This window comes from Falco biarmicus, chromosome 12 (genome assembly GCF_023638135.1).
Source record: "Falco biarmicus isolate bFalBia1 chromosome 12, bFalBia1.pri, whole genome shotgun sequence".
In the NCBI taxonomy this organism is placed as follows: domain Eukaryota; kingdom Metazoa; phylum Chordata; class Aves; order Falconiformes; family Falconidae; genus Falco; species Falco biarmicus.
The window spans coordinates 3904907-4049085 of NC_079299.1; the positions used below are offsets into that span (position 1 = coordinate 3904907).

Sequence of the window (144179 nt, forward strand, 5' to 3'; positions counted from 1 at the left end):
AATATCGCTCACATTCTTCCCTTTTAGCGTGAAGAACTTGTTCCCACCAGTAAACAAAATCAGTTGTTGGTAGGGTACAATTGTCAGATAATACCAATAGCATCCACAGCCACCTGCTCTCAAGATCTGAAGTAAAGGCAAAAATGTACCAAATGTACTTCAGCTGAAAGTGAAGCAAAATGCATAACCACCACGTATTCACATGCTGATGGTGAGACTACAGACACTTTTGGTTTCTTGTCTCCAGGACTGAAAGTAGTATCTGGGACAGCGTGGCCAGCAGGACCAGGGCAGTGATTGTCCCCCTGTACTCTGCACTCACAAGGCCACACCTCGAACCCTGTGTTCAGTTTTGGGCCCCTCAGACTTGAGAGGCACTACAAATACAAGGTATATCCCATGCTTCTTCATCTCTGTACACACATTTGAAAAGTAGTAGTGAGAAGTAAACCTTGAACAAATGACAACCATCAAATCAAAATATATCTCAGTATTCTATTGCATCTATACAGAATATTCAGGGAGAATCACGCTATTTTGCAGGTGACCCATAAAATTATATGATTTCTACCCAATATATTTCAATTAATTTTAGCAATGTTGCTTTGCATGAGTTCAGACTATCTGAAACATCTAAATTCAGTACAATCCAGGCAACCAAGCTTGGAGACTTCAGTGGAGGGCAGCAGGCGTCACTGGGAAAACAAGGCTGAAAAGATAAGATTGGATGCTTGAGACCGTTCCACCTCTACATGCAACAGATGCCATCCACTCTACCTCAACATCAATTCCCGTCATCGACTGTAGGCTCATCTGCACAGTGACATCTCTGCCCCAATGCTACCTTAAAATTGTCATTCAGGCTTCATCTCTAGTATTAGCTGTTGCTCCTTTCACTCCGAACTCCAGACCTCTTACAATCCTGATTTATAGCTGAGACTGAACATACAATTTTCTCAAAATTTCATTAACGTGAAAAGTAGCTATTGGTCCAGTTTCCTACATGCCCCCATACACAGATCAAGCTGCACAAGCGAGCATGGCACTGAGCCCCGCTGCAAGCCTGCTTCTGACTCTCAAGGGCCAATGCATTAGTCCCAGTGTGACAGCCCTGCCAGAGGCCAGCACTCACAGCTGTGACAGTGGCCCGCCCACAGGACCACCACCCCACCCCTCCCTCCTTGCTAGTGACCCAATAAATATATTAACTGGGTGCTTTTCCCCCCATCAGCTGACATCCCTCACATAGAAAGAGCTTCATAGCCATTCCCCCTCCCCTGAAAATACTCCCCAAAAAACCAGAAGATGGGTGATGCATATATATATATCTATCTGCTAACAAAATTTCTACCAGGACAACCAGCCTGGTAGACAGTTTTAAAACTCAGACACCATCCCTCCAGAACTTTTTTCAGCAGTTACTTTTATTTAAAATATTAATGAGAACTGAAGTACCATTCAGGCTTCCAGAGAGCTTTTGTTAGGGCAGAATCAAATTAACATGTTAGATAAACATGTTGCAACAGTCACGTGAGCTTGCAGGAAACAACACACATTTCCCCACCCTAAGGTCTTTATTCTTTCTGCAGAAATCAGGTTGGTACAGCAAGAGAAAACATCCCAGCCACAGACATTCACCCAGAAGGCAACCCACTAAGGTCACCCAACATCAAGCTAGACTTCAGGAGACATGGGTCCAGGTAAATGGAGGGGACATTTAAAGAGTCTTTTCCTGTAAGAGTGGGAAGGTTTAGCTGCATTAGATGGGATATAAAACACAACCAAGATGAACAGAGTGTCAGAAAAATCGCAGCTAAACGGCATTAAAATTTCAGCAGCACAGCAAGCAGGTTCAACCAGTTCTAGGTATCACTATTTCTGAAAGGCTCATTTCTTCCAAGCTTATGAGAAACAACCCTCTAGGTTTAAAGAATTTAAAGTCAGTAGTCCACACTGGGTCAGGCCCAAATCATCAGTGCAGTATTTTTAGTCCAGGGATATATTAGCAGCTTATGAGATGGTTAGAAATAATAGGTAAAAGTCTTGTGCTTCTGAAAGCAGCAATGTGACACTGCAGAGAAAGCCTGAGATAAGGACTCCTGTACCCTGCGTTCTATCCCTGGCCCCACTAATAGCCTGTAAATGCTCTTGGGCAAGTCATCTCAGCCCTTTTTGCTTCACTTTCATCTGTAAGGAGCAGGAGACATGGGGCTCCTTTGCAAAGCCACTTGAACAGATTAAAAAGCACGATGAAAACTGACTTAAATTACTTGCTCAAATCCACGAGCTGTAGCTAAAGGCTCTGCAGCGAGCTTTGTGTAACAAACTGCAACAGTGCTCTCAAAATATTTCTTGTTCTCACAAATATTAGGAAGCAAAAGCCAGTGAGAATACTGTGTATTTTCCACTTAATCGCAAGCCAGCAATTCAGTGGTGGTTGGTGTTTTGTTTTGTTTTTTTTTTTTCAATTTGCAGTTTCTGAACAATTTTTAAATGGAGCTTTAGGCCATCATATACAAGTTGAAGTCTGTTCTTATCTTTTTGTGAACACCTCAGAAATAATTCACAGATCACCATTCACTGAAACCCATTATCCTAGACTTGTTTTGATCAACTGTTAAAGCAATACTCACATCCTCAGGGCAAGTAATGATCCTAACTTACATGAATCTGTCCCACGTTCAAAGCATTTCTAATGGTCTCTAAAGCAAGGCTTTTCAGTCTACTTTGCTGCTAGATGTGTACTTTAAAGGGAATAAAACAGCAGTGATTCCTGCAGATCACCCTGGCCTGAATCAGCCTTGCTGACTTCACATTTCACACTGCCCCACACCCATTTCCCAATCCTGCTCATTCTGTGGCCACACCATCTCTAGTCTCTCATCTATTCTCTGCTGAGATTCCAGAAAAGGAAGTACCTAGCTGTTCCATTACCTTGATCAGATCTTCAAGTTGTTTTAGCTGTCCTCTTCACTTTAGAGCAATTCAGCTGAATCAGTCGCTCTTCTGTCTCTGCATATCACCCTCACAAATAGGAAGCCCTGTATCAGTATTTCCTTCACTACAACTTGCACTACTTCTCTCTATGAAACTGCCTCATTAGCTTAGCTACAAAGGTTTAACTATTCTATGTTAGCACATAATTAACAAGTTACTGTTATTACCACTAAGCTCTCTGTGGCATCCCTTCCTCCATGCAGAAAGGCATCTCTTCAAAGCAGCAGCCAACTCTTCATGTACATTCAGAAAACCAAATATAATTAACATTTAAATACATCTTCATTTTGAAATTCAGCGCAGCTTAGAAGATAGTCTCTCATGATGAGCTAGCACTTGACAACTCTGCCCAAACTGCTTATCCTATAAATGTTCCACATAAACTCTTCACCCAGGTCTTAGGCCTTTCTGTTCATGGGTCATCAAAAGGTGATTTGTGGTCAACACAACCAGCCCAGCAAGTATTTTTGTGGACAATTATGCAAAAACATCACATTATAGTCTAGTTCCACTTTCCATTCCCTGTCTTCCCAATTTAAATAAAAAGCTGTCCTGACAAAGCCAAAATTATCCTGCCAGTGTAAATCTCACCTGCATTCAGGAATGGTTTATTAGCACATCACACAGCATGGCTTAAAGAATCTCCACAGTGGTCAATACAATGAAGCCTGAATATTAGTTTGGACTTTCAGTGTCATTTTCATGATAGACTAGTGTTTTTCCTCTCAGAGGCTATACAGCAGCAATGGAGGCACAGGAGAGCCAAGATTTTAAAGACTGTCTTAAAAAACCCTGAAGTTACAATGATCAAGTCCCAGTCATCCGAAATCAGATAGGACAGGTTTAATTTTGTTATGAGAAGAGATACAGAGTTCTAGTCAAAACTTTTAATGATTTTTTTCAGGCTTTCTAATGTCTGGCCTTCTAAAGCACAGCCAAGAATATTAGACATCTGCACTGTAACTATTTCTCTAGTCCATGCCTTGTAAGCTACCAATGAATGCTATCACTTTTTTTCTCTAAAATCAGTAATTTATTTAGTAATTTCATCAAGTTTGTCTTACTCAACATATGAGTTTCTCACTGTATCCCCTCAGAGCATGTTTCACAAACTTCTGCATTACCTTGCAGAGATTGCCCTCAATGCATTTTGGCTAAAGTCAGTGAGCCTACATATTGGACCTGCTTATACATAGACTCACATTTTTCCCTATTTAGAGGGAAATTTGCCAGACTCCCACCATCATATCCCTAACACGAGTTACCACCTTAAAAAGCCAACTACAGGAAGTTTTTCTTAGGCCAAGAGATCATTTGGTTTCAAGCTAGTTCAAGACTTTAAAATCTAAAGCCCACTCTGATTCAAGTTTTCAATGAAGTTTTATTCTAATACCAGAAGCTTTAAATTCTTCCATGCTTTAAGTGAAAATTACTTTGTCATCCATCTTGACCCTTGAATAGGTTTTCAAAGATTTAGACAGAGTACTAAAAGCTCGGAGTACACTGATACTGAGCAGTTTCAGGTAACCTTGCGACACTAAGAATTCATTTGTTAGATCTCAGTGAAGAGAGCACAAGTAGAATGGTCGAACAGAAACGCAGTTAAACTATTAAAAGACCATGTTTTAGGGATTATAGTTTTTTAATTATGTGAATATCCTTAACCATGACACAGTAAGTTCACACAGTTCTTCAGTATGGTCATTCTTCCCATTCAAGAAGGAAAAATATTTTTGTAATACATACATGTAATTGTGCAGCTCTATGGAATGTTTACTACACTAGCCTGGCAATTGTTTATGACAGAAGCTGGCCCCAAATGGAGTGACATTTATTCCTTTTCCATATGAAGGTCTTTTCACAAATGCTTAACTTTATTAGTTCTTCCCCTACTATTAGAGAAGGTGGGAAGAATTACTTTTGTCAGGCATGGAAAACAATCCTCCGCTGTTTCTTCAGTCATTCCTCAAGGCAACAAAATGCCATGTACTGTAAAATTTCTCATATGTTTATTTCTGGTCTGGTAGGAACTTAAAAGCACCATTCACTGTCCCTTACTTTAAAAGCACAAGTAAAAATGTTTCTAAGGCTTTTTTTTTTTTAGAGCTGTCATTTCCTATAGTTACATTGTATCTTCATTTGTCAGCTTTGAACAAGCTCCTGCCTCATGTGTTTTTAATTACAATCATTTATTTAACTCAAGATAACACACTTTTGCTTTTCAGGCACACACACGGGCCCCAGTTCCACAGCCTCCAAGTGCTTAATTTAAGTAGGACTACACACAAACCCACCTTTGCAGCATAGGAGGCTCCTGAGCAACCCTGCAAAGAGCAGGTATCTTCCTTAGTGCTTGGATTTTGACATCCATTTTATTAAGTGATTTCTGAAAAGGAAAAAAGAGCACAACTAACTTCAATCATTTCCTCCCCCCCCCCCCCCCCCCCGATCTCAGGCCACCAGCTGAGCACCAACATGACCAACACAGCCATGCAGAGGGAGCCTGGTACATTGGCTGAACTGCCAGCCCAAGACAAACAGCACCGTATTAGCAAAAGGTAACCAAACGCGAGTGACCAGGGCACACAGACATGCCCTCAGCCAAGAGTTGTTAACAACCAGCCAGGAGATCCGCAGCCAGCCCGTAGAGACCGAAACGCGAGGGCACCCCCAGCCCCGGCCGCACCACGGCCGAGCCCACACCCAAGGCAGGGTTACCAAGGCACGCAGTACACACAACAAGGCATTTTCGGCAGTCGCCACCAGCCTCCCTTCCCCCAGCGGAGGCCTGCGGGCGCTCGGGCCCTTCGCACTCCCTCTGCGGCGGCCCCGGCGGTACGGGCCGCTGACAGGCACCCGGGCTGCCCTCACAGAGCCCGCTCCCGCCGGCCCGGCCCGCCCCCCTCAAGCGGATCCGGTGGGACGGGACGGGGCGGCGCGTCCCTCCCTACCAGGCCCGGCTCCCGCGCCCTCGCCTGACGCTCGCCGCCGGGCCTGGGCCCCGCCATTGCCGCTCACGCCGCTGCCGGCCCCCGCGCAGCCGCCCCACTCCCCACACCCGCCGCCCCGGCTCTTATATAGTGCTCCGCCACCCCACCCCGCGCCGCGCCGCGCGCCCGCCCCTCCCCACCCCGCGCCCCATAGAAGCGGCTCGGGGATTGGCCAAGCCGCCGCCGGTCGTTTGTGTGGGAGGCGGTGATTGGCGGAGCGCGGCCGCCAGCAGTTGCCTCCTTGCGAATGTGTGTCTCTGGCAGTGTCAATGGCTCCTCCTGCCACGGAGCAGCGACGGGCTTGAGACGGGCAGGACCGCGGGGCTCCTTTAAGAGAGGGATTTTCGGGGGGGGCCGGGGAGGGGGGGCCGCGGCGCGAACGTCCCCCACAGCCAGCGCTCGGGAGAGCCAGCGGCCGGCGGCTCCTCTGCCTCTCGAGCGAGCCGGCGAGGAGGCGGCAGCGGCGGCGGGACCCGCGCCTGGAGACCCCCCCCCCCCCCGCCTTCCCTGCTGCCCGCTGCTGCGAGGCGGCCGCCCCGGGGCTCCCTCCTTCCCTCCCCTCCCCGACGAGGCACCGGTTGCCGGAGGATTCCCCCCCTCCCCTCCCGCCACCCACACGAGTCGGCAAATGAACTCGGTCCGAGCCGCCAACAGGAGACCCAGGCGAGTGTCCAGGCCGCGCCCGGTGCAGCAGCAGCAGGAGAGGAACAACGCCGCCGCCGCCGCCGGGGATCGGGGTAAGCCAGGCGCCGCCGCGCCGAGCGGGGGCCTGCGCGGGGCTCAGCGGCGGCCCAGGGCCGCGCCGCGCCCGGCCGGGCACCGGCAGGAAAAGCCCAGGCTGCTTCACCCTTGGCTCCCGCTCAGGCCGCGCTTTGTTTGGCTTGGGCTCTGCCCCGACTCGGGGCCGCCGGGCCCTGCCGCCGAGCGGGGGAGAGGCAGGGGCTCGGCCCCTTCCCCGGCCGCGCTCCCGTGCCCGCTGGGGAGGGGGCAAGCGATCGCCGCCGGCCCCTCGGGACGAAGCGGGTTCGACGCCACCCCGAGCCCCCCGCCCCGTCCCCGGGGGGCTGTGGGGAGACGAGCCGCCTTCGCCCGGGAGAGCCGGTCCCTCCCCGCGGGGAGCGGCGGGCTGGGCCCCCTGGGCCGGCGGAGGGAGAGGTGATGCGGGGGGGAGCGGGGACTGCGGGGAGGCGGCGGCAGCGGGAGGGGGGGTCGGTGCCGGCCAACTTGCGCCGACACCTTCCCCGCCACCGCTGAGCGAAATGGTGCTCGGGGGCGGCGGCCCGGGTCTGGCCGAGCCTCCGCGGCCCGCCGCGCCGCGCACTGTTTGCTGCGCAGTTCGGCGCCCAGGCTTCGGTTACAGCGCCCGGCGGGGGGGCACGGGCCGCGGCCGATCGGCCATTTATTTACCTCAGCCACACCGCCCCCCTTCCCCCCCCCCGCCCGCCCCCGCCGCGGCAGCCGGCGGTCCCGAGCCGGCCGGAACGGAACGGGGGCTCCGGCCCCCCGCGCCTCAGCCCTGCCCGGCGGGTCCGCCCGCGCCGGTGGGGCCGGGGCCTAGCGTAAAAATAGTGATAATTTGGAGCTAATGGGGGGAAGCACCATTGTCTGAGGGGATGAGGAAGCGGCGAGGTGGGATTCCTCCCCTAATGGAGCCCGGAGCGGGGTCGCTAGTGCTGGGGTAGGGGGGGAGGGGGGGGGCTCAGCCCTGGCACTGTCGCCCCGGTGATGGCTCCTGGGGGTGCGAGTGTGCGTGTGCTCCCTGTGTGCAGTGCTGGGGGGGGTGGTGGTTTTTTTTTTTTTTTTTTGAAGGCGAGATGGGGGTGGGATTGGAGGAGACATTTTGCATGTCTTATCTGGTGGATTGGATTTTAATTTTTTATGCATTGGCTGTCACAACTCTGGCATGATAAAGGAGACTGATCTGTGGTGCAGTTTTAGATGTACAAATGTCTTTTTAAAATAAAAAAAGCGCCTTCATTGTCATCTGAATGTCTTTTGTTTGAGTATCTAGGATATCGCGTCGAGAACAAGGTATTTTAACTACAGAGATGCATCGTGATAAATATTTCAGTGCGTTTTACGCAATCAAAACATTTTAAGCAAATGAAGTAAAGAAAATTTAATCTGAGGAAGTATTTTTAATTCTCCATTCCTCCCCCCTTCCCCTCCTCCCCTTCCTTCCCCCGCCCCCCCCTCGCACACATTGGTCAGAGCAAAGAATGTTACCCAGACCAGATTGCTGTGTATATAACCAGAGGATGTGATGTCTTATGCCCAATTATGGGTCTTGTGTAAACCTTCCAAAATCTTCAGTAATTATATAATTAAAATGACTTCTCGGGTATACTGACATTTAAAAAAAACAACACAACCAAACACCTGAAAAACAACAAAAAGAACTTCCTCCTCTCAATGATATGCACTGAGGATTTTCATCATTGATGGTCCATATGCAGAATATAGAATTTTTTCTACCCCACAGTTTACTTTTTCGTTTAACAGATAAAAGTAGGGTTTCTAAAAGGCATCCGGAAAGGTGTGCTTATGGATTAAATGCTGTGATTATCCAGTTTTGCACTAGACTGCCTGACTCGAACTGTTCATATGTTATTAATCTGCTAAAGATACAGGCAGAAACTTTTTCTGTTAAAATATGAGGCTGCAATTTATTTGTATTACTCTGATGTTTTGTGGAATTCTGCAGTCACCTAATTTTAATTTTTTTTACATTGTTACATTGTTCATTGCTGTTTGCCATTCAGTGGTGATAAAATTGTAACAAAATCAAGTTCCACAGTTTTCTGAAATTACTGTTCCATATCGATCACTGCTGGCTTTTTCTTTGCATTTTTGAAGGTCAGTTGCATTAGGTCTGGCTTGCCCAAAAACCTATCCACAGTATTAGGGTCTTCTGTTATTACTGTTATATCTACATTTGGGGTGTCTAGTGCAGCTCCTGTTCCTATCTCAGAACTTACAAAGTCTGATCCACTGTATCTGGAAGTTTTCCATTTATAATGGCAATTTTACCTGTGACTTTGATCATGTTGTACAGGGCTGTTACTGTAAAGGATGATGAATAATGCTGCTAAATTATAAGCCAATACAGTAGGGTTAGATTATACCACACAAGTCAGTGGTGACTTTTTTCACCTTTATTCCCAGGCAATGTAGGTCATCTTAAAAAAGGCTCTACAAAAGAATCAGTATAAGTTATTAGGAAAGGGTTTATATTAACCTCAGATTTAAATTTGTGGGTTTTTTTTTTAAAATTATTAGATAATGTGAGTACAGCTGTGATTAAATTAAAATTATTCTTGATTATTAATTTCTTCTCATATTACAGCACAGCACTTTATAAGTACAAATATCATGGAGCAGAGTTGATAATGTAGCATGTAGTTAATCTTTGGAACTTCTTGTTTCATATCATTAGATTGCTTAGTAAAACATGTACCAGGTCTTGAGCTTTATTTATTATTTAATGCTGCATAAGTAGACAGTGTTTTGCAACTGTGTAACAGCTGTTACATTTTCACCACTGGGTAATAATCGAGTTATGACTCCTGTTGTTAATAAATAGATCACTAGGACAGAAATGGTTTTATGAAAGTCCTTCATCAAAAGTTCCTTGTAAGGGCTTAAAAATCATAAGAGCACTGTGTTTTATACTGTGAAGCAATTCTTATTTTGATGGTTTTTATATATGTAGTGTGAATAGATCTAATAAATGCTTAACCATGCTATCTATATTATACATTGATACACAGTGACTGTATACCTGTATTCTGACTGTTGGGGAAGGGAGATCATAAATGATCACAGATAAAAAAATTTTCTTCCCCAAACTCACTGTATTGTACAGCCAAGATAAGATGTCATCAGGATATACTTCCCAAGATGTTTTGCCTTATGTTCTGCTGTTCATGCCTGCCTCCATCTATATTAGCCACTCTGGCTACACTGTGCTACTGTTTCACCTCCCTCCTGATCTCTCCTCAGTCACCAGTGGGGTTGCCAGTGGTTTATTCTGTGGTTTTGGAATTCTGCACAGAAGATGCAGAAATAGAATGGTCTTTTCATTTTCTTTAGGACAATGGTCTACCCAAAAGGAAATCTGGACTGGGTGATGTCTGTGTTTAAATATTCCTGTGTTTGCTTATAGTGCCTGTTTGGTTTTTCTTTTTCCCTTGAGCGTATAGGTTTAGCTACAGTTTTAGGAAGAAGACAGTTAGACAGTTATTTACAACAACAAAAAAAATCTTGTCCGGAGTGCAGCTAAAACTGCCAATCTCAGAGCTATGACATGATTTTTGTTTTATTGTTTCTGTTCTTTTCAGAATAATAACTACATTGGGGCATATGTGCTCCTTTATAACATAGCACATTACTGGATATGGTACTAATGAGGTTCTGAGCTTTATGTCCAGTATTAGGTGCTTTTAGGATTGGATCCTGTATACTGTTAAGTACCAAATGTGTAGCACCGTGGCAGCTGCGTCTGCCACAATCCTGTGTGTTCCTTTTAGGTGGTAGCAGTGTCCATGTGACAAGGCAGTGAGCTGGCTCTGGAGCTGCCTGCGCCAAATGCTAACTGCTGCTTTTTTTTTGGCCTTTTTTGGGGGGTTTTTGGTTTTGTTTTTTTTTTATTATTCCCCAAGTTGATTTTTGGCACAAGTGCTGGTACAAGGGAAGGGATAACACTGAATGCCTGTGGGTGTGGCGGAGCTGTCGCAGCTCCGATTTAGGTTGGGTTGAGCTGGGTCAATACTTCTGGAGTTGGGGCATATTTAATATATACAGCCTGTAAACCTACCTTTCAAGTTTGCTTCCCCTCCTTCCCCCCAATCTATTTTCCAAAGAAAACAAGACTTCTACACCCATACAGTCTGTCTGTCTCTCACTCCGCGACTTCTGAACTTGTTAGCTCATTTCAACCAGATTTGACAAAGGAGTGTGAAGTTCTTAAGTTTTGTGGAAATGATTGGCTGGGTAGAGGAAGAAGACAATGAGGGAAAGACATTTATAACTTACCCTCTCTACCCGTGCCAAGAAGCAGCAACCAGCTGGCCTGTCGGCACACAAGGTAATTGAATTAGTCATTTGTCTGTATAGGGGACATGAGGGCTTGAGGTACTGGGAAAAAGAGTAGGTTAGGCTGTGTAAGATGCAAACATGTAGCAACTAAGCTCCAGAAGATAGCTTGCTCACAAAGCTTGAATTTTGTAATGCTGAGATAAATATCTCAGGAAAGTTAAGGAGTCTTTATTTGGCCCTGTTAGTAGTGTGTGTGTGTAAGCATATGCGTGACTATATTTTTGATATATTTTTTTTTAATATATGTACCAAAAGGCTTATGGTGATGTGTGCTGGGCTGCGATTAAATGACTCTTATTCCGAAGCAAATGCCCAGACTTGCATCAAAATAACTAAATTGGTTTCAGTTTTTTGTAGGATCATCTCTTATGGCAAGAAGTCAAGAAGTCAGGCATCAGTCGCTCCAGGTGGAAAGAAATCTAATTCAGACTTTTCCATATTCCTTGAAAGAAAGTCCTAGACTGGGAAAAGATATATTTACGTATGGATATGTAATCCATGTTTCTGCAATGAAAAGTTACCAAAGTCTACCTTACAGATAAAAGTTTTGAATCTATAAACTTGGTACTTAAAGTACAACTTCTGTTTTCCAAAGCCAGATTCTGCATCATGAGTACAAAAGAGTGTCTGCATACCCCTGTTGTCCTTCAGGTAGGACAAGTACCTAAGTTTATGCTAAAGCTTTCTATGTGGAAAGATGAAAATCAAGTGGTTTTGTTCTTGCTACACACAGTAATGTTCATTGCCCATGATTTTTGTCATATTTTTGTCATTCATAAGACTATTAACATCTGTTAGTTTCCCAGAAATAGGAAATCTTTTTCAGTTTAGTTTCTGTGTTACAAAAACTCAGCCCAACAGTTTAAGAGGGAACATTTGATACCTTTCTGCTTTGGGGGAAGGTAATGCTCTGTGCCCCTCTCCTGCTCCGGTGCTTCCTGGGAGAATCACAGCTATGGAGTAGACCAAAGCTGTCCAATGTGTCAGGCTTTTACTGCAGGTGTGCTGGGCACTAAGCGCACTAGATATGGAGGATTTAATGTATATGCATACAATTGGAGCACTGTGAATGCTTTGTCAGCCCAGCAGCTGCCTGGGAACGTCAGGCTTGCAGCTTGCTTTACCGCGGCAGTTTCCTCACCAGCGTGGTAAATCTGGTGTGCCTAGCAAGTGCTGAATTTGCAGTGCTTGTGCAGAGTGGCTGCTTGCCTACATGTGTTTATCTGGCACATTAGGCACACTTACTCTGCCCATGCACAGTGGTATCACAGGGGAGGCCAGGTGCTAACCAGAGGGAGGACTAGTGGTTTTGCCCACTCTCTGGTCGGGGTCACTTCTGTAAAGGGAGTGAGTATGCACCAGGTGTATGCTAATATGGGTCACCTGTGGCAGCACTTGAAAAGTTCCTGTTACAGCTTGTGGCTGTAAATTGTGTGGTCTGTTGAGAAGATGAGGTAGTGTGTTTCTCTAAGATTTCTAAACTGGGCTGATTACATCTGTATAGTCTTATGTATTATAAGAGACAATGGAGAAAAAGTAAATCAGAACTGTGCAATGCATGGATGATAAAAGCAAAGGAGAGAGGAAAGCATAACTGAACTAACAGGAGTTGGGAAAATGGAAGGTTTTTTTCAGTTACTTTGCCATTAGCTAATCTTCTCATGTTTTCTGGTTAAGTACTTCTGTTTCTTGTTTATGTGGTGTTTCTCTGTTCAGCACTTGAATAGGAGGGGAAGCATACTTGGTGATTTCTGTTGTTCATGGTACTAAACTGTAGTATCTGAATATAGCTGAGGATTTTAGCCCGAGTCCTTCAGTTCATGATTAAATGAGCAGGGAGTGGGGGGGAGGAACGCACTAAAACATGCAGTGAGTTACAGAATCTGCTTTTGTAATATATTGGTACTTTTAAAAAAGACTTAAATTCTTGTAAAAGAGGAGAGTGGGATCTAGGTGTAGATTCTAAAGTAGAGACAACACTCTAGAGGAATCCTCTATCATTTAAATTGTGCTTCCTATTAGAAAGTTTAGTGAACTTTTTTGAGCTGATTAAAATCTCTGAATCTGGAATACTTCTTAAAAGCTGACTTTCATAGCAGTTATTGTAGTTCTTGATAGCTGAGTTTTGCTGCTTACTGCCTGTTCTTAAAATGTTGTTGCTCATCCATACATAGAAGCTGGGAGGACACCGACAGGCAACAAATAAACAGTTGTAAAATGTACAGTTCTTTCAGCAGGTGTTTAGGGACTATCTCTTATGCTCTCCTCTGAGATACTTCATTTAGTTGCATTTTGACAAGATAACTAAGTAATTTCAGAGCCTGTTTGGCTAGAGGAAAGGGGGTTGTCCCATTATTCCTGCTTCTAGCCCTGTGTTCTGATCCTCTGCTTTGTGTCAGCACTTGCAGCTCCCTGAACCACATCACCCCAGAAATTATGCCTCCAAAACACCCTGAACAGTTATCTGCTGGTTTAGCACTTCAAACTATCTTAACTGCAGAATTTAGTGAGTGAGTAAAGAATAGTGGTCGTCATGTACGCGGTTAGGGGGGGGGGGGGGGGGGGGGGGGGGGGAGGGAAGCGGGACTGCCCCTCGTCCTCACAGCGAACCGTCAGCTCAGTTTATCCGTCATGGGAGACGGGAGCCTTGCATGGTGACTGGCAATGGTCCTGTCCCTTTGAGAGGAGCTGTCAAAATGCTGCTGTGGCTCTGTTCTATGATTCGTGCTGTGATACGTACAATGAAACCTACTGTTCGTTGTAACAGAAACCTGCAGTTTCCACTCCATTGCCAGGTTTGTCAGGTCCCTCCTGATGTCTTAAATGTGAGTTCAGGCACTGCTTTGTTCTGGGAGCTCAAACTGCGGCATAGTTGTTTTCTGCCTAGAAACATCGTTGCTGAGGCTCCTGGGTTTGTTTCTGTTAAGCAGCTATGTTTTATTGATTCTACTGTGTTTATTCTGCAAAACTGTATAGAGATACCATTCCAATACATACCGGACATTACTGGTATTCTGATATCAAAGCAATAGTAGTGTTTATCTTCTTGCGCAACTGGTTTTGTGTTCCAAAAAACTGATTCAGCTGTATAGCTCTACCATTTGAGTGCCAGTCTAATGTTGATAGAGTGTATAAAGTTTTTCTTCGGTTTTTCTCTCCTGCTTGACTTTATTGAGCTTGGTAGGTATTTGGGTTAAGGTGGGTTGGTTGGTTGATGATGACTTTTGCAACTATTAGTGAAAACTGAATTTGAAAATTATCTAAACCTCTTATCAGATAGTGCTCCTGGGCTGGGAAAATACTGGGGGTGAACAGTAAGAGTACATGTGGGTTATTCTAGCTGGAAGCCACTGGAAGGATTGTCCTCCTTACGTTCCAGAGAACTCTTTAGTTCCTAGCTCCCAGAGAAACAAGCATTCCTGGGAATGAGGTTGGGAAGCAAAAGGTTGGGTTTTGTTCTACTATGAATTGCCATTAAAAGACAAAATCAACAACCATACTTGGAATCATTACACTTGCTTTAAATAACCCCTGTTCAGACCGGCAGGAGAGCTGAATTTGCAGTCTCATGGTCATCATGCTATGTGCCTGCTTCTATACCAAAGGACTGGTTAGCATGACTAGGTCATGTTACTATTTCCTTTCGGTAATCCCAATTTGTAGTATTTGGAAACAGCCTGTTTACCTTAAGGGCTCCGATTCGTGGGTTGTCTTCTGTTGCTTGTTTTCAGCTTACACATCTAGAAGCAAAGGTTCAAGGGTTTAGCCTTTTGGTTTCTAAATAGAGGTGAGTTTTAGCTCTCCAGCCAGTCTGAATTTCAAGCTACCTTTGTATTTGGACAGGTTATTGTAGGATGACAGGTTACCATATGTCAGCTGATCTGTGGTATCTGATTCACAGTAATTGTTCATGTGTATGCTCTTAGCCTGTGGCAAATGGAAGGTAATTTGAGTTAGCTTGACCCTCTTTCATTACGCTTTTTCAAGGCACTCCCTTCTCCACATGGATTGTTAGACCTGCTGGAGTGCCTTGGCTAAAACAATAAGGCAGTTTCTGTCCCCGAGCTAGTTTGGGTGTATCTGTACAAGAGTAAGATGAGGACTTCACCACAGTTTCCTGTATTGTTGCTGTTTTGAGACCATACCTTGCTGAAGGAGTGAATACTATGAAGATGCTGCCCTGAAAAATCAGTCAGATGTTATAATTACCAGGTGCGTTATTCTTTAGCAAAACCTGTGAAAGCTTTATTAGTGCATTGTAAGACACCACAAATAAGTAATTTATTTCACAGTATCTTGGTATACTTCTTTCTTGTTTTTAAAGAAGTAGGTTTTACTTCGGGTTCTTTCAGAAGGTGCTTGGTAACTGAAATAATTCTAGCACTGCAATAACGCTTTTGGATGTTCTGATTCAAAGGCCACTGAACTCCTGGCTAGCTGAAAGATTCCCATTGACCACAAATGGCACTTAAATTTGATCTGAAGTGATGTGAAAGGTAAAACGGTTGTTTTCTTAGGGCTTAGTTCTTAATTGAAATTTTATTTTGCAACAGTAAATACATAGCTATCCTGTCTGGTTCATCATTGAAAATCTAAAATGTTACTTCAATGCATACAGGAAAGTACTTTTTGGTAGTCGGGTACTGCCATGCTGGCTTGCTGCCTTACTGAATTTCTAAGACTCCCAAAGAGAAACTCAAAACTGCGTTTTGACCCTACCTTGTTTCCCCTTCTCCCACAGGTGACTGCACTACTGATCCTGTGTGTATATGACAAATAAATAAAAGCTTCTTGCCCGTGTTTCATTCTTATGTGGCCAATGAGAGGGTTTTTTTAGGAGGTATTGGGTGAAACTTACAGTTCCCAGGCTTCTTGTGCTTGGGAAAGTGAGTGGAAAAGTGTGACTTTTTTTTTTTTTTTTTTTAATTCAGTCTTCTGAAGACATAGGCCTTGGTGCAGACTTGCTGTAGTCCTCTGAGAAATAAATAGTTGTGAAAGTTTGTCAACATACATTTAGAGAAGACTTTTTGCTGCCAGAAGCATAGGGAAAAAATGTAAAATTTTAATAATTTTTCTAATAGCTGAGGTGAAAACGGATGCTTTTCAGCAAAATAAGCCTTTCCTGACTATTAGGAAAGCAAGAGACCAGAAAGATGACCCAAATGCTGTTTGGTCATCAACTTAAGTTGTGTATAGTAGCTGTTCAAATTGATGTTTGCTATTTCCTTAAGCTGTTGCTGTCTTGAAGGAGGAAGGGCAGCAACTTTGTTTAGATGGCTGTTACATTAGTCTTTGGTAAGATGTGACATGGCCTTTCTCTGAAGGAAGGTGGTAGGATCTGTGGCCATCTTTTTTGGCAGAAGGCTTCACCTTCTTCAACAGTCATTCGTGATCAGTTATTAAAAATAAACCAGAATTTACTCTGGAACTTCACTTGCTCTGTTTTGACTTGTATTGACTGCAGCTGCCCAAGTCAAGGTCGTGGATAGGGACAGGAGGTAGCTGAGCACCATCCGTTATGACCTTGGAAGTTGCAAGACTGAAGGTGTAGGGTGGCTGCAGCTTATGAAAATGAGTAGTGGGGGTTCTGTCACAGAACCATTTTATTCGTATCCATTTGGAGCTTCTGCAAAGCCCATATAGTAACTGAGCCTCTGAGGGATATGCTTGAGATTGTTGTCGAGAGAACCTCCTTCACCATGAGCTGTGCAGTCATTCGGCTAGCTAAGCACTAGCAGGAGGGCAGGAGATAAATGCTTTGGGCTGCTGTTGCTATCTGGATGATTAGAATAAGAATGGGTGTGATTGTGATAATAGGTAATATCTGAATGACTTCAGGTGGCCTTTGGTAATGAGTTCAGACCTTTCATATCTTGTCAAATTTCTTACCGGCAGCTGCTCATTGATCAGCAGTTTGTGATCAATAACCTGCTGACACACTTGACTGTATCAGTATGGATGCTTGCCTTTGTCAAGTTTTACCTTAATTTAAAAGGTTTAAGTAACTGAAAAAGGCATACCAGAGTAGGTTCAGTGGGTGTCTAATGAAGCTCTGTTCAGAAGTTGCCGTAGTATACGTCAGTGTGCTGTTGGATTTCCCATTTTGTCCAAGTAACGTTTGAACATCTGAGCTTGTTAACATTGCGTTAACAGGGAATCATGTTTACTGCCAGCTCTGTCTCATCTAAACCTATTTTTTAAATGCCAGAGAAGAGTAAGAGGTGAAATTATTCTGATTTTCAGTTATAGACAAAATAGCTTTAATATGTAATTTTAAAGGGAAATAATACATTGGCCAGGCTAAAGATGAAATCTTTATCTTTTAGGGGCTTCTTGCTTTAGTATAGCTATGAGCTATAGTTTCTGTAAATGGGCTGAAAACACAAAGTGTTAATTTATTTGTAAAAATGTGGAGGGAAAATAATGGAAGATGAATTTTAAACAAAATTCTATTTGAAATTTTCAATATTGATACTATGTGATAGTCCAGTTTAAGATCAGTTTTCACTTTCGCACCATGATTTTTTTCAGCCTGTGTTTTCAAGAAACTGAAGATTTGAGAGTGCATTCTGCTGTGCGTTGCTCCTATGCTGATTAATACAGTGGAAGTTAAAAATAGGTAGCGTGTGGAAAAATCATGATTTTTAACTTCTGTATTTGAAAGGCCTGCCAAGCAATACCTGCCATCTACTGATGCTGTAAGAGTGGATTCATTACCATGTTCTTGGGTAAATCCCAACAGACTGACTGTGTAGTTTTTCATTTATTTCAGTCATCTTGATAACCAGAACCACAAAGAGCACTATGAGCTGTCAGCGTTGGGTTTTTTTGTGTGTGTGTAAGATTTAGAAATATTATACAATGATGCAAAATCAAGAACAGTAGCTGAAACACTGAGCATGCTGAAATCTGAGTTGAACACAGTGCCAGGCTGGATATACTTTGGGTGCCACCCCAGTGTTTCTTCCTGAGCAGCAAGGTTGGACGTCCAGCATTCCTCTGCCTGCCGCTGCTAACAGATAGCCTGCTGAAGCAGTACTGTAATGGCCGGAGATGGCAGAAATTTTCAACTGTTTCTGTCACTTGAGTGGTGGAAATAATTACCACTTCCATAATGAGCAAGTTATAAATAGTAAGAAAAGCTGAATAAGTGGTCTGTTTCAGTATCTTCGTGATGTTTTTATTTAGGTGTAGTCACTAAAATTGTTTATATACTGTGTTAAACATTCACCATGATATTTTTTTTTTTAATGTTTGTAGGGTCCTGTTAGCAGGCAGGTTATGTGTTTTAGTAATATAAATGCTGTGTGTCTGTTAAGCAGTTCCTCCAGCTACCATGAGCCTGGGTGTTCTTTTGTAAGATTTCTGGAATAAATATTTTCTCTCTTCCCAACAAATTCTTCTAGTACTGCAGAAGTGGCCAAATATATTACAGAAAATGAATTTTAATTCCTCTAGTTTGTGAAATCAAAATATGGTTTGAGAAAGGGGCAAACAGGGATAGATAAGAATAGCAAGATTTGAGAGCTTGGTGTCCACAAATCCTGCTTGTGTTGGTTTTGTAGACTAGTTAAAAAAATAAAAATCAAATCAACCTGCTCCTTTTGTGTTAATACAGATAAGAAATATATTTCCTCCCAAGGCATGCCTCCTCTCCCTTGCCCCAATCAGATATTTTTCACATATGTGGAACAAAATTCTTAAGTATCCCTTTCTCCAAACCTAACTGGCAAAGTATCCCTACCTAGATAAAATTCCTGTTAGTGAAAGTCTCTGTAAAAGACTTAATGATCTTGGGGATTTAAATGAAATAAGAAATTACTTTTTCTAGTGACTTTTCTTTTAAGAATAGGCTCATATGTATGTGTGCATATGTAATTTTTTTTCTTTAAAGTGAGAGGACTAATTTGGTGGTTCTTTGTTTCCTCTTTCACTAATTCTAATAACAGTAACGCAGTGGGTGGAGTGAGGCTAAGGAGCAGTTTCTAGTCCAGTAGGTTCCTGACTTGCTGATTTCTTTACAGAAATCCTTATTTTTGTATATGAAAGAGTTTACTTAGGGGAAAAAGCTGCTCAAGCATTCAGTGGTGTAAAAAGATACTAATCAGTGGCACTCAGTTTTAATCTTTCCCTTCTGCCTGAAGGTCTTATGTTGGGGGTTGCAGTAAATGTGGGGAAATGTCTTTTATCCCACCATTTCTTAACAGTGATTCTGGTGATGGCCTGGAGTACTTTCAGGTACTGGTGAAGGGTCCCCTTTGTTTTACTGATTTGGATGTTTGTCTTGCAGTACTCTTGTGTCTTGTAAGCTTTCACTCCTGCCTGTAGCTGTCCTCATTGCACACCTGGGATGTAGCAAAGTACCATCATTCTGACTTCAGCAGTGGGAAATGAAAGCGTAAAGAAATGACATAACTTGCCCAGAGTCACCAGGGAGGTCTGTAAGCACAGTTTCACTGTTGGTTTAAGCAGTGTAATTGCAGATGGACACCAGAAGGGATGTTCTTGGTGGGGCTTTCCTGCTTCCTCTGTAGGTTTTGGTGACAGTGCACCTGTATAATCACAGAATGTTGCGTGAGGGAGGTGGTGGGAAAAGGTCTGTGCTCTCCTTCCTGGTAGTGTTCTACTCCTAAATTGGTTTATCATGAAACCACATCTGCGGCAAGGCACAGAATTGAACATGATGCTCTTGGGTTCCGGGGGTTGGTAGTCTAGTTCTGAACCATACAGTCTCTCTTGATACAATACCCGTCTTCCTTCTGGACCTTATTTCAGTGCTCAGCTTCTCCCAGGGTAAAAACAGATACTTGAACTGGGAGTTGTTTCTCTCAGTTGTCATTTGTCCTGTGTTCCCAGCTGATCCCTCTTCAAGACAAAGATCACTGAACAGCTCAAAATAAGGTTGCGGTGGTGCTTTAATCTTTCAGGGCAGCATATTAAGGTAAACGGGAATTGCAGTTGGCCAGCTTAATTATGCTAGGCTGAAAACTGGAGCTGCTCTTGAATTGCCACGTGAGCTGTATGGCCATCTGTCATTGGGGCAACAACTTGTATTCTAAGGGGCAGCTGGCAGGGTTGAGGCTTGCTTCAGCTGGCAGATTTTTTTTAATTTGCCACTGCATGTCAGTCAGAGCTCTTATTTGTGGGTAAGGAAGAGAGTAGGGGTTGCCTTAATTGTTTGTGCAATTAACTTAAAAAATCCCAAGAGGAACAGTGGGCATTTCTGTGAGAATAAATTAAGTTTGTATAACCTGCATTCTGTGTTCCTATAGCCTTTTTCTTGCGGGTTGGAGATCCAATATGTGACAGTTGTGTAGCCATAGGTGTGCCTGTGGGTGTGTTGAACCATAGATAGGGCATAAGAAAATGGTACCTTCTTGCTAAAATGCAGTGTTACATTGTAAAAGCACAAATACTGAAGGAAATATATTTCAGAGACAGCCTACAGAAAGGATCCTGTGGAAGATTCAAACATTTATATTTTGTAGTAGCTCTTTAGAAACTGTATCTTAGAGGCTCCTGAATAAGGATGGGGTAACTCTTACTGGTACTGATCATATGGACACATTGCTGTGAGCAGAGAGAGAGAAAAAACACTTAGAACATCGTTTTATCTGAGGGAGACTATGTGGGTTTATGAAAGGTGACTGCTGAGAAAATAAGTAGTGGGAGAGTACACTGCAGTTGGCAGTCAAACAATATATAGCTTTTAATTTTAAATGCTGTGAATGTTTTTATCAGAAACTGGGGTGCTGATCCCTTTGGTTTTGGCTGATTGGATTTTTTGCTCTTGATTTTTCAAGACCCGGAAGAAGTTGATGGTTTACTGAATTTGGGAATTCTCCGGGAGCCCAGGATAGCATTTTACACTTGGCTCTTGCATAAGTCTAACTGTTACTACTTCTTCATCCCATGCAGCCACCTGATACGCTGGGGGTAGAGGGCAGGAAACAGCATAACTTTAATAATGGATTCTTAGTCCTCAGTCAGTCTGGACTGGTACAGGTGATACTCTGCTCTAACTTAAACCAGCTGCTGGCTGCTCTAAAAGGACCTTTATAAAGGTGATGGTAGGTGGCATCCATGTGCTCCGTCCACTTCTTCCAGTTTTCTAGCATGCCCAGTAGACCAGAGACCATTAAAGGGAATATGTGCAACATGCATTTACTGACTTTGTGCTGGTAGGAGACACTGGTTTGGTCTCAGAATCTGTCTCAGGGCTCGTTGTGCCTTTCCAGTGTTTAGAAATAATTGGTAGGGCCACCAGGCTGTTATGGTTTGAGTCTTATGAACATGCAGTAGGGCATGTCTGAAGCATCCCCTCATTGTTACGTGTGGCTCAGAGAAGAGTCTGGAATTAAAATTTTCTGTAGAGCTGTCCTACTAAATTATGACACTTGCTAGGTGAAAGCAAATTTTTGATGGGAAACTTTTTTTTGCTCTCAGATGTGGTGGAAGTCTTTAATTGCTTCAGATTTCCAGGAAATTATATTTAGCTCTCTGTACATTTCAGTCTGAAAAACATGGTTGATTTGGGCAGTGGGGGAAGACTAGGAATGAAAAGTTACAATTTTAAGTACCAGAAGGGGCAATGGCAAACTATTATTCTCGTTTATACTGGAGAACGAAGTTCAGTGGCACTTTCAAAATTACTTCCAGTGTAATTATTTCTGATGAGGGATTTGCCTGATACTGTCTGTATTTTGAAATGTTCAAGCCCTTGACTTAGTTGCCTTGATTTTGATCTTTATTCTATTAGGAGGCATGGTACAGTTAGAGCCAGCTCTGTGTTGGCAACCATGCTGTCCTGTCTGAGGCTGTCCCATTGCATGGGGCAGAAGCTGTGGAGTCCTGGTATTATTATTTATTTTTTTAATGGTTTTTTAGCTTGTGTTTTAATACACATTGGTCTCTTGTTTCCAGTGTCATTTGTAGTGATAAGTGGGGAGAATGTGGTGGTGGTACAACTTTTCCCCCCCCTCTTCTGTCTCAAGTCTCTTCTTTGGGAATCCAGAGCTTTCCTGTATTTACAGGGAGCAACTAGTTCACAGTAAGATTTGGCTTCATAGAAGATGAAAATTCATTTTGAACTGCTCTTTACTCAAGATGTCTACAGCTCTGTGTTTATCCACTAAAGGCACCAAACCAGGTCTCTTTTGGCACTTCTGTCATTAGCAATTTTGTTGCTGTGTTGGTTGTAGACATTTTCCCTTTGTATGATTTTCTTCCATTCCCAACACTGTCATAGCTGAAAGTTTGCAGATACTAGCCACAATTCATTAGTTTTCATTAAAGGAAAGCTGCTCTTCATAGCCACAGTTTCTGAACACCATCACAAATACTTTAAAAAGGCTTTTTTCTTCTGCCTGAAAATCTAAGCCAAAGTAGCCAAACTGGATTTTGTTTTTGAAATGCATGTGACTTCTTTTATTTTACTTTTTAGGTTTGAGGGCACTAGCTCTCAAGTGTCAAATGTGATTAAAAAAATTTTTAAAAATCTGTTATGTTTTCTCACAGCTGTTCATGTTGCAGGAATTCTGACATTTTCTGGCTAATAGGTGACACCACATGTAGCATGAATTATTCTTGCCATTGGAACATAGAAGAGTCTGCTGCAATGAAAGATGGATTTAGTTTTTTACCTGGCTGCTGCTCGTAAAGTCTTGTTAGCATAATACTGTTTTGTGTATGCTTTAATTATATGTATTCCACAGCTTACTGCCTGGCAGTACATCTAGTCTCTACATATGACTTTTACTCTTCCAGTCTAGGTGGTTATAAATGTTTAATGTTATTTTTTTTAATTCTGATAACTGCATTTGACTAGTGCACTTGATCTAGAAAGTATCTAGTATGTTATTGCTATATGATTTACTTAGTACCAGATGGGAGCCCATGATATATGTGAATTGCTGTTCTGTATGTTTGTTAAAAGTAATAGGTGCATATTGCTTAAAGGAGTTGTCAGCTTCTTGCCTGTATGCAAGGCCTAGAGCTGCCTGTGGACTGTTTCTCATACATGGTGTCTGTGTATGTGCTTTGAGTAGCACAGACTGCTGTATCGTCCTCGTCTCAGTTAAGATATCAGTGTGACATACAGCTGTTACCTAGCACCAGCAGAGCTCTTTATTTGTGGGTGAGAGGGTTGGTGATGGGAAGAAGGTAGGAATAACAGTTCCTTCTGCTGAAACTACAGGAGAAATTACTAGAAAATAAGAATTTAGAAGTTTGTTTTGAGTAATTCCTCTCCTTCCAGCCCCCATTCAGGAGAATTGGAGGGTGTAGAACAAAAAAGCGGTAGGTTTTTTTTTTTCTTCCTTACAGAACTTTATTTTTAATTGCAATAAGTATAGAGGTCAATATATTTTTTTTAAAATTATAACCTAAACTCCGAGTGGTTAATGTTTCGGTTTTGGGTGTGGGTTTTTTTTTTTTCCATTTCCAACTTATGTCTGCTATTAGTCTTGAACTTGAATGCTCCTTCAGTAGGAGAGGACATGTCACAGCACTTGCATTGATGATGGATTCCCTTGACTGTGTTGGGTTGCTTATTTGGCTGGTGTCTCCTGTTTCGTATTCCTGCCCATGCCATTGTATTTGGGTTTGTTGTCTTTATTGTGATAGCTGCCTTATTCGCATGTACTGTATGTGCACACTTGGATAACTAAAAGTAGGTGGATGAGGATATCTGGAAACTCAAAACTTTGACTATACCATGCAAGTGAAGCAGATTATTTTTCTACTGAAAAAGACTTCAGGTTATCTATTCCCAGCTGTGTCTGTGGAGACCAGTTGACAGCTGAGGAGGGAGAGGTTTATAATTTTGCAATTAAGGATGGTAGGAGTAGAGGAGAATCAACTGCAGGTAAGTGTCCTGACTCAGGGCAGGTGTCTTGTCCTGCAGCCTCTTTTAGCCCTTAAAACCGAATGACCAAATGTAGGCATCGCAACCTCACTTGGAGAAGTCTGTTTTGTGGTCAAAAACTGGAAGTAACTCAGTGGTTGGGTGCATCCTAGGTGTGGACAGAGATGCAAATGCAATTTGATGAGGAGGAAAAGGCAGAGAAGATCTTAGCGGTGTTTTATATTGTTACTGATAGGTGGGTGAAGGCTAAATTGTTAAGTTTCAATGAGAAGGAAATGAAGGGAGAGAATTTTAGAAATGGGTAGATGTATTCTGGAGTATGTTTATTTCTTTGCCTAAATGATTATAAAAGTGAATCTTAAAGAGGTAGTGTATACTGGAGAATTGTGCTGCGAAGGCTTCATCCTCTTATTTGTGCTTTATGCCTTAAACTTTTTGAAATGTTTGGGAGCCAGCCACAGCCGCTGTGGCGGTCACTTTGTGTACAGATCCATAGGTCTGGAATCCTCCTTTGCTGCCTTCTGTGGCTTTTTCTGCAAGTGAATTTTGTAGTCCAAAACACTAAACCCTCAGATTTTACAGAAGCTTTGCATTAGATAAGGTTATCTGTATTAAAAAGTTTGTACTGGTACTGGTTATTTAAAGAACAGATGGAAAAATATTTTAGATGCCTAAACCAAAGGGCAAATAGCTTCTCACACCTTCCTGTTAGGGTACATGAGGAAAAGGTAAGCAAAAGATGAAGAAAATGTGGAAGAGGCAAGATGGTAGTAGAATTTTTCGGTTTTCATGTTGCAAAAAAAAGGGAGTCTTCTGCAAAGGGATTTATGGTTCTCGGCAAATTAAACTAGCCATTGCTCCTTAACAGAGGTAGAAAGTTCTTGGAAGGAATACTCATTCCTACCAATATACTAGTCTTTGAAGTTGGGAATAAAAATCCCCAGTAATCTACTAACCCCCAGAAAGCTAACCCAAATGGCATACTTGGATCGGTATCTCTGCTACACCCAGATGATGTATGTGGAGGAAAAAGGGTAAAGTTCGTTGTAGAAAACTTCTGAATTAACTTCAGAATGGTGAGACATGATCTTTGCTGGAAATAAATACTATTAAATAATTACTTTTAAAATCTGTATTCTGTATAAAATAGTCATAAAATTGTCAACAAAATGCTTCAATAAATATACTGTATTTACATAGAAAATGTTTATTCAAGCTATAGAATATGAACAGTTTGTTTTTAAATTAGCCATAGTTTGAGAATAAACATTTCAGGAATTCAATCTGACAGTTGTTTAGAATACATCTTAAGACAATTTTTGTGGCTATGTTGAGCATGAATATAACAAAGATGGCTAATACTCCATGTGCTCAATCCAAGTACGGGGGGAGTGTGGCAAAGCTCAGTGCACTACTTGTAAAATATTCTTGATGCATATTAGAACACTTAAAATATCCCAGTTTTGCTAGTGGAAAAACAAACAGTGAATGGAGACCTAAGGATGCTGTTCTGGATGGAGCATAATTAATGGTTGACAAGTACCGCATATCTTAGTTCAGTGGAGGAAAATATCCATGTACTTAGTAGGCTGGATTTAACTGTGTTCATGACCCATGTGGCATAATATTTTTAAGTGCACAAAATACATTTTACTTGCTAAAAACGTTTTGAACGCTTGTGGTTTAAGAACAGCTCGTGAAGGATGCTTGAGTGTTCAGCGATACTGAATCTGCTTGTGGCTACGCTTGCACTTCAGATACAACAGATTGGATGAGTGTAGTTATGTAACGGGGGCTTTTTATGCTTCCAAATGAACGGTGTCCTATACGTTCTGCACGCACAAGATTTGAAACTACTGTGATAGGTTGCACTCTATACTCTCACTATCCTATGATAGGTATTGGTCTGCTGGGAAAGTGGATGGGGCATATGGAATGGCTGTGTAAAAGGTAGTATCATCAGTTTGTAGGTGCTTTGCATGCCAGGTCTTCTTCTAGGGAGACTTAGGAGCTCTAGAGAGGATCTCATCAAGGTAAAGATGCTGGATGGTCAATAAAAACCACTTGCCTTTAGAAGTGATGGTTAGTACTGGATTGGTGCTGAATTGTTGGCATTGACCAGCGTTTGCTGAAGCATTGGAGTTCTTCAGGATCAAATCATGCAGGAAAGGTGAAAGGACAGGAGCAGAATGAAGCAGGCTCTGGCACTTCTTAGTTTTTAAGGTTCTTTTTTATTATCTAGAATCTGTATGCATGCATGCGTAGCTCTTATTTTGTGACAGAGGTCTTGAACTTTCCTCCACCAAAGACAGAACTTGCTGTAAGTCCTTTGAGAGTCTGAGATATAAAGTGAAATATTTTTTTTCTGGAATTTTGTTTTTATACTTTATAAACATCTTTGAGAGGTGTCTGTTAATGGAAATAAATTTTTATGGTGATGTCTGTTTTGCTTACGTGTTTATTTCTGGTTATAACTGGACACTTCTAGCTACCATAACATTTTCCCAGAATATAACTGGTAGATAGCTCAGTGCATCTGTCTGCTACTAGTGTCCATTGTGCCCATCGACTGGAAATAAAAGATTAATTCCATCATAGTTCAGGCTCTGGCCTGTTTCTCATCTTGTACCAGTATCAGAAATCCACACAGCACTGACATGATACAATTCACTGGCTGTTAAGTATTACACTTCAAAAATAGCAGCCTGATTTGACGTCAGGCTTCATAGTTTTTCAGTCACGGTTTGACTGATGCACCAAAACTTCTTTGTGCTCCTTACTTCTTAGTCACTTAGTCATCAATGGTGGCATATGCTCTGACATCGGGGGGGGGGGGGGAGGTGCAATATTGTCAGCCAGCTACTGTACACTGACAGGGTTCTTCAAGGTGTAATCTGTGTTTCAAAGTAGCCTCCCTTCTAGCCTCACTGGCTGGAAGCCTTAGGTTTCTCAGGGTTTGACTAATGCCTGCTTGTCCAGCCCTTACTTTGCAGCATAGAGAAACCATGGGCTGTGTGGATGTTCTTCACAAGCATAACTGCTGCCCAAAGACCTTCTGGGCGTGATATGTTCCTGAAACACATGCATGCTTGCGTGGCATCAACATGCTTTCATTATCTTTGGGGGGTGAAGGGAAAAGGTGGCCATTCTATCAAAATTTCAGTTGCACAGTAATGAGCAGGACTGTGTAGTTTGCAAGTTCAGTAAAGGAAAATGTGGGGTTAGTGGGGTTAATGAAATTAAGGGCTTGTGGTACTGAATTGATCTCCTAAGCATTAGCATGAGGTAAAGTAATTCAGGTTGAAAATTGGAAACTGTAGTTCACTAGGTGCTCCTTTATAGTCACTAGCAGTTTTCAGTAGTATTTAAATTCAACGGGGTTCATAGAAAATACCCCTGCTGTATAGCAGTGATGTCTGAAAGAATATAAGCAGCTATATGTTTTAAAGCCTCCCCACCTACTTTTGGAAGACATTAATCATTTATGTGGTCATGAATCAGGTAGAGTATGTTGAGATGGCAGCAGCCAGTTCTGGATTGGCTCCAACAGTTTCAAGCATGTCTTTGAAGGCAGAGGTCTTAAACAGACGTGGCCATCTTCCTAGATGATCAACTTGGAGAAGAGATGACTGTAAGCAAGCCAGCAGGGACAGAGATGTGAGTGTTGTTCCTGTAACCCCAAAACATTGTACAGTCAGTATGGAGGTATAAGCCTCTGTGAAAACAAACTCAACATGATTGCTTTTTGTGTCTTAGCTTTCTCTGGTTCTCTGTCTTGCTCGCAACTGTGTCTGTGAGCTCTTCAGAAATAGTGTGGGTTTTCCCCCTCTCCTTTAAGTGTTCTAAGTGACTAACTTGGCTGTGTCTCCAGGTGCTACTGCAAATTAATCAAATTAATAACAGTGGAACAATTGAGTAGTTTACAGGTGTGTCAGATTGGCAAGTTCAGAACAGGTGAAACTGTGACAGGATGACTTGAAGGAAACTGAAACTAAGACAGTGATTACAAGGATTGACAGAAAATAGGGCCAGGAAAATAAATTCAATTTGTGGATGTTATATAACCATCTTAGTGCAGTCTGTAGATTCATTAGTTTGAGAACATACTTTGTAAGGTAGAGTGATTGCGTGTGGCTTCACTTTTAGCAAATTGACTGTAATTTAGAGTGAAGGTGTAGGAGGTTGAATGTATTATTACTCTGGTTTTCTAGCTGGTGTGATCTTGTCTAGCAGGTGAGTCTTTCAGTGTGTTCAGCCAGCATGTGTTCTAGCATACTTCAATATACAGTTGCAAAGATCCTTGAAACCATGAACTGGCACAGTAGCACTTCCTGATTTTTATTTTTCTTTAAACACTGATGTCCTAAAACAGTACTATGGGGGGGAAAAATGAAATGCCTCTTTTTTTTTTTTTTTTTTGTGTTTGTTTGTACCAGGAGGATACTTGCAGATTTGTACAAAGATGGTGTACAGTAGTAGTGTAAGTATTTCATTTCAGATGAAAGACACGGCAGGGGGACATAATATTTTGAATATCCACCCTTAAGTAGGTGGTACTTGTAAGTCAAGTACGTCATCCATCCTGGCACAAACAGAAATGACTGGAAGAGCAAGAGATGGGGATAGGAAGAGAGCTAAGGGAGCTTAGCTTGCTGCAGTTATCTCTGCTGGACGCTCATTTTTTCCGAGCCATGGGTGAGCTCAGTGTGCACAGCACAGGGGTACGTGCCTGGCAGGACTGTGAGCCTCTGCTTGGGTCGCCATGCCCAAGAGGGCTTTACTTCTGAGCAAAGGTGGGAGGTTATCACTGCTTTGTTCCCACCCTAGCACCTGATCTTGAAATTCTCTTAAGGAAGATCTGTTGTATGTCTTGTATGTTTGTCTCACTTTTTTTCTCAACTCCAGTGGTAAGTGGTAAAACTTTCCCTATAGCTCTGTAATCAAAGCTTTTATTTTTCTTATAACCAGGTTTGAGCAGTGTAAATGAGATCACATGGTCAGGCAGCAGTTTCTTTATTTCTGGGTGGCTGTCTTCATGCCCACCTTCCAGGGTAATCACAAATATCTCTTTACCTTTTGGAAAATAATGTGGAAGGGTGAGGAGGGAAGCAGCTTGAGTCCTCCCGTTTAAAACTTCTGCAGATTACCTTTGAGATTGTTTAACTATATCTACAGGAAAAAAAAAAAAAAAACCACAGGAAAAAAAAAACCACAGAAAAGATCAAAGTGATGTTTTGATCAGTTACTAACCAGCATTCAATTTTGTAAACAGGTTGCTAACTACTCCTAAAATAGTTGGGTTTTTTCTTTACAAATACCTCATCAGTTGCTAGCCCTGTAGCTGTTTTGTGATTGAACATAGTGTGTTGTAAAGGCTTGGTGATGATATTTCACTCATCTGGTCAAGTGTGTAGAAGTACCCTGTGACATTTTGCAACCTAACTCCTGGTCAAAATACTTGGTAGTAGTGTTTTTCCCCCTCATACCACTGGACCAGGAAGATGATGAAATGAAACAGGCTAACAGTTGGGAATGAATAAGGATATCTACCAGAAGAAGGGAGTTTCTATAATTGCAGAACACTTTAACAAGATATATTTTAGTACTTTTAATTATAATCAGACCTTTAAATCACTGTGCTGAGGACGTTTTGACTTAACCTAAAATATTCTTCTTACCCCTTCATAATAGGTTTCTTGCTGACAAAATACATTTTGGTACAGATTCTTCAACTGCTTCACATAGCAACACTTGCCAGTGTAGAAGACATCCATGTTTATTTAGCTGTGTAAAGCTGTGTAGTTTTACGGGCGTATCATTGAAAATACTGTGGGTCTGCATTCCTGTCCTGATGTCACAATATCTGGGATTTTTGGATGTGTGGAGTACTCAGCAGGGTGAAAATGGGCTGAGGTTTTATAACAAAGCGTTCTTTGGGTAAAAGCAGGTGGTTTGGAGCTTCAGTGTACTAGTGAGGCCATGTAATTGGAAATCTAGAGGGTAAAATACTTAAAAGTCTTGATATGTTCAGCAGGAGTGGGAGAGCTGTTGCCTGCCTCATGGGAATATTGGAGTCAAGCAAGGAATGAATCATTCTCTGGTGGTACCTTCTCCCTTTGCTGACTGTTTAGGGGGTCTGGGCTCCTAGCTCTGGTGATCCTTCAAAAATGGATGGAATATCTGTTGCTGATCTTTTGCTTATTGTCTTGTTCGAGCTCAAGCCATATTGGCAAAACCATGGCACCCTTGGAAAGAGCTCACGGTCTGGAGACTCCACACACTCTCCAGGCAGCCTGTGCCAGTGCTCAGTCACCCTCACAGTGGGGGTGGGGAGCTTTTTATGTTCAGTTGGAAAATTTTCTTATAATGTCCTTCCAGTGCTTAAATGCTTTCTTACCTTATTTGTGTAGAGCTCTAAGCTAGGTGAACTTTTGCAGTGCTTTGAGCCAAAGTCGTCTTTGGTTTTACTTTAAATAATATTTGAGCAGTTTTTTCTCCAGAAGAGATAATTATCTGTAAGATTATTTGTCATACATAACTTATCTGAAGGTTTGTTAGCCATCTGTCTTGTTTGTAATATGATGTTCTTCTTCATGTTAATACTCTTTATGCCTGCAGCCTTTTAAGGATATAGTCAGATGACCTAAAAACTACAATAAATTAATACTATGAAGTGGCAGCTCTCCTGAACTGAGGTATTGCAACTGACCTGGTCTGTTGATGTATTAAGGAAAATTAGTTTGGCTAAATGAGTGGTGTTTATCTTTTCTGTTGGATCAGCATGTCTGGAGCTGTTCCAGGGCTGTACACCTGTGACTCTTCTCTTAAGATAAATTTTAATATATATATATATCTTAAAATTGTCTACAGAAGAATGCCTTGACAGCAAACAGCTACATTTCTTTTCAGTATGTATTTGTTTAACTTTCCATCAACACTAAGAAGTACTAAAAGGGACAGGATCAAATTGTGCAGGCTTGTTGGGAGTAATGGGGGTAGAGGGAGAGTCAGCACTAGTCGTGGGGGGGAGGGGAATCTCCCTATGGGGTAGCTGCCATCTTTTGACATCTTTTAACACTACATAGTCTTTTTCCATTTTTTTCCCTATTCTTTCTCGGGGGGGGCGGGGAATACCACCAAAACCACCACCAACCCATAACTGGGAAATGTAGATGAAATAATCAGAAAAGGAGTTTTAATGATTTTGTTTTTTTCTGCATGTGTTTTGTCCGCTGACTTTCCAAAGTGTCTTGGTCTCTAAATACCCTGCTTTGTGTATATGCCTGAGAAAAAGTACATGAGGCAGATGAATACTGATAGAACTATCCAGACATGAAAGGAGAAGTTGCATATTAAGATGGTCAGTCTTCTAGATCATCTTTAATTTTTTGGCATGGTGATAAAGAACCCTTCTTCCTCTTAAGCCTGTTTAGGTCCTTGTGGCCTTCTAGCATAAGAGTTATGATAGCTGTTTCAATTTGTATTTTAGTGGCTCACGACACAGGATTACTGTGTGTAGTGAAGGGCTTTGAGAGCCTGGAGGGGGCTTTGTGTTACTTGACTCTTTTTCCAACCGTTCTATTTCCCCACTGCTTTTTGTTGCATGTATTCAAACAGCTTTTGCAGTCGTTGCACGTTATTTTGGAATAGTTTTTAAAATAGAAACTTACCATCCTCAGGCATGACAAATCATAGGGAGCTTGTAGGAAGCGTGGTAGGTCAGGGCTTCAAAATGGATATGGAGTAAATGAGAGAGCGATTCTGTCTGCTCTCAAAATGGGTGAATATCCACAACTGTGGAACTAAACAAAATGGAAGTTTAGGTGCACGAGGAGGAGGACCTGTTTAAGAAAAGGACAAGTTGGGGATTCTGCTGTAGATAGACAGAAAGACAGGACATAAAAGGTAGTGGAGAGAGGAAGAACATCCCTTTTGAAAACTTTCCACACTTATTTCTGGATATCGTAGACAATATGAAGAAGTAGTTGTTCTTCTCTGTTTTCTGCATTAAGCTTACTCTTGGGTAACCAAGCTTACGCTGGGAGAGGGGACTCTAAAAGGCTTTTATATTTTTTAAGATGATGTTTCCATATTGTCTAGTATAACAGAGCTTTAGCCAAATCGGGACCATGAGAAAAAACAGTTGAGAAATGCCAAGAAAAGAAGCTATATTTTATTTATTTTTTTAAATGAAAATGTCAGCAGTTGAAAATAGTTCAAGATACAGGGCATAATCCACCAAGTTTTAGACTTGAGAGCAGTCACTGCAAACAGGTCTCAATTTGGAAACTCTTGAATTAAGCTGCCATTACATTTTATTTCAGAATTTCTCAGAGAGAAAAAAAATGTATCTGCGTTGGTGTAATTAGTTGCCAAAAGACATAATAGACAGCCAAATAGACTGATTTTCTTGCCCTCCACCCCTACACACCTTAGCAGCTGCAGGTGTTTTAGTCTCCGATGTTTTACTGAAAACTGAGTTCCTCTGTCAATATCAGTTGTACTATGTGTTAAAAATGTATTTTTTTCCTGAAGTTTGAATACACTCAAATATATACATAAACCCATGTGAAGAGCTACTCACAATGTGAGATGACAGTGCTAATAGAAAATACTAATAGAAATTTAATAGCTGCTTAGAAAAAGCTTTTAGAAGGTCATTGATGCAGCATTTCATGCATGATACTGCTTTTAATGGTAAAAATAACATGATCAGGCTGCATCTGACAACATGTTTCCATTGCAGCTGAAAACAGGGGAAGTTAAAACTAGGTGAGTGTTGTAGAGTGGCTGTGAAGTGCTGTGGAATTAGCTGCGTAACTAATGTCTATAGAATTAACACAGTGTATTTACATTTTAAAAAAGTGTCTTTACAAATAAACATGGCTGAAAAAAAAGTTCTGTTTAGAAGGAAAGAAAATAAACATCATAGGTAGAAACTTGGATTAATATAGCAAAACTGTGCCATTTGGTTTTCTAATAAAAAAATCAGGATGTAATTATTTCCCCCCCTCCAGATGTCCAAGAGCATTAACTGCTGGGTTGGGGTGCTTAGGCGATCCTTACTCTACAGGGCAAGGAAGAACAGTGTCTCCTCCCTGTGCTGCAATTTCCTTGAACACATAATACAAAACCTTGTTTCCAGCTTTCCTGATGTTTGTTTTGCAACACACGTTGGCTATGGAAAACAGATAGTAGCGTTCTTCAATTTTGTATTTATATACTGTATTAATATTGTAAAACTTGGTAGAATAACAATTTAGGCTTCCCTCCCAGAGTAGAAGGTTTGAATATGGTTGTTCCCTGTACAGGGTTTCCTTTCTCAAAACAGCTTGGGTTTAGGTAGGCTGTTCTTAGTACTACAGTGTTTGGTGTTGATAGCATTTTTTTTATTTTTACTGTAGCTCTGAACAGATTTAGATTTGAATCAGAAGTTGCCTACTACACTGGTGTTACATAGTTCGATGACAGTTTTCTTAACCCATCTTAATGACATATATGCTGGCAAATAAGTAACGAGTAACAAAGCATTTTCTTCCCGCATCTTGATGATGCTCGCTTTTACTATAGTTCCAAACGCTGTTTTCTTAGTCATTTCCCTGAAGTTAAACAGAGCCATGCTTTCCTGCTCTTGTCAGGCACTTTGGAGTTCATAATTCAAGTAATAGAATAATAGGAGCAGTCATTTAGAAAAGTTTGCAAAGTAGTGATCAGATAAGTCTGACTCCGTGCATGCAAACCTTGCCAGAGTTAGCCTTGTACAATTCAGCCTTATTACAAAGTACACTAGATGCAACATACTTTTGATTGATCCAGGGATAATAAATGTTCGCTTTCTTTTTTGTGCGAGCATGTTTCTGCCTTAATTATCATTGAATAGCCTTGCTGAAAGTCAAGTTAAAAATAACTATGTACTGTAATAGAGGGTCTGTCTTTTTGGTGTGTAAAAGAACACTAGTTTGGGGGGATCTAAGGTCATGGGTTTTCCTCCCCAGTCTGTAGTGTGTTTAAGTTTTCAGTATACTGTTGCTAGTCATGTTGTTAACATGGTGGTATTTCATGGAGGTTTTTTGAGGTTGGTTTGGTTTTTTTTCGTTTCAGCTGCAACATCTGAAATACTGCATAAGTGTTGGTTGTAGTGCTTGGGCAGGAGGAGAAAGTAGTTTGTGTGTTGATTAGCAATGTCGTTAGGGAAAGTTAGTGAGTTAGGGGGAAATAGCTGAAACAGGTAGCAGAACTTATATTTGACTTTTTGCAATTCAGTTATCTTTTTCTAGCGACACACTCTTGGATATCCAAAACTGTGAGTATTATTAGCTCAAGGTGTGTTTCCTCCCAGCTGTCAAAGTTACAAGGTCTAGCTTTTTGCCTCTGAACTGTTTGGTGTTCCTCTGCTTCTTCCTAGACTCACGGTTGCTGTAAATTGCCACTGCAGCTGAACATGGCTTGGAAACTTTGCTTGGTACAATGTGTATTTGCCCATCTGTACCAGCAGGGATTTTTCCAGAAAACCATGCTTCATAGTCTGTTCGCTTGTATTGTTTCTGAAGGCTATGACAAAGTGTTACCTGGGATCTATAAAAAAAGTCAAGAATGATAGGAAGATTTTCTTGGTGACCATCTCTTTTCCTAGTTACGTTAAATTGTATAAAATGCTTAAGTTGATGGTTCCTGGTTCTTCATGATTATTTTCCTTTTCTTCCTCTGGCGTAACATAATAGTAGGATACAGAAAGGGAAGAATGACAGCCAAACCCAGTAAGCTTTAAAGTACTGTAAATGTATTCTTTCCTCCCCTTTCTTCTTTCTTGGAGGAAATAATACTGTCTGTACCCCCCTTGCCCCCCAGCACACAGAAAGAACTGTCTGGCCTTCCATCTTAGTTGCCTTTTTTTCCTTAGGTTTTTTGCCCCTGCAAGACAGATCCGTGATTGCCTTTCCTTGTCAGGATGGGCATTTCAGAAACTCTTAATTCTGAAGAACCTTAGGAAATTCCTAGTTTAGTATATCAAAACTGCTCCTCGACATAACTAGCTTCCAGCCGGGCCAATGTATTGATAGATGTCAGTCACTTCTGATACAGAGTCCGTAAAAGGCAGATGGCTTTGCATGGCAAGTATCCCCAATCTGCTACTACTCTTAGTAGCAGGAGATACATGTGTTATTTTTTTTCCTGTTTGTGTTACAGTAGTGCTCTGCAGATGTGGCTTACAGCAGAGAAATCTGTGGGAGTCTTTCATTTCCTGAAAATTTGGTGAAATAATTGTGCCCTGAGATTGTTTTACAGGAGCTATGCTTGAATCGTTGCAGTAACGTTCAGTCATAATGAGGCTCATAGCTATGTGGCTGTACACATGAACTTTCCTGTGCTTCCAAGGGGAGCCATGTTTCTCTGAGCAAGGTTTCTCTTCGCTTCCTGTGAATCACAGAAAATCTCTGCAAGTGGATCAGTAACAGGCCATAGAAAACTTGAAGTGTGAATAGTAGATGCATTAAGTGAAATCTCTACATTCTCGCTGAATTTACTTGTTCCTGTACTGCGGGTTTCCCCCTGTGTTTTGTTTGTTTGTTTTTTTCCAAAGATACCAGAAACTCAAACAGAAAAAAATAATGCAGTCATGTTCATTCTTTGGTTCCAGCAGTGCTAAAGGCAGTTACTCATGCAGGATGAGATTAGGCTGGAAATAATTGCCACCGGAAGTTAATAAACCCAGGAATTTACAAACTTCTAATTCATTCTCTTCAGAGTTTATGGGTATCAAGAATATCCAGACTTATTCTAATTAAAGAACGTAAGCTTTCTGCTTCGTAGCTCAGCTATTCTCTACTTATTAGAAATAATCTATCCTCACAAATATCTCATATTTATTTCACATATGCTGGCTATGTCATTTTTCTTGGAAAAATGTTATCTAGTCTGAGCCAGGCTGTCAGACAGGGTAGAAATAATGATTTGTCTTAATGGCCATTCCATAAAACTCATTTACTTAATTGTCCCAGCTGACCCCAGCCAGAGTCTGCCCTCTTCCCAATACATATGTTCTGGAGGCAGGTTTTCACCCTATCAGTATTTAGCCATTTTGCTAACAGTATAATTCAGGAAAGCAAGTTCTCTGGTTTGTGGGGGTTTTTTTTGTTTGCTTGTTTTTTGAAGTGCTGGTGACTGCTTGGTTCAGTAATTCCTTTCTGGTACCAAAGGGCATGTGTTCTTCTGGTCACTTCGGTGTTGCTCCTGGAGAATCTATTACTTCTTGCTGTCTGAGATGCCACCTCCTGGTAAAGTGGGATTTTTGTAATGAGGAAGAAGAGGATTGTGTTTGGATTTTTCTTTGGGGGTTGGTTTCTATCACGGTAGCTCCAAGGGTGTTGGTCACAGGGTTGTATTCTCACCTCTGTTCAGGCACCTTGAAGTACTACCTGAAGTTAAAGTATGGCAGCTGATAAGAAACTGTCCTTCTGGTCAATTGTGATGCAGAATAAAATGGGAATAGCTGAACCTTTTTCAGTTGTTTTATTGTTGTCACTGGCTGTGCTTATTTAATGAGATGGAAGTTGCTGTATTTCAGCCAAAGAGGGGGATGATGTTGGAGACTGGTAACTTGACTGCTCCAGCAAACTAAGCAATATGACCAGGTAGAAATTTTATTTAAATTGGTCCTAGATGCAAACTCGAGTCAGTATAGACTGAGAATAGACAGGAAAGAAATAATCAGCTTGTAGCAATGAAGTCTTATTTTCTTTAGTATCACTCAGAAGCATAATGAGGAAAGGCTCTTAAACACGATATATTCCTGAACCTTTAAAATCTACTTGGTCAGCTTTTTCACTGGAATATCAAGGAACCATGCAGCAAGGCCACAGATTTGAAAGTATTGCTTTATCAATGAGGAATGCACCCAAAAAGGGATCCTTGTCCCTTCTCAATGAGAGCTTGTCAGAGCAGGAGTCAAGCTGCCTGTTAAGCAGGAAGGGAAGTTCTCATAATAAAATACTTGCAAAGCAACCACCTGGAGATTTGTTTATTAGTTTGTTAAATGTTATAGACGGTGCTGTAATAAAGTTATCATCAGTTTGGGAAAGCAGTGTAATTTTAAAAAATACCAAAGGAAAAATCTATCTCCTTATTCTGGTTTGTTGGTGCTATTGTTTGAAATGCGCTAATGCTGCTTGTTCTAAAAATTAAGATTTATTTTTTTTCTTCACTCTTTAAATTGAGTTATCTAACAAATAGCTCAAGTATGCAGGTACTTGCACAATTATTCTTTATGTCTAATAAAAAATGCATGTTAATGTTTGATTTTTTTTTTTTTTTGGGTGGTTAGAAATTCAGTCTTTAACCTGGTATTAAAGATCTTTTTTGGGGGAGAGGGGTGGGATGGAAAGAAACTTGAATTTTTCATGAAATCCTAATTATAATTTTTTGCTCCTGGTTTCTGAAAAGGAAAGTAGTCTTCATAGTACCTAGAGTGGTTTTTAACTGGTGTTCACAAATAGTTTTTGTGCTACATTGTTGTAGACTGTGAACTCCCTAGTGAACAAGGTTCAGAGGTGTGAGTAGCTGTTTGACAGCTGACAATTTTTAAAGAAATATAGTTGGGGACAAATTTTGGGCTTGCAGCCAGTTTATCTTTCCCAGTTGTCTCTTTTTACTTCCTATCTGCTTTGTGCCAGCTCTAAGAGCTTAAGTTTTTGCCTTGTGTATATGAGCTGTATTTTAGTATGCAGCATGTTGAGGGTGCTAGTTGACCTAACAGACCTTTGAGGGAGGGTTTTCTCTCCCATTTGATTAGTGACCTATGTAAAAAATGCTGTAGTGGGTTTCACAATACACTGAGAAGGAGAAAAGATTAAATTCTTAGATAAAATTTCCCTTGGATCCTAAGAATAACAGAAAAAATAATCTGAGCCTTAAGAAACCCTCTACCTGGATAGAAGTAGTAGTTTTCTTTGTAGAAAACACGTTTAAATGTGTTGCAAAACTTAACATGTGCTTTTGAGCAAATACAGAGTTGAGCACCTGATCTATTCTTACTCTTTTTAGGCCATCATGACTGCACGACCTATTTCCAAAGAGTAATAAGCTGACTCATTTGGGTATCGATGTTTAAAAGCTTAAAATGTAAATTTCAGAAGGTACTGTTTGATTTTTGGGGTGGGAGTGGCTATGTTTTTGTTTTGTTCTATAGAAGTACCCAGTCTTTTAGCTTAAAGCATAAATTACTTTCTTTCCACTCTGAATTTAAGAATCTTATCTAGAATTTTTCCTATATGGATTCCACATAATTTTTGTTTATCAAATGAACTGTTAAAAATCACAATAAGCTGGCATATTGTTATATCATATATCTTTGGTTTATTATCAGTAAGAAATTGTATGTCTATTTAAAATATTCTACTAGTCAGTAATGGTTATTGTGTCTAGTTGTTGCTTCCCAGAAGGCAGAATCTCCTTATTCCATATGGTGTTCAGCAAGTTGGATCTTCCCGCAGTCTTTAAGAAAGCATATATTTTTAATGCTAGGTCTGTCCCCTTCCCAAACTGAAAGCCTGCTACTCTGAGTAGAGATCTGATACAGTCTTTTCCTTGCTGGTTCTCTTCCAGTTCCAAACAGCCTTGACTCCTGTCGGGGATTAATCCTTCTCATTGACCTGTGCCATCAGAACCTAACAAGAAGAGCAACCCTTAGATTTTTATCTTTATGTGAGTCAAGCTGCTTTGGATATTGCTTGGAAAATACTGCAGGGTTTCTTTCCCTAATGATAATTAAAATATATTATAGTATTAAAGTCTCTCTTGTGTTTAAGTAGCTGCAAACTCATCTACTACTCTTATTTTAATACCAATTTTTTAAAACATTAAACATAAAATGGAGTTGCTGTATACATGCCTTCTGTTTCTTTTGTGGTTGGGTTTTGTTGGTTTCTTTTGTTATTTTGGTTTTTTTGAAGTCCGCTTTGGAGAAGTGGAACTTGACAGTGAAAGACCACCAAAATGGTCTTGCCTTTAGGACATGTTGGATACAGGCTCAGTGAACTTTGCATGTGATCTTTCTCTGTTTTGGAGTTTGGGTTTGTTGCCTTTGGGTTTTTGGTTGTGTGTGTGTGGTAGTATTCCTAGCTAGTGGCTTTCTCTTTGGAGAGATGCTCAGATAACTCTCAAAAGGAAAATGGTCTTACTTCAAAAGCAACCTGCCATACCCAATTTAAACTAACCCTTAAATGTTGCCCTGGATCAATGGGAAAGCTTCTACTGGTGTGAGAAACTTTTGCTTTGAGATACAGAGTAGAATGTACCATTTCTATACTCGGTATCTTTCAGGTTTTGGTACTATATCTGCTTTTAAGTGTCAGCAACTTGTTGGGAGTGTTTGCAAGGACATAGGATGAGTGTCAGTCACACTGCTGAGACATAGATTTATTTAACAGCTCGCTCCCAGAGCTTTTCCTGCCTAAAGAAAAATGGTGAAGACGTGGGAAGACCCAAGGACAGTCTGACGCTCCATAGTCACAGTTTAAAGATTCATCTAGTTGATGTCTGTGCCCGCTGCTGAATTTCTTACCTGGTGGCTGAGCTGTCTCTCACTGACTGTGGTCCTGGGAAGAGTGAACTGCTATTTGTTCCTGTGCATAGATTAGATGGTGAGAGCATAAAAGACAGATCAAAGTTAATTTTTTATGGAAAGTGTTTTCCATGGTTTTTTTTGGGTTGACAGTTTGTAGCAGAGATGTTCATGTTTCTGCAATTGTTCTATGTGCAAATAAAGAACACCTTGTATTTCTCTTCTTTAAGTTATTTTGCCTTTGTTGCTATTAGTTTTGTGTGTACTTTCCTCTTGTGTCGTCTTCTCCGTTGTAATTTTAAGCTAATCCAGCAGCGAGGTAGTTGGAGCTGTCATCTCACAGGCTGGCAGTATGCCTTATCCATGTTTCGCCAAATATATGGCAAGATTTGCTCTACCCAAAGCAACTGAACTCTATCAGATCACATTTTTAGATGCATTTATCAGATTTTCTTTTAATTATGAAGATGGACAGCATTGGGACTTTTTTGCCTTAGCAGTTTATTATTTCATTCCAAAATTGCACCAGTTCTACTGAAGACTGTACGATGAACGCTTGCTACTGTTGGAATTTGTTTGATAGGCAAGGTGAATTATGACTTCATTCAAATAGGTTCAGTATGGGTCAGTTTTTCAGTGGTGCTCTTCTAGGACCTACTCCCAGGTTGATATGGATTGCTCTATTCTAAAACTGGTTGGTTGTTTTTCACCATTCCCCCACACCCCCCAGTCTGCAGGAAAAGTTTCAGTGCTCTGTCTGTTTGGGAATACCTGCTGCCCCCAGCATTTTGCCTCTCTTGACTACAAATTCTTTTTTGTTTTGTCGTCTGTGTCCATCCACGTGTCAGTCCCCCCCACCATTTTAGGAAGATATGGAAAAACAGCACAAAAAAAAAAGTGAAATTGCAGTGTTGGAACTAAGTGGTTAAACACTACAGCTTAGTGTATGAGCTTCCTCCCTTGAACCCCCTGCCCCCCTTTCTCTTTTTTTCTGGTAAGAATGTATTTTAGGGGTTTTAAATACTTTTTTTAAAAAAAACCAGAAAAGTATTTATCAGCCTTGCTTTCTTTGCAACAGTTGTTGTTAACGTTCAAGATGACTTCTGGAAATATTATCTGAACACATGTAAGGTAGAAGTGAAACCACATGTGCATCTTTCTTTGAAGATGGTGCAAACATGATGAACCTTCTTTAGAAGTTAATTATATATTTTTTAATAAACTATTTTGATAGCCTTTGTCACTTTTTTGGTAACTTAGTGTGTTCATTAAACAAAGTTAATTGTGTACTCTTGACGTATACACTTAAAAGTATGCAATTCCATAGCATTTGTGGAAATATAAGACAGTCTTGATTGATTTTAGTAGTTGGCAGAGTGGCAGATTAATTTTTTCTTTCCCTCCTGGAAGTATTTGTGCTTACTGGTCTTTTGTGGGTGTTAAAGCTTGCAGTGTTACGGGTCAGGTTTCATGAACTGTTTTGAACTATCAGATAAGATACTACTTAGTGACACTGACAGGTCACAACTTGCACTTAAGTTTTTAATTTTCAATAAGCATAATTTTTTTTCGAAACTGTACTATCTTACTGTACAATATAATTGGTGTAAAATATTCAGGTAAATATTTATTTCAGAGTAGACAGCTTAATTGAATCTCTTACAAACTGCAAATGTATTGATGGTTAAAACTGACAGCATCTGGCAGTCATTTCAGCAGGTGTTTGTATGAGGATATTAACACTACACACACATTCCTCCAAATATGTTTATTGACTTTTATACTTATACTGTCAACAAATGCAATTATAATGCTTCTATTGATGTTACTAGATGCAGTAGCTGATACTGTTACCCTTTAAAATAGTGGGGGTTTTTCAAAATATTTTGGAGGCAGTGAGGTTCTGTATTGTAGAATTGATTTTTCCACTTATAAGCAGGCATATATCTGTTATGCCAGTGTGTTTTTTTTTTTAGGGGAGGATTTTCAAAATTCAGCTCTTGAAGTTCTTCTGCGTTACGAGTGCCTTGCTTGCTCAGGGAAGGGTAATGCATTTCCTGAAGACTGCACTCCTTTGAGGAGTATTGATGTGAAAGCTAGGCCTGTAGCTGGGTTGCTCTGTTCGGAGCTTACAGTGGAGCATCTGGAAGGCTAAAAGCAAGCACCGAGGCTATTCTGTTACAGATTGCTTAAGACTTTCAGGTTTCCTGGTAGTTACTGTCAAGTGAAACACTACACAGGCCACATTTAGAAAAATATTACCAATCGTCGTTCTTTCTGAAATGTTAGAAATCTATGTGGAGGCCGGTCAGCCCCTCAGAAGTGTGACAAAACCTGCTAGTAGAGAAAGAAGTCATTAACTCACCCGGCTCTCGTTATCCTTCTATAGCCAGCAAATTACCTGTGCGCAATTAGCAGGTTTGCAGCAGGGTCAGGCCAGAGGCTCTTGGTTCCCGAAGCACTCCTCTTTCCCAGTGAGTGCCGCCATCCCCTGTGTTCCGTGAGCACCGTCGCTGGGTGTGATGTCCGCCGCCGTCCCGTGTGTTCCGTGAGCACACCACCACCTGGGCACGTGCCTGCAGGCCAGTGCTGCTCAGCAGTGATGGGTTCCTGGGCACCCTTCTGCTTCCCGAGCGCTCTGTGGATTCGTGCTCCCCTCCTGCCCTTTCCTCATCTTCCTCACCATTCGGATGGAAGAAGGGAAGTTTTTAATTCTTTTGATACCTGCTGTGAATCTGAGTGAATGTATGCATGTCTCTTGATGTCATCTGTGCCAGAAAAGTGATCTTTGAGCAGGACTCCTGCCATCCTCCTAAATCCACAGCAAGAAAATGAATACATTGCTGCTGTCTTTCAGCGTTCCAGTCAAACTGACCTTTACTTTCCTTTTCCCCCACAGGCTTCTGCCTTCTCTTTCCAGCAGTAATATGTTTTGTCCTTAGTGGCATCCACTGGTTTACTTCTAAGGACCTGACCTGGGGGTTGTCTCTGCCCTTTTCATCGCCTACCAAGGGATCAAAATTTGGTGCTTTGAGGGGCTTTTTTTCTTCCTCTGTCTTCTTTGCTCATTATGCTGTTGCTGTGTTTTATGTGGCAATTTTGAGCTATAGTACGGACTGTCTGGAACAAGGGGAAAACTCCAGCCGTTCTGACAGTCACGTTGTATCTTCAGTGCAAAATAGGGGAACAGGTTCAAGGCAAGATACTCTAGATCCCTGAGGAGCATGCATCTGGGGGATATTAGCAACAGAAATCACAATTACTGTATCTGATCTTAAGTAGAAATGGGGAGCACAAGGTATGTTTGAGTACGCTTTGGTGTTTTGCTATGAGTGCCTTGCTGCTCGTGGTGGCTGCTGAATTCCTCCTGGCAGAGCCCACTGCAGACCTGCAGCTCCTTTGCGGCTCTGGTGTGCAAGGGAAGGCTGGGAACACTCCTGTAGCAGCTCTCTCCCACCTGCTGATATCTTGTTAAATTGCCAGGGTATTTGCAATCAGAGATGAAAAGAAACAGGTAAAACTAGGCAACTGAATCGTGAGTATGCAGTGGGTCTGCTCTGGGGTCAGAAACCTCTTGCAGGTGCATGATGGCAATGTTGGGCCAGATGCTCCTCCACTGGAAAATGCTCTGCAGGTCGTTTATCAATATCCTTTAGGTTTTTTGCATAATGCATAAATACTTAGCCATAATACATAAATACTTAGCCTTCACAGGTAGAGGAGTATTCAGATGCTTACGAGGTGTGTTGTGTAAGTAGCAGACAGGGAGAGTGAGCTGAAATACGGAGGTCGCTCTGTTTTAAAAAGCGGTGGGTTTTTTTGATAGTCGTTTCACAGTTCACTTCTGTCCTTAGAAACCTGCGCTGTTGCTGCAGAAGGGGGTGGTGGCTCTTCCCAGTCATGTGGTCTCATCCCTTCCTCATGGCTGTGCAGAGCTGGACCAGCTGCTGCGCTGGCGAAAGGCTAACTGTGGAGGTGGTACTCACAGGGTTAGTTTCCAGGTGGATTAATGAGCTGACGACACTCTCTTAGATTGCCCTGAGCTGACTGTTTGAAGCTGAACACATACCACCAGCTAATTTTGTTTTTACCAGCTTCTGTCCTCTATTTAGATGTCCTGGTAGTGTTGTGATCTGTTCATGATATGTGGCAAAGTTGGCAATTTATAGATACCTGCTAAAGTAGAAGAAAAACTGGGACAAGAAAGGAGCAGGAGGACACTGAAATAGCTTTTTCTTCAGAATTTTGTTGGTTTGCTGTCACTGATGTGGCAAATAGGGCTATGATGGCATGTGTAATCCTATATAAATGCAGTGTTTTGTAATTTATGTTAAAAAAAACCAACCAACCACCAAACAAAAAACCAACAACAAAAAACACCACCACCAACAAAAACCCACCAAACACAAAACCCTTAGGAAAATCATCAGATTAAAATCTTGAAGTGTAAGGGAATCTTTAGACCTTTTTAAATTGCTTTTCTTTGTTTTTTAAAGAGAGTGGTTTAATATTTGAAGGGTAGGGTGTTCCATGGTGGGCTGTTTTGGGGTTTTGTGTCGTGGGTTTTTGTGTTTTACATCAGTCTATCTTCATGCTAATATACTCAGGAAAAGTGCTTACTTTACCGTATTTCTTTTCTGGCTATCACTTCTACATCATGTTTTACCCAGTTTAAAAATGAGAAAGCAGTTAAAAAGAAGTCCAAAATTATTTTCTCACAGTTAAGAATCTGCAGAAAGTATACCTCTTAAGTGGAGCTGGGCTGCAGCTTATTTTCTAAAGATGGCTTTTGTTCTGGCCTTTCTTAAATTCTTCTAACTTTATAATGTGATGCTAGTTGTAGGGTGTGCAGTGATAAGTTTCCTTGCTTGTTTCAAGGATGTTCAATAAATGTATGAACACAGAAGACTGAAACTCATGAATTAATAACCCTTAAAATTATGCTCATCAAGCTTTCTGTGTTTTTTTGTTTGGTTTTTTTTTTTTTTTTAAGTGGCAGGGAGAAAATATACTCTTACTTTTCTAAGTATAATTTAGGCAAACAGAATGTATGTGTTTAAAACTACCTCTTTTTTACTGAAGGATTTGTATTCTGGCCTGGGCTATTGCTGAAATGTTTAAGAAAAATCTGCCTTGAGTTTTGTACTAAATGCCATGTTTACCAAAGGATTTCTTGATAACATCTGGTTAATAATTGAAATTTCACTGTTCCTCGTTATGCTGATAGTGTTAGGTGAAACATTTGAGGTAATGAGGTGATAGAATTAGCACAGTGAATTATATGCTTGCAGAGAAACAGAAAGCCTAGGGTTTTGTGGTTTTGTTGGTTGCTTTTAAGCAGTTTTTGGTATAGCTGGTGTTTACATATGGAAAACATAAGTTACTTCATGTGTATGTTCTCATGTAACTTTATGCCATGTGTATTCTGAAGTTCTCTGTGCTCTAGCACTTCATCCCCAGCCTCCTGACTGGATGTACTGTGAAAATTTCTGCAGCATTTTTCTGGCATAAAACAAAACTACAGTTCCAATAAGCAAATTGCCTTTTTTTGTGTGTGTGTTGACAGATGATGATGTACCTGCAGATATGGTTGCAGAAGAATCAGGTCCTGGTGCACAAAATAGTCCATACCAACTTCGCAGAAAAACTCTTCTACCTAAAAGAACAGCTTGCCCTACAAAGAGCAGTATGGAGGTAACTTCTGTTTTCAATTGTAAAGTAAAGATTACTGTTTTAAGAATACAGAGTTAACTGATCGTTTTCATAAATTGCCTAATGACTCAACTAATTCTTATTAATTTCATTAAAGGGTGCCTCCACTTCAGCTACTGAAAACTTCGGTCACAGAGCCAAACGTGCTAGAGTATCTGGAAAATCCCAGGATTTATCAGGTAATAACTTTTTGTACAGAATAGGTGGTAGTGGGATCGGTGGAATCATTTTGAGTTCACACACACACACGCCACCCCCAAGCTTATTTTTCCTGTCTTGTTTTCCAACTAAGGAACAGTAGTGAAAACACAACTGCAAACTTGTTCTGAACTTCAAATTTGGAAGCATGATTTTAATCTGATTTTTTTTTTTAGAGTCTGGTCCTTCAGTCTTCCTGCTTCACTGCAGGCATGTCGGTTTGGGGGTTGTTTTTGGTTTTTTCTGTTTTGTGGCGTTTTTTATTCTCCTCAGAGCACTGCATAGTTGTATCCAAGCTACTGTTAGAAGCAGTAATGCTGTGATAGTGCAGTGCTCTGTCGAGGCTTATTTACCATTTCTCATATCGATGTATTGTTCCACTATATTGTTTAGAGGTAGTGTTGGTATGTCATTATAGCACTTCATTGTGGAGAGAGGGAGAGAGGGTGTGTTTATAAAAAATACACATATACCTGCTTGTATGTATTTCATACACATCTACAGTATATGTATGTTGTATAACACATTCATGCAATACATCTGTGTGTAACTATATTGTATGTTTATGTGTGTGTGTTCTATTTGGCACACATATCCTACTTGTTCTTTTTTCTACGTCATTTTTCAGTGTCTCTCTTTCTACCCCTTTTTGTCTCCTGACACGCTTTTTAGTTCCAGGGGATCTGCTGTCACTTTTCCCTGGAAAATCAACACCAGTGCTTGCCAACTCTCCTTGATGTGGTTTCTGTTGCTTTTCTTGGGTTTTTTTTTTAGTCCATGTCTCCCTTAACATAGTGAATTAAAACTGAGCAGCTGGCTGGCACAAGGCTTTGGTCCATTTTCATTGTTTCTGTTGAAGTCTGCTCTATCTGGCTTCTCACCTTCTCCACAGTGTATATTTCATCTTTCAAGTCCTCTGTCTCTTTTCTTTCTCCCTGTTTTATTCTCATCCTCCTCTGATTAACTCTTTTAATTTCAGCAACTGTTTAAGAATCATTTAACCTCAGATTTATACACTTGAAATAGCCAGAACAAACTGAACATCAGCCTGTGTCATCTACTTCCAGTTTCGTTTCCTGATTTGATATCTGAAGCCTTGTGCAAAGTCGTCTTGTTATAATCTCGGCTTCTCTTGCCAGTTCGTAATTTCTCCTTCAAGGTCATTCACTTTTGACGCGTTCCTCATTACACTTTTACTTGCCTCCTTGCTTTAGTGAAGGTATGTAACTTTAGTCAAGTCCTGTGGTACAGATTGCAGCATGAATGTTGCTAATTTCCAAAGGAATTCTCCACACTTTCACTGCGCGTTCCTTTTGTTACATTCTTGAGTTCATGTGGGGAAAGTATGGGGATTGTGGAGGCTTCTCCAGCATGGAATTAACAGAGGAATTGTAAACAATGATTTTATAATTGTACTTTTAATAATGTATTCAAACCAGTTGCAATCTAACAAGGGAGTGTTCTTCTCTATCCCTTTTGTATTTACCTCTTTCCCGGTATGGATAATGGTTAGTTTTTATTTTCCCCATTGAGTTTTTGAAATATTCCTCCAGATTTGTACAAGCATTGATTGCGGTGAGATTTCTTTAGGGTTTTTTCCCCTGGTTTTTGTTAGCCTAGGTAATGATAGCTGTTGTGACTGAGTTGTAACCATGAGACTTTCTGGATTGTCATCAGTGAAGATTGTATATTGTCTTCTGGAACATATAGTTGTTTGTTTTAGAAATGTAGATGAAATGAAGGCATGGGACTAGAAACATAGGAAGATGTCTTGGTGGAGAACCATTCCTTCTTGTATGGACCTGAGGGAAATCTGCCAGAGATGGAAACTTTAATTGACTGGCATTTCTCCTTACAACTGGAGTGGAGCCATTAGTGTGAAAAACAGAAGACTATTCCTTATTTTAATACCGATTTCAGAATTACTGGTGCCGAGAGAAGGCTGCTATTTCAAATTGTAAGAAAGAAAAGAAAATTGGGCTTAGATACTGTCAAGAAGAACACATTAGACTTTTGAAATATTGACATGGTTCTCTTTCTGTTATTTGTAAATCTGTCCTCCGGTGGACAATGAGTTCTTCAATCCTGAGGTGGAAAGATTAGTGAATATACAAAAATTTTGATGAGAAAGCTACACATAATAGAAAATATGTAAATATTTTTTCACTTAAACTCTTGTAAGTAGAAAACCAAAACATGAAGAAACAAAAAATTTAGATAAGGAAAAAGTTATAGTTATGATGGGGCTGTGCTGCTTGCATCACAATTGACTGGTGCGTTTGATTGACATCTGTGGAAAATATTTACAGCTTTTAGATCTTACTGATATAAATATTTGTATCATATGCTAATTTAATACTTACTGATTTACAGAAAGGTTTAAATTCAGCATATTCTGACTGTTGCTTTTACGTTACCTGAACTGTAAATGTACGCTACTGTTTACTGGGATATTTCAGTCTTCAGTTATACTTGTCTCCTCATGTCATTTTAATCCAGGGTTTTAATTATTTGACATACTCTTCCTTTTTGTTTATTACTGCGTAGGTTTTTTCCTTTCTTGCTTTAAGATCACTATATTTGCATAGCTATTACTGGCTAGTGTTGCTGACTTTTAAGACTCTGGAAGACCAGTTCAGGGACAAGTAATGTCTGTCTTTTCACTGAACTCCAGAATTGCAGTAGATACTGAGACTCTGGGCTACTGCATTGCTTGTTGGTGGTTCCATACATTAGGTACATGCACAGCTTGTAGTTCACAGAACTTAATGCCTATTTAAATTTACTCTTGACTTTTCCTGTTGATTTAAAGGATATTTTTCCAAGAACACAACATAATATGTTTTCTGACATATTTCAACTTCTTAACAAGAAAATATTTTTACTAAAGGCCTCCTTAAGGAACAAAAGCTATGTTTCTCCACTAAAATGGACAGAAATGTATCTGTACAAGATATAATTTACAACTCAAGATTCATGAGATAGCGTTCTTGGTGTCTGTACGAAGAAGGTAATTCGCTTTCAGGCAGATTTCCCTGCCCTTTGTCTTGGTATTACTGTACTAGTTTCTGTCTATTAAATGATCAAAATTGAAACTGAATTAGCTTCATGTATATCCTGTGGAAACAGAATGACATAACGAGATGTGTTTCTAATTTTCAGTTGTCTAATATATTAACACTTTATTAAAATCATAAATAGTTCAACTGACAGCTTATGTTAGGGCAAACATAAAGATTGGTGATGACCTCTTGCACTTTCTTATTTTTGTCTCTTTTTAACACTTACTTGGAAAACTGACAGTTTCTTAAGAGCGTGCATTTGGTGCTTAACCTTCACTTTGTCAATAGGCACAGAACCGTCAGGAGCAGCAGCACACCAGCCTTTCTGATTTGGTGGCCAGACAAACCTTTAAAACTGTTCTGGCTTATTTTTGTAAACTGGGAGGAAGAACATATTGAATGCATTCTTGCTTTGACAGATTACTGAAAGATACCCTAAATATGAAGTGTGATTTTACGAAACAAAAACATGGAGTTCTTTCTTGAACCCAGAGGATGTTTAAGTCTTCACATTAAGAAGCAAATTAGGTTTTTCAAATTTTACTGAAGAATTCCACCTAGTAATCGCTGTGTCAGTGATTTGAGTGGAGAAAAAAAATCTTAAATCAACCCCTTCTTCTTAATTGAGCAGAAGGGCAACATAAATTAAATCTCTCACTTCTGCAGGATTTTGAAAAAAGGTTTGGGTAAGGATAGTCAAACCACCTGTAAAATTATCATATTCATTTTTAAGCAGCACTTAAGTTTCCAAGTAAATATATCCTGAAAAACTGACGGGGATGTAGGGTTTATTGTGGCTTTTTTTTCCCCTTATTTTTTCTTTAATTGGAAGATATTTTTTTTTTGACAATTTCTAAGTTGGTCCCTGCCCCATGCAGTGAGGGAACACATCTGGATTTCAACTTCCATTTTGAGATAAGACCTAGGGAGAAAAATGGGAATATGAACTGTTAAGCAATGGGAGGCACTATACCATGAACTTCCCTCTTCGGTAAAAAATTAATTAAGGTCCTAGTATATACAAACGTGAAGGCAGAAAAAATTCTGCACGTTGTTTAGGAAAGTAACTGATTGTCTTGGGAAGAAGATCAAATTGCGTACCTTGGGGATTTCTGTGTTAAAAGCAGAAGACAGGTTGTGGGGGGCTTGTGAGGATGTACTGCCTTGCATTCTGAACATCACATTTCAGCTTGTAAGCCAGCAGAAGAGTGAACCTCCATATCTAACTGGAAAGCTACCAGAAAAAGATGAATTCAGAAGCAGTGTCCAATTATCCTGTGATGCATTTCAAGGGTAATTAGGACTGTAGAATGAATTGCTGCTGCCTGTTAGACGCAGGAAAGAACCTTTCTATTTCCAGTGGAAAAGGATCTTTTTAAAAACCAGCATTGATCATGTACGTAACTTTTTTTTAGTGATGCCCAGCCATGCTCACCTTATAGACTGCTGGTATATGGTCCCCAGACTTAGGGTTCCCCAAGTGTCTTGAACATAAGACCTTTCCAGACTACTTGGCTTTTTCTTAGTTTTGCTAACTTACTGGCTGCTGAAGTGGGGGGTGGGGGTGAGTTTGGTTTTTTGTTTGTGGGTGGCTGGGTGTTTGGGTTTTTTAATACATTTTTTAATCTGGCCTTAATAATACTGCTGCTGAAGAGAGTATCTTGGCCAGCTTCCGGACATTCTTTCCTGTCTCCTTCCTTGTGCTTATGCTAGCACTTCTGTAGCTTGCTGTGAACTGCAACAAGGCACTGATCCATAAAAAAATCAGTTTGGAGAAGGATGGGTAAGGATGAAGAGGAAAAAAGTTCTGGTTTATTCTGTCCACGATCAGTACTAGCAACCCAAAGGATACTTAGGGAGCAAATAGCTATGGGCATGTGAAGCGGTGACACTCATCCTTTTTGTACAGCATAGATTTTTGTTGATTAAAGTGGCATGTACCTATACCTTGTGACTGTAAGCTGTGTTACTGTTGAGAGTAGCCATCAGTCAGTTGGGTAAATGCCTGCCTAGCATCTTAGTGGAAATCAGTATTTGTGAATAACCAGGGTGACATTCATACAATGGGGAAACAGGGAACAGGTTCAGGGAAAGTCAGTAATATTTCAGAATTTCTGCTAACTGATCTGACCACAGATGTAAGCTTGACATCCTGGGAAAAAAGCTGTAATTGGTTCTCTCATAGTACACTGGTTCTGGTGATATGGTCTGTAGACCACAGTTTAGCATCTTCATAAAAGCCACAGTTCTGGTCCTTGCAATTCATATCTTCTTTCTCTTCTAGCTAGAGCTAATGTAGTTTTTTGTGCAGCTTGGCCCAGGGAGGACTTGGGGCTTACCTCTTTTTCTTTTTCTCGTGTGTGTGTGTGTGTGTCTGTGTGTTTGTATAATCTCATGTGGACACTATTTTTCAGAATATTATTCCCTCAAATTTAGCAGATCATCTTTCTGAGGGTCACTTTAGTAGTCTTCCTGTAGTAGCCAAAATCATGATCCTATTGCTCCCTAGGTTCAGATGTTCTAGGAAAAAATGAATAATGCAAGAGGCATTACATGGATGTAATTGTATTATGAATGTAGCAGGAGTTTTTAATGCCTTGCGTACAAATCCTCTGAACTTTGGAAGCTGTCCTGTACAGTTCTGCCTGAGGAAGGATCCCAAAGACAATAACCAAACAAGTGACCTGTGCAGACAGATCTCTGCTGTGAGGTTACCTGCCACAGAAGGGTCTGGTGAGAACACGAGCGACAGCTGGGGGTTTCCTATACGATCTGTTGTATGTAGTGCACGTGTGCCCAGGAGCGGGGGGTTAACGAAGTGCACTCGGCATCTCCACACAATGGTACGGGAATGCCGCTTTCTCAGACCTCTCTCAAGAAATACATCTGGCAAGGGTAATGCTTCCTCTGGCTTAGATTTTTCATTTTAAAAGAAAGAGCATGAATGGGAGTTAGTGGAAGGGAGGAGACTTTGGAATTGTTGCTGGCTACTGGTTTCCTGCATCCCAGACATCCCTTCTCCCAGTGTGTTCATTGTGGGAGAACAAGGGAGTTTTGCTAGTAGCTCTTCCAGACAGTGATTATTTCTGAGTAAATTCTTTTGTGTTTGAAAACATTTGCAGAGATTCTGACTTTGGGGCTGTATTATTATTATTATTATTATCCTATGGATAATGTGGGTTAATTGAACCACAGTGAAGCTAATAGCAGTGAGGAGCCAGTATATCTGGAACGTGCACAGTAGCCTACTTAATGTCTGCAGTTGTATGCAGACTGATTCCTCCAGTACAAAAGGTGAACTAAAAAGTTTTGAAAGAGGACTTGAAGCCTGTAACTCCTACCTGACTCTAGAGTCAACTATTTAGCTCTTTTTTTGCCTTTAGATTTAGATGAAAGGAATTTTTTTTAAAAAAAAAAAAAAGTTCCTTTGAGATCATTGACATTTTAAATGGGACTCATTCAAATGGCAAGTTGGTGATCTGTTTTGGTCAGGATTTGGGCTGGTTAAATATGTCGATAATCTCACATAGATTACTGTTTAATAGCAGCACCTGCAGAACAGTATCTTCAGGAGAAGTTGCCGGATGAAGTGGTTCTAAAGATCTTCTCCTACCTGCTGGAGCAGGATCTCTGTAGAGCAGCTTGTGTGTGTAAACGCTTCAGTGAGCTGGCTAATGATCCAATTTTGTGGTAAGTGAAAAGCTATTCCTCATTATCTTGAGAAATGCTGGATGTGCAGCAGGAGATGCCAGTACAATAGAAAAATTGAAATGTTGGTTACAATTAGTTAGATTAAAACCAGTTGTGTTTTAGTATGTCTGGTTTACTTAAGCATTATTTGTTACTTAGGAATAGCTGGTTATGTGTTAAACAGTGAAACTTCTGACTCTCTAGTAGTGTAGATACTAGTTAAATAACAGCTCTTTTAAAAAAGATTTTTAAATCTTTTTTTAAATATACCTTCAGTAGCTACTCCTTTCCTTCTTCCTCTTCAAAGTTTTTCAGGCTACTGTGGGGATTGTGTTACTTGATGCAGAAGAAACAACACGTTTTTTAATATTAGATGCAAGTTTTGTCTAGTGTTAATTAGATTTTTGTGTGTATGTTTATTTCATTTGATTTTTTGTTTGTTTTGTTTAATGGTTGGATAGTCAGGCTGTTTTCCCTCATGAATCCACCCTACCTCTGGGTTTTTGAGAGCTTGGATAAATGGGATCTAAATTATCTGTAATTTTTATAAGAGAAAAAAATCACATTTCTTAGGCTGTTTTTTTAAAAAAGAAAAATTTAAGACTAAAAGAAAAAAAATTGAATATAACATCATTAAAATCCCACCCCCTTCTTTTTTTCCTTACTGTCCTAAAGACAGTTCTGGGGATATCTTGTCAGATGAAGTACACCTTCTGAGATTCAGTGGCATCCTGTAAGTCTGGGCTTAATATCAGCACACTCAGACAGTGCAATTTTTTGTATTCTGGCACTAATAAAAAAATCCAGTTGTGTGCTGTTTCGTTCTTTTTAAGCCACTGTAATCTGTCCACTGATTAACTCTTTTTGAAATACAGTGCATCGTTTGTTCTCCATGAATGCATTTTTTCAGCCTTTTTTTTTTTTGCCAAGGTGAGGAAGAAGTGGTAGCACGCTTTGTCTTAAATTTTCTTATGGTACTAGCTTTTGTAAGTGTTAAGGCAGTGCCGTAGCTGATGTGCAATTAGACTCTGATTCCACACACAGTGTAACTAACTGCTTAAATTTCTTCATGAAAATTACATGTTGAGAACTCTTTGCTTGGATCGTGAAACGCATGTCAAAATTTTTTCTTAGAAAAACAGCAGTCAGTCCAACAGAAAAATTGTTGTGGAAATGTTTTTAAGTGGTTGTTACTGATCTTGGTCAAAATCACTGTCACAGACTGGCAAATGCTTTTGGAAAAAACCCAGTTTCTAACATTTGGCGTTACATTCAAATGAAAGAGTAATCAGAAATACATTAATTTTCTTTTCTGCTTGACATTTCTGCTCAGGAAAAGATTGTATATGGAAGTATTTGAGTACACTCGTCCAATGATGCATCCTGAACCTGGTAAATTTTATCAGATTAATCCAGAAGAATATGAACATCCAAATCCCTGGAAAGAAAGCTTTCAGCAACTGGTAACGATAATATTCATTTATATTCCAATTTAAAGGTGATTTTATAAAAGCAAAAACCTCAACTTCTGAAATGTGGCTGACAATAGTAATTATTTTGGTTTTAAACTTTAAATAAGATGATGGGACTGAGGAGGTGGGAAGAGATATTCCTGTTGTGTTATGCAGTAGGGGAGTATCTGAATTTATTTCCTGTTTTGAGGCACACTTTAGAGAGACACATCATGGTAAAGTGGAATGCTTGAGCATCCAGCTCTCCTGTCTTGGGTTTGCCTGGTGTTTTGCATCACTGAAATCCCGTGGAAGAGATTGTCATGATCTGTGGCACACAAATAAACTTCAAATATATTGTTGTCGTCATATCTTACTAAACCAGTGTGCATGCTACTTATCAGATTCATATGCATCTTCCTCTAGTAAACCAAACAATATATTGATAATATCACTTAAGCTTAGCGATTTGCAGCTGACATGACTGGAGCTAAACAAGTTAGCTTTAAGGTGCATGATTGAACCTCTAATCCAAAGTGTCAAAGGTGTTGTAAGGATGGCTGGGCATGATATTTGAAGAACGTAAGTAAGGGAAACAGATACTGAGGTGAGTGTATTGTACAGTGCTGTGTGTAATTGGTTCATGAAATTCTGAAGCTTGTTGAGGACAAATCTTTGACTTGGTGTCTTTGTTCAGTACTCACTCAAAAGTGAAGGCACAGGTTTCTTTTTTCCTTGCTGTATAAATGCAGTTTGTTTTGTGGCAAGCGGCTAGAAAATAAAAAGGTAGAAATTAGAATGCTGTGGAGTGGATAAGGTGTGTGAACATTTTCAGTCACTTCAGAGGCTTCTGGCTGTGGAAGTAGGTTAACCTCTTGGTTTAGTTGATCGCTCTTAGGCTCAGACTAGTCTTGATGTTGCCATTTCAAATTGGTTGCCTAATTTGGGAGGTCAAATATGATCCTTAGTTCCTGGAACAAATGGGTATCAGCAAATGGCTTATTAATTAGGGGTTTAGTAGGTCTCATCTGTGCATTCAGATCCACCTATCTGCAAGCTTATCATAAAATAACTTTCCTTGTTTCAGTACAAAGGAGCGCATGTAAAGCCAGGTTTTGCTGAACACTTCTACAGTAATCCTGCAAGATACAAAGGAAGAGAAAATATGTTGGTATGTTTCTAAAGCTGTTCTTAAGAATATCTATGTATCTTTGCGTGGATATTTCTCTAAACTTGTCCCTTTTCTTCTAGTATTACGATACCATTGAGGATGCTCTTGGTGGAGTTCAGGAAGCTCATTTTGATGGACTTATCTTTGTTCACTCTGGTATATATACTGATGAATGGATATATATAGAATCTCCAATCACCATGATCGGTGCAGGTATTTAAACAGAGATCCGATTTGTCTCCAAATATGATTTGTGTTAATTACACCTTAATTACAAAGATATTATGGTGCATTAAATACCCAGTACAAATGCCAGTCTTTCTGTACAAGTGTCGCCAAAGTAACTGATGCTTCAGACTGAAGTACCATTGTCTGCGTGTTAGTTCTTGGAATAATTTATTTATCTCTTCATTTCATTAGGAGAAAAAAACCTGAATTTGTCAGAAAGTATACACAGTTACATGAGTGCAGTTGAAATTTTGAGGTGGTTCTTAGGAAACTTGTGTATATATAACCTATCTCCAGAGTAGAATCCAGCAGTGAGAGCAAGCCCAAATTAGTATCTGTCCCATTTTTTTCAGCATCATAATTCCGTCTCGAGGAAGGAAATGAGAGCATCCAGCAGAAAGATTCTGAGACTGGAGGTTCTTTCTCGGCTTGTCTCCCAACTAGCCCCTCTAAAGGAGAACCTTAATGGAGAAGGAAATATGACTTTCAGAATAGGAATGTTTTAGGAAGTTGATAGAGTACACCTGGCTGCAAATTGTGGTGCTTGTGAAGCTATTTGCTTTTCTTGACCTACTGTGAATATGCTGATCCCTGGTAGCACATGGCATAGTAAGACTGTCTTACGGTCTGTGGTGACCCAGAAGTGAATTGCCTGCTGCCTGCTTTTTCTGAGATATTGTCTGTGTTGGGTTTTTTTGGGTGGTTGGTGGGGTTTTTTGGGTGGCGAGTTGTTTGTCGTGGGAGTTTTTTATGGTTTTTGGGGGGCTTTGTTTTTTTGTGGGTTTTTTTGTTTGTTTTTTAAAAAGTCCTTTTCAGTTATCTATCTGTTCTGCATAACAACTGTTTTGTTGTTGAGTGAGCCTGTTCTGGCACTTCTTGCCTGGGTTTTGCAGCCTTGGCAGCGAGAATAGCTTTGAGCAATGCAGTCAGAGTGTTTCCAGCGTTAGTCTTAAAACTTGTCCCTGCAGAGCTGCAAGATGCAGCTGCCTTAGTATGTTGGTTTGTCAGTTCATTACTACGTTTCTGAAGCTAACGTCTTGAACATCCCTACTTACAGTGTTTTGGTTTGTGTTGTGGAGCACAAGCTGGATTCTTTTTGGATGAGACTAATTTAAGAGATGTGTTCCTAGAATATTCTTACTGCACTCCAGTGGTTGGTGTATGTTCAGTCAGAGGGACCAGGTTAGGACTAGTCCAAAGTCACAGCATCTTCTACCCTTGCTGCCCCACAACAGATGCAGCATGGATGTCTGATCCTCAGCACTATTTGGCTCTGTAGTACCACTCATGTTGCACCGCAGTGCTTGCTAATGCAGACGTGGCCTTAGACAAATGACAAAATACCCCTGGCTTCTGTTTTGGATAGAGGATGGCAGTAATAGATGCCAGTACAAACAGGGCGAGTCATATTCATGGAGTGTTTAAAATCCAGAAGAAACTGGATCAGCCCTGTCCTAAGATAATTTCTTAATTACCTCATGAAACTTGAAACGACATCTTTGATGTCTGGTTAAACTTCTGCATGTTCTCTGGTTCCTTTTAGATTTTGAAAGGCCCTATGCTTTCCCTTGCACTGGAATTAAGTTATTCAGAAAAACAGTTATCTTAACTACAGTTCTTTAAAAGCAAGGGATCTGCATTGTGTATTTTTGTAACACAATAGCTGTCTTGGGGAACAAAATCTCCAGGAGGAATCCAGAAATGCTAGATGTATTTACATTTTCGTTTCTGGCACTGCTGACTTTTTTGCTTCCTCAGACTTTCTCCACTGAATGGTGAGTGACATTGCAGAGGGAGTCAATTTTCATTTGTCTGGAAAAGAAAACAAATTAAAGTGAACCACTAAGCCTTGGAGAACTACCTCTTCTCTGTTCAGTCTGGCATGCTTTTCGGAATGGTAGGATTAAGGCAGTACCAAATCTCACCGCAGTTCTACTCAAATTTCTTTAATAGTTTCTTCTGCTGACTTCTTCTTCAGGACAGCATTATTAGAAAGGCAGCTTTACATACCTCAAGCTTTTAAGAAGCTTCTGCTTTCTCATATAAGCAACATGTTCTTAGAAAATAGCACCTGGTATTCTAGGTTTGTTGTTCTGTTTAATTTTGGGGTTATTTCTTTCTTTCCTTAAATCTAGGGGAAGGAGTCGGGTTCAGGAGAAAGCCTCTGGATGTGTTACTAGTACTGTGGCTTATCTGAACTGTCAAGTAAGAAGCTAGGGTAGAGGTCCTGTAAGAAAATTGATGCATCTGGTTCAGTGAACAAATAGCTGTGAATTTCTTAAAGGAATTCTACTTTGCATGCTTGGGGAGGGGGGGGCAGATCACTGCATGAATACAAGCCCTCCGTGGAGTGCCCATCTCACTCAAGATGTGAAGTCTCTCATCTTAGTAGCTGGGTTTCAGCATACAGACATATGTCCTGATCTGAGAATCTTCACTGAATATGTGCGTGTTCTGTATTTTAGGAGATACAGCTTTCATTCTTTCACTTTATTTTCCATTTGACATAAACAATGTGCCAGTAAGTGCAAAAGAGATTATCGAAGGATTTTCCAGTCAAGAAAAAAATTAGTAAAGCCAATAAGAATTATTGTGATTTTAAGAGTAGAAAAATCTAAAATGATAAAGATGGTCCTAATTAGGTGTTTTTTAACTTTTAAGTGCAGGAGAACTTCCATATGCCTGTACTCTTCTTTAAGTACCCGTTCTGCATCTTTGAATTGAAAATTGTGCTTTAGACCAGTTTAGAGCTGTGTTCTTTACTGTAGATTTTACAGACTGCAAGATCTGAAAGGGCCTCAGCATTTTTTGACTGGTACAATGGAACAAGGTCGCAACTATTTCCTGAAAAATCTGGTTATTCTTCTGTTAATGCCCTGAAAAGTGAAATTGTTTTATTCCTTTTGAGGACTAAAATAATTCCGAGGCAACATCCAGTTAATTTTTAATTCTTTAGGCACTCCATTATTGTAGGCTTTCTGTTAATTTTTTTCTAAATGGTCTCATCTTGGTCCTTAAACTGAGTGTGAATTCTGATCCCATGGAACACAGCTCCCTTAGACTTCAGCAAACAGACTTCTTGAGAACTATGTTTTGCTTGATTACAAAATTAGGGGCCGTTTTCTTTTCTTCCCCTTTCTTATGCTGGTTTCTCTCTTCTAAAGTGGTCTAAGCCAAAAGCTGAAATACAGGTATTTCTCTGAGTAATTCTTTTGCGAAGACTTAATAGGATGTGTCACAGGGTTTCTCTGATGAATTTCATAAGAAGCCAATGCTTGAGCTAGTCCCCTTCCCTCCTCAGCCTTTTCCTGGGGGTGGATCTAAACGCAGTGGTGTTAGTAATTGGCATGTTCCATAACGGGCATCCTGGGACCTCCCAAACTCAGAGACCTGTAAAGTAACTCATGTGCTGAGAGGAAAGAGATGTCTGTAGAGAACATCATCCAAGTGCACGGCGAATGCCTCCAAGCACGATTCCACGAATCTCTGCTTTGTTTGACAGTTTCAGAGCATCCATTGTGAAGAGCAATTCCCCCCCTGCCCCTTCCCCAAAGGGAACGCAGTTCTGATATTAATTTATGGCTCTTATTTCCTGTTATAAGGGTTCCATTTATTTTCTGGTTTTGGTTCACCTGCAATACAGTGTCATTCTTTCTCAGGGGGTGAGGTATACAGATGTGTGTATGCCAGCGCATTTGCACTGGCAAATCTATATATTTTTATTTCTATATATTATATATAAATGTTACTAGACCACAGAAAACGATTTTGTATGATGACACAAATCCTCATCAAAGCCTCTTTTAGTTGTTATCTAGTACTAAGTGAATAGTGGTACAAAGAAGAGCTAGACTACCTTAAAATATTTGCAGCTCTGCAGCAATGAAAGCAGAGATCTGGCTTTTAGATAGTGAGAACAGGCTGGATAATGATGTAAATGTTGCTTCATTCTGACTGGCACCTCTCTGCAGAAGTGATAAAGAACAGGACATACCACTTGTCTGTACTAGTGTCAACAGACAACAGAAAGATCTGCTCATAAGAAATCCTGTGAGTAGGCTCTTCAATAAAATAGAGTTTAAGGCAGATGTCTGGTCACGTTTGTGTGTCTTGAGTTGGGAATGGTTTGAAATTCCTATCAGATAACTTACCTGCTATAATATGTGAAACTTCCATATTTACATTTTGTCTATTGAGAAGGCTTCTTCTGGCTCGCATATTTAATGCGCAGTTTTGAATCTAACAAAACTGTCTTCCTTGTATATGCATCATTGAATTTGTACCAACGTAGGGCTGGCGTTACCTTGTACCCCCTCTGCTGGCTGTTACCACACCAATGTAAACATTTCCTTCCTCTGCATTAAGGGTGAAGAACAGAGCAGAGCCTTGCTGCTCACGCAGGAAATCAACCTGCAGGTTATGGGAGCTTGCAGACAAACCGCTTTCAAACCTTCTGTACATGCTTTCAGAAGTATAGTTTAGTCTAATTTTAGGTGTTCTTCTAAAGCATAATGAGGATATAAATTCAAAACTCTGAATCTTCCATTTGAGAAGTGTGAGGAGGTCACTCATAGGTCGTGAGCAGATTACTAAGTAGTTGTTTAATTTGGTTCAAATTAGTGATGGAATGTATGTGTTTAGCTTGAATAAAAGGGTTTAGAGTACCAAAATAAATTGTACTTAGTAACAGAATTATAGTGCTTCTGGACTGGTACCCATGTTTAAACTGTTAATTCGGTTTGTAATAAGTAGTAGTCAAAAACTAGCTCTGTACAAGAGAAGATTTTTCTCGTGGTACTAGATACTAAATTGGTGCAAGATTGTCTTAGTTAAAGACTGGTTTCTTCATTGTCTTTGAAACCTTGTGTTTTAAGATTCTTCTGATGTAAAGAATGTATGTGCCAAGAGTAGTATTCATTTTCCTTCGTTGCTTTGAAGAGAATTCTGTAAATCTTTTGAGGATTTTTTTTTTTTCGGTGGCATAAACTAAGACTCAATTAATGTCTTCTTTACAGCACCTGGAAAAGTAGCAGATAAAGTTATAATAGAAAACACTAGAGATTCCACCTTCGTTTTTATGGAGGGTTCTGAAGATGCCTATGTTGGATATATGACAATCAGGGTAAGATTCTCAAACTTTAGCAGAGCTTTTAATCATTTCATTTTAATGCCTAAGCAATTAAATAAACACTACGCTTCTGTATTGTCTGTCTTTTGCAGTTCAACCCTGATGACAAATCTGCTCAGCACCACAATGCACACCACTGCTTAGAGATTACAGTGAACTGCAGTCCAATTATAGATCACTGTATTATTCGAAGTACTTGTACAGGTTAGTAGGCTTTTTATTGTTTGAAAGTAACACTGTTGAAAGGTACTAAACTAACCAGGACACATGGAAGCAGCACACGAATTATGATCACTATTGACATATTTCAATTTTTGATGCAGGTGTTTAATGCAGGTTTGCAAGCCTTGAAGTGGCATTATTACAGTGACGTCTTTCTATCCAAGACTTTGTGATCTTGTCTACTTGGTCTTCTATTGGAATCGGTTTGGAGACTCAGGGCAAAGAGTTTAAAACCTGAAAAGTGACACTTAAAATTGTATACAAACTTACCTGGTTTTGGTATATATATAATTCTAGCTGGCAGGAGAGGGCTTTTGAAGGGGACACACGTGGCACTTGTACGTTAGGTTCATTGCAATATGCCATATTGGGATTGATGGTATTAAAACAGTCATGAGCTGTAAATGCTAAGCGAAGTTCACTTTCCTGTCAAGAGCAGAATGACTTTACAATACTCCAAGTATGAGTTCCTAGCAATACAGACAGAAGAAATGCATAGTGTGGAAAGTTAGACTCATTTCACCATCAGAGATAATAAGGAATCCTGCTGTGGGGAAACATTGGTAGTCTAGATTAAGGAAAGAAAGGGTCAGAGGCAGTGGAGGTGAGAGGCTGGATGGCAGTTCACAGTTGTTGGCAGGAAGACGTGGCAGTCTGCAGTCGCTAGACTCAAGACGTGGCAAGCTTAACGTGTTTGAACACAACCAGGTGAAACGGAGTTGTCAGAAGAGGGACAAGACAATTAAGATACTGTCTTTGCATGGAAATGGCAACGTGAATTTTATATATCTAAGTTCAGCTAGTGAAATGGGATGGATCTACACAGCAGAATGTGCATAAAGGTTGCTCAGCTCAACGTGAAGGCAAGGAGACAAGGAGATCTTAAACTAGATATAAAACCTGCACTTTTCTGGTACAAACTATGGAGGAGGGAATTCTGCAGGGAACCATAATAAGAACAGTGGAAGCATTCCTTGTCTGTGTCTTGTAGAGGAAGAGACGCTTGCTCTTGGGGGTTTCAGGCTATAAAGCTGTACAGTTCTGGTCAAGGCACCTCTGTGCTTCACATCACCACCTCTTTTATTGGAGACCTATCAGCTAATATGTGGAAGTGTTAAAAATGGAAAAAAGAGGAACAAAGGACAGCTAGCTGCTCTCAGTATCTAGATTTCTTTGTTTAATGCTAAATACTGGGAAACTGAAGTATACAAAGAAAATTTGTTCTGGAAGTTCCTATGTACCAATATTGGGGACCCTGATAACAAATCAGAGTTGTTTCTTGGATCACGTTCAGTTTGGTTATAAAAATAGGTTGAAGAGCTGCATGGCTTCATGTTGAAACGTGCTCATAGGTAAGCTAGTAGATCTTGATGTCTTTGAAAATTTTTTGTTAAAACTAAGCTTTGGTAGTTCTTGTGATGACCACTTTTCATTATGGAAGGCTGTTCCTAAGAATTCTGAACTTTTGCCCTCTCCACTATTCTGGATTTCTGAATGTTTGCTGCATTGAATTGTTGCTTCTTTTCCCCACAGTTAAAATTTCTTGTCAGTCTGGGGGGCTGTGTAGGCTGTGCTATCATCATCACTTATTGATTATTAATTTTTATTGACTTCAAGTCCTGCCCAGCCTTGCTATAACCTACTCAGGAAGTACTGAGTGCATGTAAAAAGGCAGGAAGAATGGCAGTCTGCCAGAAAAGGCATTTACTGTTTCCAAGTCAATGACATCTCTGAAATATTGATCCATAAGCATTCAAAATCTTTCCTAGCACATGCTTGATACCCTTTCTGTGGATCTCCTAATTGCATTAAAGCATATTTCTACATTATGTCATGTGTAAAGCTCTTAATGTATGTAATATGTAAAGGTGTGAGCTATGTAAGTGCTAGTGATTTAAGCTGGAGGTCTACTGCTGCCAATCCAAAGCCTCTTTGAATTATTTTAAAATGAAGTTTAAATGGCAAGATCCTGAGCCCAGAGGGTTGTATTGCATCCATTGTAGAGGAAATCTGTATTAGTTTTCACCTTGATAGATAAAAGTAGTAGTGGATGGCAACGTGCCTTTTTGAAGTATTGCTTAAGTGTGTGCAATCGTTACATTCTGGGTAAACAAAATAAAACCTAAACCAGTAGTACATGTGCTTGATACTGGAAAAGGACCAATTTCACACAAACAATAATGAAGTCCAGTGACGTGAATCAGAATATAAAGATTGCTTTCACTTAAATAAGCAAAATGTGATAGAGGTATGCTTTTAAAACATCACAGTGGGTTCCCAAAAAATCCACGTCTCCTTGGTATCACCAAAAGAGGTAGAGGAAAGAGGGTGAAAGCAATTATGAAATACAAGAATGGAGAAGTTATTAGCAATTAATATAAGTAGGAAACTGGGAATTGCAAGAAACCGAGACACACACCCCACCTCACCCAGACACCCCAACAAAATATTCCTGACCCCCAGAAGGAAACTGATAAACAAGACAAGATGTAAGATCTGTCTAGAAGAGACAGTCCTTGTGTCTCTTCTTTGGGAACGAAGGTGGTTTTAGCAGTGATGCTGATCAATCATAGAATGGAAGAATTCGAATGGCAAAGTGTTGTGTAATTTTTGTTCCATATTTAATGAGAATAGGCAGGAATGATAAATGTGCTCGTACCCTAGAGGGATAATGAAATACGTTCCATTCTTGACAGTAACCGTGGATGAGGTTAAACAGCTGTAAAAATAGACGTTCTAAAATCATGCAGGAGTTTAAAAAGAACCGGCCAAGAAATCTTCTGGGCTCCTATTATGTATCATCAGTAACTTGAAACCTGGGTGAGAGGTGTATGTCCCTGGGGCAGGGGGGAGACTAACCAGAATGAAGTACGGCAGGTAGTGCTGCCTGTTGATCCTGGGCAGAATAACGAGAGAGTAAATGTGGGGGGTTGGTCAATCAAGAATTTGAAACATATGTCTGAAGCAAACTAATGCATATTTACAGAAAGTTATAATGGTTGCATCACACTGTTTAACATTTTTGATTACTTTCTTTGACTAAACAAAGGTAGCAGTCCCAGTAGAATTACATAGGTCCTTGAAAAATATTTGACTTCAACATGTGATGCCTTAAAACATTAGAATTTTACAGAATTACCAGAGCACACATTAAATAGATGAAAAATAACTTTCAGGGTAATTTGAAAGAGCCACGAAAAAGCCATTTATAAAGACGACTTCTTGACTTTAAGCCACTTTATCAGTGACTTACAGAGAAGAAATAAAACGCATGCTGATGAGATTTGTAGATGATGAAGACTTAAGGTGTTATAAATAACCAGGAGGATGGGTTGCTATGCCCTTTCTGGCAGGTGGGCTCTCAAACAACATTCGTATTACTGTGGACAAGTGTGAAGGTTATACGCACAACTTGCTTTTGTTCCCAGTTTTAAGTGATCAATCTCTGTCCCGAGAAGCTGGATTCCTGGGAAAAGCTTAGAGGGTGAAAGTGGGTAAACAGCTACATATGAGCCTCTGTGTAGTCGAGTGGCCGAAAGAATCGATGTGATCCTTAGTTACACCTGTGGAAATATTGAGCAGAAGAAAGAGACTCTTACACCTTTGCTTAGTCCTGCTTCAGAATAAAGTCCTCTTTCCTGGCGACCATAGCAACATGTTGAAAACTCAGAAACAGTTCTGTGAAAAGGCCTACAAAATAAAGCAGGAAAAGTCAGTTATAATAAAAAACATACTGACATTTGTTACTTTATCAAGAAGGCTAAAGGAGTAAATTGCTTGCGCTAAATACGTGTGTGCATTGTGTATGGCATACATTGGTATAAAGAGAACCAGTATCTGCGTGTTAAAGCTGGAGGAATTCAGATGAGCAATTAAAGTGTAAATTAACAGGGTAACAACTCTGTAACCAGTTAACAAGTTTTATGGTGCTTTCTCAGTTGCTGGAAATACTCAAATCAAAATTAAATGTGTTTCTAAAAGATATGTGCTGAAGTTCCTGCTACTAGAACTGAAGCAAGAATTAATTCGGGGAATTATTATAGCCTGTATTATTCATAAGGTCAGACTAGACAATCAAAATAACTTCTTTAGGATTTGAAAAAAAAAAAAAAAGCTCTGTAAATGAGTCTATGAATTATTAAACTATAGTCTTTGTGGTACTATGCTAGAAAGGTAATATGAAAACTTACTAATAGAGCGTGTACTGGCTTGGTTATTTAGTGATGTTTAATTGTGGGGAAGGCGTGCGCTACGCTGGCCAGCTACTTATTAGACTGAGATGACTTGCCTTTCTGAAATCACTGTGAACCTGCTGTTGATTTTCAGTGGCTGCAGAAGTTCATGTTTTCACACTTTGTGAAGTTCAGGGGATGGAGCTGCTCTGATGAAGTCCTGAGCAGTCTGAGGTCTAGTTGCCTGAAAAGAGTTTGTTTTCTGAGTAATGGTATGGTAGCTGGAATCATCCGAGGAGCTTTGTCATTTAGCTGGGAAGAGACCTGTTGGTTTAGTACTTGAGATTGTGCTGTTTGTCTCCTGCTCATCTTTAGTTAGACAGTGTGTCTTTGTGTGCCACAAAACTATTATTTCTTTGGGCTCTTTGAAGTACTGGGTTATGAAAGTTTAAAGGGAAGTAAAATAAGGCGGTAATTAGCATAGAATTTTATTATATTTTTGTTGTCCTTTGTTGTGAACAGTCAGTGTACAGTCAGCCTAATGTAGGGAAATAAATGAGTGAGAACTTTCATAAGAATGAATTATTATATAAGCTATTGTCTATTCTGGCAATCATATGCAGCTGTGTATCCTTGGCAGAGTGAGTCTTAAAGCAACTTCTACCTCAGGTTTTTTGCATCTGCAAAATGATGACATTAGTGTTTTTCTGCCTGTGGCTTGCAATGCTTTGGCACTGTGCACGCCGAATCTTTTTAGAATACCAGTTCACGCTAACTTTTCTTGCAAAAGCACTGCCAGACTATTTATAAATACGCTATGCTTTGAAGCTATGGTAACTGTACTGTTTTCTTCCAGTTGGCTCTGCAGTATGTGTTAGTGGCCAGGGAGCTTGTCCTACTATTAAACACTGTAACATCAGCGACTGTGAAAATGTTGGACTTTATATTACAGACCATGCACAGGTATTTTTTTTATATCAGTTTCTTTACTTTGATAAAATTGTTTACTGTTCTTGATTCCCATCTTGATTTATATTTTTATTTCCCAGGGAATATATGAGGACAATGAGATCTCCAATAATGCGTTAGCAGGGATTTGGGTTAAAAACCATGGAAATCCCATTATCAGACGGAATCACATTCACCATGGACGTGATGTTGGCGTTTTCACTTTTGACCATGGCATGGTAACGTATATGTTTTCTTCTGAAGAAAGAAATAGAGATGTTGCATAGCTGAAGTCTTCAAATTTTGCCCATCATTGAAGAAATGTTAAAAAAACCCCACGCTTTTACATGTGAATAGGTATTTTAAACTCTTGCCCTTCAGTGAGCAACTCTAATGACAATTTTAACTGAAAGAGGTTTAAGCAAGCTTTTTGCAGTTGATTGGCAGCCTGCTACATCGAATTATGTTGCAGTGACAAAATACCTCTTGAAATAGGATGTAAATGGTAGGCTTACATTTACAGTATCACTTCGTTCTTTTTCCTTTGAAACGGGAAAAAAATAAGGTGCTGAAAGATTTAAAAGTGAAATAAAATGCTCTGTGGAGACTCAAATCAGTCTTATTTTAATGTTAGATCTTGGAAACAGGGCACGTTCAACTTCTTTGGGAAGAGGACTTTTCTAGCATGGAGTTAGTTGTGGAATTTCAACACAGAATTTCATTTGAGAATTCAGACCTTCTTTCATAAAAGTGTTTGTTTCTCTGGGATGAAGGTGGTAACTTCCACGTACGTGTAAAGCAGTGAGTAATAAATTTGCATAGCCCTTATAATAAACAGAACAGATTTTTGCCACTGAAATAATAGATTTTTATTTGCTGATTTGTTTTAGTAAAATATCCTGCACGTCTTCCAAACAGTGCCAAATCGATGTTTTTCCTGCTTGAATGACCAAGTCCCAATTCCCCACACACACGGCAAAATGAGCAGTTTTCTTCTAGCCTCTCTTCAAATGGCAGACTTTAAGGATGCTTTCCATAAATTGGAAGAGCTCTCAGTCCCCAGGTGTAAGAAATCAGGAAGGGAAGGCAAGGGACTAGCATGGATGAGCTGAGAACTGCCAGTGAGACTGAAGGGCAGGAAGGAGGTGCACAGGCAATGGAAGCAGGGAGAGGTATCCTGGGAGGAGTATAGGGATGCTGCCCGGTTGTGTAGGGATGGGCTCCAGAAGACCAAGGTGCAGATGGAGCTGAACTTGGCAAGGGATGCGAAGAATAATAGGGGTTTCTGCAGGTATGTTAGCCAAAGAACATGTACCCCCCAAAGAGCAAACTGGTAGCAACAGTTGAGGAGAAGGCCGAGGGTACTCAACAACCTTTTTTGCCTCAGTCTTCACTGGCAGCCACTCTTTCCCCACCTTGTGAGTGGATGGACCCCAGGACAGGGACTGGAGGAGCAGAGTCCCTCCCACTGTAAGAGAAGATCAGGTTTGTGACCACCTGAGGAGCCTGAACATATAAGCCTATGGGACCTGATGAGAAGCGTCCCAGAGTCCTGAGAGAATTGACCAATGTGATTGCCAAGCCACTCCACGATATTTGGAAAGCCGTGGCAGTCAGGTGAAGTCCCTGGTGACTGACTGGAAAAAGGAAAACATTGCACCCATTTTGAAAAAGGGTAGAAAGGGAGGACCCTCAGAACTACCAACCCGTCAGCCTCACCTCTGTGTCTGGGAAGATTATGGAATAGATCCTCCTAGAAGCCCTGCTAAGGCACGTGGAGGACAGGGAGGTGATGGGACACAGCCAGCATGGCTTCACCAAGGGCAAGTCCTGCCTGGCCAACCTAGTGGCCTTCTATGATGGAGCGACTGCATCAGTGGAGAAGGGAAGAGCTATGGTTGTTATCTATGTAGACTTCTGTAAGGCCTTTCACACAATCCCTTACAACATCCTTCTCTGTAAATTGAAGAGAGATGGATTTGATGGGTGGACTGTTTGGTGGATGAGGAATTGGTTGGGTGGTTGTATCCAGAGGGCAGTGGTCCATGGTTCAATGTCTGGATGCAGATTGGTGTCCCTCGGGCGTCAGTATTGGGACCAGTACTGTTTAATATCTTCATCAATGACACAATGTCAGCAAGTCTGCAGACAACCCCAAGCTGAGTGGTGAGCTGACACACCTGAGGGAAGGGATGCCATCCAGAGACCTGGACAGGCTTGAGAAGTGAGCCCATGTGAACCTCAACAACGCTAAGTGCAAGGTCCTGCACCTAGGTCAGGGCAACCCCAGCAGCAGTACTGGTTGGAGGATGCAGGGATGGAGAGCAACCCTCAGGAGGACTGGTGGTGCTGGTGAATGAAGAGCTGGCCATGAGCCTGTAGCGTGCACTCACAGCCCAGAAGCCCAACTATATCCTGGGCCACATCAAAAGAAGCGTGGCAAGCAGGTCGAGGGAGGTGATTCTGCTCTGGTGAGACCCCCCCCTGCAGTGCTGCATCCAGCTCTGGGGTCCTCAGCACAGGAAAGACACGGACCTGTTGGAGCAGGTCCAGAGGAGAGGCTGGAACCCTCTCCTCTGAAGAAAGGCTGAGAGAGCTGGGGTTGTTCAGCTTGGAGAAGGTCCAGGGACACCATATGGTGGCCTTTCAGTTTTTAAAAGGCTTATATGAAAGATGGGGACAGACTTTTTAGCAGGGCCGGTTGCAGTAGGGCAAGGGGTATGGTTTTCAGCCAAGAGAGGGTAGATTCAGGCTAGGGAGAAGGAAGAAATCTTTTATGATGAGGCAGCAGGTTGCCCAGAGAGGTGGCAGATGCTTCATCCCTGGAAACATTCAAGGTCAGGTTGGATGGGGCTCTGAGGAACTTGATCTGGTTGAAACTGTCCCTGCTTATGGCAGGGAGGTTGGACTAGATATGACCTTTAAAGGTACCTTCTAACCCAAACTATTCTGTGGTTCTATGAAAATCACACACATAAAAAGTACCAAATGCGATCAGAGTATGGTGAACTCAATGTCCAACTAAATAAGGAACGCTGAAGTTAATACTGCCCACTGTCAGATTAAGTGTTATGTTCAAAATCGATGTGATTTCAGTATTCCCTCTTGCCTTCACAAGCATACTGCAGAATTTCATCATCCCGCTGTAGGCGCTGGATAGTGCAGGCCATGGACTGCCTGTAACTTCGTTGAATAATAGTCAGTTGCTTGGGGGGTTGCACTTTTAAAGATGCTGTAGATAAATAGGACCCTCTTCCCTGGTGCTGTGTCGCTGCTGTAATGAAAACCTCGCTGTAACAGCCCGGATTTCGGAGCGTTGCTGAAGAATGAGGTCAGCCAAACCAGCCCCTGTCCCACGTCCTCCGGGACAGTGGTGCCCAGTGCCCTCCCTGGGTTCGTTCCTAGCCTTGCTACCCACCGCGCTCCTGGCCTGGCGATGGCTAAGTACATGCTCGGCCTGTTCTCTGGCAAGAAGACCATAATTAGACCTGGTATGTTATATCCATGGATGTTGTTTTAAGTAAATGCCTTTTATCACCTAAGTAGTAGTTTTTCTGGTAGATCTTTAGTTCCTGAGAAAGATAAATAATACTTGTACAAAATACTCATCAAATTGCAAGCGTTAGACACTGATGGCTTTGACCAGCTGAGAAAGACGAGTCCCAAGTCACACTTCTGCAGGTCTAGCCTGAGTGTAAACTGGACCTCTGTTTTCTTGTTTAAATTTTTTACGTTATCTGCTGACCTTTGGGTCCACTGTTCCTTCCATACCCCCTCATGGGTATTTCAGCTTGCTGTCACCACCCCCCTCCCCTCCCCCAGTTTGGTGTGGTCAGAGATCTAGCTACAGTAGACAGGGATTTTTAACTTAGACTTTCCAATTCTTGCTCCAAGGAAGCTCTAGTCCACCACTTTAACCTTATACCTAAATAAAATCTTCATTAATTCAGGTACGAAATTGCTTTAGCTTTCTTACTGAATGTCTGTACGAGGATTTTCTGCAGTGTGTTATGTGTGGGGTGACTGTTGCTAGCTAGGTCTCACATGGCTATAGAATAAAATAATAATCTCTTGTAAGATGACATTTCTTTGGGGAAATAAATTTCCATAATTTTGATGAATGATTAATGCAATTATAGCTAATACATAACATAGCAACCTTTCAGAGGGGAAAAAAATGTAGTTTTATCATGGGTAAGAGGAAGAACAGCAGATAGTTTTGAAGATCAATTATTTTGATCCCTGACTGGGTGGGTTTTGGCTCCCTAGATTTTTTTCCCCCTTTGTTAGGGTATCTTCCTATGTAAGTATTTTTCCTGTGGCTTTAGTTCTAACCCAGATCTGGTTGGGTTCTTGATGAGCATTGGCAGCCTGGGAACAGTATTAACGGAAAATCCACCGTGGATAGAAAGTGGTGAGGCTTTTCTCCTTTCCAGCCGGGTTGCTGGGGACGTGGGATGAAGGAGCAGCGCAGTACTAGTTGTAGCTCTTTGATTTGCGGTTGCCTGGTCTCAGTGGAAGGTAAACAGGTCACAGAGTGCTGCTGGTTTTGCTGCTGGCATAAAATCTTGCTAGTGGAAGTCAAACATAGTGGGATTCTCCTCTGTTTAGTCCCTCTTCTCCACTCTTAGTTACGTCCTAAGAAGCATGTTTGTTCTGTGTTGGGCAAGATTATAGCAGCCCAGAATAATGCCCTTCTAGCAGCTTTCTGACAGATTTCTTTATATCGTTTTATATTCTCTAAGAGATGTAGTTGTTTGCCACCCCTCTTTGCAAAATGGCCAAACTAATGTTGTGTCTTTGTTTTGTATTATCTCATTGTTTGGACACTGGCGCTGCTTCGTTTAAGCTGTATTAGCATATTATATAAGCACTCCTAATCTGCTTCAGTGTGTACATACATGCATACATCCCTCCAAGACTTGAACAGGCTCAGAAACATGTAATGGAGTGATTTCTGCTATAGAAAAGCTGGTAAAGTGCTTCAGTAACTGCTGGCAGGGGGAGATGCCCGTATGTAGGCTTGAGGGTTAATTGGAAAGTCTGGCTGGGAGCTGCTGCCTGTTTAAGTACTGAAGTATAAATATTAAATATATAAGTACTGAAATATTTAAAAAAATTTAAAGCCAGACTGAATTCCCTTGATTCGTTTTAAATAAAAGTGTATTTGGTCTATTTTGTTACCAGTGGAATGCCTGTTCCAGTGCTCTGATCAGTGTGATATCACAAGCAAAACAGAATAGAAATAAATTTTTCCTTTTGTTTAAAGGAAACACTAGCACATTAAAGAGAACATGTGATTAATATTTATCTCGGCTGCAAATATTATTGAAATCTTTCTTAGTCATAAACTCCTTTGAAAGATTCCCCCCATCAGTCAGCTGTTGGCAGCATCCTCTGTTCTGTATCATGCTAGTGATAGAGTTGTTGAAATGACATAATTGGCAATATTTACGTACTCTTTAAGAGACGTCGTATCTTTCAGATACAAATCCTACATAGCTAAACAAATTAATGGATTTTCTATGCTCGCTTCTTTTGCTTCCCTTCTGTTATTTTTGGGTGCATATTATATTTTTTTCCATTGCTTGTGACTGTGAAGTGGGGTAAGTACATTCCAGTGTTGAATTCCTACCCTACACATTCTTTTCCCGTGGGTTTCTGTGCTGGAGTGCTGGCTCTGAAAGGTTCAAGAGTGCTTTGTTTTTCAGTTTCATGCTCTCAGACTGTTCTTTGTGTTTTGATACTTGTAGAAACTTAACCTCTTATTTCTAAACTGGCAATATTCTGACGTTTGCTTTAGTGCTGATGCCAAACGTTTAACAAGCAGGCATTAAAAATGCAGCATGGCATTGGCAGCGCTCGGTGCCTTATGCTGACCTCTCTTGCCAGTTGCCTGAGACAAGTTACCAGACATTTGTCATAAATTGTATTTAGTAGTTGTATGCAGACAACAGAGTAGCTCTGATTTACTGTAAGAATAAGCATGATTTTGTAGCTTAAAGCAGAGATCTAGGCATAACCGTTCATTTTTGTTGCTCTCAAAAGAGAAATGTACCATTAGTGCTTGTTTTCTTTATTTTTGATGAAAGAAAAGTATAGTAGCATGTGTTAAAGATGATGGTGCCTAATTGGCAGCTCAGTCTCAAATACTACAGATCAGGTAATTTTGAAGAAGCATGTATATAAACTCCAAAAAACCTATTTGAAGCTTATGCCAGTTTCTATACAAACTACATAAAAACTCAATTGGCCTTTTGCTGCAATAGCAAGTTTTTCCTGTGCCCTAAAAATAAAGTGTTTGTTTTGTGTCTTGAATGTGGTTTTCTTTATGCTGCATTTGGATTTTTATAAAATCCACCAGTTCTCAAATAAAGACCATTCCAGGCTTTGGGAAGCGAATTCTTATAAACAGATTTTTTATGCCGTCAGTCACACTTAGTATTGCTATTTAATTAAGTTGATACGGAGTCAGATACTCTTTTAACAGTTTTTTTTTATTTCTATCTTGGTCTCCTGGGTTGGTTTGTGGTTTGTTTTTTTTATTACCCTGTTGGGACTACAAGTGTCAGTAAATATTTAGGAAGTGTTGAAGCTTGCACGGTGGTTGTCTTCTTCTTCTTCTTCTTCTTCTTCTTTAAACACCTGTGTTGTTCAAACAATAACATGAAACACCCGTGTTTCTGTAATGCTGTGATCTTTGAGACAGAGTAAGAAATAAAGCCCTTTTAGAAATATGTGGGGAAAAAACTCCTCTGAGAAGAACAGCAGTGAACAAAGTCCCATCAGTTCCAAGTTTTAACCCTAATGCATTTCAAGGCAGTATTTGCTTTCTGCATTTTTATGTAGCCTAACAAAAAGAAAAAAAAAAAGCAAATTAAATTACTGTATTAGTCTTAATGTTAAAAGTCTACTGAGCTCATCCAGCTGTGCAGGAGCCCTCCTTTGTCATCACATCAGCTTTTTCTGTACACTTACATAGTGTGTGGAAGCATCAGCATTACCATTGCTGTGGTGTCTGTTGGGGATTACTTTGCTGAGACCTTAGCAGGCTGCAGCGGTGTGTTCTTGCCCACACTTTCTGTCACTGTAGTTATTGTCTTGTGCCCACAGCTAATGCTGTGCCTGGTATTTTAAATAAATTTGGCGTACAGAGCTGCTTTTTAGTATTTAGGATTTTTCAAGCAGAAAGCTACTGCCAAGATATTTTGAGTGTCCTTATACCTGGTACTTTTGTGTCATTAACATTGTATTTTTTTAATGTAATTTATGTAATTTTTCTGCATGCATCCCTTCTTCCTTAATCACAGGGGCCTTTTTTTCTTACTAAGCAATCCTGGCACTGCCAGCTGCTGCATCCTCCAGCTTCTTCTACCGCTAGTTGATGAACTGTAACCCCAAGCCATCACAAAACACAAGTAAAATACCCGTCACATTTGAAAGTCATTCTTAGAAGGAGGTGGAGGCAATGTAACGCTTGCAATCCTTTTATCCAGAGGAGGAGTGCTGACCTTAATAGCCGCCTGGCAGGGTCTCTGTAAGGGATCTGGGCTCGAGCTGCCCGACAGCTGGACGGAGCTTAAGCGCGGCGGGTCGGGAGCCCCTGCATGCTCTTAGACAGAAGCGGTGAGAAAGGAGCAGGCTGCTCCTGATGGTGTTACTGGTTGTAGCTGGAGCTGGCAGTAAGCTTTGGGTCCGCAGACAGCGTTCGTGGGCCTTGGAGATAATAGATCATTTAACCCTGTCCTTAGAAACCAAATTTCCTTGTTAGTTCCTTGTTCACAAAGTAGTTAACTTCCCAAGAGGAAAAGGTCACCTGAACCCACATGTGACTTCCTGGGATCCAGAACTTCATCATGTCAGAAAAACACTCCAGAACGTTAAAGGGAAGACATCTTGGAGAGGATATAGTTCAAAGGCATAGCAATGCCTTTTGGAGGCTGTGGTGGCTGGAGAAGATACCAGGGATTGCTTGGGGACATTTTGAGGCCTAGATAAGTTTAGCCCTTCTCCCTAGGGGGTGAACGTGGGCCAGAGCGGCTGTTGGTTTCAGCAGAGGATGGCATAGGGAATAGGCAGGCTGGGAACAAGGTGGTCGCTCAGGGCTGTAGAAGACCATGTGTTTCTGACAAACAGTGATTCTGTTGGTTTCCGTTTAATAATTATGCACACGGGTGGTGGTCAGGCATGGTCTCAAGTGCAGAAATAGGCTGGGTTTAACTGCATCAGTTCAAAGTAAGCAGTTCAGCTCCAGCTGACGCTGCTTGAGGTGGGCTGGACTTCTTAACGCAGTTTCTGTTTATGAGCGTTGAATGCTATAGGCTCCTACCTAGCAGATAACTTTGACTTTCTGACCCAGCAGTCACTCTTATAAAGAAATCTGAGGTACAGATTTACTTTTTTTCTTTCTTCTCCCTCTTTTGAGGAGCAGCTCCTTCAGAGGCTTACAGCAGATTCTCAGTCTCAGCCAAGTCAGCAGGCCTACTTTTTTGAGTAGGTAGAAGGGCCATCATTTTGAAGGCTCCATTTCCTACTTTTTGAAGAGCTGACATTTGTACTCTGTTGTCCAGCGATATTACGGTATTCTAGGGCGTAGTGGGCAGAGTACAATTAATCTACAGGTACCTGTTCTGCTCCTCTCTGAAGTTGTATATTATGTAGATACACTGGGACACAAGCAGAAGTGAAGGAGCCTTCTCTTTCACTTCATTTCCAAGCAAATTTAAAAGTTGTGCAGTATATGGTATTGTTTGCAAGAACTAGAAGTATTTGTACCGAAATTTCCTTCCTATTAAATAACAGTGCTTGCTGAAGCTCACAGAGGTGTTGCTGAGCACATGATAAAGGCTCTGCTTGGTTGTAACTTCTACGTGGCGTCCAAAAAGGCTGTAATGAAATACCTCTTCCTCATCGTGTTGCCCTAGTTACAACATACGGCGCTCAAAGTTGAAGATAATCTGTGAAGTAATTTAAAAGATAGCAGACCATGTATAGTAATATTTTACTTGAATTTATGTATTGCATTAAAAGGATTAAGCTTTACCGTATACCAAATTGTCACCTTCAGGTTCTCTGGGGGCTTCATTTTAAGTGAAAATGAGGGGAAAAAAAAAAGTGGTTCCTCTTGTCCCAGAGGCTGCCTGTTGGCATGAAGGTGTATTTCTGAGATCTTTAGATTCCCCTGTCTGTTAGTGTGTAGCTTCCTTGAGAACCCTCAAAACATCTTGACTCATTCTGAAGAAATCTGATCCTAAATCCTTGAAAACAATATATTCTGAATATTTACAGAAAGTAAGCTTTTTCAGTTTGACTTCTTTCTTTGTCACCAGAGGGGCCTGCGGAGCCAGGCTGTGTGCACTGATAGTACTACTTTGGAGAATGTTTAATCAATGCAATGCCTTTCCTGGCTGCAATCCTCAAAGTAGGGAGAAGTGCGTGCTGTCTTGGTTTCCTCACTGAACATGTATTTCTGCTTCTTTGTAATCAAAATGTGTTTGATGAAGCCCCTTAGCAATTCACAGCACATTAGTACAACAGTGAAACAGTGTTTTCTACTTAGGTTGGCAATAACTTGAGTAATTTCCATGTGGTAGGTGGTAGAAACTCTGGGATTAAGTGCTCATGGTAGTAGGTCATGTGAGTACGGAACACTGGAATCCAGTTACACTGAGCAGCAGGAGTTGTGCTTATTTTGTAGTTCGCAAGTAAAACAAGCCCTGCGATTAGCAAGACTAAGTAACGAACTAAAGTGGCTGCGGTGTTTGGACAAGGTGCCTATGAGGGTGACAAAGATCAGTGAAAGTCGGGCCCCTTTCCATATGGGTCAGATGGTTTACCTATATACGTGTTGCCGTTTCATTAAACAGGTAATCTTCTGCGTGATGAGGGCTGATACTGCTAAAACTGTAACTGGAATCGTATAGATTGTTTTATACTGTAGGTGGCTTTGTGGAGCACAGAGCCACATAGATCTAGGAGAGAAGAAAGAGCTAAGGTTGGTTCGCGTTATCTTTCAGCCATGTGTTCTTGGTGTGTATTTTTGAGTGCAGTTTTGGTTGCCTGTCAGCAGCAGAGTACCGCTCCAAACGCCACGTGCTCTGGTGTTAGTCTTGCTGGCCCCAGCTGCCTGCTGGAGGTAGCCAGGGTGAGAGCTTTCAAGAGCTTGCATCCAAGCCATCCACGGATCAAAACACATCACCTGGTGCTTGTCTGCCATCTCTAGTAAGAGATGCTTCCTCTCCTTCAGTTGTTCAGTTTCTGTTCTTGTAGTTGGTCAAAATGGGCATATAATACCATTCAGATCGACCTCAAAAGAACAGGTTGAATTTTAGTATCAAGATGTTCTCAAGCCATGTCAGGAAAATGCTGTGGAAGGACTGACACCATTACTTTGGCCCTGGAATGAACTAGAATTGGAGAAAGCATTGGACAGAAAACGGCCATTTTGCCGGATGAATTTTCAGATGGACCAGTTCGTCGTGCTGCTAACATGAGAGTTTGTTGGCACAGTGAGGGGATCATGCCTGGGAGGGCTTTGTGCACTGGGGGGTTTTGTTGTGGAGTTGGTTTTTTTTCTTTCCCCCATAACTATGCTATTTATAAAGCATTTGTTTAGATAGTTTTGTTGTAGGCCTACTACTACTTCAGTGTCTAAACAAAAGTGTATACCCTTTTTAAAAAAAAAAAAAGGAGGTGGAGAGTAGGGGAATGGGGTAAGGGGGGAGTTTGCCAGTTTCCAACCCTGGAAAAATGACTGATCTCCCACATCCATATGTATTTATTCTGACCAGTTATTTCAAGGAAAGATACTTCTTCCTAAATAAATCATATTCTTACCAAATACGTAGGGTTCTGAGCCTGAAAATACATAGGTAGTCTTCTCCGTAGCACTGTCCTTTTTACATTGGACCTGTGGCTTCGTGGCCTTTGGAAGGAGTCTGATGCCTAGATGCTGGTAAGGAAACGTGGTATTCGGTCCTCTGCGAGGTGCTAGATCCAGAGTTTTTCTCAGTATTCCATGGGTAGTAAGAAACAGCAACATGAACAGTGTCTTCGGAACGCTGTTTTATTGAGAGGTGGGACGGGGGGGAGCAGGGAGATAGAGTAGCAGTAGCTATTCTTAATTAGCTATGCAAGTACTTCGGTGTTGTCAAATTTGGTACTGTTTGCTTTTCAATGAGGACTGGATTTAGAGGGGAGGGAGGGTGGGGAATAGCCTTAAAAAAAACTTTTAAAAAAAGTTTAAAAAAAAAAAATTAAAAAGGACTTTTACAGGAAACTATGTTTTTTTTTGTTGAAGGGTTATTTTGAAAGCTGCAACATACATAGAAACAGGATAGCAGGTTTTGAAGTGAAAGCATACGCCAATCCTACAGTAGTTCGGTGTGAAATCCATCACGGCCAGACCGGAGGAATCTATGTTCACGAAAAAGGAAGAGGACAATTCATAGAGAACAAAATCTATGCAAACAATTTTGCAGGTGTTTGGATTACCTCAAACAGCGACCCAACAATAAGGTATCGTTCTCATTGGTATTTTACTGCTTAGAAGAAGAGATTTGATAGGGATGGGAAAAGTGCACTTTTGTTTCATTTCTTTAGAAGGAACTGTAAATACTCCTGCATATGTAAAAACAAAATTGTTGTCTGTATTCAGTTGAACTGAATTTTTAATTTGTGTGTATACTTGGAAGTGTGTATTTCTCAAGTTGACAGAGCATAGATTCTCTACTTTGGATACTGTACAGTCCTAGACATTACATACACATGTAGTGTTGTACAGCATATAATAATAATTTCATAACATGGATACTTCTGTTTCTTAGGGGAAATGCAATTTTTAATGGGAATCAAGGTGGTGTTTATATCTTTGGTGATGGAAGAGGCCTTATTGAAGGAAATGACATTTATGGTGAGCTCACTTGCTTATTGCATCTTGAATTTTGAGAAAAATGAGTATGTAAGTGGTTAACAAAAATGTTATTTAACACAGGTAATGCATTAGCAGGAATACAGATTCGAACAAACAGCTGTCCCATAGTTCGACACAACAAGATTCATGACGGTCAACATGGGGGAATTTATGTAGTAAGTATTACCTACAGACAGGCATGCAAACTTGTTTTCTGTTCAAATAAGCGTTGGGAAAGGGTATTCTACGTAAAATATTTGATTGTACTTGCAGTGACTGAATTTCTTACATTAGAAACTAGGTTAATTGTAATAGGCTGAAGCTGGTGCTGATATTTAAAAGATGAAGGCTCTTACGAATGTCACTAAATTATTTCTGTTAGAGTAAAAAATTTACAGTGGGATAAATGACAGAATTTCACCATTTCTTGGTTAAAAGCTTTTTAAAGGTTTAGTTTTCATAGTAGTTTTTCATTATTAAAAAAAAAAAAAAAAAAGGCAACCTGCTTGACTTTTTTTGGAGTGTAATATGTTTACCAGTAACTTCAGAAAATCATTTTTCTTTTGCCTTCAGGATGCTATACACTGCAATTGCTGCACGGTCCATGTACTGTAAAAGTGAGGAATAAAGCGCAATTTCCAGCATGTGCAAGGGCTCTGCTAGTTGAACTGAAAGAGCTGTCAGGCTCCCTTAAGCAATATCAGATTTTGAGAAATATTTGTGTATCTTTCTGCCAAAAGTTACCTAAGGTTCAGCTAACACTGCAAGTGTGCAGCTGCATCTACTCGTTCTGAAAATCTAACCAGAACAGCTTACCCCGACCAAGAATACTGTTGCTTTACTTTGAAGCACAGACACTAATGATAATTAACCTTCAGAGACATGCCAATTTTTTGTCAGTCTGGTGGACAGGGCTGAGTTTAGGTTTAAAGTGCCGGGTGCCAGAACTTTCAACCGATTGCGTGGCTGGGGAGAGGTACCCCTCTTCCAACAGCTAGCAGGTTTGCAAATACTACTGCAGAGCCTTGAAATGCAGTGGTCTACATGCGAAGTGTTCTTCGTTTCATGGAAAACTTTCAAAATCATGATGCACTGTTATTTAACAAAGAAAATATGTACTCAAATGGAAGAAAAATTACGTCGCCACAGTAAGGAAGCCATAGTGGGGAGATATGGGTACAGCCAGGAAAATAGTATTGGCAGTTAGCAGGTTTTCTCAACTCTTAAATTGTCTTCAATTTAGCATGAAAAAGGACAAGGTGTGATTGAGGAAAACGAAGTTTACAGCAATACTTTGGCTGGAGTCTGGGTGACAACAGGGAGCACTCCAGTCTTGAGGAGAAACAGAATACACAGTGGGAAACAAGTGAGTTTTGCTCCGTGGTTACAAGGGGGCCGTAGAGCAGAAAGCTATTCTTTATACTTCATTACTTTGGAACTAATAACGTAATTCTCAATGTGTTAGGTTGGAGTTTATTTTTATGACAATGGACACGGCGTGTTAGAAGACAATGACATCTATAATCACATGTACTCAGGGGTTCAGATAAGGTAAAACACATTCTGGTTTTGTGTCAAAACAGATGTCGCTTGTTTTATGCTCTTTTGTGTCTTTTTAACTGTTCTTGTCAGTTATTTTTAGAAACACATTTTTTTCAAAACCAGTATGTCTGAATAGCCTCTGCTTCAACTTATAAGAAACTTAGTGCTGATGCAGCCTGGATGTTGCCTAGGACGTGTGTCCCTTGAAGTCTGTAAAGCTGAAATATGTTTGGAAATAATGGTATTTTAGTAACATTTTTAAGCAGTGAGATTTATGGGGCATTTCTCTAGAGGAGTTTTAAACGTTCGGCCTTAGGAGATAGTGAACAGTTTTAAATTATTTCTTTGCTTACATTCCCCTCTAGAACTGGAAGCAACCCCAAAATCAGGCGCAACAAGATCTGGGGTGGTCAGAATGGTGGGATTCTTGTCTACAATTCTGGTAGGTTTGTTTGTCACGTTTATCCAGAATTGTTTATGTTCTGCAATATTATCTCTTCCCATTTATTATCCTTTTCAATTTTATTTTTTTCTACCCTTCCTTCAATTTTAGGTCTCGGATTTATAGAAGACAATGAAATTTTTGATAATGCAATGGCTGGTGTATGGATTAAAACAGACAGTAATCCTACACTAAGAAGAAATAAAATCCATGATGGAAGAGATGGAGGCATCTGTATATTTAATGGAGGAAGAGGTAGTTTTTTCCCTTACTGGCATATACTGAATATTCTGGATCAGAGTTTAATTTCAGATTAAGCAGTGTCCTTTTTAAAGTGCTCTTTAGAAACCTAGCTCTTGTCTTCTGAAGTAATAAAATAATTATAATGAACATACACTGATGCTTTTTAGCCTTAATTACATCAGTAATACTGAAATCTGTGGGAGGCAGAGAGGTAATTAATCTCATCCGAGAAGACTGTTAGATTGCTGCTTAGGACAGTCTTTTTATCCCATCTGCTTTTGTAAGCTTTGCCATTTGACTGAAAGACAGTGTTGAATGCAAGTCGTGTCGCCAAAATCGTGCATCTGGACGGTTCAGGTTCTGCCGGTGTCAAAGATGTAGGGGCGGGGGGTGGGGGGAAGGTCTTTAAGGCGTCTTTTATATGCTTGCAAATTTGGAAGTGGTCCTCCTCTGAAATCCCCTGGCTGTTGTGTGTCCTGGTACCAGCTTCTGATATTTTGTAGCTAATTGCTTGCTGTGAATGAGATTTAATTTTAAGTTAAGCATTTTAAAGTAATCCTGTCCTGCAATAATGAAAACGCAAGTTAAGCTTTGCTTTGGCAGGCTGCTCATTTTAGAGGGCCAGAACAGAAAGATGTTGGGAAAACTGAAGGAAAATTTGGGAAGTGAAAAGACTCGGTGGTTCCTCAAAAATAAAGCGGAGGTTTCTGTAAGGGTGCACACAATCCCAAATTCTGTTCCGTGCAGTGGAAGAAATACACTTAGATGATTGTACGCTGAAAATTAAACTGGTCTCACTAACTTCAGTGCTCTTGGTGGGTATCCCCCACATGAAAGGAGTTAGCGGGGTGATGATGATAACACATGAGATCATAGGAAAATGCTTCACAGAAGGGTTGCAGGTAAGGAGCTGTTAACGAGCTCGGGCGGTGTGTCTGTTGGTCTGTCGTAGGTCTCCTGGAGGAGAACGATATCTTCAGGAATGCTCAAGCCGGTGTTCTTATTAGCACCAACAGCCACCCTGTGCTAAGGAAGAATCGGATATTTGATGGATTTGCTGCAGGTTTGTGTTTTAAATCAGATTTTGAAGCATTAGAGCTTAGAGTAAGCTCTTCACAAAGCTAACTCTGAGTGTCTTTGCCCCACAGTCCTTAGACATTTGAACAGAGATTGGGATGTCCTTCGGCGTATTCTAGAAATCACTTGAGAATTCAGAATTGTAGCCGGAGTATCTTTACAGCGGTCTCTGGGATTAATAGCATGTTGAGTAACAACACATAATCTGTCTTAGCATTTTTCTGTGAAATACTTTTCGATTATTTTATTTTAGAAGCAATCGATAAAGTTGGCTAGGTCATATTTATAGTTAATCTGCTGGATGCTGGTTTGAATATTTTATCACTGCTTAAAAAACTAGGAAACGGAGCAAATAGACTTTAAAGAGATTTGAATTGCATCTCGAGCTCAACTTTCTCACTCCACAAACTTGAAAAATTATTAAAATGAGCATTTCTTACTCCAAAAGAGGTGAAGAATGTTTAATAGTGATTTTAGTACAATTACTGTTTAATGAGCACAGTTCCGTACGTCTTGCATTCCATTCCATTTCAACTAAAATTGCATTCTTGAGTTTTCTCCCATCTTTCTTTCAGAAGAAGCAAGTTTTCTGAGAAGAGCCTCTAAAGGTGTTGTTTCAGTGTGGTGGGGGGGAAGGATAGGTTGCTGTCAAGAGCAGTCCTGGACAAATGACTTGGAAGACACGGGTTACTGATAAAAGCTAAGATTTAAAGAAATGAATTTTAGGTGCCCATCTTGAGAACTTTTTTAAAAAGCTATTTTAAAAAGGGTAAGGTATGTGCACAAGAACTTTCAATTCTACGTGAAGATGACAGCTTTAAGTCATATCCCCCTTGAAAATACATGATCATAGTACCATTTTAGTATCGGATAAACTAGTAGTGTGTTGTTTCTAACAGAAACCATGCATGCCAGCTGTAGCTCTTTGAAAGGATTCAACAGAAACGTTTGAACCTCAGTTTTATAGCTAGAAATTGCACTGCCATTTGCTACAGCATTTTCCTTCCCCCCCCCCCCCCGCCCCCGAGTTTATGACTGTTTAAAAAAAAATGAACAAACTAGATCATGAGAGGGGTACAAATGCACAATCGGGATTTAACTTTCCCCACTTTCTTTTCTCTTCTTTGTTCTCCTGAACCCAATAAAGGTATTGAAATAACAAATCACGCAACTGCAACATTAGAAGGCAATCAGATTTTCAACAACCGCTTTGGAGGTTTATTTCTAGCATCTGGTGTCAATGTCACCATGAAAGGTGAGTCTGAGCCCTGGTTTGTCATGTGTTTGCTTTGTACTTTTTTTGTTGTTGTGTTTTTGTGCTGGGTTTGGGGTTTATCATGCTGCTTTTTCCAGTTTTGGCTCAGATTTGGTACCACCTTAAGCTGATTTGTAAATTCAGAGTTGCAGCTGAATGTTTAGCTTGGCTTACTACCATCTTAGATTTTTAGACAGCCACTTTCAAAGATAACTTAAGGTTTTCCTGCCGTATTAAAACACTGTTATTAGCTCTTCTGTCTCAGAATTGTTTCTGAACTGGTTACTGGTCTGTGGCCCATCTCACATTCCAGTTTCCAGTTAGTGTAATGGAAGGGCTTTTGCCACATGTCTGACGGCAAGTGTCCAGTAAAGAAATACACCTCCCTGGGCTTTCAGGATCTAAGCCCATGAATATTCACAATCCCAAATCACTTCTTTACAGAAGAGAGGAACAGTTTGCATACATAAAATTCCCACGTATAGTGGGGAAGCGTGCATGGGACAGGGTCCTTTGGGGGGAGGTGGGAGCAATGGTGTGAACGCCAGAGCCCCAGGGTGTTACTCTAGAAGAACAGAGTTCAGTTTGCAGAATTTTTACCTGCTTGGTTGTACTTGTTAAGCCCTTTCCTGTGTGTTCTTTACACCGCTCACAACAGCAGGTCTGGCTCCCGCTTCGCGGCTCCTGCTCACCGAGTGCCTCAGTCAGCGCAGTGACGCGGTGGGGAGCAGGCAGGGCTAGTTTGAGGTGCGCTGAGGGCCTTGGCAGAAGATCTGGCAGCTGAGTAAGAGAGGATTCTCGAATTCGGTGTGCCTTGGACACAGCTTTCAGGTGCTGGTCAGACCTAATTCCCACTTCTGCTGTGCTGGAAAGTGCCTTGTTCTTAACCTCCCCTGGGCTGGGGAAAAGCCGCACTTTTCTGTGTAAAAACTAACAGCAGACGAGAGGTTTCCAGACATTTGGGTTTCAGACTGCTCAACAGCGAACTTCAGCCCGATAGGAAGGCTTGTCCCTCTAATCGTTTATTTACAAGCGAGTATTTAAAGGCAGGCTCATCAGGTGTTCCACGCGGTGCGTGCAAGGAGGAGGGCTCGCTCTGGTCTGAGGCGCGCGCTGCGCCGCCCGGCCATCTGCCTTGTAATCTGGCACGGAGGATTTGATGGGCTTAAAGGCCAGAACTAAAACGCAGGCATAGAATGAACTGTCCGGGTGCCTTTAGCTCTTAAAGGGGTGGGGTGGGGTGGGGTGGGGGGCTCTGCTGTAACGTACCAAGGGGGAAAAAAAAAAAAAGTCATTGATCCAGATGTGATTAGTTCTTGGGTTTGGTTTTTTATTACTTCTTGCCTGTTTGTTTTTTGTGGTTTTTTTCACAACAGATAACAAAATAATGAACAATCAAGATGCCATAGAAAAAGCTGTCAGTAGGGGCCAGTGTTTATACAAGATCTCGAGTTACACCAGCTACCCGATGCACGACTTCTACAGGTAACAGGTTCTTTCCCTGGGTTTGGGTCAAGGGTTTCTCTGCTGGCGCGGCCCTGAACAGCTGCTGGCTGCCCGGGAGTGCCGCGGGGCCCTTCCCCAGCTGCAGCAGGAGGGGACTGAACAAGTTCCCGTTGTCTCGAATTTACTGGGGGTTGCAGAGAACGTACCCGAGCCGGCGGGCTTGTACCGCCAAACTGCTATTTCGGAATGCGGAACCGCCAGCATGCCGTGAAATCCAGCTTCACCACCGGTTCCCAAGTTTTTCAGTCCCACGTCCATCCTCGCCTTGGTGCTGTCCTGCCCCTGCCCCCTCCCCCAGCGCCTGGGTTTGTGGCTCATGCCTAACGCGGTGCCGTTTTCCTGCAGATGTCACACCTGCAACACCACCGACCGCAATGCCATATGCGTGAACTGCATTAAGAAGTGCCATCAAGGACATGATGTAGAATTCATTAGACACGATAGGTATGTTTCAAACGAGCCCGTTGAGTGGTTTCGAGGGCACCAGTAGAGCTGGAAGCTAAAGAGCTCTCTCTCTTTGTAGGTTCTTCTGCGACTGTGGTGCTGGAACACTGTCTAATCCCTGTACGCTTGCTGGAGAGCCTACACATGATACAGATACACTATATGACTCTGCTCCACCTATAGAATCTAATACATTGCAGCACAACTGAATTCCTTTCAGAAAGAAAGTCCTGCCATTCTAATATCATAACTATTAAAACTTTTTTTTTGGAGGAAGTTACACTTGCCCATTTCTGCAGAAAGAGACTGTATTAAAGCGGATGTGTTGAGGTGTTGACACTATGGAGCTCAACCTACCAAAAAAGAAAGTGGCAATATGTTGACTCAGGATAACAGAACTGGGCGTTTTAGCATTACTGTGTAAACAAAGACTTTGAAGGGACAGAAGTGAAGAAAAATAAGCTGCAATTTTGTACAGATACCAACTTCTGAAAGCTGGTGTTTTTACAAGTAGCATTGAAACACAGTCCAATTTGCAGTAGTACTATTCTGTAGACAAGCAGCATTCTTTGTTGCTGCCTTTATGGACATGGGTACCAATTGCTTTTGTAACATGGTAAAAAAATGTGAGCTAGCACTTCTGCATTTCTTTTGATTTTTTTTTTAACATTTATTCAGATTGAGAAATATGATTTTAATGCTTTAATCTCATGTAGTTTGTTTCTAATTTCAAGCAAAAAAAAATCTTATTGTACTTGAATGTGTCCTGTTTTGTTAGCACACCTAGACTTGCTGTAACTGTACTCATGTCCCAGTATGTACGTTCTTTCTATGAAAGAGAAAACACTAATCTTAAATTATATCCAGCAATTTTTCTGGTGTCCTCTGAAGTTAGAATAATCTCCTTCCCTGCCCCAGCAATAGTCTGTACTCAAACCACCCTAACAAAAAAAAAAAAGCAAAAAAAAAAAGCAGCGAGTGTTTTAATGAGACTTCCTAGACTATAATGCACTATAAAACAAAGTACCCATGTAACTAAGTTTTGTGAAAGAAATTTTACTATGTTTTAAAGTACACAGTAGAAAGTCTCCTCAAAACAGTCTTGTACTTTACTCTGTTCATAGTTTTTTTTGAACAGTTCGGACATTACTTACATAACCTGCTGGAAATCACAGCAATTTCCTGCTCTAAAGAAGCTGAGACAAGTATATATACAGCCCTATACAGTTTCATAGCTTTTTTCCATTTATGTGTATTGGTGACAGTGGGTAATCAACAGCCTGAAAGTGTATGCATGTACCATAACATCTAGACTTAATATATTGTGGAGTACTCAATAACCATTATGTAGAGGGTAGGTAAGAATTAAAGGGTTTAATTTCCTAGGAAAGACAATGGAAAAATGGTCATTTTTAAAAAATAAAGTTTATTAGATCATAATGTTGTCTGATACCACCTTTTTGAGAAACCGCCAGTACGAAACCATCCACGTCCTTAAAGACGATTGATCATAGCGGTAAGTTTCTGCACAGCGTTTGCATCACTTGTTGCGCCATCCACCACCAGGCAGAGATACCTACGGGAAATAACGCGTCAGCCTCACCCGCACGGACAGCAGCTGCCTGCAGCCTGCACGGCCTCAGAGGCCAGAGATGCCGCTTTGTGCCTGGCGCGGCAGCTCGGGCATCCCCTCAGGTGGGCTCGGCTCGCAGCCAGCCCAGCCCCTCTGCCCCTGGCTCGCAGCCAGCCCAGCCCCTCTGCCCCTCGGAGCTCTTGGAGACCAGCAGTGACTCCAGGCTTCAAATGCTGCCTCAATGCCTCAAACAATGCCCTGTTACTCGCGGGATTGCTGCCCTCCTGCCGTCAGGTTTTAGTCCTTCCCTCCCTCACTGCTTGGGAAGTACATTTGGTATTTGCAAAAATCTGTTGAACCGCCCCCTGTGCTGTGAGGCTGTAAGCCAAAGCCACTGCCCAGACTTTAAGACGGAGGCCTACTAAGCAATACGCAACCTAAGAAGGGAAAACCAAGGCCTTACCTAAATACTCTCAGCGAAATGGTCGCTTTCTCAAACTCTTTTGCTTTTCTGTGCCCCTTCTGAATAATTTCCTCTGGAATATCAGCAAGTCTCGCTGCATTGAAGCCATAGCTCTTTGGACATGCCCCTTCAATGAACTTGTACAGGAACGTAATTGTCTCCTGGCTTGGATCTTCACTCTCATTTTCAACCATACATGCCTAGAAAGAGTTAAGTTACAAATCAGCGTGTGTAATGCTTACCTACAGACCAATAAATGCATGAAACATCCCTTTTCTCAGGACAGGCAGAACACACAACAGCGCACACAGCACAAGATCTGCCAGCTGCAAGGAAAAATCCTGTACTTCAGCACTCGCAACTCGTGTGTTACACTAAACTTACACATACCATGTGACCGAGCTGCACAGCCACACTGTGTGAATAATCCTCCACCAGCGAGTGGTAGTGTGTGGAGAACAGCGTCCGACACTTGATTCTCTCCACGAGTTCCTTCACGACTGCACTCGCTATAGCTGTTCCGTCAAAAGTAGCTGTGCCTCTGCCTGCAGAAAAAAGCAGAAAAGCTTTGGCATACTCAGGAACAAAAGCAGCCAAGTAAATTCCACCCACGGTTTGCTTGCTCCTCAAGACACACACCTTTAATTGTTAAGATTAACAGAAAAACATCTTCGCTTCTGTTCAAAGACACACACAGTGCCTAGTTTGCCTTGTATCAGTTTGTATTGTTGGGTTATTCACCCTGGTGGCTTGTGGGGAAGACTGGCAAACAGCAGGGAGCAGGATAAGAGCCACCAGTATCAGTGGGAAGTGACCCCAGTATTTGCCCTGTAACAATCACACTCTTCAGCACTGCAGGAGGCGGCATTTCTGCTCTCTTGAGACTTGCTACTGGCTTGCTCAAGGTTTACTGCAAGTAATTATGCAAAGGCAAGCAGAAAAACTCAGCTAGAAATAGGCTAGTAATGACTGGGGGGTGGGAGGGGGTGTAATAGTACTTCTTGGGTACCCTGCAAACATGTTTCAGAGAGAATTACGGACACTGACCAGTGAAACACTGGGAGCATTATGGCAGAACAGCCCCTGTCAACTTGGTTTCTATTTAAACAGCCCAACAACCTTCATCTAGTCTTTAATCTTAGATTTAGTTTCCATCTATTACAAAATGTACTAATTACCCAGTTCGTCCACGAGAACAAGGGAGTGCTCTGTTGCATGCTGGAGAATGCTGGAAGTCTCACTCAGTTCAACAAAGAAGGTACTTTCACCTTTAAAAGAAATGACCAAAAAAAAAAAAAAAAGCCATTAAGTAGTCAAAGATCTGACAGCCACGACTAAACCCCTATTTACCCTGCACTGGAGTCCTGGTCAAGCTAAAATGAAACATGACAGCAAGCTGCAGATGAACGCACACAGACAACTGCTTTTCCCGGGTGAAAGTGGCAGATCTGCATTTGCCGGAGAAAGCAGGTTTTGGTTCCTAAAGAGTACAGGCATAGGCACAAGTACAAGTAATTAAGCTCTAGGCCACCTTATCTGTCTACTTTTAATAGCCCTGGTCAGATCTACCAGCTGGACAAGAAGAGGGGTGCAAAGGATACAAGACTGGGAGAACCTTTTGCTCCTTCTTGCCCTTAAATGCATGAGGCAGGCCAAGGTGTGCTGCTTCTCTGTGTGAAAAAGCAAGCAGAAAACCTTGAAATACACCACGAGCCTAGACTTACTAATTTGGTTGTTGATGTTATAAGGTAATTAATTATTCAAATAATTAAGGCTGTACTCATATGTACTCCACTTAAGTACAACAAAAGTAGTACACTGCTGCCAAGGACTGAACATCTTCCAGGACCAGGTAATAGGAGGCCTGAAAATGTTTTTGCAGAAGTACACAATTAATCAGACCCTTGCACACGATAAGTCCACATGTCTGAAGTCCAGATTTACTTGTTCTTTGTAGGGTTCATGCCAAATAATCACATGCAGCAGCAATGAATGTAATTTCAGAGCAGGCAAGTATTTACTTCCCGTACTCGCACTGCATGAGCACTGCCGTGCTCTAACATAAGGTTTTCGACATGAATTATTAAGCGGTGTCCAGCGATCCTGATTTCCTGTATTTACTTAAAAGAAGTTTTCAGGACTTACTTTTTAACAATGCTTAGGAATAACTATTTGTTCACTGTAGAAAATAAACCCCTAAAATCACATAGTCAATTTTAAAATTATATTACTTAAAGTTTACTTCATAGAAGTCCTGTTGACCTCCATTACGAAATGACTGCCATGGAACAACTTCGGCTGCGCTTTCATTTCTACGGTGTGGAAACCAATGCATCAGGAACAGATTTCAAAGCTAGCTCTGCTGTGCAGCGTTCAGCCTCATGATAGGAGGTGTTAATACGTTTGTGCACATCTTTGGAAAAGAGTAGCTCCCCATTGACAGAAAAAAAAAGCTGAAAATGCTACATTCTTCTAAACCACCTCTCTTGCAGAACAGGCAGTTTTTATTTCTACCGTAAGTGCTTAAGTACTCTTCCGTTCTTAAGATTTCCTTTTATACTAAAATTAAATAAAATGGAAAATAGCTGGGCAAAGAAAAGCTTGATTTGGGGAAGTGTAAGTATTTTTTTTTAATGAAGAACTCTGAACGATTCGTTTCCAAATTCCTTATGTGCAACCAGTTCAGTAGGCTTAACTCCTTTCACATTCGCTGACCCACATTTTTCAGCAGAAAGATCACAGAAAATCCGCACCCTCCTTAAATGAATTGTGATACTCACTACTCTTCTTACCACAAAAAACACTTTTTCTAGCCCCATGACACTTTGCCTACCACCGCAGGCAGACTTTCCCACTCCATCCGTTGTGTCCTCCTCCACTTCTGTCTTCCTCTCCATGGAAGAAACAAAATACTCCAAGAATTGTCAACTAACACTTCCAAGAAGGAAGCCTGCCTCCTCTCACCTCCTGAAGAAAACAGATTTCAGACACAGGGCAGGCACCCTGACTGAAACACGGGGCCTCTAGTCCCTGCAGGAAGGTACAAAACCAACTCTACACCAGCTACCTAAGCATCATTGTTCTACTCCAGAACACTTAGAAAGAGATGATAATTGTACAGTTGATTGTTTTCTACTTACGCAGGTTATCTTTCTACCTATATAAAGTAGAACACAGTCAACTGTACAATATCCAAAATTATATTCCTCAGACATGCATCCAGCTGGAAGGCAGGCTTTTAATATTAGAATTCATTAAGAAGTAATCCCATGTGTCAGTCAAAAATAATGGAGGACAGACATATTGAACAAATCAAGCATAACTACAACCCTATTTCTACTCTGAACAATGAGACACAACAAATTAGTTGTCCAGCTCTCCCTAAAAAATAATAATAATAATAAAAAAAATAAAAATCAGACTATCCCTTCCCAACCCGCCACTCAAAGCAAGAAAAGGAACTCACTGGGTGGCAAAAGCACTCTGGACAGCTGGGTTTCAAAACTCACCTGACATAATTCTGTCTGAGGCACCAAGCCTTGTAAATACTCTGTCAATCGGTGTAAGCCTGCAGACTTCAGCAGGTACGTAGCATCCCAGCTGAGCCATTACAACCAGGAGACCAGCCTGCAGAACAAACAATAAAACATTTACATTTTTACTACCTGCTCGGAGCTTCAGTTCCACACAGAGAATGAGGGAATAAAACTGTATTTCCCCTAAAACAAAGACTAGAGTACATAAAGCATCCCACTGTTTTAACAGCTCCAGGCTGCAACATCATTATCTCAAGCAGGACTGAACCACTCCGAAAGCCTTCAAAACACGAGTTATCACAGCAAGCACTGTTTATACAGCAAACTCCCCGCTGCTTGCCCAGTTGCTGCTGTTCTCTATTCTCATCTTGTTCGACCTGCAGAAGCATCTCTTGCCAGATGATGCAAAGTCCTGGATAAGGCCACTTGAAAAAGGTAAGAGACTCTCACCGCTTTTTCCCAACCATCTCTCATAACAGAAGTGAAACTTACTCCTCACTAAAGCACTGAAAGTAGAAAATCTACTTATCTTAACATGGGCATCTTCTACCAGATTACGCTTTGTCTTTACTGTGTAATTGCTGTACTGTACGCCCTGAAAAATCACTGCTGGGACCTCCTTTCACATTTTAAACAGCCAAGTCTTGCAATTCCTTTATGCAAAACACAGAGGTATTCTGGAACATTCAATCTTATGTAGATAGTCAATCACCTGTCTCATGAGCGTAGATTTGCCACCCATATTCGGGCCAGTTACTAACACACAGGAAGCTGCACTACTGCCATCTTCATCTCTGCTGCCTATCACAATGTCATTAGGAATAAAATCATCCCCAAAGAAAGTTTTTGTAATGCATGGATGGCGTGAATTTTTAAGTTCCAGGAAGGGAGGAGCACTATCTACAGGCAGTAGAATTACGGGTCGGCACAGTGGTCCATCACCATCTTGACTGTAGTTAGCAAGGGACATCAAGACATCTATAAGATAAAGAGAAATTCCAGTTAAGTCACACTTTCACCTTTCTCTATTCATCCACTGGAATGCACTTACGGAATAGCATTTTTGTAAACACAAGATTCCATTTCCATTCCATTTTCCTGTTAAGGAAAAAAATCCAAGAAGTACTCCAAAAGAACAAGTAAAAGGTGGGGATATTCACAATTTCTTTTTCTCATTCCTTCCAGATTTCTAGTGGTGTCAGATTAAAAATCCTCCCCTCCAGTTTTCAGTTTAAAGGCCTTTAAAATCCACATCATTTCACTTCCAAAGCCATTTTTTTTTTTTTTTTTAATGTACACATATAAAATACTATTTTCTTGCATTGGTTTTTATTTTGGAACAAGAGAAGTAAAGAGGAAATCAGCTTCTGCAACGATGAATTACTTTGTTAAGAATCACTACTTGAAAGTTACCAGAATAAATTTATATGAATATCAAAATTCTGTCGGCCTCACAGAAAGCAGCAGCACAACCCCCCTCAATCAGACTAGCTCTAAGGTTCTAAAAGCTGCTTGCTTACAAAATGAGACCACATTACGTGATTTTTTTTTTTTTAGACTTTTTGTACACATATTACAGCTGAGCCTGAAAGCTGTCTCCCTCCCCACTGAAAATCATCTCTGTACTTGCCCTGGTACTGTGGTGTACCTAACGTGGCTGCCTCCCAGCTCTCCCAGCCCATTCAGAGGATCCGTTCCCAGACAAGACTCGCTGCCCGCCTGCCACCCCCCCCCCCACCACCTTTTCTCCCCCAGTGGCATTCAGAGGGTGCTTTAATTTTTCCCTGGAATAAAGACATCCCAGAGAGCCTCATGCTAGCAGAAAAATCACAGTACGAGAGTATGCCAGTCCTGAGAAGAGAATACAAGAGACTCTTAGATATTTTTTTTTTATACCTCCATCTGCATCACCGCCTTCATTTACTAAGCAGATACTAATTCATACACAAGAATCCTAGAGGCAGTGCGAGACCCCCCGGGCTACGCTGAACTGTGAGAAATCCTCAGCTGCATACCTGCAATCACACAACGGGAATAAAAGAAGAGCCTGCAAACATCAAGAGCCAGCAATTGTTCTGCCATTTACCGACAGGATGCAAAGAGGTGATCCCTGTTATTGCTGTTACCACAGTCGGGTTTTAGACTACAAATCGAGAGTCTGCAACAAGCCTTTTTTGCTTATCCAGCTCAGATTTCATACTACACTGTGCAAGACTTTTTTACTGTATGTCAAAATGAAGAAAACCTCTTACCTAACACAGCAATGCATTCCACAGCTGTCTGCCAGTCTTTGCTATTTTTATCAAAGTTGTAAAATAAACGCCTCATACAGTCTTTTAGTGCTGCATCTCTGCGCTCTTCAGCGTTAACCATCGCAGCCAGCATCTTCTCAATCTCCTTGGTCCAGTAACGTTTATATCCCTTCCTGGTTGACTTCAACTCGTACTCCTCAGGCAAATTACGTGATACAACGCTTTCGGGTATTTCCATTTGGTATCGGTTTTTGCCTGCCCCCCAGTACAGCATGGATTTGAATCCAAGCAGTTTGCGTTGCTTATCCAGGTAATTGTGAAGATCTTCCTCAACAGCTTTAATATCCTGTAGCGCTTTGTCGTAATCGGGGTCAAAACCTGCCTTTGGGGTAATCACTCCTGTCTTTCGAGCCTGGTTATGATCAAAAGCGGTATCCCACCTTCTAAGCTCTGCACTCAAGTCTGGGAAGCGGCCACCTGGATTTTTGGCTTTGCGGGTGACTAGCTGCTTAAGGACTCTAGATTTGAAGTTGCTGGCAACGTCTTCCATGACATCAACAATTTCATTCATTACTTTAAACCCCTCCAGCGCAGACAAGAAGTCAGCAATTTTTTTTTTGCTGTATTTGATTTCTTCATAAAAGATGGCCCTGCTGTCGGGATGGTTCTGACTTTTAAGTGGTGATCCAATACTGTGAATTTTGCTGAGCAGCCTTTCAAGGTCAGGAAGTTTCTTCAGGTGCTCACTAACTTCAGACATTTTATCTGGCACCGCCAGCAGGTCCTCCACAGCGTCTAAACGATCATTGATGGATTTAGGATTACAAAGTGGAGCGCAGAGCCACTGTTTTAGGAGTCGCTTCCCAAATGGGGTACAACAAGTATCAATCCTTTCCAACAAAGTACCTTCTGTGGTTCCGTTGGTTCCATTCTGCAGGACTTCCAAGTTCATCAGGGTGACTCCATCCAGCACCATCCGCTGGTCAGTTTTGGCAAAGAAACTGCTTGAACTTGTAGTTTTTGCAGTATCAATATCCACGGGGATGTACTCCTCAAAGTTCGCCAGCGATAACAGCTCCTGATCAATCAGACATTTTTTGAGATAGAAGACACATCCCCCAAGAGCTGACAAAGCTAACTCACTGTTTTCACCAGGAGTCAATCCCAGCGAGTCACTCTCTGAAGTCAGAGATTTGATTACAGAGGGCAGAGAACATCCATTTTCAGAGTTCTGTTTCTCCTTGAAATAGCCTTCTTCAAGAAGGACTTTTAGTGTTTTAGACGCATTCCAGAACTGGGAACCAGAGATCAGCCCTTCCTGAATGCAAGAAACAAGAGAGCCCTTCAGTATCTTCTGTGTGTCCACTGACAGGTTCCCCTTCTCATACAGCACCTGCACAGGAGTGTAATGCGCTACTAAAGTCCTAAACCTCGAACAGTGCCGGTCATCTGAGAACTGACCTATGTAAAACTTCCCCACCGATGTGTCAACAAAGCAGACCCCATAAACACGTTGTCCAGAGGACTCTTCTTTTTCCTTAACGCACAGAAGGTATTTGCTGTGGTTCTCAGAGGGATCACAATCCAGCACACTGTAAGTCTGAGTTCCCTTGGTGATGATTCTGCATATTTCTCTGCGTACAACCTTGTCAAATTTTGTTGGGTGGGCCATTGACTTGTAGCGCGTTTCCATCATTTCGGGAGTTTCTGTCTGCTCAACACGGGCTACCTTGTAGCCTTTCTGCACAAGAACATCTGAGAATCTGCCAAACACAGTTTCGGGGAAACCCGAATGGGCCCAAGTACCCTTCATAAAGATGAGGCCCAACTCGTTTACGCCAGTGACTGCATCCATATGATACAACTCATAGAATTTACCAACTTTGTAGAAAATCACAGCATCAAAGTTTTGACTTTTCAGCTGCCACCACCTCCGCATTCCTGGCGTGCACTTGTTGAGATAATCCTCAGGTACATACAGAGTACATGGGTCATAATCAGGGTCACTCTGCCGTCTCCTATGCGCATCTTTCTTTTTCCCTTCCTGCAGCCAATCCAGCTTTTCATGTTCCCACGCTGCAAAGCCACCGATGCCTCCTCCGCTGCAAGCATTTGCTTGAGATTCAAAGCTCTCAGGTGCTGCAAATGATGTCAGCTTAGACTTGGCTTCTAAAGAAACTGTTGCTGCTCTTTTGGGCGTTTCAGAACGTTCATTTTCTAAGCTACTCCTTTTAGCAGGCTTGTTTATCTCTCTTTTCTTTCGTTTAGAAGGGACTTTTATGGGACTTTCTGCAACACTCTCTGAGTCTGTCTCTGTGTCAGATTCATTTTCATCCACCCCACTACTAGCTTCCTCGCTGCTCGCCACTTCTTTCACATCAGGCTTGAACTCTACATCGGAGCCATCGTGATCACTGTCGGAATCCAACACTCTTCTTCTTTTGGTTTTTACGGCACTTTCCCTGCTCATTACTCGCTTATTACTCTTCACGTCCTCCTCACTATTGCCGTCATCACTATTGCCTGATGCGCTTTCACTCATCTGCTGGGAAAATAAATTATTTTACCTACAGAAAATTCTGGCTACAAAGTAAAGCATCACTGCTGCAAAAGCAGAAAGAAGCACAAAAACGTGCAGTAATGCAGTAAGCTATGATACTCCAAGCAAGAGACAGCAGAGCCACAGCCAATTCCATTTACCTTCACATAATTAACTTTTTTTCTGGGTAACAAACTGCTGCTGGCCAGTGGCATAATTACTCCTCTTTGTATTCTTTACAGTCTCATTCATTACCTTGCAGAAGTGATGCTGATGAACAAAACAAACTGGACAAAAGACATATGGTATATGAAATTCAGCATAAAAGAGAAATGCCTCCATAAGCTAACTGTGCTGCGATTTTTTCCTACCAACCTACATCAGATATGTGACTGGGTTTTGCAGCCTCTCAGTGCCAGCCTGTGTGAGTACTCGTGATTTGTGGGGGGTTTGAGTTAACTGCCTATTTCCACCTACAAGCATACTACCTCACAGTGACCTTCAAGAAGATCATGCACATCTAGGAGAAAGAGAAGAAACGCCATTATTTGCCTTTTCAGCCTGAAGCTTTAAGAACGCCAGCGCCAGTGCTAGAGAAAAACAGCAGAAGAGGGGCTGTTACAAATACTAAGTGTGCCAGTGCCCACTGCACTGTTGTCACGAACATAACACAATGCCTGGAGCGGCACCTGTCCCTCAGGGCAATGTCACACTGGAGAAAGAGTTGATGGGCCACGCTGACAGAGGAGGTAAGGAAAACCACCATCCCACTGGCAGTTTTCTCATACCATTCTTTTCCAAAGAACTCTATTCCAACGCATACGGTGGTACTGAAATAACATTTGAATCATTCGCATTACAATGTGAACACAATACAATTTAAAAAAAAAAAACCAAACAACTTTTTAGTTACCCCACCACCAACAGACTGGTGTTAACAGTACAAGAATTTGTATTTTAGTGCTACTCTATAAAATGAGGGCAGCCTCCAAAAATCCAATTTAACGCCTCAAGATGAATACTCAAAAAGTTAGAAATTTCTGTATTATGACAAATTAAAACTTCAGATCGAACTCAGGGGAATTTGGAATATGAATAGCATATAGAGAAGATTAAAAGATGCACCAGGAAAAAAAGTACTTTCTGAGTGAGAAAGTGGGTCACCTGGCTTACCCAGGGAGTGATCAACGGAAGATCACTCTTTCAGAGAGTTAGAGAAGTTAAGTAACTTCTGAGGCCAGTCCCTACCATACAGAACACCAAAGAGATGTTAGACTTGTCTTTCCAACTAGAAAAGGCAAGAGGCCAGCATATGACCTGACAACACAGAAACAGTACAAAAAAAGAAAAGACATATAGATACATACGGATGCATGATTAAAGAGAAGCTATGATTACTGTACCAGGGAACTGAGGATATTCCAACACTTGGTTCCAAAAGACAGCTTCTAAGTTCTAGCACTATTTCTGAAAGTGACTGCAAGCAAGAAAGATTTTACCTCCATTTCCTCCTCTTCCTCCTCCTCTGTGTCTGAAGGTTCACTGCATACTGCCAGTTCAAGTCGCTTAGTTTTATCTTTACTCATTGCATCATCCGCTAGCACCATTGCTCTTTTAACTTCGGGCTTTGCACTATAAAACATTCCTCCCTTCAGCGTCTCGCCATCTGATGAACCTGTAAAGCCACAAATAATTTGTCAGAAACTGAAGCTAGTCTAGCATTTAGCCAGTCCTTTAGCGTTCAGACTTCACTTTTAAATGTATTCAGACAACTAGTATAATTATCAAAGGTTCTGTGTTGTTACCAGTCATTCTCACCACTTCTTAAACATAGCAACCCACCACTCATTCAGCCTGATAAACCACCTCTAGAGAAAGTATAAATACTCGCAAATGGAATGCCTACCTAATACGTGAACACTTAACGAACTGCTATTTCTGTAACTCATTACCACATCCCAATACTTCTAAGCTAAGCTCAGCTCTGAACACCCTCTAACTAGGGTTGCTACTGAAAAGTAACACTTTATACTAGGAGACCTGACTGAAACCTCAAGGCTATTTTAGCAATGACGGATAAGTTCAATCATAAAGTTATCTTCAAGTTACGGGCATTGATCATCTATGACCTAGATCTCCTGGCTAAAGCTCTGCTGGCCATTCAAACTGCTACTGTAAGTGCAGCAAGGCATCCAGACCCAACACCAACCTGTTAACCAGATTAGCTGATCATCAATCACACTGGCAATTCACCCTGACACTGCAAGGTATCAAGCAAAGCCTACTATTAGTAACCGCACCATTCCCTCACCCTCTTTCTTATCCCTTGAGCACCATAGTTCCTCCTTCCACTACCTGTAAATAAACACAAACATAAAGCCAAACAACTCACAGACCGATTTCTAGAAAGGGTCCCCAAAGACACTGAGATTCATCTTAATGCCATGCTCAAGAAATGGATGGTATATATAACATTATATATTCAACTTGGGGAAAGAAAGAAGGGGGACATAAGAGCACACTATAGATGGGGAAGGGTGATGCCTTTTTTGCTCTTCCGAGTTTAGCTGGCTGTACACAACAGCAGGATCTGCTTGACCAGGTCCTTACACCTGCTCTTGTTAATCCCTTCATACGCCGCTACTAACTGAAACTCCAGCTTGTCAGTGTTAGACAACAGGCAGCTGACTTGTATGTAGGAGGGCAAACCATCTCAGAAATAAGCTCAAAAGAATTCTCTCACACGCATTGCTTTGAGCTCACAGTAGCAAATCATGGAGTTACAAGTAGCTGCTTCTACAGCACAAATGCAACACAATAACAAACCAGATGTCCTTTCAGTTTTGCAAATGCAGTGAGACAATCCAAAAATATTTTAACATTGACATTTTAACAATGGCAGCAAGAAAATCCCATCATTTAACTGCACACTCAAGTGTGCAACACCTGCATATTCACTTAATCAACTCATATGTAACTCCACGTCTTGCATGCCCAACTGTCAGAAGTCTAGCCCTGTGCTGTCTGTATTTATTCAGTTATCAACACCACAAGAAACTTCCCTGTTTTCTTACCCAAAGGCCTCTAACACTCTACATACAAAGAAGCTTTTTGTCCAAAATTAAAAGCAAAGCTTGTATTTTAAGTATTTTTATTCTGTTCTGCATTAACCACTTTTCTTGTGGATAGACCAGTGTTTCTGTGCTTAAACTTTTTTAGCACCTACTTTTCTGCAATCTTCTTTTGGTAAACAGATCAAGTGCCCTTACCTGTATTCGCTTCTAAGTGCGACTGCAAGCTATTAAAATATATTTCATTCTTTTAAAATACCTTCAGGAAAGACACATATAAACTATGGACTTGCATTAAATTATGCTAACACAGTAATGATGTTACCATTTTAATTTAAAACTAACTACAGCTGGAGTGCAGTACATTTAAGTATAAACAAGCCAAAAAAAGATGACTACATGATCCCCAGACAGAACTCTGACTTGTAAAAAGGAAAAAACTGTTTAAATTCAGTTGTTTTGCTGACACCATAAGCAAATCCTACTGCACACCTAACATACTTTGCACCGAAAGTGCTTGTTTGACTAACAAGAGTTTACAGTGACATGATTTACACGACAGTTTGCAGCCAATAATTTAGTTTTCAGCAATGGTGAAATTATAAAACAAGGGGAAAACAAATCATGATTAGTGATAAAGTGAGATTTATTCTGCAAAATTTTAATTCTTGATTACATTTGATTTTCATTAGTTAGCCAAGTCATTTCTTCAATATGACAAACCAACTCTGCTCTGTAACAACAAGCAGTACCCTAGCAAATGCTCTGAAGCCTCAAGCAATGTATTTTATGAACAAAACTGTACTGCGCTGCTTAAAAGAAATAATACAATGGTAGAATTAATTTTAGTTACCCGACATCCTGGTGTCTAGTCTTATGATTCTGGACAAGCTGCAGTTCCCAAACACCTGTTTAAAAACTGGGTTTGATATTAAGGATTTCAGGGCTAAAAACTGAAATAGTGGATTCATCTTACAGATTTTTTTATATTGATGGGAGAAATAAAGGAAAAAAAAACACCTACTTTAAAACACAAGTAAGCTTTAAGTTTGTGTCCCAATCTAATAAATAGAAGTACTTCAGTGTTTTATGTTTAAAGAATATACAGAAGTATAACCATAAACACACCTGTAACCCTCAAAAACTTGCTTTCTCTAACTTAGAAAGTACAAAACACGCTTTCCCACTCGATACTAATCTTGGTTTTGCTGCTCTCTCTCTCTCTGAAGAGCATTTTATGCTATACTCCACTTCTGTTTTTCAAAAAAAAGTGGCATGTTTCCATTTTAAAAAGTTTTATTTATATCTCTTACCTTTATATGGCCTCAGATATTTAATGCTGACCCAGCCCCTTGTAGGGCTGTCATCAAAAAACTGTACGTGGACACGAGTGGATTTCCCTTTTCCTCTGACTATTGTTCTTTCAGTCGGATGGTTGTATATGAGACAGGGCCACCAAGGATAACCTTCCATCTTGGCCCAGACCAAGTCACCAGGTGAATACTCACAGGAGACACTGCAAAGACAACAGCTGTTTAATTTAAGAAACATAAACATTCAAAGCAGCTCTCTTCATAAACGTAACTGCACACTGCTGCTGAGCAGCCTGCCCTCTGAAGGTCTCGGTGGTGCAGCCTGGATTATACAGTCCTGTATCACCACCAATATGCTTCCTAAATGATTTTTTTGCATTTGCTCCTCGAAGTTCTAGTGGATCCTCACTGAGATAGAGCTTTATAGTCACAGAAGACGGGCTGAGATGGGAAGGGACCTCTGGAGGTCATCTTGTCCACCCCCCCTGCTCAAGCAGGGCCACCCAGAGTCCCAGCGGACTTGTGGAGGAAGAGAAACTGGGTCCAACCAGAGATTAACTAAAAGGAAAAGACTGCAGACTACGCGTTGTGAATTGCCAACCTACATAACTAAGGCGAGTTCTCCTGTAGAGAGCAATTCTCAACAGGGCACCTCAAGGAAGTGAGTAAGGTTTCAAAATACCCTCCAGCTAAAAAAAAGCAATGAATACATAAAAGCTCTTGTCTCCATTGCAAAGCACCTGACGCAGCTTTATCTGCTCGCTCTTTCTCCCCGAGATTCCGGCCCAGGCGCCGCAGCGCTATGGCGGGGCACTCCTGCCGGCCGCGGGAGCTGCGGCCTGGAGGCAGCCGGCACCGAGACACCGCACGGCGCGGGAGGGACACGGGGCACGGCAGGAAACACGCATCTCAACCCAGGCGCCACCCCCAAACACCGCCCCGCCGGCAGCCCCGGCCCCGGCCCGCCGGGAAGGCCGCCACCGGCCCCGCCACACGCCCCGCGGGCCTCCGGGCGGGGGTGACCGCACGCGCGGCGCCCCCGCCCCCCCGCAGGGCCCGAGTCCCGCCCCGGCCGCGGCTGAGGCGCCTGAGGCGCGGGGCTCGCTGCACGCCGCCCCCCCGCGCCGGGAAGGCCCCGGCGGGCCCAGGCAGCGGGGGAACCGACCGCGAACGGGGGCACGGACACGCACGCGGTGCCCCCGCGCCCCGAGGGTCCCGCTCCGGCCGCCGCCGGCTCCCGCCCCCCCTCAGGCAGGTGGCGCTGCCGCCGCCTCTCGCCGCGCCGCTCACCTGGGCGCCTTGGCGGCCGCGCCGTTCTTCTCCCCCGCCTCCTTGCGCCGGGCCCCATTGCTCGCCGCGCCGGCGGGGCTGGTAGCGGCCTCACGGCCATTCCGCTCCCCCGGAGCGCGGCAGCGGGTCCCCGGGCCGGGCTGCGGAGGAGGCGCCGGGGAGGCCTTGGGGAAGAAGCGGAGCAGGGTGCTCTGGCGAGACATGGCCATGGCGGGAAGCGCGGCCCACCGCCCAGCGCGCCAAAACCGCCCCGCACGCCCCGCCCCGGGGCGTGGCCGCTCCCGCTCCCCCCCCCCCCCGCCGCTGGCGGGAAGCGCTGTGGGGCCGTGAGGCGGGGTCCGCCCCGCCCCCCCCGCCCCACCCCCCTCGCCCCCCCCCCCTCCCCGCCAGCCCCGGCGGGCTCCTCAGGCCCTCCCAGACGCGACCCCCGCGTTTGCCCTCCCGTGTGTGGCGGCAGGCGGGCCCGGAGCGCCCCCGGGCCTACCGTGTGGCAGCGTCCCGGCCTGCCGCGCCGCGGTGGCCCGGGCGGCCGTTCCCCGGGTCCGGCAGCTCCCGGCAAGGTCTGCCCTTACGAACTACCGCCCTGCCAGCCCTGCTGCTTGGCCGCTGCGAGGCCGCCGCGGCGGTGGTGGGTGCTGCTGAGGTGGGATGGGCTGGGGCCTTCCCACGGGGTCACCCCCAGGGCAGCAGAAGCTGTGGCACCTGCTTTCCGCCCCTGCAGCCGGGGGCGAGGGCAGCGGTGTGCTGGGCCGAGAAGCAGCTTGGGCAGCTGCTGGCCCTGCTGCCGGCCTGCAAAGATGGTACTTCTCAGCCAGCCTTACTGGCAAGTGCACAGTAAAGCTAAGAAATGGCAGCTAAAATAAATTTCCCCTTCCTACATGTGGGTTTTTTTTTTCATATTCGTAGGTGAGGCTATGTCCTTTCAAAGCCATTTTCTGACGCATCATAATACAATCCATTTCACGGCTCTGTTGCGCTTCAGCAACACCATTACAAAGCAAGAACAAGAACTTACTTTTATCAGCATAAATTCGGAGAAAAATTATTTACAATCACTAGCTATCTGATAGCAGAGCTTTTTCGTCCACTAAAATGGCCGTTTCATATCACAAGCTAAAACCTCTCCCACCGTTCAGCACAAACTGTAGCCAAAAATGTCACAGACGTTTTTGTCACCCCAGCTAAGTGGAACTGCAAGGCAGGGATGTGACCGCAAGAGGTCACGCAAACCCAAACGATACTGAAGGATTTTAAAAGCGTGCTCCTCCTAAAAGTTATTTCAGTTTAATTTCAAAGTGTAATTTCCGTTTAACCTGTCATCTGTTGCTTTCAGAAACAATCTGATGTGTCCTCAGCTACACACACCTCAAACTGAACTAGCAAAATAGCTGCGTTTTTTAGTCCATGGGGATTTCAAAGCACCTGGACTGTGTAAAGTGCTTGAAAGTGCGATGAGCTGCTCCATAACCACCTCGGCAGGTATCGCTGTTCCTATCAAAAACACTCACCAGGAATGATACCTGTACAAATGTTTGGGTAGCACGTTTTTTGTCGATTGTTTGCAGGAAATAGGCAACCCTATTTAAATTTGTAACTGTCTGGAAAATTACACCCTGATCATCCGTCTGGCAGGTAGAAGCAGGGAGATGGGCTGTGGCAGGGAGGGGAAAAACCTAGGAGAATGCTGAAAGCAGGCCCAGTCTTTAAAGATGATGCCCGTTTTGAGCAGACTCCTGATAGATCCTGGTCTCTTCTCTCTGGAGAAGACTATTGTCAGTTCATACAGAATCATAGAATGGTTTGGGTTGGAAGGGGCCTTAAAGGTCACCTAGTTCCAACGCCCTGGGCATGGGCAGGGACCCCTCCCACCAGCCCAGGTTGCCCAAAGCCCCGTCCAGCCTGGCCTTGGGCACTGCCAGGGATGGGGCACCCACAGCTGCTCTGGGCAGCCTGGGCTGGTGTCTCACTGCCCTCATGGTAAAGAATTTCTTCCTAATATCTAATCTCAGTCTCCCCTCTTTCGGTTTATTTTTCCCCCTTGTCCTATCACTACATGCCTTTGTAAAAAGTCCCTCTCCAGTTTTCTTGTAGGCCCCTTTTATAAGGAATGGAGATGATAGAAAAACACGAAGGGTGATCTGAATTTGGTGGTGTCCTGAGCCAACATGGTATAAGAACCACAGAAGTCACCGGTGTTGGAGTTGGTTTTGGGAGCCCTGGGATTCCTCCAGGGCTGACAGGAGCATGAGAGTCAGTCTGCTGGAAGAAGGCCACATTACTGATTTGGCACAGCTGTGGAAGTCTTGAGAAGAGTCTGTGGTCTTTAGAATTGATCGACCACATGGTCCAGAAGCTTGAGTGATGGACCTGGAGTATGCACTTTTGAGAAGATTAATACTTTGTTTTGCGGCTTTTTAATTTTTCCCATCCAATGATACCAGTTCTCCAGGTCTGTGGTGTCCCCCTGTCTGATTCTGGGCATTCCTCGATTTATGGTGGCAGCCACTTAAGAAATGCCACACTGGAAACATACCTAAGTCTGTATTTTAGAAAGTCTGGATCCAGTGTCAGGTGCCCTCCCCAAGGTGGGGTAGCACCGCACATTCATATCCACAAAAATGTAGGAGTTAAACTTTATGATACTTTATCATTGTACATCCCCTTTTCTCTTGTGGGATCAGGCTGGGGGAAACACAGATCACACCAGTATTTGTTAGATAACCTTCTATTATTCTGATATTAATAGCAAGGGACTCATCGCACACTGCATTCACTTACTCCCTCATATTCAGATATATATATATATAGTTCATAAACATGCGCACTAACAGGTACCCAGGTGGGGCAAGGGTTGGGATACCAACCCCAGCTTTTTACTTGAAAGCAGAGGCATGTATTGATGTACCAGAGGCTTTAAGGTGGGTGTTCAGGAAGCCCCTCCAGATGATTTGTTTCATCTTATATATGTATATCTCCATGTGTATTTTACATATTTATATGCATAGATGGATGGATAATTTTGTAGTTTTGCATATAGCAGCTGCCTTGGATATAGCCTGGGTTGTATGGCCCATGATCGATGCTAGTGGATTTGGACAGATTCAGCACAGTCTCAGTGTTCAGAGTTTATCAGAGTTTTTTGTGAATTCAGCGTCAATGCTAGTCTCTAGAGCTTATCAGTTCTTGGCAGACTTTCGCATGCTACCGCTTGGCACGTGTTTCCCCTCTCTTCATCCTGCTGTTTTCTCGTACCTGTTTCTCCATGCACACACATGCCTGTAGAGCCATTTACGCAAACTCACGCAGAGGGGGCTTTTATGGCACAGTCTTCCATTTATCTCTAGTAAAATATAGAATTTGACTTGATTTTCTACCAGTCTCAGCAGGGTAGGTTATGGAATAATTAAAACATGAAAGTCTTTGAAGTTGTTTGATAGGAGGCTATGAAAGGTGACATTACTGAAAACATTTTAAACAACTCTGTCCTTCCCCTTCTTTTTAATATCCTCTTTTGAAGAGAAAACCATAGGGAATTGTTAAGTTGCTGTAGTGCAGATTATACACAAAGCTCCGCTGAACACCGAAAAGTGCTGTATTCATCTCAGTTCTTTTCCTCTCTCTCCCCCTGCCAATGCATACGCAAATACTCCCACACAGCCTTCAACTGTGCTTTTTAGCTCCCTAAGTGGTTCTGAACAATTTCTATTCTAGGAACATTGGAAATGGCAAGGATTTGTCTTTTTTCAAGGTAATATCTCAAAATTTTTGAAGCTGAAACAACTTCGGAAATACCTTGTTTTACTAGACCATACAGTATCTCTCTACAGCTGATAACAGAAAAGGATGATGAGCTCGTTAACGGTGGAGCAGGATCCAAGAGCTAGCTTGCAATGCAGTGACTTTCTGCTATACCTAGACTTTTCTCTGGAGTTTGGAATTAATCATTTCTATCTTGTTGGATACTGGAATAAGGAAAATGCTAGCCAGGTAATTTTGAGGTCTTTCTGGAAAAATGAAATAATGTAAATCAAGAAGGATGCCTAGAACAATAACCACAACAGAAAAGCAAAGTACATTTGAGGCCAGGTGCCTGGTTGTTTATCTTCTGTAGTGTTTGCTATCTCTGATATTCTTTGGCAGAAACCTAAGACAGGAAGGAAGAGTCATTCCTCAGGTAAGGGATCTTGTTCTTGAAATTGCCAGGTACAGCCAAGAGCAAACTGGTGAGGCTTAGGGAACAGCAGGAGCAATGGTTCTCATGGCACAGGCAGTGCCCGCACTGACCATGATGGAGACCCACAGCATCTGAATCATAGAATCCTAGAATCACAGAATGCTTTGCATTGGAAGGGACCTTTAAAAATCATGCAGTCCAACCCCATCTTCAACTAGATCAGGTTGCTTAAAGCCTTGTCTTAACCTTGCACGCTTCTAATGATGGAGCATCTTCAACTTCTCAGGGCAATCTGTTCCAGTGTCTCACCACCATCACAGTAAAAAGTTTCTTCCTTATATCCAATCTAAACATGCCCTCTTTCACTTTAAAATTTTTGCCTCTTGTCCTGTTACTACAGGCCCTGGTAAAAAGTCTCTCTCCATATTATAAGCCCCCTTTATATATTGAAAGGCCACAGTAAATTCTCCCTGGAGCCTTCTCCAAGCTGCACAACCCCAGCTCTCTCAGCCTTTCTTCAGAGGAGAGGGTTCCAGCCCTCTGACCATTTTCATGGCTCTCCTCTGGACCCGCTCCAACAGGTCCGTGTCTTTCCTGTGCTGAGGACCCCAGAGCTGGATGCAGCACTGCAGGGGGGGGTCTCACCAGAGCAGCGTAGAGGGGGAAAATCACCTCGACCTGCTGGCCATGCTTCTTTTTCTGCAGCCCAGGATACAACGGGCTTTCTGGGCTGCAAATGCACATCGCTGGTTCACGTCCCCTTTTTTGTCCACCAGTGTCCTTTCTCCTCAGGGCTGCTCTCAATCCCTGCATCCTCCAGCCTGTATTGATACTGGGGGTTGCCCCAACCCAGGTGTTGGACCTTGCACTTGGCATTGTTGAACTTCCTAAAGTTCACATGGACCCACTCCCCAAGCCTGTCAAGGTCTCTCCAGGTGGCATCGCATACTTCAGGCATGTCAACAGCACCACTCTGCTTGGTGTTGCCTGCCAGTTTGCTGAGGGTGCAATCCATCCCATGTCATTAAGATATTAAATACTATTGGTCCCAGTTCAAACTCTTGCAGGATACTGCTCATTGCTGGTTTCCACTTGGACGTTGAGTCTTGTGGGCAGAGCAGGGTACCGATAACCACAACATCCCCAGACAGGCGAAGGGATGGATCAGATCCAGGGTCCATCCAGGAGGCAGGGCTGCGGGCAAGCACAACTGCAGCGAGCATTGCTCAAGCAGGGGCTGGACGCCCAGGGCAAACAAATTGTTGATAAACTTTTGAAAGCTCTTCAGGCAAAAATTGCTAAACCATTAACAAAAGAGCTATATCTATGATAGTTAACGTCAAGAGTGGTCTAGGAAATTTCACTTTGGTTTGAAGTACAAGATATGTGCACTGCCTCTCTTTATGTATCTGCTGAGCAAAGTAACAAATTTGTCTTCCAGAGCTAACAGAAAGCTCTTAAAGTGAGAAAAAAGAACCCTGGCTATTATAGATAGGATTTTTTCATTTTGAACAAAACGTTAGTAAGTTTTTCGTATTCCAATATTCTACAGTTATCCCACTGGGACAAATGTAACACTTTTCACTTTTCCCCTTTAGTATAAACACATTTTCTGAAAAATTGTCATATCTTTTATTTTCATTTTTTGGCACAAGACAGGATGATGGAGGAAGATTGTGAGTCTTAACTGTTTTTTTATAGGGCTGCCGCAAATACCCAGTAACTCTATCAAAACCAAATGAAATTACTCTGGGATGCAAATAGCTTAATGGGGAGTGGAAGGAAGATTCCACTGCTTCATTTGATTAATATGTGTCTTTTCTCTGAGGTTGACTTGAGCTGCTTTTATACCCATAGATGTGAGATAATCAGAAGCAACCTTAAAGCACTGCTAAATGCTTTATGGGCCTTACCTTGGTGACAAAGGGTGCCAGACTGATCTTAGATTGTGAGGTGGAACAATTTACAGAAATATTTACATCATGCTCATATAGACAGGACTGAAGACAATGTTGACCTTTCACAGAAATTGCCCCAAAGGAGAGTTTAAGCATGAGATGTACACTGTAAATAAGGTAACCAGTGAAAAGTGAAGTTTTAAGAAAAATATGACCATGACAAAATTTTAGTGTGTTCTGATGTCATTCTGACCTAAATATAATTGATCTGCTAGGCTGGTAAGAATCAAATATCCTTGATATACTAGTTTTATGCAGGCTTGGAAAAATGAATATGTAAAGATGTTGTAAAAATATGTTTAAAGGGCATTTTCCCCCTTTAAATGCTAACAAATTATATTTATTATAATGTAAATGCTAAGTTTACTACTACTCGGTTTCTTCCTCAGCATGCGGCATACTTAAAGGGCTAAGCATGAGCATGAAAATAAGTCAGAGACTGTTTATTCAGTAGCTTATTGTTCTGTAATTGGGTTGAGAAACCACCTTTATTTTAGTAACAGTTTGCTTTTTGCATGTCTGCAGACGTGCAGCTTCCTTGTACCACTTTTAGAGAAGCTTGTATAGCAGCAAGAAATGCATATTTATTTTACGTTTTTTTCTTACATGACAAGGCAGCAAAAGGAAGAGATTAAACTGTAAGATTTCTGAATAAATAATATTTGAGAATGTTTCATTTACAGTATGCCTTTTTTTAGATACAGGTGTGAAGCAAGATGAGAGCTGCTGGAATGGCATGTAGCAGACCTAACAGAAACAGAGAGTTCAAAAATCAACAAAAGTCTAAACATAACCCATGAAAGTGATTCACAACCGAAACTGCAGACAGACTACATCTCCAATTCAGGTGTTTCTCATGTGATACAGTGTAGATCCATGCATAGTAATAGAATGTCCTAAAAAATAGGAAAAAAAAAAAGCAGGAAATAACAGAAAAATGGGTCGGGGCTGAAGATGATCAAGCTCTTCTCCATGGTTCCATCCTGCTCCCACAGAGCAGGAACATTCATCTGCTGGTTTTGTTGGGTTCAAGATGCTCCTGCTTTTTGAAAGTGTAGTAGCCACCCACAGTTACCCTGCTTCCTGCCTTCTGTTTTATTGTGCTTCTATTAATAGTATGAACCCCTGTGGCTTTTTCAATGATACAGTTTAATAATTTCAATTTGCAAAGAAAAAATAACTCATAAATCCAGAAAAAAACAACGGTAATCAAACAGTCTGACCTGCATAGCACAGGGCATTGGATGTCCTTGAATCAATCCCTATTAAAATCAGATAATCTCTTGTGGAAATCAAACAGTTTTGATTTAAAGGTTTGCAAAGACAGATCATGACAATGGCCTGTTAATTAAGTACCCTGAGATATTTGCAGCTGTCAAGGCAGGGAACATAAATTTGAGCTGGATGGATAGGGTTAAACAAGTTCTTTTTTTCCCCCCAGCACTGAATTAGCAAATCAGTGTTGCAAAAAGGAAGTATTTGTATTTTGTATGACTGATGTTCTCTTACTTCAGAGATGTCACCTGTCAGCATTGATGATGGGTGAGAGAGGCAAAGGGAAGGCAGCCTGGTGCCGAAGAACAAGTACAGTCACTGCTTGGAGAATTCTCCAGTGTTTTGGTTCTGTATCCCTGCCAGATACTGCTTGGAGAGCCAAAGGAAGATTGGTTCCTACTAATTAAAATGTGAGGGGAAAAAAGAAAAGGCTTCTTGATTTCCTGCTTAAATCTATAACTTTGTTCCTTATGGAGAGCTAATCTACAGCTAAGTGACTTTGGCACTAAATCTGGGAAATGTCTTCCAAAAGTTGTGCTGCTGATGAAGGTGGGGATGGAGACAAGGATGAGATGCCATGGCTGAGGTGGTCTGTTCTGCTATGACACGATTCTCTGAGTTTCATGCTTGGAGGACTGTTGTGCCCACCGAGCCCTGCCCATGCTGGATCCATCCCTCGCCTTGGACCTTAGCTGACAACTGGTTTTCCTAGCAAGAGAGATGTAGTTTAACTATGAACGTTTGCTGAATGAGTATGCTTTTATTAGGAAATAACCACTAAGCTTAATGGGAATTAATAGCTTATTGGAACTAGTGCTCTGAGCCCATTTTTGCAGACTTCTTCATGCAGATGATCTGCGAGGTCTCTTCCATGGAGTTTCTGTTTTGTTAGCAGCTTTATATTTAATGGATTTATTTTTAAAGTGTGCATACACTGAGTTTGTGACAGTCAACAGTTCATTGATTGAAGCAAGTCTAGAAATTTATTTTCCCCGTAACTGCCAGGTTAGTGCTTGTAAAGAAGCACACAGGGCAAAAGGTCTGAGGCACTCAGAACATGAATTCAAATGTTTAACAGGAGTTTATTTCCACGAAAATCACTTGTATGCCTGTATGCTTGTGGCTGCACTAGAGAGCTGGTTCAATATACGTTTCTCTAACCTAGTAGTTGATGCTGTGAGATGCTTCAGTTTTAGATCACTGCTTTTTTAAAGTAGCTTGGTTTTCCACTATCACTTTATATTTCAGCAGCCAGACTTGGGAGCCTCATAACATGAAGCTTCCAGGGAGACAGGGTTTGAGATCTCTGAGATGGCAGTAACGAGCTCTGCTTCAGCTCAGAGAAACAACTCATGCTTGGCCCAAGGCAGTGCAGGGATCAGTCCCTGGTATGGGCAGTAGAATACAAACATGGGGAAACATGGAAGTTGAAAGCTCACAATAGAGCAGTTACCAGGGTTCCCATTGTGCTCCTCTCCATACCATTTTTGCCATCCCTCACAAGCTCGGGTCCCTCTCTGTGGGTACCTCCTTTTTTTGCTGCGTACACCGTATCTCTCTTCACGTGCTGGGGAAACAAGGTTTCCCTTTCTTCCTTATTTTTCTGTAAGCCTTTCTTTTCTCTACAGGCATCTCCAGTCCCTGCCAAGAGCTCCACTTGGTGCTGTTTTTCTTTTCTTTCTCTTTGAGAAGGAAGCCATGCAGAGTGCTAATATTATATGCTCCACCAAGCTGCTGTTCAAAACTGACATACATAAGGGCAATGCTATGCTGTAAGGTGTCGATCTGTAGGCGGTTATCAATCTGTCCTCATTCCCCTCCTAGTTTTTACAAAGTTTTGACCACCATAACTGAACAGAAACAGCAGAAAACCCTGCAGACATACCACTGCATTTGGTTATAAAGTCCAGTTCATTATTTTTTGATACTACTTTGAATTTAGGGTAAAATATTGTCAAATCATCAAATAGTACAACCAGTACTGGTCTTCTAATGGGCACCTAATAGTTATCACTGAAATCATTTGCTAGTGTAATTGTTTTGGTAGACAGTTTATTTGCTGGTAAGTTATATTGTAACCTGCAATCAGTTTAGTAATCCCCTATTGCAGTTGTTAAAAGAAAATAAAAATGTATTAAATGTATCTGGATGGCATGCTATTTCATGACACGATATGGCAGTTAAGCAGGCTGGGGAACCAGTGAGGCAAGGAGTGATACAGGGGCAATTTGCCTACAGTACAGAATTATTAGATATATTTCTGCAGCTGGCATCTGCGCCTTGGAGAGGCAAGGGATTTAAAATGAAATGCATTTCAGGTAAGGACAAAGGTATATCTTCAGAAATTACAGACAGTGCCAAATACACTAATTCTTTCCCTGGATCAGGCTCTGAAAATTATTTCCTTTCTCAAGCAAGTTTCTATTTTAATTTTAAACCCCTAAGATTTATCGCTATCTAAAATAGGCTACTATATAAAGATGTCCTTCTCCACCCCTTCCTTTAATTGCCTGCTAAAGCCAACAATTCAGTCATGATCCGGTGACAGCTGCATGCCATGGAACCACGCAGCCCTGCACTGCTGATCGCAGTGGGACTTAATGCAATCCTGGTGGTCTGCACTGAGCAAGAATGTTATTTGAAGCTTCAATTTTAGGATCACTGCAGTATTTTCTTCCGATTTCCTGTGAAGAATTTGGAAGAGACTTGCATAAGGCTTTTTGCCAGGACAGAGCAGGTAGTAACTACATGGAGTTATGGAAAGGATGCGCAGCCAGCCCTCGCGTGCTCGTCATGAGACTGACATTCTGTTACCCTCTTTGTGTGATCCAAAGAACATGCGGGCTGGCAGTAGCTGGTCCCCCTCCTCAAATACTGGATGATCCCAGTGGTACTCTTCCTTATCCAAGGGCTTCCTAAATTGCCTACAGGCTTCCTACATTGCTCTGCAGAGCCAAGTCCAACTCCCCCTTATGCTGGAACATGGAAGGGTGTGAAAAAATGATGGGCACCACCTATATTCATTTTATGGGAAACAAGTGTCAAAAACATATAAAGTAAATAGTTCTGACTTTAAAAGGACACTGGAAAAGTGCATGGTTTCAGAGGTTTTTGCCAGACTGTAGTGGGATAATTACCTGTCTTTGAACAGAACTGCTGTAGCCATGAATGATAAGTATCTCACCTTTGTGACTCTATAACCTGTGTACTGCAATTTTCATCAGAAATGTGAGTTCATGTGCCTGTACCAGACAGAAAATATCTATATTGCTCATTCTGCACTGGCATTTTCACAAATTTGACACTGAGCAGTTGAGAGGTTAGACTAGTTGCGTGGCAAGTCTGCTATCGGTGCTGCCTGAACTTCAGAAGTCAAAGCTTGAATGACATTCATTCACGCATAATTTAAGGTATAATCTCTATCACTAAATTTGACTTTTCCACAGGGTTACCGGGAGACAAGATCTCATTTTACACATTTTACTGGGTTTTTTGTTTCACATTTAATGGTCTTCTGTTTGACACATGCTCTTTTCTTCATGGTTTCAGGAAGGTGTCTTCAGCAAGAAGACTTCCACTTCATTGCTTGACTTGTCTATTACCGTGTGTCTGAAATATCCTGTTTATGGTAATAATACAGTGCAGCTTTTGTACTAATTGAAGTATACCTAAATAATTTTCACTTGTCTCAGAGCATCTGCTATCTCCTCCCACATTCTTCCTTAAATCTTAACACAGGGTCTCTTAAAGAAAACCCTGCTTATAGATAAATTAGCTCATTGAATTGGTGTACTTTTTAAACACATTTATTTTTCTGTGAGTGGAGAATGCACTTCATTAGTTTGAAACACTTTTGTATTGGAAAAATGACTAAATAGCTGAAGGATAATTTGTTAATTTTCTGAATAAAGTTTCTGTCCACTGTCTTTTTCTCTCCCCTCCGGTGGTGGCTGACTTACCTCTCAGCCCATTACAGCTGGGCAGCACTCACAACAGGGATTCATAATTTTAGAAGAAACTCTTGGAAACAGATGGCCCCGTATTTTTTTGGTGAGGACTGCTGAACTCCTTTAGTGTCTAATTTAAGTAAAATCTGTGAGCTGACAGCAGACTTATGCTATATTGCCAGCTTCAGGCATTAAAAAATAACAAGTTTTAAAAATGTAATGAACTTTTAAATTTGCCTTGTCATTTTTCAAGCTCCAAGTGGTCTAATTTTCAAATATTTCTCTGGAAGGATGACAGCTAAGAACCTGCCTTCCTTTCAAATAAAAACTTAAATTCTCATGCAGCCCTGGGGATTTGGAAACTGGGTTTTCACAACAGTATCATGTGTTGAGAATTACAAAGGTAGACATGAGCTCATATCACAGATGTTCACTGATACTGCACGGATAGACAGGAGTAACACACAGTATTACTTTGCTGCTGAGAGACCAGGTAGTGCCCTCCTGCACAAGCACCACTGTCATTCCAGGTGTCTGCAAAGTAGATGTAAATATACGTCTTGATTTCAAATAGGTCTGCTTAGAATAAGCGCAAACTGCCATTCGACCGTTTTCCACATCAGTTCGAAATGCAGCCCTCAGTAATTTGTTTCTACTTGATTAACTGAGAGCAGACCAGCTAGCACAGGGATGACAGGACAAACTGATGTCATACCGCGCTGAGATGGGGCACACGCAGATACACAGACCTGCCCCGTGGTCCCCAACATACTGCCTCTCATGGGTGGGGGGGCGGCAGAAGGTGGTTAACACTTAGTTTTCACGGTATTGGTGCACTGTAATAGCTGTAACATCAGGACACTGAACCAGTTTCTTTTGGGGCTGCCAGTGCATTTTTCTCCACTTTAAGGATTTTGTGACCATGGTTGATGCTATTGTCAGAAAAACCAACTCCTTTTCAAGCATTTTGCCTTATACAGAAGTGGTGAGACAAAGTTCAAAAAGGGAAAATAAGCCCAAAACAATAAGGGGAGAAAAAACCAAAAGGAGGTAACAAGGATCAGTGCATAGGAGAGAAAAAGAGACATAGCTGGAAAAGGAGACTAGCAATCCATAGAAGCAGGGGGCAAAGGAAGCTTAAGAGATATGGGACTGTATCTGGAGCCCTTCTGGAAGAACATCCCACCACCTTAAGGCACCTCCCTGCTTTAAAAGGAGCTACAAGGCTCCAGCTGCCCCTGAATGCCTTTTGGTGGAGTGCTGTGTCTTTCTGCCAGCTCTACTATCTGAAAGGAAATATATCTTCATGACTTACTCTGCAGAACTATTTCTTACTGGGCCAAATTTATTCGTGTAGTCTTTGGGGTTGATTGGTTTGTTTTTATTTAAAAGGACTGGTTGGTTGGTTGTTTTTTTTCTCATAGCTAAGCCAGAGAACCCTGACAGGGACCAGCAACACCATCTATGATGCTGCAGTAGATGGAGCCACATCATCACCATCCATAATCGATAATGTAAGTACATTCCACTTACCTCTCTCGGTGAATGTTTGTCAGCCAAGTGAACTCTCATTTGTTTGGGTAAAAGATCATCTAGAGAAAGAAATGAAATGTGTGCTGAATGCTCAGCCCTCCTCCATCACTACAAAGGACCTATTTATTTAACCAATACAAAATCAGAGCTCTCCCAGTCAGAAACATAATCAAAGAGGAAAGTCAGTGCACAGATCCTCACCCAAAAAGAGTTTATTCTGTTAGGTGATTGCCTCAGCTAACAGGTTAGATACAGTTTTCAACTAGTTTCAGGCAATGTTGTGTTTACCTAAATAAGCTTGTCTGCTGCAAGCTCTGAAGAAAAAGGAATAATTACAAGAGTACATAACGTGCCTTGTGTTGGTTTCATGACAGTGATTTTTCTGTTAATCTCTTATCTTGCAGTAATACAACATTCTGCATGTTAGGATGCTGGATACCCTTCATGCAGTAAGATAAATTGAAAGAAATAATTAGAAAAACAATTCTTAACTCCAGGTGCTAAAGGTTTAGCATCACCACCAGGTGTTATTGTCTTTGAATGCAACTGTGACAGGTTAATACAGTATTAATCACGGCTTTGTTACAACAGAGTAAATAAAGTTTAACATAGTTACCTGCTGAATCTTGACCCGATAGGATTTTCAGGAAAAAGGGTGTGGGTTTTTTTTTTTGTTTGGGGATGTTTTTCCCCCAATGTTCAAGAGCCAGACTTCTAAAGGCATTTAAAGATCAAAAAAATACAAACAGAAGGATCAAATGCTGCTTTTTGCTCTCTGTATCTGTTTCTTAAAGAGCTTCTGTTAAGGCTGCCCACTCACTTCTGGAAATAGGCTTAGGCTACGTATCACTCACGTGTTTTTAAATTGTACTTGAAGCGGTTTTACTAGAGTTTGTTTTTATTGGCTGAAAATAAGCATCTTTTCAAAACAGGTTGCAAAATGTTATTGCTTCAAGACTTTCTCAATTTTTATGCTGTTTTTGTAACATTTTATGTTGTTGCTGTTCAGTTTTCACTTTTGCTTCATCACAGGATAGACTAATTTGTTTCAATATCAAAGGGATGGAGGAAGTGTATTTTCCTAACATTAAAAGTACAAATGAGTACATATTACTTCAGCTTTCTGGCTTTAATACTTGAAAATTAGATAAACTGGACGCCGAATGGGTATTTCAAAGGGAAAAGAAAAGAAATTGTTTTTCAAAATTAAATGAAACCAACAGATTATAACTGTATCCTAGGTGGTATAACAGACAGGTAAACAAAAAGCTTAAGTCACTGCAGATTCAGGACACAGTTTGTTTATATTCCGATGACGTTGTTATAATTTTAAAAGTTACTAGCTACATGTTGAACCTAACTTTTACAATAAATTGCCATTAGAAAGATGTTATGATTTTGAGATCCTTTACATGATTTTATAAATTGGATTATTTTATACCCTTACATAATCCATTCAGACTACAGAATCTGGTTAGCCCAATTGCTCTTTATTTCATCTCTTCCAGAGCTTTTGTTAAGCTGAAACACACACACACAAAAAATTAGTAATATTGCAGATTTTATAATTTTGGGGGGTCATTTATAAAATTGAACAAGGCTCCAATATGAGATCACTTTTTAGGGGAATTCCAAGTTTACATAGTATTTTAAAGAAATATGCAGGGCGGGCATTCTTGTTGTAGTTGGTAGTATTTCAAATCCTGCCAGTAAGTACAGTCAGTAGCAGGTTCTTACAAATGTTTTTCATTTTTGCTATGCAGAAATTGTCTTTTTCCCTGCTTATACATTTTGACACCCTTACCTTTTTGTCCCCACCTTCCCTAGCATTATTGCTCTTGGTGAAAGGCAGGCGTGTTCATGTTTGTACTGTTCAAGGTATCTCCAAAATTCTGTGTGGTAAACAAGAGCTCCATTACCAACACTAAAGTTCTTTTGTCGATGTATTCTTATTAAGGAAAAGTTAGATGATTATTCATTTTGAATTGTAGAGCAAGGTAACAGGAAAAAACGAAGCTAGGAGAAATTATACTTGACTGATAAATGATATTCCCTAGGTTTGTTAAGTAGCACATTAACGATGCATATGCATTATTAAATTCTGAAGAGTACATCACTGGCATGTAAATTTCCCTGAGGCATGGTGTTAGATCACTAAGTACCTGCATTTTTCTTTTGAAAGAGTGATTCATGCATAGTTGATCTGTGTAAATCCCCCTTCTGACTTTTTGGTCTGAATGTTGGTAATAACCTTTCGTTACTTGGACACCTGAGAGCTTGAAAGTAAAAATTATCAAAAGATGGATGTAATATCGGGCGTATTCAGAGGTGATGCTCAGCCTTTTCAGATGTAAGGACAGGAAAAAAATTCTGGCACAAAACAATTCTGCTTTTAAGAGGATTAACATCTAAAAGAGAATTACCACAAATTACCAAGGTAGACTCTAGTTTATTTCAGTTTAATAATATGGAAACAACATGAGTGATCTGTCAGTAAGTGTGTGATACAAGCAGTTTGAAAGTCTGACTTTATGCAGTTTAGACAGGAAGGGTGTAAATTACACTCAAACTAGATTTCTGTGTGCATTAATTACAACATTCTATTTTGATATTCTGTCAAGTAATAGAACACAGGGTACTGTAGTACATATAATTTTGTTTATGATTGCAAATGGAGAGATTTGTGTATAAAGTTAGCTGACATTTTTCATATAAAAAATTGATTTCCTGATAATGCAGTTTTGGATCAACTGGAATTATTTGCAAATTTACACTAGAATTTGGCCAGTAAGCTTCAGTCAACAAAAGCAGAAAATCCCCTAAAATATAAACTGTGGGTTTTTAATATAATATTTTATAATGACATATGCCACTTTTTTAAATAAAGCATTATTTTAAAGTGAAAATTGAGCTAACTATTTAAGATAGCATGAAAGTATATTAAAATCTACTGAAATAATAATACTGAATTTCAAAACTATTTAGTTTGACCTAGCAATCATTGTTACTTTCTATTTTGATCAGGATGAAACCCCAGACTTTGCTTTTGAGTAGACCTGAAACAATTCTTTTAAAAATCACGTATTTGTTCAGCTTCTTTATTTAAATGAAGAATGTATTTCTTCAGGTTTCCTTTTAGAAAATGCTCTGAGCCACCAATATACAAAATGCAGCTTGAATGAGGCTCTATCACTTACCTTCTGCTAGCAGATATATCACATGGGAAGGGAACCGGGCCTATACCTTGCACATTGCAACAGAGGAATACAAATGTACGACTTAGAGATGCTTCTGCTTCTTAAACTAAATGATATGTGTGTCTAGTAATCGTGTAGTAACTCTATATGTGGACGTTTTGCAAGGCCAAGGAGGATTTTGTGAATTATAGGAATGATTGCTAGTAGACATAACACTCAGATTTTCAAAAAGCCTTTGACAAGACTCCTCAATAAAAGCTACTAAAAAAAATTAAATTTCCATGGGATTGGAGAAAAGGTCCTTTCCTGGGCTGGAATCTAATTACAGGAAATTAAAGCAAAAGGAAAGGCAAAATTGTCACTTTCTTGGGTGGAGAATGGTCAACATTAGCATCTCTCGGGAACCGGTTTTATTCAACATGTGACCTGGAGAAGGTGGCAGACAGCAAAATCTGCAAGTTTATGGAGACAGCACTCAGCTGATGCACTGGTGATGGGGCATTAAGTGAGGAGCCAAAAAGGTGGCAGGTATGCATCAATGCAGATAAAAGTGTACTTAGTGTATCTAAGTCATGCCTACACGATACTAAGCTCAAAACAGGCAAGTCGGAGCACTGGAGAAAGGGCTCCTGCAGCCATCACTGGCAGGTCATGGAAATCGTTGGCTCAGTGCACAGCAGCAGCTGGAAAAGCAACAAAACACCATCAGGGCACCACCAGCCAGGGTCCTGGCAACGAAATAGGTGGCATCTCAGGGCCACTGCAAAGGGCCATGGCAAGCCCACAGCTTGTGCCCTACGTGCAGGCAGACCTGGTCCTATGCACCGCAACATGGGCAGACAGGCATTCCATGGCATTGACATTCCCAGAGGATGGAGCCATTGCCTTGCACGGGAAGACCAGAAAGGCTGGAAATGTTCCTTGTGGAGAGGAGAAGGTGGAGCGGGTTATACCTGAGGTTTACGAAGTCACTGTAAGCTGAATGGAGAGCTGGTCACCAAGACTTGCAGTGTGAGAGCTGAGGGTCACTCAATGAAACGAGGTAGGAGATGGGTTTAAAGAGGTGTAAGATGCTTTACATTGCAAGGTCTGAAATTCTGGAACTTGCTGCTCTGGGATGTTGTAGTTCTGATGCTCTCAGCAAGCTCAAAAAAGGCACAGGCAAACTTTCTTCAGACACTAAAGGGCCCTACCTTCTGACATCCCTAATCCGATCCAAGTTGTGGATACTGAGGGAATGCACTGGAGAAAGTGGCCAGGATCAGGTGCTCTCCTTACACAGCCTCTCCTATTGCCAGCGCTGGGGACACAGCATTTGGTCTGGATGGTCCCAGCAGCTGGACCCTGCAAGGATGTTTTTTTCTATTCTTATATGCCAAATTTTCAGTTAAGTATGGGCTTAAGTAAGTTCCTACAGTACTGAAAGCAGCTTTACTAATAGAGCCGTCACCCCAGCCCAGGGTGGGTTTGGTACCAGCCTAAGGGCTTTCACAAGTAGGGAGGAAATAAAGTTGGTAATTGCTTACCTTCTCAGGGTTCCCACATGGAAGCTGGGTACAGTCTAAAGATTTTTCATGTTGCCTTTAATTTATAGGGGTGAGAACAAGCTTTCTACTGAGATTGTGCATGGAAGTCATGGAATGACAGTGAGTAGTTTGATCATGTTCATTTTCACTATAAAGTGTGAATCTTCCTGTCACTTCTCAGAGACAGTGGCAGTCCCTTCTGTAGTGTTTTTTGAAATACAGAATAAATTGAGAATTAGGAAAGACACGCTCCTGTCTGAGTGACTAGCCCTGTCCAAGTAGTAGCTCAAATCTGTATTGTTCTGGAAAGGCTCATAATTGCGGATGCCAATTTGAAAAGTACTGGTTCCTTAATAAATAACAATGAGTAATTCTGGTGGAAAGGGATTGGGCTGGCACAAGACACCTCCCTTCTTGGTGTAAAAGCCATCCCACAATGTCAGATGCTTTGACTGCCTGTAGGAGATAAAAGCAAGTATGCATTAAGAGCTCAATAATATGGAAAACTAAGCTGCAGAGTCTTTATGTGAGTAAAAAACATCCAAAACTAATCCATAAGCCTGTAGAAAAGGACAAAAAATACTAAGGTTTATGATGATAAATACTTGTCAAAGGCTTAGAGATCTAATATGCCTCAATTTTCAACCATAAAGCTTTTTGTGAGATTTCTGGAACATGAAGCCAGACACCACTGCCAAATCTATAGCCACAGGGGGCTCCCAAGTCATTAAAAAAAAGCTTTTTATTCCATTAACTTCTTTGGGTTTATAGGATTACTGTGCTGAGGACTGGGCTCTATGCTAAGCGCCCTTCCACAGTTCAACTGGCTGTTGAGAGAAGAGTCACCAGTTGTTTTCCCCACTGAAACAGATCGCTCTGAGAACATCACAACTGTAAGGCTTCCCACTCAAGTGATATCTCAATGTCTCACCCAGCACCTCCATTCACACTCCTCTGTGCTGAGTGAAATGAGGGATTTCACAGTTTATTGACAAAGCTGTGAGATCCACCCTCAGGCAGACAAAGGATTGCTTTGCAGAATCAAGATACCGTCTTAGGGTGGAAATACTGATCTGGCAAGCAGAGAAAGGTGTTTCTTATAGCTTTAAAAGTGGGGAAAAACACCCACCAAAACAACAGAAAACCTACTCTTGAGTTGCACCTGGAGACTTGCTAGCAGCCCATGCAGCACAGATCACTGCCAAAGACTCCTCTGGAACAGGTCCTCAGTTACAAGCAAACCACTGCATTTTGCAGTCTCCTCTTCCACGTGGCTTTGAAGCTTGTATTGCTGTAGATCTTTGTCACTCCACCGGTACATAGTGCAGATGGTTGATACATCTGAGCCAGATTCTGCCTTATTTAGTGGGGGTTTTTTCTCTTAAATTTTTCTTCTTCATTTCCTATTCCTCCAAACTGATGCACTTTCTCTCCCATTCTGTTTGCGTTTTTTATGCGTCACGTTCTGCTCTTAGCTACAGTAGTAAAAATCTGGTGTTGTTGGATTTAGCTGATCAGAAATGCTCTCCTGGCAGCTGAGCAGGGTTATTTATTGGGTTTACTGTCACCAGGTAGACCCTTGGATGGATGCCTCTGCCCCTGCAGTAGCACTGACTTTGGAGCTGCTGGTAGGGTTGCCCATTTAACGACTCCCTAAAGTCAGATAGCACAGCTCAGATCTGTAGGTTCAGTTACGCCTGCAGATCTTGGAAAAGCAGTAACAGCGAGGAGGAGGTGGTGCGGAGCAGTTTCAGCATTAACCTCTTACCCAACTGGAGCCAGAACAGCAAATCTGGCTGTGGCCTGCGCTGCTGTTCCCCTTCTTTCTACCGTTATTGTTTGTTAATTTATTTCCCTCATTACTTAAAGTCCTGAACATCTTTTTCTTTCAGCTTCTTTGCTTCAGAAATGTAGCCACAGAAATGGGGCTAATGAGAGAGAAGTAAAAATAAGTAGAAATGCATATACATAGAAATATACCTCTGTTCCTATTTGTATTCCAGGTGCTTTACCATGACTTCTTTCTTCAGCTCTATTTTCTTTTAAATCCCTGTTAAGGTTTTCTTTATTCTGCAAGCCAATAGTATACCAAAGGTTATATGAAGTTCACTGTGGGATAGAGACCTGTCAGTTAAATGCCATGGTTATTTCTGGTAAATCAGAAATGTGCATATTTTTAGTCCCTTGAGAATATACTGTTCGATCGCCAGTATTCAAACCAACTACTGTTAGCAGCCAAGCAATTAAAACAGCTTTGCCAGAGAGGGGCAAAAAAAAAACCAACCCAAAAACATTTTCAAAACCCACTTTATTAATTACAAAAATACTTACAATGATTTAACACATGAAAATAGTAACAAATATCAAAAGGCCAGATGATGCCTCCAGTTATACCAAATAAGTGAGTTTAAAATATGGAGATGGGCCAATTCTATAAAGTGAAAGTAGGCTGATAACGTTATGGCTCAAAGGGAAGAATGAGCTTCATTAACTCTAGTTTTCTGCAGAGTCTCAGATTTTTTCTGCTTCTAGCTGTAACTGCGTAATTGTTCAACACAGTTTCCTGACAGATTCAGATTTCCCGTATCCCTGTGTGTACTTCCAGGGCTCTTTACACAGAAAAATAATAGTTTACCAGGCCGTGCAACATTCACGAACTTTCAGCATTACTGTGTATTACATGCACATATTACATCCTCCTATTAAATGACATTCCCAATACATGGTGGTTGGAATAAGACACTTTGAGGCCCACATGTTGCCAACGAGCATTCCGTGCTCTGTACTCGGTAATCTTCTGCCACGGTCCTACTTAACCAGTGGAAGTAGCAGTGGGAAATAGGAACCTTTTCTTTTTGTAAGAGGGGAAGAAAGAGCAGCAGGATAACCTGTAACATCTGCATTTAATTTGCAGGGCACAGTGACTGAGTGAGGAGACAGGACTTACCACAGCTGCTGTTCCTGCCTTTTCACTGCTGTTTGCAAGGGGTGGTTGTCACTGGCTTCGCTGGGATGGTGATAAATACGAGATGAAGATGCATGCTGGAGTTCGCACTCTTTAGAGCACATTTCAGGCTCTCAAGCACATCACATCAGACTCTTTAGAGCTCTTGTTTCAGGCTGTCAGACAGACGACATTATATCAATTTCATATTTTAAAGGTTTTCTTCTTCCTTTAAAGCTTTCTGTAAGGGCAAGAAACTTGCCATTTCTTTTTTACGAAAATGCAGATTCTGATGTAATTGTATGGCACTGTGAGCCAAAGCCCAAAATAACTGTATTATACTGCTTTGGCTGTAAAATTACTGAAGGATTTACAGTATTCCCTAAATGTTCCTACAGAGGAACAGCACTACTAGTACAAGAGCTAACATTATTGTAAGTCCCTTAAACAGCACAGGGATTACAAAACAGGGCAAAGTCTCCCCATGTGCGTTGCACTGTGTCAGCTCAGATGCTCCTGAAGCATTTCAGTTCAAGCAACCCCAAACTGTGGGATGGTCCCCTCTTCACAGGGGGCGATTCTTAGGGAACCTGGTAGGCCATTGTCCTTTCATGCTCTGCAACAGCATCAAGAAGAAAAAAAGAGCCCTGCCATTACAGAAATCCAGGTTTTTCTTTGCAGTTTACCTATGGAGACGTTGATTGCCTGGGTGGTATTCTGTGCACACCCACCAGGGTCAGGAGCTCAAGCTGCAAGGAACATTCAGTGGAGAGCGAGATCAAAGGTTTCTAGGAAGACAATATTTACTCTTTGTTTTTGCATGATGCTGACAAATACTACCCAATATCAAGGAAACGCCCACCAAAAGTTTGTGGTTGTTTTTTTTGTTTGTTTCGTTTTGGTTTTTTGGGTGTGTTTTTGTTTTGGTTTGGGGTTTTTTTTTTGGGGGGGAGGTGTTTAAGTGGAAGGACCCTCTAGTTCTTTCAGATTTGGGAACCTGGTATTAATGACAGTTTGACTTCGCCAAAACCGGTGTCAGGTTCTTAAACTTATTATCTTTATTTTACACTGCATTGCACAGTGTAATTTCAGTTTAATTATTTCTGGGATGTGGGTTACAGAATTTGTGAGGTGTGATATATCAACCACAATGCACTAGATTTTACAACACCTAAAAAGAGAAATATCAACTATATGGGTGGGCAAAGTGATCTGGTTTACTATTTCACAGAGCAGGTCTAATTCTCTCAATACTTTACATTTATAGAATCAGAAATAATAATTTCCCTCTGTAGTAGTAAATCTCTGACACTTGTGTCTGTTTGGTTATCTACTAAGAAGGAATTACTGGGTAGGTCTTTTAATAGTTTAATTCATAATATGAACAAGCTATGCTTTTTGCAAGGCTGCTGCGCTACTTTTGTAAAAATAGAGACAGACTTGGTAGCCAATCTGTAAGTCAGACAAAGCAAATAAATGTAGTTAACACATGAAAACTACTCGCCCAATGAGCCCAAACGTGTTCATTAAGGGTTGCATTTTGTACCCACAGGGAATTTTTGGAGTTAATATTTTTAGTCTTCAGGTAGCTTCCGCTGGACAGAGCGAATCCCTCCCTGTTTGGATGTGCTAGGCCTGGCTTATGTTCCCTGAACAGAATTTGAACAGCGTCATAATAAAGCACCATTTGCCAGCTGGATACAAGATGTATAATGGAAATTAGTCACAAAAACAAACAAACAAAAAAAAGTGAACACCAGCAAATAACAAAGTTGAAATTGCTCTCTGAGAATTATTAATATGAATTTCTAGATAAAGAGAGTATGACTGCATGCATCTGATACCTCTTAGTCCTTAATTGTATTTAATTAGATCTGTTGTTTGGGAGCTTGCTATACCTTCTCAGATTCTCAGATAACTGCTGCATGAGTTCTGATATGTCTGAGTTCATAAGTAACTTCTTAGGGTTAGTCTCACTCTTTCCAAAAGCTTCGAAACTTACAGAAATATTCTGGTAGACAATTTCTAGCAGTGGGAAGGTTTTCACTCTCTGAAACCTATGTGACGGGCATGAATATTATTTGTAATTTTGTGACCATCAGTGCTACATTTGCTTGTGCTTGTCTTGCCCAGCTGGGTCTTTTTCCAATCTGTAAATAGACAGATCAAGGGCAAAAAAATTATCAGAGGCAGTGGGAAAAAAGCCCCCATTTTTTGAAGTATCAGGATCTATGTTACAAAGACTAAGCAGGGAGCTATAACCATGATTCCCCTCCCTCAGTCTTTGTTTATTTCCAGTGTTAGAGCTGGAAATTGTGCAAGCAGAGCAGGAGAAAATCGATTCTGAAATACAGTATGAGATGGTGCAAAGCCCTTTGGACACAGCACATAAAATAAAAGGATTTTATTATTTCAGGAGACAGTGAAACTACTTAGATATGCAAATCCTGCACATTCAGCCAGTTTTCTGCTTTCAGGAGGATGGTGGATACCCATGTCATGCCCTAGTGTGGAGTTGGGACATGGCTGGACCCAAGATCTCATAGTTACAGGTTACACACCTGTAAGGGTTACCAATCTTCTGAAGAATTTTTATCTTGCTGCAATAAATCTTGTGATGTGTAAGGAAATCTAGTTTAACTTCACCCAATTAATTCCTTTCCCTGTAAACAGTCATAGAGTAAAGCTACATTTTTTTCCCCCTGATTTTCAATGTTGTTGCATTTCTCACTGTGATTATTTCGGGTTTTTTTCAGCACCAAGTGTTTTAAAACCCCAGTAGTAGTACTGTTGGTCTAAGAGAAGCACCAAGGGTGCTAAGCAGAAAGGATACATTTTGTCAGATAGGCGTGGAAAAACAGATAATCTTTCAGGCAATTAAAAACTGGCTAAGTGTTTTAAGGAAATACTCTAGGTCTCTCTTGAGAACCTAGGATGACTTGAAACCAGCTGTGTTTTTCATCTCTCGTGAATTTAAACAGCGTAAAGAGGCTTCGAGCAATCCTAACACATTAGCCCCTGTCATCCCAAATGTTCATTTTCCACTGCAGGATGATTATTATCTTTTTTACTCCTCAAAGTTCACACATTCATTACCTGGCATTCTTTCCCCATGATTCCATCATCTTTGCCTGATTTTCTTCCTCCTATAGACTGAAAATAAGCACAGTCCTTATATATGACTTGCCTCTGTTTCTTAAAGTTAGTCTGATAAAAGCATACTGAATGTGTGCAATAAATAATTTTAAAAAAAAACCATTATTTTGGCTTTATGGTTTTTAAATTCATAAATGTGCTCATTTTTCTGTTTTATTTCTCTTGCCTTTATTCTCTCCTCACCTCTGAGGTCAGTGTGTTTTCTTAGAACAGCTTGGTCTCATTGCTTACACATAATGTACCACTGTATTTCAGTACCTTCAAACCTTTACATTTAAAAATCATGAAATCTCAGAGATACAGAATGGTTTTCAGCAAGAGAAATATCACTGGAAACTGAAGAATTTTGTCTACAAAAGACATGCAACACAGATTTCAATGTCTTGTGCACTCTCCTATCTGTTGTGCCTCAGCCCTGACCTTACAGATTAGAATTTGCAGTTAATGGACCACATGATAACTTTTGATTTTCCCAAGGTATCTAGAGGTGACTATCTCATGGCCCATGCCAGGAACCATCAATCTCTCAACCTTTAGAAGGGCGAATGTCTCACAGACACCTGACTTTCAGCTGTAGGAATGTGGTATTTTAACCTGCTGCCTTTCTTGTCCATCGAAAATCTTACCCCCTATCAAACGAATGTATGGCCATTAATCCGCCAAATACACGGGATGAAAAATTATTATTTTTCCTTCTGCTTCTTTTGCAGAATCAAGTCCATTTGTCTTATGCTTGCAGGCTCTGGACAGTTTAATGAAGTGTTGACATGTACTAATGATAGGCGGAGAACTGCAGCGCTTCTGTTCGCAGGGTTACTGTCTGCTCGTTTCACGCTGAGATCAACATACCATAGCCAGGCCTTTAAACCACAACAGGCAAAATCCAGGACATTTTGAAGCAGACTCTTCAGAATTTTTGAGCGCTGAGAAAAATGGAATTAAGGTACTACAGGTATTTTGCACATTTTTACAATAGAAAATTGACTATCTGTGATGAAAAGCAGCAATGAGTGTAGGAGGCAACAGGTCTGCAGTGCCTTACAGAAGAGTTCAAGAAGGTCCGTTAAAATTCTGAGGTTTTCTCAGTCTGATTCCACTCTTCCAGCCAGTTTGGAGAGCTTTGCCATCTGTGGTGTCACAACGGCTACAATGAAAACATGTAATAAACATAACAGGCATAATCATCAAAATAAATAGCTAGACGGGCTAAATTACACGGCTTCTGGTAGCTGCAAAGGCAACATATACCAATCCTGAACTTGTGTAAACTCCTTGACACACAAAGATCAGGTACAGATTGGTATTTGGATCAATGTCAGTAAAACTAGACTTTGATTATACATGATTTTTTTTGACCAAGAAGTCATACAAGAATTTGTTTATCAGGTGCACTTTTATGTAAGAATTTCAGTTTGCTACTAAGTTTTGCTGCAGTGAAACACTGACTCCCAGGAATTATTTGGATGGCAGGTAACATGGGCTTATATTGAAAAGTAGAAGTTAGTGGGGGATCTCCTTTAGTAACAGTTTAGGAAGCTCTCCAAGGAGATTTTCTCTGCCTAGAACTGCCCATAGGAAGCACCTTGCTTTTAGCAGAAATATGCACTGCCAGCAAAGTGCTTGTGCTGCAATTGCAACACTTGGATTAAGCAAGAAGACAGATCTGAAGTTCCAAGCCCTGTGAAGAGGCTTATGTCCCTGCACATTCCTTTCTTGCCATTGTATTTGTGAAGAGTAAAAACTACATAGCCTAACCAGAAAAAGTTTATGTGGCACTTATCCAAGATTGCCAGGTACTTCGCTATTTTTCTTAAACTGGAGAGTGACCTTGACTCCAGCCAGGCACGTGGCTTGGGGACTGTTAGCAGTCCCTTATGGACACCCCACACACACTCATGGAATTACTGTTGATACTTCACAAGGCGTAAGCCAACATCCTCCTATTCTGCTGCCAAAATTTTGCTTACCTTCCCACACTGGTTACCAGACCAAGGTGGAGGACTTGGAACAGCCGAGAAAAAAAGAAAGGACTAAGCTGGGTTTGCCTTACCAGGCCTACCACTTGAGGAGTCAAAAGTCAGCTAATTAGACGCTGCAAGCGATGCTTTAGAAAGGATGAAAAGTTCATCCCCATGCATTATTGCCACTGGGATGGAGTGACTTATCTTCCCAAACCCCTACAGGAGCTCTGCCCTCAGGGAAGCATCCAGGATGCAGAAATCTGGCAAGAAGGTGTGATAACTTATTAAAAGCCTTTGCCAGAATCCCTGCTGTGCCTTCTAGACACTCTTCCTTTACTATCTAAAGGGAATGTCAAAAGGAAGTTCGGTGTTTTACCATACTGCAGGAGTTAGTGAGGGGTAGCATACACAGACCAGCAGAAGCTCTGCAGGTATCGTGCACTTTTCCTCTTCATGCAGACATTCTCCCCGACAGTAAATACAAATGCCTTCTCCCTCAGCTCCTCCTTTGTACCTGCTCTCCTGCTCTGAGTTCTCTTCCTTTCTAGCTTTCCTATTTGTGATGGGTTTTTCCGTTTCCTCATAAAACCCAAAAGCCCATGTCTTATACAAGCTGACCTACTTCAGTGCTTTAACAGTGAAACCGAAGTCTATGAGGGCAGAATTACACCTTCTTAGGGAGTTTGAAAAATAACTTCGACAGCTAAAATGCAATTGCAACATAGTACTTAATTGCCTGATATCTTCCCCAGCACCTCTTGACCAGGACATACTTGACAGATGAGATCTAATAGAATCATTTAGGTAGGAAAAGACCTTTAAGATCAAGTCCAACTGGAAACCTAACGCTGCCAAGTCCACCACTACACCATGTCCCCAAGTGCCACATCTACACGTCTTTTTAATACTTCCAGAGATGATGACTCAACTGCTGCCCTGGGTAGCCTGTTCCAATGCTTGACAACAGTTTCGGTGAATAATTTTTTTCCTAATATCCGATCTAAACCTCCTCTGGTGCAACTTGAGGCCATTTCCTCTTGTGCTATCACTTTTTATCTGGGAGAAAAGACCAACACCCCCTCGCCTACAGCCTCCTGTCAGATAGTTGTAGGGAGCGATAAGGTCTCCCCTCAACCTCCTTTTCTCCAGGCTGAACCCCCCCAGCTCCCCCCGCCACCCCCCACCAGCCTGGTGCCCCAGCCCCCGCCCAGCTCTGGACATGTTCCAGCCCCTCCGTGTCCCTCTGGCCGTGAGGGGCCCAGAACTGAACCCAGGATCCGAGGTGCAGCATCACCGGTGCCCAGCGCAGGGGGACGGTCACTGCCCCGGCCCTGCTGGCCACACTGTTTCTGACACAAGCCAGGGTGCTGCTGGCCCCCTCGGCCACCCGGGCACACGGGGGGCTCATGCCCAGCCGGCCCAGCCAGCCCCCCCGGCCCCTTCCCCCGGGCAGCTCCCCAGCCCCCTGCCCCCCGCCCGCAGCGCTGCCTGGGGCTGTCACCCAAGTGCAGGACCTGACACTTGGCTGGTAAAGCTTTCCAAAGAAAGATACTTTTCCAAAGAAACCTTATGTACCACAGACATTGAGAAAATATTTTAGAAGAGAAAGCAGGGGAACAAGGTGGAGTGTCATTTCATCAGGCTTCTCCCTCTGATGAGTTTCTGGGATGGAAGCTGAGTTCAGTGTGGTGCACCTACTAGTCTTGCTCCTAATCTGCATGTATTTGCTTTATTGCTTGATCATTTCCTTGAGGGAAAGAGTAATTATACTCTCTCCTTCCCCAGCTTTTCCCATGACTGAACAGCATTCGGTATCGAATCCACTGATACAGTTTTACTACTTGGACCCACACAGGGTGATTTCAGCGAATGCCTGCTGTGGGGTCTCCTGCTCTTTTAAGGATATGTGGCCAAAGGGTGCTGCGTGAAGCAGGTTTTTGTCTTACTTCTCTCCTGCTAACTGCCAAATGTATTTTTAGCAATATGTCTCTCTAGCCCTGCCAACTTCATTCTTTGTGAGATCCTAATAAGTGCTGGCTGGTGCTCTGGGACCATGGTTTCTACTTTCAGGCTGATTCTGCGTGTCTGCCAGAGCCTGGCTGCAGGGAGTGCATCATGCTGTCTCAATGGCAGGCTGACAGTTTTCCAAGCACTTCTTGAACCTGATTCAGACAGAATTTAGCATTGGGACAGCTTACACTGCTCCTGCCAGAAAGGGGAACCTGACACGTTTCTTGCACCCTCGTCCAGATCCCTCCTGGGCATTCATCTCCTGCACAGTGTAGTCCTCCTGCTTTCCCCTGGGCAGACAAATGGTAGGGTCACAGCCAGGGCACAGCAAGAAATTCGTGTACCCTGCATCATGTGAGGGGTACCAAGAGGAGGCAAAATACACCAGAACTTCTGTAATTCCTGCTGCTGCTGCTGCCTACACAGCAGGCTGAGCCAGCACTAATGGCAGCGAAAAGGTAGGAAGGCTGAGGGGCAGAAAGAGGGAGAGGAGAAAGAGAAGAAAGTGGGAGATGTGGAAGCGCCACATCTTCTTCCCCACACTCTGGTCCTGTGCCCAAATATCATTCATCCTCCCATGTTTCCACTGCAAATAAAAGTAAGGTGAATGTGGTATGCCCAGGCTGCACAGCCCAAATGTGTCTTTGATTTTTCCCTTCCTTCCACTCAAGCCCATTCTCAGGCTGAGCCGGGGGACACAACTGGCTGGGTCAGGCAGCCTGAGGTGAAGGGGCTGTCCTTGGGAGAGCCCTGTGTTTCCATCCCAGCTCTTTCGTGACACCTGGGTGTTGTACTGGGTTCAAGAAACACAGGAGGTGGTAAATGATCATTGTTAGACTGTAAGTATATAGTTTCTATATAGCCTAGTTTAGCTAGTCTGTAGTTTAGCATATAGAAATGACCATTACAGGTAGCTCAGGTCAACCTTGTTTTCGTTAGGCCAGTTGACAGTTATGGGATCAGAAAATATCAGAGGAACAAGACAGAGAACTGAGTTTTCCATGAGCAGAAGGGTAGAAAACCCAACCTGAATACCAAGCAGCGGACAAGCACGCATTTTACTTCAATTGAGTGTTAGAATCATAATCCAAATGTATTTTATAGTTTGAGCTATTTCACAGCCTTGAAGCGGATAATGAAAGAGTGGGCTGGCACTCTGGTTGTACCCCTCTGACCCTGGACGGTGCTCACGCAGAACTTTCTGCCCACAGATTTCCAAACTCTTCTTGAAATACAACCATGGAACTCAGATAGACAAAACAGTGTCGAAATAGGTAGTATCCTTATTAGCATGTCTTTGACATAGTCTCTATTCGTGATTTTATGTATCTACCTTTCTTCTTTTACATTTGCTTTTATTTTCTTTCTGTATTCACAGAATCGTAACTTCCATACAGCAGTTAGCACACAATTGCCAGTGTCACATCTATATCACATTGTTCTTAATTTACCTGCTCTGCTGCATGATTAGACAGCGGAGTATGACTTTTTTTACGTGTTGCCATGTAAACCTTATCTTTGGGGATAATTCCTTGAACTCTTGATTTTCCAACTTGTACCTGGAATTCCACACCAAGGCTGGCAGAGGGCTCTGATGGCTCATGAACCAATGCAGACCAAGAAGACCAAGCGGGGAGGAACAGATGGGCTTCGGGGGGTGGGGAGGTACCCAACCCATCAGTCTTTTTAGCACTTGGAGGCTTAGGACAGCATTTGTTTCATTACTTTTTTTATTCTGCTGGGCTTGCAGTGCATTAGTGCTGCTTTCCTGTGCCCGAGAGACTCTTACTGTTAGGATGCTTCATATCTTGAATTATAAGACAATTTGGAAGTGCCTTACTGACCTTTCTCCAGCCAGGGCTGCAGTACACTGCCCCCATTTTCTCATCAAATCCACACCAGAGGCAGCTTAAAAGAGTTTCAGAGCTGAATGAAATGTATGCGTCCTTTGCAGTCCTTAGCTAATATGTAAATGATCAAATGATAGCTTGTAGTTTCCTGGGACCTGGTGGATCTCGCAAAGTCCTCAGCAGCTGTAACTTCCCACTGCTGAGTCAGCAGCTGTCATGAACCTTCCTGGGATTAAATCTCCCTGAGCGGATCTTCCTAATTTTAGATTTGCATATTAAACAAAGACCCAGAAGCAGGCTGTAGTCAAGGTGACCTGCAGAAAAAGCACTGAATCCTCTCTAATAATCTATAATCCTTATATTTGTGGATTGGGTTTTCCTTGCCAAAATTTCCATAGCTTTAGTGCTGTGACACTGGCTTCTGGCCGGCGTACAGAGATACGTTAACTGCATTTCTGTAACATCCATCATGTGCTGCTGCTAGCTCTGTTGTTTTTGCCTACCAGTATAGATGTTCCCTGAGCTTATCAGGAAAGTACTTAGTGCTTTTTCATTGCTCTCTGCTTGCTTGTATCAACCCCCTCTTGTATCACAGTCTTCCTTTACTCTTATTAGTTGTGCTGGGAAGACTGTTTTGGCAATCTGCAAGATTTGGATTTGCTTCCATTTTACGATGCCATGTTTTCCTGGCTGACAATTCCTGCAAATCCACGCACAGGTCACTTGCATAGAGAGGCAGGTCCAGGAAGGGTATTCCAGACGTCCCTTGCCTCATGCTGAAGCTATCTTTGTCAAAACACAGTGGTATGCAACACTTGTGCTCTACCCAAAACCCTTCCAGACAGCATGTTTGTCCCTGGCTCACAGAAGCATACCATACCCCTCAGGTGAAACTGTCTCCGCATGGGATCCAGTGTCCTAACTCCATTCAGAACTTGCATCTTCTCCTTTATTGAGCTCAGCCTTATTGGGAAGCAATGTACCTCTTCCCAATATTAACCTGCTTCTTTGCCACAGGGCATAGTGTTGAGAAACGGTGCTTTCTGCCTGCATGTGCCATCACCACTGGGGCCGATCATGGGCTTAGGAGTGGAAAAGTTATTTGCAAGCCATTTGACTCGGTGCTTAGAGCCTCCCATTTGCCAAAGGTAGCTAGCAGCAAGTCCGCACCATACGGCCAGAACAGGTGGTGGCTGAAGGTGCCCTCAGATAATACTTCTTTCTCTATGCCCAGAGCTTTTGGGGAGTTCATTTCCTTCCCCAGCTTTCACTGATTGCTGTAATCTCACCTATTTCACAGTTTGATGTCACATCTGGAGAAAGAGGCAAACCAAAGAGAAGCAGCAGAGCTGTGGAAAACCTCAGGTGATGAAGTTGGAAGTTTGAGTCACTAAATGGTTAGGCAAAATAGGTCAGGGAATCATAGAATCGTAGACTTATCTCAAGTTCAAAGGGACACAGATGGATCATCAAATCCAACTCCTGAAAAGGGGAGGGATAAGAGGATAAATGCATGTAGTTTGGCATCTGTGACAGATTTCCATATGCAAAAAGCAGGATCCAGACTCACACCAATTAGCAGGCTGCTGAGTGCCAGATATTTGTCCCTGAGCACTGATTGAGTGCCCCAGGGCTGAAGATTAAAGCTCGAGATATTTATGGGTGGATGCACACCTTTCCACTTGCTGCAACCAGGTGAAGCTGCCTGTGTCAGCAGAGCCCTTGTATCCCTGTGGCTGAAGATGCTGTACAAGGTGCCTCTCAGCACTTGGCCAAGTTATGGGGAAGGGTCCTACTGTAATCACCACGCACTTTGAAGAGTCCTGCCCTGGTGTCACCATGCCCTGTCCCTTCCTGGCTCGGATGCCAAACTGCCATTTTTTTCCTTTTTCCTTTCCCTTTGCCTCCGGTCGAGTCCTCTCCTTGTTTTTTGGCAGAAACCTTGCAGCAGGCAGGCGTGTTTCTTTTGGCACCACCACGTGGAGTTTGCACGGAGCCTGCCTCCTGCCTGCCTGCTTGGGGGCGTTTCTAACCAGGTCACGACAAACTGGCTAATCCAAAATCTTTCAAGGGTAAAGTGATGGGGCAGAAGGTCATGATGTGCTGCAATTATTCCACAGCTGAGTGTGGGCAGGCCGCAGAATAACTATAACTTTTGTCACTAGGCTTCATTTCCATGCTTTTAAACAGAACTCCTGCACTGGTAATGTTTTGAAGATAATGACCTTTTGGGTTTTATTAGAATTTTTCGCTTGGATCAGGGAAGGGGTTTATTTCACTTCACTGTTGCTGTGTAAATGTTGTAATGCATGGTATTTTATAAATACTTCAGTAGGAAAGTTTATAGAAAAAAGAGTCATTTTTACAACTGTTTTTCAGAACAGTAAAGAGTGTATTTCAGCAACAAGCACCAAGTACAGACAACTGAGTTAGTTGTCTCTCCTTGTGTCAAAAAAAAAGTAAGCTGTTATCTTTCTAAAAGGTCTCTTGACTGCCAGCAAGTGCTTATTTCAGCTTATTTCAGCTGACAGTAATAGCAGTTTTGTAAATGTGACTTAATTCTATCCAAATACTTGACTATGTAGGACCAGGTCACAAGGAATGCTGAAAATTTTCTGTGTTCCTATGACAGTCAATAAAAGGCATTTATTCCTTTCAAAAACCGGACCTTGAACTCTCCCACATGCAAATAGGCTTCAGTTTTTCTTTTCATCTTGAGGATGGGTCATCTAGCTAGTAACTCCATTGGCTTGAAGAGTGTCAGCGACAAAGCAGTATAATTTATCAATTAGAAGACTTAAAAGGTCTCTTATAATGATGCTAATCCTGGCCGCATCCTACTCCGATGGAAGCATGCTACGCTCATCTCCCGTAACACTTTGGAGATCAGAAGGGGTAGCCTAGGTGCACAGCGCATAATGAGGGGTGGCTTTGATTCCAGGAACGCAGAGCTTGGGGCATTTATCCCTTGCAGCTCGCTGGCCTTTAGTGCAAGGTCTCCAGCATGAAGGCTGGCAGGGAGACATCCAGTCCTGGCTCATGCTTTCTGAGTCAGAATGGATGTCTGTTGGCCAAGTTATTTTCTCTTGTAGCAGCAGCGTCTCTTCACCAACCATTTCTCTTGGGCAGAAGATTTCAGTGCAAGAAACAGGGGTGCTCCTGCAGTACCCACTCATCTAACTGCTTGTAGGAATCAGAAATGCTCTGTATATTTTCTCCTTTATTTTCCAGACCTGTCCTTTTTTGGTGAGCTCATCCCCATTCCAGGAGGTCATTTCATGTGCTTTAATTACCTCTTGTTCTGCCCTGACATCCTACAGGTGTCATGGCTTGGGGAAATCTCTTAAACTTCTCCTGAGCCTCCTCCCACAAGGTCCAGTTCTCTGTGCTATGGATAGAGGGTGACTAAACCTGACTTTATGCAACTGTAAAATTTAAAACAACACATTCAAGAGGTGCATGGTGCAAGGAAAAGGAATTGCAGCCAAAAAATGGAGATGTATAGCAACAAATAAAAATAAACAGGATTTGGACAGGAAGTCTTCTCTGCACAGATTTTCAGTTCCACTGCAAGAGAAGCTACTGGGACAGACATCTGTAATTAAGATAAATTGGAAAAAAAAAAAAAAAGTAGTTTTCAATTGTTTATGCCTGAATTTAAAAACTTCTTGCCTGGGCAGCACTGATTCCAACCCTTCCTATCTTTGAGGTTTTGTAATCTGAATATTCTTCTAAATAGATATTTTACGTTTACATTCCTGGAATGCATGTCCTTCTTAAAATGATATATGTGAGGTGCCAGTGATAATACCTTGAGCCACAACCAGCGTTTGATGGTTACTCCCCACCACAGATCTGTGTCCCTTGAAAAAACAGATTAGTAGCGAGGGTGGGTGGCTGCTTAAAGAAATGAGGGAAAAGGAGTAATACAGAGCAAAGATTCGGGATGAAGGAGTTGTCATGTTTTTAATTTAGTTTGTTGGTGGATTGCTGTAAACAGAAATCCTTCAGTGATACAGTTTTCTCTCACATTGCCTAGGGACTACTTCTCAAAGCAAAAGTGATCTTTGACAGCACCCTGTGATACCGGTGAGGGGGAAAGGAGCCAGCTGGGAGAATGAATTATTTATGCCTGCTTCTGAAGAAGCTCCTACTTTTTTGCTTTGACTGGGGATCTCCTAAATTCCTTTGGGCCAAGCTGAAGATTAGGTATGCCACTTCATGGAAGATGGCACTGACATATGAAATATGGAGCTCTGAAGAGACGCACGTGGTATTTCAAGCATTTTTTATTTGGTTTCTTTGTTTCTTTGCTTGACTGCATTCCTCAGTAAATAGGACATGGCTATATCCGATCTGTTAGAAGTGTCTCTAGTAACTGTATTTTTCCATACTGTAGCAGTTACATCATCCTCTCACGCAGCTAGAAGGTGGAGACACACAAGGCAGGCAACTAAGACAAATGCAGCTGTTCCACAAATGAGTTATTTTCATTCAGTCTGCATATTTAGTGGCAGTGTTTTCCCACAGCTGCAATAGACTAATCAGCAAACAACACAGCGAAGAAGCTGTGTTTTAGGGCCAGAATCAAATGGATATATACAGCCCCAGGTCCCACCAGGGATGGTAATAGAATCGAGCTCTATCGTTTTTTTTTTTTTTTAGGTTTGCTTATGAATTTGGCATTTACCGAACTCTTCTGAGAAAAACAGTTTTGCAATGTGGGTTCGTGATCATGTTTTGTAACAGACTTTCTGTGTGATGTGGTACAGAAGACAGACTGTTTCATACTCAAAACGGGAAGGTTACTGATCTTCCCTGCAGGTGTTGCCAAGACTGTTCTTTTTTTAAGTTGCTTAGACGTTATTTTGAGGTGGTTCCTACCATGCACAAAACATTGTGAATTCTCTGGGATTAGCGTGTATTCAGAAAGAGGTGTTTTTCAAGTTTTGCTGAGAGGTGGGGAACACAATAGTTTTAGCAGGACTGCATTTACCATATCAACTGATACTCAACTAAACAAAACCAGTGCTGGGAAGACTTCATTGATTTATCTGAATTGTGTATATCAGTGAACTGACCTAGGATTTCCAGACACTCTTCTTGTTTTGATGCCGTGTTTTGGTTATAATTTTCACTATTTAAAAAGCAATGTCTATTCATTAACCATCAAAAAAAAAAGGAAGAAGCTTGCATGTGCTGTAGCAAGCTACAAATACTGAGATGCTCCTCACCATGAAGAATTTAAAGGCAAAGGAGGTGGACAATACAGAAAATAGAAGACGCAAAATTATTCAAGTGTGCATTACATCACGATGCCTTGTGTAATTATGGAGATTAACAGTGCTGCCTGCTGGGAATGACTGACAGCTCCCCCAGAAGACCAATGTTAACTGCTCATACATTTGCCAGATGTAACAAAGGGTGTACAAATCATCTGTTCAAGCTGTTTCTTCCAATCCAGCACCTGTTGGTGGCACATCCTGAAATCATCAAGCATCCCGTGTGATGGAAACTAGGGTTTACGTTTTCTTTGATTTTATTCTTCCTTGGTTTATAGGCATGAGTGGGGGGAAGAGACATTTTAAACAGCAAAACCATATCACAGAAGTAAGACAGGATCGGAGTTCAATGCACCGAGTTCAGTGCAGTTCCTTTGCGTGCATCCTCGCTGCCGCAGCCACTTTCTTTCACAAACTCATTCCCTCTATCCCGTTTTCACCCCTAGACCCTGGCTTTATTCTGTGCTCAGTTTAATATCAGTATTTTGTTCATACTCGGTGTCTGATTTTCAAATGAATACTTTCCTCTTGGTCTTCTCATAGTATTTACCATAACTGTATCCACTGCTTTATAAGGAGTCGGTATGCCTTCATAAAACTGTGAAGACACAGGAACAGAGCTGGCCTTAACAGTGGGTTAATTCAAAGTCCAGGGCAAGTAGGAACGTAATGGGTGACCCCTGCTACAATCCAGAGGTTTGCCATTTCAGATGTCCAGCCCAGCCTAGACGCTGCAGACAGACTGTGGAGCAGTGCTATCAGTGCTAGAGTTAAAGAGAAGACTCAAACTCTTTACTTTTCCACAGTCAGTATCACCAGAAAGAGTGCACACATAAAACAATCAGCAAAACACACCCAGCACACTCCTTTCCTTGTTGACATCCCTGAGTAAAGTGATTTAGACCACAGTCAAAGTGGTCAGTGAATTGCATCACATTTACACTGCTACTGTGATACCCTTTGCACTGTCAAGAAGTAAATTCAGAGTGTGAGTCTTTCCATCAGTGCAAGCCTTCCATGTGCTCCCATGTCATCTAGCATAGTGTTTATGCTAAGCCCTTGACCAGAACCCAATTTCTCCTTCTTTCACATAAAAGGCAAATGGAACAGCAAAACAGTTACAGTCTTGAATTCCCTGGCTTCCTAAAAGCACCTTCTGGATAACTGCATCGCGTTAGTGGTGTGTAATACCAACCGTCTGATGCTGCCAAGATGGTTTGGGAATTACCCCACCAGGACAGGCCAGAGAAGCTGGCAAAAAATCTGCTGTTGAGGAGCATCCTCTGCAAAGATTGAACTCCTGATGAATTGATGTGTCTTGCTTGATCTTCCAGGTTTCAATACTGGGCTATTGGATTTCATTTGAAAAATCTAAACAGCAATATTCTGCTACAGTTTACTCTTTCAAAAAAAGCCATTCCTCTCATAACATTTGTTTCAAACCAAGGTGCTTGCTGCAAGTCCCTTTGCAGCAATTAAAATTGCAGTCATATAGAACAAGAGCTGATGATCATTCTTTGCTCTTCTCTGTGATGGCACGTATCTGGTGTCAGTTTTCCTTAATCAATTACTCAAGATTAATGATAGTACAAGTGAAAGCAGGATCTAATGTTTTAGATATTAATTATTACATATTATGAAACAGTCTTGTAAAAGTAAAGATTTTGTGATACGATTATTTGAAAAGACAGAATCAGGCTTTTAGGCTCCAGAGTTGTCACATGTACGTCCTGCAGTAAAGGAATGAAGTCACCTTGCTCTTACCTGCTGCTTTAAATAAAAGATAGGAAATTCTAGCTCCTTTTTAAAAAACCTTCAAGTATAAGACTTCTGTTCTCCAAATCAGTATGCTCACTTAACATGCAGTGAGCTGTACTTGAAAGGTCACAAGGGAGCACTGAATCATTATCTATTTGAAAGAATTAAGGGATAAGGGGAAAAAAAGTCAAGTCTATTTTTAGCTTTGAAATTTATGGCCATGATAGCATCTGGCCAAATGAAAGTGATCTGATCAAAAAGCTGAAAGGCAAGGGTATCTATCCTTCATGCATCTTTAAAAGCAGTACAAGCCAAGATGTTGGAACCATAGGGAAGAAGTTAATCTTACCTTCAACTAAAAGATTTACTAAAGCCTGTGGCAAAGAATTTAAATGTTAACAGATCAATTTCTTTTGCAGATATACAATTCTACCGATTCTCTTACATTTGTTATTAATTCACAGGCAAGGCTCTGTATAACAGGCAATTTAGGATGGGAGCAAAGTAATTTATCTTTGTATAATAAGACCACGTGAAACTATACAGCCACTAAGAGCATCTGTGTGGCCTTGGAGTTGTAAGATTAGGCAGCTTTAAGTAGCTACAGACAGTCCAGTCTTTGTGACTTTCCTATCCCGCTTTGCCCTACCTGTAGGGAAGAAACTGCTTAAGCACGTTTTAAAGAGTTATGTCTGTGTATAAGGCTGTATATCAGGATGCATTTTCAAGCAAAAGCTAATTCACAGGAGGTTTGAGCATGGTCAGAACCGGGGTCACTTTGGTATTTTGTAAAATAAGTGCTACAATCCAAATTTATTTCCCAGGGCAGTTCTGTCCCCTGCACTTTTGTTCCCTCCCCTGGGTAGACAGTTTCATTATTTTAGTAGAAGTTAATTTTCCCAGGGACCCACGGCCACAGAAGTACATTGCCTTCCTGGAAGCTGGAAGACAAGGGTCAACACATGAATGAAAATGCTGCTCTCAGCTCTGCTCAGAGGGAGTTTCTGTGGTTTGTGGATGGCACTGACTTGGAGACCTGCACTGTTAAGCAATAGCTGTGGCACTGTCAACTAGACAGAGCTTTTTGAAAGCCTTGCAAAAGACATTTTTTTCCCTTCATTGGTGCAGACGGTGACCCCAGATTTGCTCAAAAACCAGATTCTAAAATAAAATCTCACCTGGAAACATCTTATTTCTCTAGCAGATGTCTCCATGTTGGCCTGCATCATGGAAACGCCACACGCCGGCAGCAGCAGCGTGGAAGGGTCACCGACCAATTCCCTGCGTTCTTCACAGGAGCAGGGGAAGAAAGTCCTTAATGAGCATGGTCAGAAATAGGATCTGTTAGTCAGAAAAAAAATCCATCTGCAATGCTGGTAGTCTTAAAATCGTGGGACAAAAGGATCCATTGCTGTCTATTTTGAACCAAAATTATACAGAATTTCTTTTTGTTTCTTCTGACAATCCTTGCTATAATAATACCACATTTAGTCTCTCAACAATGAGCACTCCAGCAATCCCAGAAACTGATGATACTGTTTCTCTGATGTCATAGCAATTTATCTTATATCTGGCTTGTCTCATCAGATTTCCCTTTTATTGGAAGAATTTGTGCTGACTAGATCCCAACAAACTGAATCCCAGTAGACAAGTTTTCCATACTTATTTTTCTTCCCATCATATACAGGGCATAAATCATTCACTTACCTGCGAGACACTTCAATTTTCTTCTTTTTTTGACATAATTTTTACACTCAGACAAGCCTTCTCCAGTTAATAGGTTCGTTTTTATAGCACCACAGTGGTTTACCAGTGTTTTGCCAGATTATTTGAGACTTTATGTGTTAGAAGCGCTAGGGCCTCTGAAAGGCATTGGCTGCCCATCAGCTGTTATTTCTGTAATAGATGGCAAAGCTGGTATGGCAACTGCAAGGCATTATTAACTCCTTGTTCGCCGTGCTTCTCGCTAACCTTTGGTCTCCACTGGCAGATGCCGACTGAATCTTTTTAGCCACAGTGCAGTTATGAAGAAATCTTCTCCTGAGCATGGATCCTATGCTCCTTCCAGAGTGTATGGTGTTCAAAGCACAGGCAAAACAGGAACAAGCAGGCTAACATACAAGCTGAGCTGAGCCATTCCCATTTCTGGTTCCAGCCTCTGCATCTGAGAGACACCCAGGGAGCTACACCTAAGTGCACTGTGGATATTGTCCAGTCAGTACAGGCACAAATGTTATTTCCACTGTAACTTTGTGCTCGTTACGTTCACTGCTTAACTGTTTCTGCATGGTCTGCAATGCACAATTGTAAAAATAATTTCTGAGCACTCTGCTAAAGGAAGTTACTGTTAGGTTAACAGAAAACATTATTGTAAGAGTCAGCGTTGTTACGAAGTGCTTTCTCTGGGGGCAAGTATATGTATAAAACAAAGATAAGGGCTTGGATGAAACACATTGAGTGCTCCCGTATCTCACACTTTTGCTATAGAAAAAGAAACTCATGCCAGATAAATGCATCTCTTTTTTCTGGAACTGTGAAATTATCCTAAACAGATAGCAGGAAGGCCACTTGTGAACAAGCTATAACACTGTAGCACAAGGACATTTAGTAGGTTAGCATTTGGGCTTTGTTGAGAAATTATAATTATGGTATTAATCTGTGATGTAAATTTATATGACACCATTTTAAATCAGTTTCAGGTGGAAATGGAAAATAATGAATTTCTGGTTGCATGGGCATTCAGAAGTTCTAAGGGTTTCTAGAGAACCTGAAGGCTGTGGATTTAACATTGGAGAAAAAACAGGTGTAGCATACACCCAAAATAAGAAAAGTAGCTTTTCCCTTTCAGTGTAATGGATCAACAATAAAACAAGTTGAGCAAGGTGATGGCAACAGAGTTTTGAAAAGGTTTCTTTGAAAGGTAAAATTCTTCAATGAAATATCTCATTGTAGTGAACCCTTTAATTTAGCTTCTTTACACACATCCTCCCCCTGCACTGATTCCACAGAAAATTATTTTTACAATTGGAAAGCTCAAAAGTACCACTTCTACAACCACTTTCAGGAACAAGAGGGATGCCAACGTATTTTGAATACTGATTTAATGTTAGGAATCTGGAGGTTAGTAATAAGTGGAAGCCATGTAATCCTTGCTTAAAGAAAGAGGCTTTTCCCCCCTCTCATCTCTAGAAAACGAAACCTTGCCCTGCTATTGATGCTTTCAGCCCTCACCAGGTGTTGGACTGTACCCCATTCGGAGCCACTGCCCCCATTTCAGACAGCCCATGTTCAGAGCCGAGCGCTCCCTTCCATGCACCAGACCACTGCAACGGTGTTACGGCTTTACTAATCCCATGAGTTTAAGCCATTTCAGCTCATGATTCCTGAATTGCCTTTTTTCCTTACTGCAAATTCAATGCCGTTTTTTCATCTACTGTTGGCATCATCTTTCAGGGAAAACGGAGGCAGGTGCTGCTCCCGCCCTCCCTCCTTCCCCACAATTTTCACTTGAGATGGTGGAAGCTGCTGCCCTAGCCGCATCCCCCTCCATGCTTTCTATACACACGCTGCTGTCCCCGTCTGCCTCTATACTCCACTTGCTTCCCTTGCACTACCCTCCTGTTGTATACTATATTTCTGCCATGCCATATGTCCTCACACATCCTTGTAGTTTGGATTTTGCTGTTTCCTTTTTTTTTTTTTTTTGGCTCCGTACAGCTCCATGATGGTTCCCTTCACTCAGCACCTCCCTGGTGCTGTTGTTGCCCGCACGCTCCCATATCCCATCTCCCTGTCACGTTTCACCCAGAGCGTTAACTGCACTTGGATCCAGAGGTGCAGATGCAGCCTGCAGAGGCACATTCAGGCGGTGGCAGGTACCCATAGCCCTTCAGCTCTAGCAGCATGGGGCACAAGGTTATATAGAAGCCAAAGTATCCATCAAGGCTTCTCAAAGGTTTGCAGCTTATGGTAAACACCATGAGGCTGCCACGGCCCCCTAAAGCAGCTCAGCTGTACCTGCCTGCTCTACAATGCTGCATTCCAGCCCCAACCTAGACATACCCCTAAGGGTACCACCTTTCCCTGGGGCTTGATAGGCTTCACCTCCATTTGAGAGTGATGGCATCTAACCCACCTCTGAAGGGTACCTCACCTTACGCTGGCAGCAACTACGAGGGTGAGGATGCCTTGTGATTTCGGTGCCACAGACAACAAGGAGAGGCAGCAGCTGCTTTGAATAAGAGCAAAACAGCTGCCTGAAAAATGTCTGCACCTTCCCTTATTGTTATTTTTAGCTTTTCCAATAGCCCAGGAAGCCAAAGGAGATTAGATCTGGGAAAGAAGCAAGACAGTACTTCTAATGGACAATTAGGTGGTCCCTCTGTTATAGTATGAATTAATTTTAAAACAGGTTATATATAAATGTATATTTGGTGTTAGTCTGTCCTTCGAGTCAAATATCCACTAGCTTATTATTACTGCTTATGATAGTGTGCGGGTGAGCCTTGGCCGCCCACACAGCTGCCACATCCACCTGTAAATCTTCCAAGTAAATGTCACGTGTTGGATTTTTTGGCCTATTAGTATGGCAGAGGCTGGGTTTCAATACCTATTTTCTATTTCAAAAGATGTAAATATTTACCCTGACAAACTAGCTTAAGGTAGAGCAAGATCTGATCATGCACGCTTTGGATCCTAGTTTTGAGCTACAGCAGCGTTGTCCACGAGCCTTCTGTGGGGCTGAACTTCAAGGCTCTGCTTTCAAATAGGATCCCTCTCCCAGAGGAATTTTGATTGTTTATGTTATGGGCTTTTGTTTCTGCTACTCTGTAAAGTATAGTGCTAAGCCTTCACAGCAAGTGTGAAGATATGCCACCTCCAGAAGCACAGAGTACCAAATGGGTGTTCTTTAAACACATCAACAAGATCAGAAAACAGCTGCAGAGACCGGATCGCAAAACACAGCCAGGCTAAATGAACAGCCACTATCCTGATATAAGTTCTTCATTAGCTGACAAAGCCAACTTAAGCCTACTATATCCCGTTTTAACTGCAGATCAGACATGAGAAGTCCAATTCAGGCAAGCTATAAATTACACCACATGCTCATTCTTTGTCATGATCTCCAATCTGTTCCTCCGGTGAAAACTTGGAAGTATTTCTTTCACTACTATATTAAGCCAAGAAGATGGTATGGATTTTTGTGCAAGTAATGATCCATTTTACAGGCTTATGAATCTATATAAATGTTGTATTATAAGACTGCAAGGCCTACCTTCTAAAATGCCATTTTCCACAGTATCTGGTGTTCCAGAAGAAAACAATGTGTCTCCTTTGGCCACATACATTTCCTGAGAAAAAATAGGATTTCCTACTGCAATGCCATCTTTGACATTTTCCTGAGGCTTTAGGATTAAATATAGCCAGCCTTGCAATGAAGCTGTCTCAGTCTTGGCTTTTCCATATTTAAATGTTCCAGAAAGTTAGCTTCAAGATGTAGTAAGCCTATTCACCCACAAGGTCAACTGTATTTTCTAGCATGTATTACATTAGGGAAAGCCTTATTAAGCTGTCTTATCACACTAAGATCAAACCCAGCTGCTGGTGCCTGCTCCCCTAAAAAATATACTGCCAAGTCTGATCTTCTCATTCTCTGTAGCCAATACCAGCCTGGGCAGAGAAGAACCACGGAAGGACTCTGGTCACTGACAGAGAGAGGAAAGCACAGCATGGAGAGGGACATTTGGGCAGAGCTATACTACAGATTGCTCCAGCACTGTTCTCCAGGTGCTTTTGCCCTGCAAGGATTTCCTCCAGCTGCTTGATTTGTACTCTCCCACAGACCTGTGAGCTTCAAACCCTTTGCCAGTTTACACCAGAGAGAAATTCCTCTGTCAGCTGCAAGGGCAAGCAATTAGTCTGAATTCCTTACACTTCTGGCCTCCTGCGCCTCCGTTCCCATGTTCCTAAGGCCATACTGCAGATGTAGAAATGGGTCCTCTGCATTGCTGAGCCAAGAGCTCGTGCTTCCTGCTTTTGATTGCCACCATTCCACTGGCTTTTCAGACTTAAAAACATTATTTTCTTCCAGGCTTCTTCCTCGCTTAACGGACTCTGTACTAGGCACTGACCACCATGTTGACCACACAGCTAAGGGCTGCAGAGGAGCTCCCTCCCAGCGAGAGTCCACAGGGTGAGTCGTGCTCCATCTGATGCTCATACTCCACCTGAGGGTCCTGTTCAGGGCACCACAGCAGCATGCTCTGCTCATCACATTGCCAGCCCCATGGAATAAGAGCACAGACATCAGAAAACCTTTGCAGCTCTAAGGGAAATTGGATGTTTCCTACTTGGCTTACCCATCCCCTCTTGGGGCTTCAACTCCTGCTTTCAAGACTGCTACAGATAAAGCACCTCTCTGAAGCAATTAGCAGAACTGCCCGACTCTCACCTTTCATGCCAGCTATTACTAACCATTTACTTACCTGCAGCCAAGGAACCAATAGGTCTGTCTGTGAACTCCTTTGTAGCTGTTACAGCATCAAGTTTGCACAACCCATCATAAATCAGAACTAAGGCTTAAAAACTGTGTCCCTAAAGTGCTATTTCTTATGCCTGAAGAAAAAAAAAAATCCACATAAAGAAGGAGAGGATCTATGGCAGCGGACAGTAACAAGGGACAAGAGAGTTTATTTGTAGTCCACGCCAGAAGACAGTTACAGATGTATTTGTTTTCCTCTGGATGAGACTGAGTTTATATTAAACAAAAAATAACTCTTCTAATGTATCAAGAAGGTATCATATATAGCTTTTTTTAATGTATCGATAGATTTTGCATTGTAAGTACCTTGCAAAAAAATTTTCTGACCATCACTATTCAGAACAAGTACAGGCCAAGCTTCTATATTTATATTTTGTACATGTGCCCGTGTTTTATCACTCAGGTAAAACAAAAGCAACACCCTAAAGCTCCCTGAAAATGGCAGCGTTTAAAGAAATGTTCAACTGGGGGTTTCAATCTTCTTGTTATACTGCTAGAAAGGAAAAAAAGAAAAATAAAATTAAATGAGCCATGCTGTTCCAAATCCATTGATAGCAAAGCTTTTCTCCGCTCCCCAAGAAGAAATTACTCTTGCAGGGCCAGGCTAGGCAGCAAACTATTACAGAAATCATATCCTTCAGAAAACTCATTTCGGAAAGCAGCGTCTGAAGGGAGAGGGTGCTAAGATTTGCCTTGAATTTTTGAGCATCAGGGGGGACACAACAGCAAAGTTTAGACAGCTGTCAGTGGTATCAATAGCCTTTAAGAGATCCAGGGTATTCCAAAATCCAAAGAACCATGATGCTTAAACCAGTAATTGATAGTGTCTCTCCACTGCTCTCCCTTGAGCGTTCACGGGATGCTGAAGCCTAGGCAGCAATACATATTGGAACATAACTGCTTACCAGGATAGGCTGCAGTCCTTTTTTAGGCATTTTAGTGCAGGTCAGGTCAAATTTAACTTTAAAAAACGCTTATGCTTCTTTTTAGAGGGCTTATGGCCAGGTAGTTTCAGAAAGCTAACAAACATCTTCATGAAGGTAACAGGGATGTCTCAAGCCACTTTATGAACTGGAGATAAACTGAAAAAGATTGTCAAGGGAACGGTGTGTTTGAAAAT

The 144179-nt window shown here is 41.6% G+C and overlaps 2 protein-coding genes across 4 annotated transcripts; one reads left to right on the forward strand and one right to left on the reverse strand.

The window, feature by feature from the left end:
• Positions 1 to 6250: 6250 nt before the first annotated feature.
• FBXO11 (F-box protein 11) lies at positions 6251 to 85350 on the forward strand. 2 transcript variants are annotated; one of them, XM_056357690.1, is made up of 23 exons: positions 6251 to 6724; positions 45075 to 45202; positions 45318 to 45399; positions 52026 to 52170; positions 53504 to 53633; positions 54709 to 54792; positions 54873 to 55005; positions 60036 to 60142; positions 60241 to 60352; positions 65399 to 65505; positions 65592 to 65729; positions 76790 to 77007; positions 77316 to 77401; positions 77483 to 77577; positions 78645 to 78767; positions 78867 to 78952; positions 79309 to 79385; positions 79497 to 79640; positions 80581 to 80691; positions 81853 to 81960; positions 83337 to 83445; positions 83812 to 83910; positions 83990 to 85350. In XM_056357690.1, exons 1-23 carry the CDS (start codon positions 6616 to 6618, stop codon positions 84117 to 84119), a joined length of 2661 nt encoding a protein of 886 aa, XP_056213665.1. In that variant the 5' UTR covers positions 6251 to 6615; the 3' UTR covers positions 84120 to 85350. The 2 variants fall into 2 exon arrangements, with proteins under 2 accessions (XP_056213665.1, XP_056213667.1); XM_056357692.1 differs by having other exon boundaries at positions 52029 to 52170.
• MSH6 (mutS homolog 6) lies at positions 85317 to 100194 on the reverse strand. Of its 2 annotated transcripts, none has more exons than XM_056357688.1 (10): positions 99948 to 100194; positions 98658 to 98860; positions 95773 to 95948; positions 91735 to 94279; positions 90195 to 90460; positions 89456 to 89573; positions 87125 to 87214; positions 86337 to 86491; positions 85947 to 86146; positions 85317 to 85486 (listed from the first exon to the last, which is right to left on the reverse strand). In XM_056357688.1, the coding sequence occupies exons 1-10, from the start codon at positions 100154 to 100156 to the stop codon at positions 85405 to 85407; spliced, it is 4044 nt and encodes a 1347-aa protein (XP_056213663.1). In that variant the 5' UTR covers positions 100157 to 100194; the 3' UTR covers positions 85317 to 85404. The 2 variants fall into 2 exon arrangements, with proteins under 2 accessions (XP_056213663.1, XP_056213664.1); XM_056357689.1 differs by having other exon boundaries at positions 91735 to 94276; positions 99948 to 100193.
• Between the last annotated feature and the right edge of the window lie 43985 nt (positions 100195 to 144179).

What these genes read in the sequence shown, in the direction of transcription:
- FBXO11 (XM_056357690.1), top strand. Translation starts at nt 6,616, where the DNA reads ATGAACTCGGTCCGAGCCGCCAACAGGAGACCCAGGCGAGTGTCCAGG. An exon ending in GCTAATGATCCAATTTTGTG is followed by an intron (nt 52,171 to 53,503) that starts GTAAGTGAAAAG and finishes ATTTCTGCTCAG; the next exon opens with GAAAAGATTGTATATGGAAG. An exon ending in TCACTTTTGACCATGGCATG is followed by an intron (nt 65,730 to 76,789) that starts GTAACGTATATG and finishes TTTTTGTTGAAG; the next exon opens with GGTTATTTTGAAAGCTGCAA.
- MSH6 (XM_056357688.1), bottom strand. Translation starts at nt 100,156, where the DNA reads ATGGCCATGTCTCGCCAGAGCACCCTGCTCCGCTTCTTCCCCAAGGCC. An exon ending in ATATCTGAGGCCATATAAAG is followed by an intron (nt 95,949 to 98,657) that starts GTAAGAGATATA and finishes GTGGCTTTACAG; the next exon opens with GTTCATCAGATGGCGAGACG. An exon ending in ATTTCGCTGAGAGTATTTAG is followed by an intron (nt 85,487 to 85,946) that starts GTAAGGCCTTGG and finishes TATTTCCCGTAG; the next exon opens with GTATCTCTGCCTGGTGGTGG.